Below are 110610 nucleotides of genomic sequence, written 5' to 3'. Positions count from 1 at the left end.
ATCCGAACCAATTCACTATGCGTTTCGATCGATCGAAGATTAAAGTACAAGATAGTATGGAAGGCATAGGCAATAGTTTCAATTTTGAATGGACATAAGAAACTAGCAAAAATCGTTCACAAACGCAGCCGTATGTTCAATTGTTTGGAGTTGTTCTACCGCAATAAGAAGTTTTTGCGCTGTTTTGTATTCGTAGATACATCACAATAAAATAAAGAGAAATCTGCAGTCAAAACAGTGTTTCTCGAGATGAATCTGCACGAGGTGAGTTTGTCAACAAAGAAAATTCACTATGACTTTACAGGAAGGTAAAACCATCAAATAGAGAATATGACTTTCATAAAAACGAACGTAAGACAGTTTCTATGAAAAAATTCCAGTTTAGGCTACAAAATTACTGGCACATACATCCTATTACCATGTAGCACCAAGTGACCATTTCCCAAATCTGAATTATGAATAAATATCATTTTGTCAACTTTGACAATTCAAATTATTTGGAAGGGATAAAAGAATTGGAGAAATGTTTAACAAAATGTATAAAAACATTTAGGAGACTAGGTTGAAAAATGAAATAGTTTATCCAAAAAAATGTAATAACTTATATGGTTGCCGGTGATGCATTTTTTCTGAAAATTTCTGAGTGTTTTCAAAATATATCGCTATAGTGACCTGAAATTTGCGGTTAGATTAGAAGTATTGAGTATTAAAAAACAAGATTACTCAATGATAGATAGATCTTTTTAAATAGACAGTTTAATACCATTTTCTGCTTGGTTTTTGGGAACATCAATAAACTAAAAAATATTTTTATAATCTGTTTGAAAGCAACATTAATTTCTTACAGTATTGTAGAATTGAAAATTTAGTACAATGACCAAAACTTCCAATAAAACAGACTGGCATAAAATTGTTTCAACTTTAAGCAGATTGTTAGAAACATCATGAATTCAATAGAAAAATTTTCTTACATTTGTAATTTAGTTGAAAACATTCAACAATTTTTTAATCAGTTGGGAAATTCATGAAGTTCAGATTAGAATTACTTTGAATAATAGTGAATTATATAAAATTTGATGTCATTAAAGAACTTTTGTGTTACTTTATAGTCACACTATATATGAGTTTATGCCAATAATAAAATAAGGATTCCTAATTTATTGCTAATGTAAAAAACATTGTTATATAATTTTTTTTATATAGTTTATTAATGTTGTTTTAAGTACTTCGTGTTAAAAATAATGTGAATGATATTTATTAATTAAAATATGATTAATTTTAAACTAGAATTATTTCATTCCCATCCTTTGGAATTAAATACAGTGCTCTGCAATTCAGCTAAACTGTCTTAGCCCTATGAAGGACAATTCATTTTTGAAGATTGAAGAGAACACACAATGAATTCAGATTCTATACTGCAAAATTTTAATGGTTATAATCAAAGAACATGGTTCCAGTAGGATGAGCAACTTCACACGCGTCTAATAGATCTTTGCCAAGGCAAATTGAGCCCAGGAGAGGTGACATAAGTTGGCCTCCACGCAATCTCGATTTAATACCACTAAACACTTTTTACTTTGAGGTTATGTTCGAACCTAAAGTGACTTCCCAGCCTTCCCGGATAATACCTGCAGAACCGCTAGATTAAATGAATGCCGTGAGGGCAACGGTTTATATTTGGGTGATGTTATTTTTAAGAATCAAATTCCCTAGTAATGAATTTTAATATGTAACAAAGATTTTTTCTATTAACTAGATAACTCTTTTTGAAATTGTCTTTTTAAATGTGAACTTTTTTGAGAGACTTTCTTCTAAAGAATATAAATTTCAAAAGTTTTTTGTCCCCTGTGAAACTGCAATTTTGAAGATCAGTATTATTGGTACTTCATTGTCAATATTATGTACCAAAATTAAATTCAAGACCCATACATTAAACTATTTGGCTAATGGTTACACGTCTAATATTCCAACACTAGATCTTGGACTCACCTCTTGTAGTTTGAACACAATTAGAATTCTCTGGTTTGTGTCAATTAGTATTTGAGAATGTAACGCCCCAATTTTATGGAATATAAGAAAAAACAAAGTTTAATAGGACATATTTTATTTCTATTGCACACATAAAGAAAAAAACAGCAAAATTAAGCCTATAAATGATATTACTTTCAATTTATGTTCACTAAAAATTTGTAAATTACTCTTACTCCTAATTTAGAGTAGTAAATCTTAAATTTAAAACATAATATATGCTAGGACACTATGCTTTTCTTCAAATAAAAAAAAATACAATTGTATAAAACTGATAAGAGTTCTAATCAGAAGTGACATTATGACGGTCTTTTCTAAACATCAGTGACACGCTGTAAGCATGTAATCCAAATCCTAATCCTAATGCAAAGAATACTGTGGGTGTGAATATTCTGTCATCACCACGGTTACCGGGAGTGTGCTAAAACAAACATTGTACATGAGATATTGGAAATAACAATAAAAAGTTCAGCTCAAACATCCACACACTTCACATCATTTTTAAGACAATAATAAATTTCCTTTTTAAAATGATCTGTTTTATTTTAAATTGAGCTGATATTATCTGTTATCGCTTTGATGTGGTGGGTCAAATTAAATGACAAACTGAGACATTCATTCAGCTCTTTGTATTCTAACCAAAAATGCACTTGTGACATAAAAATATTTTAACCACAATGTTAATCACTAGGCATTAATCAAAAATAGTATATTATACACGAGTGAAGTTTATTATGAATAGTGAATATTAACTCATTATATGTGAGTAGAATATTTTATCCACGACTACTAAATATCTTTGTTAAGTTTCCATTTCATACAGTATTGAACTAAATTGTAAATATTTAGTAGTGTTTTACGTGATAAAATTATAAAATAATTATTTATGTAACATTAGCCTAGAATGTGATTATTGTCGTATAAGCCACAGGCTCATTGTTCCTATGTATTGGTAGTGTTTAACTTGTTTCAGAGTTTTTGTATCGATTCTTATATTTATCTTGGTTTCTTCTTCCCCAATCACCATTGGTTTTATCTTGTTCGTGTTTATTTTCTTACCCATGTCTATTACTGCTTTGTTCCACACCTCAATATTTTCCTGTAACTCTTTTTAGTTCTTTGCTATTATCATGGCATCTACAAATGCTCCTTCGCTGATGTCAATTCTTTGTAGTTGTGGATGCACCACACATATTTTTTCAATCAACTTGGTGCATATCTGTATGATCTCGTCCATTAATATGATGAATAATAATGGACTTAAGCTTCTCCCTTGTCTTAATCATATATTTGTAGTGAAACAAAGTTGATTTCACTAAAAGACTCCTCGTCATTCCAATCAAAGTTTGGAAGTATTTATACCTTACAGTATTGAGAAAATCCAAACAATTCAGAAACAAAACATTACCAAACAATTTTAGTCCCAATGCCAAGGTTATTCTATGTTTATAGACAAAATAAATTGTCAGTATATTACTACAAAATCGTTATCACTTGGACTTCCTCTTCATTCACATGATATACTCATGACCCCTTCAATAAATATAAACTTACACCCATGTGTCTTAAGGGTCAATAAAATTAGAGCAATAAACGATAAGAATAATGTAAACTTGTCTTTTCACCAGATATATCAATAAGCAGAAAGTATATGCATAAATGATATTTTCTACAAGTCATTTAATTTATTTGTTTGTCATTGTTTATACAATTTGATTTAATATATTATTTTTGTAAATAGTAGCTATCACTATTAATTTATTTAATAATGCTGCGTAATAAGTACAATTAACTAATGAGAATAAGTTTATTTTATTATCAAACATATTGAATTTGAAATTTTGATAATTATAAATATAATAAAAAAAAGCTCTGCATGTACACTTGAAAAGAATTAATAATTAAAAAATTACCTTTGTCAATAATCTAAATAAGTTTATTTGACTGTGGAATATTCTTGTTGGTAAATTCAACATACTTGTTTTGAAAATACTTTCAAAATGTTGTTTTTAGTATCACGCACTCCTGTACCTAAAATTAAATATGTTTTTAATTACTTTACAATAACCAAGTTTATAAAAACTAAAATACCTTTTCAAAATGACTTCTCCCCTCTATACATTTAGTAATCTTTCCTAAACATTTTTAGTCTTCGTTATAAAATAATTTGGAAAATGTATCAACAAAAGTAGCCAGAAGCGTTCAATACTCTTGAAAATGATGGAAGGATAACAAGCAAAATATGAGGAGTTAGAATAAGAAGAAAAGTGTCGCGAGAAAAACCAGGATGAATAAAATCTGCCAAGAACAAAAAAGAAATTAGATAAATCACAAAATTAGAAAATTTGTAAATTTCATAATATTTCCCAAACATTTCTAGTGCTCCTTATAAAATAATGGAAAATGTATAAACAGAAGTAGACAGAAGCACTCCTTACTCTTAAAACTGATGGAGAAAGGTTAAAAATCAAAAAATGAAAAGCCGCAATATGAAAAAAATCAGAGAAAAACTAAGATTAAGAAAATCAACAAACAGCAAAGAAGAAATTAAATAAATGACATAAGGAGAGAATTCTAGAGGAAATAACTTAGTGTCTGTAGATAATTACCACCGTCATTATCTATCAAATCCAAATAAATATATAAAAGTATATAAAAATTTTCTGTCATTTCTATTTATTTCTGTTATATCTTCGAGTAAGCAAAACTGTTTTTTGAAATTGTTGCAGTGAATGAGTAACAAATAAAAAAAATTTAAACCTCGAAATTCCAAAAGCACCTGATTAAATAATGCGTGTCCTTCTATTTTCATACCATTTTTTTATTATTTAAATTTCAAGAGTAACCTATTTTCTTTCTATCTAGAGATACTTCAAGTTATTCATTAGGGATAAATTAGATAAAATTTATTATTCAATGCAATAAACTGCATGGTGCATGGATCTATTTTTTCTATTACATAAAATTGACTAAATATAACTACTACCTACAAGTTCAAGATTGTTTCCGCATAACCTTAAAACAGTTACTGAATTGAATTTAATACATTAATCTCAAATATTACCAATACAATCTCTATTGCACAAATTATAAAATTGAGTAATGATAAATACATAAAATTTACGACTAACCCGTGATTATGCCCTTCCTCTTCAGTTCACAACTTAAAAGTGAAAGAATTCATTGATAGTTGTTTGCAGTATTGCCATTACTGAAAATATTTAATCTCAATATTTGACACATGACAGAATCGATTAATTTTTATCACATCTAAATTTGAATGCTGCATAAACTATTCATATGAGTAAACTTTGTTTTAAGAAGATAAATACGTTAAACAAGAATCGTCTAAAACAATATCAAATATATTTATAGAAAATATGTATAACAACTAATGGTACGCATCGATGACAGTAATCGATACAAATGAAAAAATTGTTCAAAATTTAAGCCTTTTTGTTTAGATTCAACAATTTAGTTAACTAGAAGTTTGTGCTGTATGTTTTAAGCGATACCTCGTTCTTTTTTCGTTTATTTAAATAGTTTGATCAGAGGACCAATGTGAATTATAACGTGGGGTAATTTTATTAAAGAAATTTACCTAATATAGAAATAAGGACTTTTTTGCAGTAAATAACATCTACAGCCCTGTATCTCAAAAAATTGTTCCAATAATTACAAGAGATACTACAATCTCGTTTTCTGTTAATTAGTCTCGAGAAATCGGCAAAACACCGAAAACGCTCTTACGTCTGGCAACGCTGTCGAAAAAGATTGAAACAAAGCATGTTTGTGCTTCAGTAAGTTGTGTCGAGTATATAATATTAGGTTGTGTCTGTGTCTTGATAGATAAAGAACTATTGCTACGAACAAGTTCGCAAAATGTTTCCTTAAACCGACCCTCTCTAGCTACTACGGAATTTTAAAAATTCGGCGAATTTCACATTTTTTATAAATGGCGGAACTTGTTTGATGGATATTTGTATCTAATTTTTTCAATAGCAGACGGTTTATTTACAGTATTTCTTATAAATAATCTCTAGAAAAGTATACTTATTTTTTTTGTAGAATTTTATTTAGTTATATAAGTGATTTGTGTAAATGCAGTTAGTTTTAAATAAATAGTCGTAGTGAACAGAAACAATTAGCAGAGTAGTCAAAGAGTTTAAATAAATTACTTAAGTGATGGTGACAAATGAATTATTATAAGATTAGTGTAGTTATACTCGTAGTATGTAAAAAATTGAGAACGTAAGAGACTGTGTTTATTAATTTCCTCCACGAACAGAAAGAGTGTAAATGAATAAGAAAAACATTACAGTATAAATACATGCTGATAAAAGTGACAGTTAAGTTATAGAGAATAGACAAATTAGATTCCTTTTGCTGAATTTCCTGATGAAATGGTGAAGAAATATGATTTATACCAATATTTACATTGGTACCATTTCGAGAGACACAGAAGGGCTCTTACTCATCCTGGAATTTGAAGCACGTCCTAGAGTCCCGCATTTATAATTATTGATCTGGAAATTCGATTTCTTCTTATAAAAGTTGGCATTTACAGTTTTTCTAACCATAAAATGTTCTAATAATTTCTTTTTCATTCTTTGTTTACTAATATTTCACCATAAATTTCTCAGACAAAAAGAATCATTTTTTTAATTATTTTACTATCAGTTCTTCTTTAGGCCCAATGTTACAAGTGGAGTTGGAACCTCAAACGTGGGATTAAACTACAGATACCTTTTTTACATTTTATACTGACAAACTTCGGTTTAAACGTCACCGGCGCTCTGGGGGTACTTTGAACTTCAGTTGTTAACTTGATGAACTTAGCAAGGATATTGATAAGAATTTATGAAAATATTGTTTTTTACTATTTCTCGAAAAGTATGCGAAACTTCTAATTAATCTGACATTTAGAAATACTCAAAATCCAGTTCAGAGATTCTGTGGCATGCTAACTATTCTGAAATGATAATTTCCTATTAGGCAATATTGCAATTCACCTAACCAGACAGAGATACAACCTTTTTCATTGGGAACCAATAGGATCTGTTAATCATATAGTTAAGTGTTCATTATTTTCCCTTCCATTAACGTATCGTCTTGAATTACCTAATTTTTGTCTTATATTAATGCGACTGTGAAGCATCATAGGTAGTCGGATTATTGAAACCAAGTTTAATTGATTATTTTCTTTCATAATAAATAGTAGTTTTACTACAAAGAATATGGTCAACCATCATTCGTTATCCTGAAGATAAGATAACTTGATGAACCTAGCAAGGATATTGATTCGAATTTATGAAATTATTGTACTTTTACCAATTCTGGGAAAGAATTCAAAATTTCATTTCTGCAATAAAGAATAAAACTACTATTATTTAATGATCATATTTTATTACATTAATACTAATAATCATTAAATCTGGAATTTTTATAAAATCATTATATAACATTTATTATAACACAAATGTAAAATTTAGTATTAAAAGAAAGAAGTTTCATTTATAATTTAACGTAGATTTATTTATATTTCAATGTAACACTGGTGTAGAGGATTCTACTCAACAAATAACACAAATATAATCCGGAACTTTAGACATTGTACAATATATCCAATATTGCCAGTCTGTTAACATAGTATTTATAAATCCGAAGTATTTTCCAGCATTTCCATTAAAAAAGTATCGATAGATACTTCTCCAATTAGCCTAAAAAACAAAACAAATTAATACTACATCCGGATCTAAGATTTAGGGGGGGAATAGGGTTAGGATAGTGTTTTATAATTTTTTTGTTATAAAAAATTGATAAAATGTATTGAAACTATGAAAATATTTAATATCAATATTTAATTATATACTATAATTTTTTTGAAGAATCTCTTTGAAAAATACCGAATATATAGTCTAAGAACAAAGGGTTTTAACCTGATACTAAAACCAACAGAAATGATTTTTGGTGTACGAGCAGTTTTTGAACGCTACTTACAAAAGATTACAAAATTTCAATACAATATGTATGAATAAATTTGTGGAACGTGAAAATTTGCAAAATAAGGTCTGTACATATTTTTTCGAAAAATGCTTTCTTTATGATATAATAAGTTATAATTGATCTACTCGTCAACAACTCGGAATACTATAAAACTTGCCTTGATGCTCGACTAAAATCTCTATTTATTACCCCTTATTTTTTTTATATTGTTTGTTTTTGTTATGTAATTTTATGAATTTTTCACTAGATTATTTCGAGAAGGGGGTTTGTTCCAAGATTCAGTAGGTTAAAATTCAACAAAGAAACTATCCTTCAGAATTGATTTTAATATTTATAAAATAGGCTTGTTATGAAAAAAAATTCCAAAATGAAAATTTCTATCCCGCGAAAAAAAAACGAGCACAAGGATTTGAAGCTGCGAAAGATCGCTCAACACTTTTACTGGGTGGTAACGCAAACTGAGGTTTCAGATTAAAACCACCACTAGCTCATCGTTCCAATACCCCAAGAGCGATTAAAGGCATATCGGATTCAACTTGTAATTTGGGAATCTAATAAAAAATTATTGATAACCATTAAAATTTCCCAGGATTGGTACACTGAAAATTTATGCCCGTCTGTTATTAAAAAACTTGAACAAAGGGCACTACAATTAATTGATAACGCTACAAGCAACCAACAAATTTATCAGACTTAACAACATGCATTCCAGTGGAAGTGGTTTTCTGCCTTAATTCAACCAGTGGACCAAGGCATTATATCCTTTTTTGGAATTAGATAACTGAAAGATCTTTGAAAGGAGTATGGAAGAACATTTGGCCAGATTTAAGTAAGAGCAAGAGTTTGAACAAAAGCAAAAAGAACTTTGGAAGGCGTTTGTCAAAAAGAGTTTGACCACACTGAAATTATGGACAAATTTGTTGAAAATGATCAAAATTTTGACAGAAGTTCAAAAGCAAAACGCAACCTACATATATTAGATGCCTTCTTGAAAAAATTGGAAACACAAAATAGACTGAATGGATGATTTAGAATTTTTATATTGAATTAATTTTTATTAAAAAAAAAGTTTCGGAATTTTCATTTCAAATTTTACAATTTATGAATTGAAGAACTATGTAACCCTATTACCCCTTGAGTTTAGAATTACCTGAAGAAGAATAAATGTTCCAAACATTTAAGTCCTATCGATCTCAGTGCTGGTAAACGAAGTAATAGTTTTGCAAACCTTCCAGGTTCGTTTGGATGTGTGGTACGAGTATATTCCTCCAGTACACCATAAATTTTCTCTCTTAATATTTCTACTTCTTGTACTGATTTCAAACCACGTACGTCTTAAAAAGAAATGACCAAATCATCAAGATTTTTATAAATAATTACAAAAAAACAGTGCAAAAAAATAAGAATAATAACGTACCAGGATTGTAAAGTATTATGGCTCTAAGACATCCCAATTCTGTTTTGTCCATTTTCATTTCTTTCATTTTATTTACAAGTTCTGATAATACCCTATCGTAGATATTACCAACCCCTACGGAATGAGCAGTTGTCCTACAGAAATAAAATTGAGGTTACGTTAATAAAAATTAATTCATGATGTGATCAACTCAAAAATTAATTTACTGTCCCCATTAACAATTAAGGGGCAACACAGCTGTGAAAATTTCAAAAAATCAATATGTTTTTTATGCTAAAATTGTAGGGAATTATGCTGAAAACTTTCTCTGAGTTATGAGCATCAGAACATCCCTTAGCAACTATTTCTACAAGGTACACACGGACAGAATACATATTCTATGGTATGGAAACTTTTGAATATTTTTCTAAAATTATTTTATTTCTTGCCATTTAAGGCATCAATTGTTGAAATGCTTGGAAGGATTTCGCCAATGCTAAATGTCCCATTCCTCCACTTTAGTTGACGTAAGCTATCTTCTGCCTTTAACTTCCTAGTTTCATTACCACTTGATAAATACAAGAACCTATTGATGAAGCATTGAAGGGTTCCATCAATTCAGCATTTGTTCATTTCAAGATGGACTCAGAAAGTAGTACGAGCAATTTGAAAGCCTCCAAAAAAATCTAATCGTCAAATCCTCACATACACTTAGCAATTTCCTTAACGTCCAACAAAATATTTTCAAAATGAGATTTCGTATCTGATCTGCTCGTCTCTAAATTAATGATTGAATCTCTTACTACTTGTGCAGCTTTGCCAGTTCAATTGGAATTTTTGGAACCAACACTCACATTTACACTGTCTGACGCACGTTACCTTCAGTCTCTGAAGACGATAACTTGGTTATCGAAACACTCACAAGTACACTGTCTGTCGCGCGTCTCTGAAGACGATAATTTGGTTATAGAAACGCGCGTCAGACAGTGTCACACAAAGCCCTTGATAGAATTGCTGCTTTTTATCCTTCCAGTCACTTACTTCATCCAAGGTTTCTTCAATTGAAGATAAGGTTGAAACGACTTGTAAAGCTACATCACGTCTCTCAACTCATCACTTCACCGTTTGAGTTTTCCTTCAATATGAGCTCGTTTAAAAAAAGAAAAGAATGTATTGTCACGGTCGTGTATTGTAGCTGCTTTAGAAGATGGCCGTGTTCAGCGCGAAACGGCGAGAAACGTTGGTGTAAGGCTCTAGAGTAAGGCATCCAGCGGTACTAAGAGAATTGTTTGCTTAAGCGAGGACTTAATTCGGGACGAGGCAGGACTACAGCTAGAGATGACCGTTTCTAGTGCTTTGAGAAACTGAACGGTCACGGCAGTTTCTCTTCGAAAGTGAGTGGAAATTAGAAGGCGACTTCATGCTGCTGGATCATCTTCTCGAAATAGAGCTACTGGAACGCTGTTTTCCCGAAATGCCAGGTTGAATTTTGCACGAGAATACCTTTCTTGGATAATAGGAGATTGAGATCGCGTATTGTTTTCCGATGAATCTCGATTCTGTCTTACGGACTCAGTGTAAGAGTGTGGCGACGACAAAACGAGAGACATACTTAAGCTTGTATTGACCAGCAATTTCCATTTGTTGTGGGATCAATTATGGTATGGGGACGTATATTTTTTAAAACCATTCCTAGTTTTTCTTTGATACGACTCAACCTTTATGCATGTTAATGCACGGCCCCTCACTGCTCGGATAGAATAGAATCACGCAGGTTCAAATCACGCAATTTATTTGGCCCGCTCGCAGTCCAGACTTCATTTTTTTTTTCAATGATGGCTATTTCAATAGATTGGCAAATACTCGAATTAAATTTATGGTTGTAACGAGATATCATTGATGTATTTTGGATTTCTTTCACAGCAACCATGTTGTCTGATACCATAACCGAGCATCCATCGGTTCCAATTTCTACACATCTTTCCAAAGGAAGCTGTAGCTCGCCTAAAACAATTTGGTCTAGGGATTTACCAGTCAACTCGTTTTCAAGGGTTCTCACTGTCTAGTCTAACCTTTTTTAGTTCCAAATCACATCTTTATCATCATCACTCTCAATCACTATTCAACTAATCAAATCGAAATTGCCAATTGCCAATAGATGTCTCATTTTCATTATCGGTATATGCTTACTTATTAACTATAAGTCCTGTAGCTAAAACGATCCCTTCTTGAGCTTGTATAGATCTGTGGGAAAACGCGGCTATCAAAAGTTCATTCCATCCCGCTCGTAACAACAGCACTTGATCTGAAACTGGAAGTAAGGTAAAGTGTGGTATAAGTTTGGCCCATTCGACTAGTTGCAATAGTTGCTTATTTGTAGCTTGACAGATATTCGTATTCTGAAAAAAAAATACCAACTGTTAATAGAAATTTTGGGATTTTCGTAAAAACAATAATTACATCAAGTGAACCGGCCGGATCGTTAGCCTCAACTCTTCTTTCTGCTTCTAGGAGCCTTTCTATAGGCATCTCTGTTTGAATATTTGAAGTGGATTCTACTTCCGATGTATCTCTATCTTTTGTTCTTTGTCTTTCTTCCTGCACAGCCTCTCTCTTCATGCCCATTGCAAGACATTTTTGATATCGACAATACTGACACCTAGAATTAGATACCAACAGCCAAATTTTAAATTAAAAACTAATAAATCAAAGGAATAGGTATACCATCACTCAATGAGTCATGTGACTAACCCACAGATGGAGCTACCATTGTCAAATCTATGAAGTACCAACTATGTGTTACTGGTTTGGTGAGTTTAATCGTGGTGATGATTCAGAGCAGTATATGGCCATGTTTACACGTAATAAATCAGATTTTTTGCGTCGATATGTGACAAAGGATGAAACATGGATCAGTCTCTTCAAAACGATCATCTGCGGCCGATGTTCTACGTCCAAAAACACAACAGTCACCTAGGAAGGTTATGGCTTCAGTAATTTGGGATGCACACGGAATATTATTTATCGACTAACTTCACAATGGAGAGCAATCAATAGCGAATACTACATAGAGTTGTTGGATTATTTGAATGCAAAAATCAAGTAAAAACGGCCTTAATAATATGTCGAAGAGAAAACCACTGTTTGACCAAGACAATGCACCGATTCACAAGTCGATGGCAACGATGGTTCAATTGAACGAATTCCATTTCGAATTCCTCATCCACCGTATAGTTCAGATCCGTCCCCCGGTGTCTACTGGTTATGCGCTGATCTCAAAAAAATGCTTCTCGGTAAGAAATTCACCTCTAATGAAGAAGCAATTGTTGAAATTGAAGCCTATTTTGAGGCAAAAGATAAATCCTTCTACAAGAACGGCTTCGAGAGGTTAAATAAGCGTTGGAATGATTGTATTGGAGATTACAGATGAATAAAATCGATTTTTGGCAAAAAATGTGTTTTTCTTAGTTAGTCACACGACTTATTGAGTGGTGTGTTAAGATTTATAGAGTAGACATAGTGATCTTCTGATTTAGCTCTCTTTTGGAATCACCTTTTGAAATTATCATACGTGTAAGTAATACTGCGGAGCTATTAGATAATTAGTACTAAGTAAACTGATATAATTCGAAATTTTCAAGATTTTTTTTTCTTTCGATATGCATTTGTTTATTTAAAAGTGCAACTGGTCTTATACTAGAAATTGCCAAAGTCAGATATCACCGAGTACCATTGTGAACACACTGTTTAGACTACCACTATACCAAAACTGACAATTACATTGCCTGACGCGCGTTTCGATAACTAAGTTATCGTCTTCGGAGATTGAAGGTAAACAGTAAATAAACTAGTGTAATTGTGTGAGTGTAGTGGTAGTGTAAACAGTGTGTTCAGTATGAATATTAACAGCCAAAACTTTGAAAATTTCAAGAACTAAGAAGAGCAGGAGCTCTTCCACTCATATAAAAGCTTATGCGGTCTCCGAACGATACACCGGCGTACAATCAAAAATTTAATACACTTTTCAACAGAATTGGAAGCTAATGAAAAAAAAAATGGATAGTAACTGTAACACTTACCTGTTTCTTTGTCTTTTATCGATTATACAATTTTTTTCTTCCCTACAGGCATACGATAAATCCTTCCTCACAGTTCTTTTGAAAAATCCTTTACATCCTTCGCAACTGAAATATAAATATTGCAAAAAAATACTGAGCAATCTAACAAATTGTCAAAATCAGCTGATATCCACTTAAAAGTAACCGCTATGGGGTGAACAAATGCTTTTGCCGGTTTTGTGTGGTTCGGGAACTTATATGTTCGATTTTAGACCTAATTATTCACACTTTTATTGCAAACTCGCTTTTTAAAGAATTGCTACTTACAAACGGCGAAACTTCCTCCCTAAAACGTATATGCGGTAAATATAATCTGAAACGCAAGTATATTGGAAACTTGTGGAAAATGAGCAGGAATCTGACTGAAGCGCCTCCACCTAAAGCTTTCCCTAACAAAGATCTAAAAAGATTTTATGAAACAAAAAAAACAACATGGGTACATGCAGGTAATTCAATTGTTTATACACGGTTGCCGGTTTGTCGTAGATCAGCTGACTTTTTAGATTGCTCAGAGATTATTCTTCTTTTCCCTGTAACTTGGCCTTGATTATGCAGGTATCGAGGATGCTGTTCTGAAGAGCCCTCGAGAATATTGTAACCCGATGATTCATGGAATTGCAGAATGAGGATATTATAACATTTCAAAACTGTCATGACAAAGCTTGAAGTACAAATTAAAGTGGTTGAAAATGTAGATAACATAAGGAGGTTATGAGAGAGGATAAGTATTGTTGGTACACCTGCCATTAAAAGTGACTGTGATTATTTGAATATTGAAATGTATTTTAAAGTCCAATGTCATTCAAATTCGCTTATTTTATTATCAAAATAGAGCAAAAATGTATGATATTTGTATTAAAAGTGTAAACTTCTTTCTTGGATGGCCAGAATAAATTCAAAAGTTCAAAAATTCAAAGACCAAAGTCTCGATCGGTGTTACCAACATAACCTCTCAAGATTCCCTTTCTAGAGCGCGGAATTCGAATTAAAATATAAAAATGCTTAAAAGTGATGTTTTATTTTGTGAGTAAACAAGTTTATGAAAAGAATATAACAATATTTTGATTATAATATAGTCGAATTTGGAATGACATTAAACTTAAAACTGAATTTTAAGATTCAAATAATAAAAAAAACGCGTTATAAATTATTTTTAACACGCTTCGACGTAAACAATCACTTTTAACACTGTTGACTGTTATTTAAAGTGGCACTTTCATGGCAGTTGTACAAAAAAAATATAGGAATGGAAGGTGGAGAAATTAAATAAAGATTAATTCAAAGAAATACCGACAGAAACTGGAGAATCAAAGAAAAAGGGCAAGGAGCAAAAAGAGAGAATAAAAAAATCACACGAAAACAAAAAATTTATAAACGGTGATAATGACGATGAACTATATACGAAGCACGTCTTCAAGAAATAAGATGGGGTTAAAATGGAAAGATAGACAAGGGAGAATACGTTGTAATAAGATATTTCAAGAACGCTACCAAAATATACGATTAATTACATAGGTAAAGGAAAAATTACAGGGATGGAGGAATAACCTAACTAAGTGAAGAGCCCATCTTGTTACAATACGTTGGTATGAATAGTGTTTTATAAAAATATAAAATTTAAAAATTTATTACGAAATTTATTCCGGTATACGTTCTTAATGTTTTACATCGCAAGTTTTTTATCTAGAAAACTAATCCAACATTCAAGACCCCAAGGTCCTATATTTTTAGCTATTTTTTATAGTACGTTAGCAATTCACTAGATTAAACATTGTGTGTGAATTTTTCAAGGCGATGTACTTATTGATTTTTCGAAATTTTTCGTTTATGACCAGATCATTAACAGTCTCTAGGCTATGCATTTTTCTAATAATTGTTGTTTAACGATAATAGATTATTGGAAATGAAAATTGCCAAAATGGAAAGTTTATTGACATAAAGAAAGAATAAAACATTGAATGAAAGTTATCTCACGTAAAAATCAAGGTCAAATTCCACAAATAATAATTTGGTCAATATAATAAACATATTGTTCCGGACGAAGTCTTATTTGGTGAGCGCCGTTTTTTGGCTTTACCGCTTCAATCGACTGAAATCGGCTCCCTTTCAAAGTAGATTTCATCTTCGGAAACAAAAAAGTCGCACGGTGCCAAATCTGGTGAATACAGCGGGTGTACGAGCACTGGAGTGCGTTTACTGGCCAAATACTGCTTAACAGATAGCGCGTTATGAGCAGGTAGATTGTCCTGGTGCAAAATCTGGTCATTTTTTACGAACTCGTTCTCGCAGTGTTGCCAAAACTGACAAATAGTAAGTCTGGTTGACAGTCTGACCCTCTGGAACCCTCGGCCCTCACTAATGCGCTTACACCACTCAAAAACACGCGCACGACATAGAGAATTGTCCCTATAGGCCTCTCGCTACAATTTATAGAACTCAGTCGGAGTTTTTTTCAATTTAAGGAGAAATTTAAGATTGATACGTTGCTCCTGTTTTACGTCATACGTGGTTTTTGTTTAAAACCGCTACTGCACAAATACTATAATACCGTATCCATCTAGGGCGCCCTAGAGGCGCGCAGTCTCGTTATTTAATAATCAGACCTCGTATATAGAAATCGAGCAAACCGTTTCCGTGGAAATCCAATGAAATCAATTAATTCGAAGTAACCTGATTGAAGACATCCAATCAGTAAAACAAACATACTGAAAACAGATCCCATGGCCTCTATAGGCTCTAAAACAATTAAGGAATAAAATACGAGATATGGCTTTCAAATAACGTGACTGAATGTGTAAATACGACAAACCCCAGCCACTAACAGTTGTTACCGTGAAACAATCTGATACGAAAGCAGTACCGCTCGCTAATGTAAACAAATCAGTATAGCGGATCCTCATTCGCATTTTAGTTCTTTTATTCTTAAATGTGACAGTTTATCAACGATTTCACGGAAAAATCAAAATGCAATTTATTGAAAGAAGTGTATAAGTGTAATGTTTATTGCACGTTCAAGATGATTATTATCCGGGTCGCCCTTCCATGTCAAAACTCAACCTAAATTTATGTCAATTGATAAAGAATCCGTATGATAAATTTAACAGGCAAAAAGTGCGTGTAAAAATGTTTGTACTGATACTTTGAATGCTACTGAAATGACCCAAATTGACCTCAAAGGATAATAACAATAACTGATAATACGTTAATCATTTCACCAAAAGCCAAAAAAAGCTCAAATTAGTCAAGTTTCCCAATCATAGGATTCTTGTCGAATCCTATGATTTTGAAACTCTACCTAAACAATGCGAAATGAATTGACGCTGAAGAAGAAGTTTCCAGCCAAGTTCAACATCCCAGCGTTAAACCATTCACCTTATTTGGCAGATCTTGCGTTTCCTAACTATTTTCTAAGGTAAATTTCGCATTTAAAACATATTTAGGGCTAAAGCTATGGAAGATAAAATGGTTAGCGTCTAGAATGAGCTAAAAGAAGAAAACTTCTAGCACTGTATTTCACATATAGGATGAGCCCTAAATTTCGTCAACTTTTAACTGGTCAAAGTAGGAACCGCATGAGGGAATCGAGGCTGGGGCTGAATATATATATATATATATATATATATATATATATATATATATATATATATATATATATATATATATATTAATCGGGTTAAAACGTTCTTCGCCGTCTTCCGATTCCCAGTTTCCATTTTTCTCGATCTTCCCAAAGATCTTTTTCCAATCCTCTCTCTCGAATATCCTTCTCGATACCTTCTCTCCAACTTAATCTTGGTCTTCCTCTCTTTCTTCTTCCTTGTGGTGCCCAATTTAAAATTTGTTTGGGTATGCGGTCTTCAGGCATTCTTTGGACATGTCCGTACCATCTTAACTGATTCACCCTAATGTCTTCCGTAATCGTGTGTTGCATCTTCATGATCTCCCTGATTCTGTCGTTTATTATTTTTACCAGTCTTGATATTCCTGCCGCGCGTCTCCAATAATCCATTTCTGTAGCTTCAAGCATTTTGACTGTTTTTTCTTTTAGAGGCCAGACTTCGCTACTATATGTTGTTATACTTTTTATTATGCTATTGTATATTCGATGTTTGTTTTCCTTGGATATTTGTTTGTCCCACAATACACTATTTAGTTGTCTTATTGCTTGTCTTCCTTGGTTATTTCTTTGTGCTATTGCTTCATCTAATCTTCCATCATTAGTGATGACCATGCCTAGGTATTTGTATTCTGTACAATGACTTATTTTTTGTTGTGTTTCTTCAAGTATTAAATTTTGTTGTTCTCCTCCAATACACATATATTCCGTTTTACTAACGGTTGGGGCTGAATTTGAAGCTATTATTTTTCGAATTTAAACAAGCATATGATTCAATATTAAGAAAACACCTGTACCAAGCTCTAGCAAAACTTGGAATATCTAAGAAATTAATACGGAAACCTATTAAGGCCCAAAGATATTTCCAGAGTAGCGAAGATAAGAATTTACCGGACAGTTATACAACCTACGGTGTTATATGCTAGTGAATCCTGGGTCATAAATAAGAAAGAGGAAAAAATACTAAAGGCATGGGCGATAGGAGTGTTAAGAAAAATTTTTGGAGGAACAAAAAGAATAAATGCGTTGGTTAGGGCATATAGCCAGAATGGAAGAAAACAGGTGTGTAAAAAGAGCCTTAACAAGTGGAGGAGATGCAAAAAGAAGGAGAAGGCGAACTGGCGCAATACAACCATGAAAATAAGAGTTGGAGAAAAGCAGTAACTATAGAGACTTCAAGCCATGGGCGTATAAGGCCTACCGTACTATTTTATATATACATTACTTCGAGGAAAACCAACACACATTCGGTGTAAAAACATTTAATAAAAAAAATGATTCTTACGTCATTACTCCATGGGTATTTCGATCTTATTACTAATTACACAATATCAATCAGTGGCCGAGTGTAAATTTAATCAAATCATTGTTGAAAACTTCGAAGGAGCCGATACAACTATTGATAAAAAACAAAAAGAACGGCCATGGAGAAGCGAAAAAATACGGTAATGAAACAGAAACGTGTTCAGATGCTCTGGTTATACTCCGAACTCCGTACTTTCGGATATTGAAGTTGAACTTGAAACTACAGCCCTTTAAGACACAGAGGTGATATTCCCTGGCCTCCCTACAGCCCAGATTCATCTCCAGCTGATATATTATTATGAGGATTTCTTAGAAATGAATTAACCAATAACAAGACTTGATTTGAAGCAGAACATTCGTTAGTCAAGAGTTTTAGAAAATATTAGAGCCATTATTTTAAACAAATAATTTTCTATTAAATGTTTTTTATTTAAAATTAATATTTGGGTGTTTACAAACTTACAAAAAACAAAAAGAAAGGGATGACCGAGGACGAGTTGGACAGAAGAAATTAAATTCGTAGCTGAAAATCCAGGATTAAGATGGCGGAAAATGAAAGACAAAGGATAGGAAAGAATGGAAACTGCTGTGGAAAAGGGGCCAAAGTAGTTACTCAACTTCAGTATGCCTTAAAGCCGAAAGAAATGTTTCAGGATTAAGTAAGTAGTAATTTCAGAAGTGCAAACATTTATGGCTTGGTGGGTGAGGGAACAAAAATATAATTTATAAAAATAAAACAAAGTCTTATTTTTAACCGCCCACACCCCGTGGTAGTACAAATTTTTAATTTATTTAAAACACCAAATATATCCAAAGTTCTAACTACTTATAGACTTAATCCGTTCCTGTTCGTGCATAATTATAATAGATATGCTTCGTGTTCAAGATCTACTTTTTCCATCACACGATATTATATATATATATATATATATAAGTCTTTTTTGTACACGATTCCACAGGGAGATATATCAGTGTTTGAAATCTCATGACATTTAGTCAGTTGCAATGTTCGCATCGAGTATCGTACATTTTATTATTATTTCAAGGTCGGTACGACTAATCGTGATGTAATACGCGAATGCGAGGCCACGGTCACGGTATTAGAATTATTTTTTTCACTGTCACAAAATGAATTATTTCGTTTGACATTGTTACAAATCGGTAGCTATTTATACCAATTTTAATTATAAAGACAATTAATAAATATAATATAAAGATGTAGTGCCGAAACCCACTGGCAACACGCCACGCCACTCCACGCCTCGTGTCGAATATGTTTTTCCATTTAATTCAATTGTTTGCGCGCACACTCAACCCACCACACTCCACCCGCCGCCATCTCACGTGGGACGGTTAAAAAATTTTCAAACAACTGAATTATATGGAAAAAAATGGTGTGGCGTACCTTCTTGCTGGTGGATTTAGGCCTTTAATATTCGGAATATAGCCTATTGTATTCTATTGGTAGGTATATTCACTTGCAACAAAACAATCCGAATGAACCAAACGCGCCGCGCGCGCTCTATCAAATTCGTCTGGTCAGTACGTTGCGCCGAACACAGCAAAACATTTTCGGAGGTTTGTCGGTAAACGGGACTTGCTAAAAGAAAATTTATTCGTTCGCTGATGTTCAGTTTTGAACGTTAGTTGCTTTTGTGGTGTTTTAACTGTACGTAGCTATGGAGTAGAGCAGGGAAAAGTGTTTAAATAGTTAATTGATGAGTTTGGAGAGGTCGCGTTGTCGTGGTGGAAAATGATTCGTTTTTTGCGATTGTTTCAAACACATCTGGCAAACATAAGCTGGTGTAATATTCAAAATTGACCGTTCTACGTTGCTCTAATGGAACGGTGGCGTAATTTCCATTGTTTCGTGCACAAACAACTTTCGTTCATATGCACAGATCCTTTGCATTGATCGATAGGAGCTTTTTTTGAGCGATTGTCAAATTATGAGAACAAATCTTTTTGGCAACGCAATTTTGAATGTATACGAGTGGAACTAATGCCCAAGTACTGCCTCAATCTCACGGTATGTCACGTGACGATCTTGCAATATTAGTTTACGCACATCATCGATGTTTTCTGGCACAACAGCCGATTTTGGACGACCTTCACGTAATTCAACCCGTAGCGAAGTGCGACCGCGTCTGAATTTGTAAAATCAGTGAAACACGGTTGCTGGAGGTGGTGTTTCATCACCAAAAGTCGAATCAGCTTGATCAGCACACTCCTGTTGGTTTAATCCATGTCGAAAAATAGAAAATCGAAAAGGTTCGCGGTTTAATTCCATTTTTTGACCAAAATGAATGTTTCAAGTATCAGATTTGACATATTCACATCTATTCTATTCATATTTATTTGAAAAAATATGATTGTAACCTCAAACTTTTACCTCGTTAAACTTTTTTAGTAAATTTATGTACTGAAATGGAAGCGAAACTTGAATTTTTTAAAGCTTCTAATTACCTGTACACTCCGTAATGTTTCCCACTAGCTCTATCTCCACATATTGAACACAAGTGTTTAGAACCGCTTAAGGGATGGTTGGGAGGATATGGCGAGTTAGCTTTCTGTGATCCTGCGGGACTCAGTAAATTACCATGGCCAAGGTTGAAAGATCCCGGACTGTTTGGTCCTTGAGGGCTAAATTGGTTTAACGTAGATGCGTCTGGTTTGATTTCTAGCGGAGATTGCGGTCCTAAAGTACCCATAGAAAGATTCGGGTCGATGCTAAGTGCTGTAAATAAATATTAAGTTAAAAAAATCATCGGGACTTGATGCAAAAAATTCGGGAGTGAGTAGATGACGTGAAAATAATGCTGTGACATAAAAAAATTTTTCATACGAGTTATAGGCCTTTAAAACTTATATTTAAGCATATCTTCTGACTTTACATTAGAACATTATCAATTTTTAATGGATGATTACGTATTACCATGTATGTGAGGACAACTTGGACAATATAAAGATTTTTTAACAAAAAGGTACCTTTTTGTTAAACTCGATAAAATTCATGGTTTAAGAGATTTGTAGATTTCTAGTACATCCCAAGGAAACCGTTCGCCATAAAGAGACATTCTGAAGAAAATTATCATAAATTGTAATTATTCAATGAAAATACTTATAGGAAGTACTAAAACACAATCAATTTCTAAATGAACTGTATACTATCGAATATCGTGTTAATATCATGAGGAAAAATCGAAATGTAGAATAATTGAGTTGGTTAACCTACAACTTATCAAATAAAAACAAAAAAAGATCCTGCTGTATAGAGTCTGAATGGAATGGTGTCGTATCTAAAGTATCTAAGTCGATTATAATTTTATCTGTACCAGCGTGGCTCCTTAACCATCTCGCCCGGACTGTCTCTTTTGTACTATTAGTTTCTTTATTTCGAGTAAGACGTCTTTGTTTCTGTTTCGTGTAGCAGTTGGCTACTAGCTAAAACAATCTGTTGCCCTTTCGATTTCTTCTGGTTTTTTAAGCATTATCTCCAAATCTACTTCTTCATTAATTTCGTTGTGACATGCATCTCAATCTGTTTAAGAGTCGTGTTGCTATAATAGGTGAGTGGTGAGAATTTAAGAGTCATAACTGGGCAGGATATCCGTGTAATGTTTCTCTAATTGATGTTTAAGAACCGCATACAATAATTCTTTATACTGATTCAAAAGGCGGAAAAATTTCTTTCGTAATACCACAACCTTTCAAAATGCCATCAAGTCATGGTCATAAAAAAGTGATAAAACGAAAAGGAATCAGGAGCATGGAATATAACCCCAGGCCTGATGCAATCCATAAGATTTTTTTCCTATTCCAGCAAGTATTCCCAAAAGGCCATTTCATTTCAATTATTCATTCATTACTGGTATGCTTACTAGACACTATTTAGTGAACTACCATTTGAAGAACATCGAAAAAACTCCTGACAGCACCTCGTTTGTGAGTGCGAGGGAATCCGTGAATAAAAACTACGGGTACTTACATTCAAGGTTTTAAAGAGGTTAAACCCAATAGCCCTCAGACGGGAGCAGGCTTCACAAAGACGTTGCTACTTGACTAGCGAACGGTCCCGGGTACACAATAGATTAATAGATCAAAGTGTTAGTTAGCTAGATTCACAACCTTACGCCCTAACTCATCTAATGTATAACTTAATTATTTTGAGTGTACTTTTTGACATGTATTACAAAGTCTAGAGAAACGATGCTTTGTATTGAAGCATTTTTTATTGTAATGTTACGAATTCATCCACAACATGGACCGTGAAGCCGGCCCTGCTTGATTATTTCAAAATAAAATCTGGTGGACGCGCCGGGTGCGGATTTCGTGGGAGTGAGACGGAAACCGTTTGATATGTTTTACTACATGTTTTTATCACAGCGCCCGATTTTTTATATTGTTTGGACCAATTTCTACGAAAGCCTTTTCAATTATGTGTTTACTTTCTAGAATTATTCGAGAAATTCCTTTCGGATATAAATATGTGCTTGTTTAGCAGCGAAAAGTCAGTTTATAATTCAAAGTCTTAAGGAAATAGTAAAAATTAACCGTTGATTTAAATAAATTATAAAAGTTGTGATATGTTAATTAACATAATGTTTAGTGCAAGTGTGTAAATAAATTAAGTAAGGTACAACAGCATTAGATATAGTTCAAATAAATAAGTATCGAAGCCATTATGTTCATTTTTATTTATACGGCTATAATTTTATTTGAAACCTTTTGAAATAGGACAACAGTTAGTGCTAAAATATGCTAAAAGTATTTGTCTTATTTTGTAGATGTACATAATAATTCATCTTTACTATCTGAATTTATCTGTTTGACGGCCAAAAATTACTAAAACTTAACCAAAATACGGTCCTGTTCAGTCATATTATATTTTGAAGTCGACTAATTGTTTCATTTTATGTATGGGCGGACTTCACCTACAATAAACACCACTGCAAATATATATGGAACACGTAGGAGATTCCAAATAACTTAATATGATCGGTGTTGCAGTAAACCGATTGTTTTCCTGACCTTCAAGCGACTTTGTGCAATCTTTGATATTTTTTTAAGGCGGGCGCGTGTTGTTTTGCACTGAATTTCACAACAGGCCAATCAATTCTATTTAAGGTTCGCTCTTTACAAAATTCGTAAACAATTAAGGTATTTTTTCATTATCTACTTCCCTTTTATGTTTTATTGTTTACCAAAACTGATTTTTGTGGGATATATATCTTGTCGAAATTTATTATAATGACGTTTATCGCGTATTTGCATCTCTTCACAAATAAGTCAAGGCCGACAACATTATCTTCTGTCTGTGTTCTTAATCTAAAGTTCACTTTGTCGTCTTCCAACAAAAAGGCCATAAACAAATATTTACAACAATTAAAATCATGATTGCTAATATACAGTGGTTCTTATTAAATTATGACGCCCACAAACAATTTTAAATAAAAGTTTTAGTTTTTTGTCTGTTACGACTAAAGACGTGATGATATAGGAATGCAAAAGTCTACCCAATTTCCGTATGAAAAAATATAATGATTTATAATACGAGGGTTGTCTGCAAACTTTCCGATTTCAACCTGAAATTATTCGCCATGTATCAAGTTGAGAAATATGGCACTTTGTACGGAGACTTTGCACCATCATTCACGACCGCAAAATTTTAGGCAGCTGAATTTAAACGTGGACTGCCGACGACACAGCCAGGAACGGCGAAAAGCAACGATTTCATCGAAAAAATTCACCAAATAGTACTGGAAGATTTAGATAAGTCTACGGCTATGTTCAAGTCGGTTCAAACCATGGAAGATGATGTACTGTTTGTTTATTGTCTCGAGGTATTTAAGGAAAAGGTAGAGGAAAACATTTTTTATGTTTGAGGTTTTACAAATTAGCCCGTCAACAGACCAAATTAAACGTGGTCAATACATTACTGTTGGAAAGTCGAACGCCGCGTTTGGAACGCTAGCATGACCATCTAAATAAGAAACTTTGGTTAGCGTATTTGTCACGGTGTTCTAAAAACGCTCATAAAAGCGTTTTCAAAATCAGTCGCCGTCGTTGGTCGTAAGCATGGGCACCTATATAACAATAAATTCAATAAATCACTGAGACCTGGTCACAGCGTTCGTGAAGCCGCGACCAGGACTCAAGCATGGCCGTACACTTGTTCACCTTGCACCAAAATCGCATTCGGAACATTTCTCAAACTTTATTGACTCAGATTTTTTGAGTCCATTCATAACTGTATCTACCACCACTTTCCTGAAACGAAAAAACAGTGAAGGTAGTGGATTACGAAGGGCAATCTGCTCCGAAAAAGGCAAAGACGATTTCATCCGTCGGAAAAGTACGAGGCATATTTTTTAAGTAAGTACCGTTTTACGATTCCGCCGCCGCAAACTCAAGGTCGGCGTTCCGCACATGCGCGCTGGTTACCTACATCTCTTGTCTACGCACTGACGCCATTACAGTCTGATTCTTCATTATTTACGTTGTTTACTGAGTGTTTAAGATGCCTCCGACAATCGTGAGTCCCGCCAATTGTGAGGTACGGGCTGTTATACGATTTCTTAGTGCTAAAGGCGTAAAACCGATCGATATTCATCGTGAGATCTGTGAAGTTAACGAACAAAACATTATGAGTGATGGAACGGTAAGGAAATGGGTGAGAGCATTTAAAGATGGCCGCACAAATGTGCATGATGAAGAAAGGAGTGGGCGTCCTTCGGTCGTTAATGAAGATTTGGTGCAGAAAGTGGACGAAAAGGTGAGAGAAAACAGACGCTTTACAATTTCATGATTGTGCGACTACTTTCCTCAATATTCTCGTAGTGTTTTGTATCGCATTGTGACCGAGAACTTGAAATTGTGTTCACGTTGGGTTCCAAAAATGATTTGCACAAAACCCAACGTTTAGGCAGTGCATTGACTTTCCTTGAGCGGTACCACAATGAAGGTGAAGATTTTTTAGACTAAATTGTTACTGGTGACGAAACATGGGTGGCCAACGTCACACCAGAATCGAAACAACAATCCATGGAATGGCGACATTCGTCATGACCCAAAAAAGTGAAGTTTAAGCAAACAATTTCTGCTCGGCTCGGAAAATCATGTGCACAGTTTTTTGGGACAGAAAATGAGTATCGCTAGTGGAGTTTCGCCCTCGTAATGTGACAATCAATGCAGCGTCTTATTGTGACACATTGAACAATCTGCGTAGTGCAATCCAGAACAAAAGACGTGGCAAGTTGAGTAAGGGTATCGTTTTGTTGCATGTGGCTAATCGGACCAAAGATCTCATCAAATCTTTTCAAGGGGAAACTCTAGATCATCCTTCCTACAGCCCTGATCTGGTGCCCAGCGACTACCATTTGTTCCTGCACTTCAAGAAACACCTGGGCGGTCAGGTAGTTAACAAGTCAGGCGGCAGAATTTTATGAGGAGGGTATTTAAAAACTGATGACACGTTATGACAAGTGCCTCAATATTCACGGAAATTATGTAGAAAAGTAGATTAAGGTACAGGCTTTCATGTAAAAATAAAATTATTGCGATATCTTTGCACTTCTTTTTTTAATTCCAAAACGGTACTTACTTAAAAAATATGTTTCGTATTAGCGACCATTTTTTGAGATAGTCATGGGATATGTTCATCGACTATGTTTATTATATTTGAAAAGGTAAAAGGGTATTACGCATTATTGCTTGAGAAGAGAAATTGCGACCGCATTCGACGGCAAAGTGTTTTGCCATCAGGACAACGCGCCTTCTCACACTTCAATAATCGCTATATCAAAAATTAAGGAATTGCATTTCGAATTAGTTGACCACCCATCGTATTAACCAGATCTGTCCCCCAGCGATTTTTCCTGTTTATTTTGTGTATTTTCAAGACGAAGACGACACCTAGTATTTGGAAGGACTTAAAAAGTTAGATGGAGAATAGAATTTCTTTGTCAGGTCGGAAGTTTTTCAGACAACCCTCGTAGATTGTAGTAAATATCACATTTAATATATACAGGGTGATTCATTGAGAATTTCCAATCTCTGAACTGTAGATTCTAGACCTCAATATATGATGATTCTGCTCAACATTCGTTATGCAAATATTGCTAGTTTCCGAGATACCTACGGGGTGGGTGTTCAAAGTTTAAATTTAAAAATTTGATTTTCGCAATAATTTTTTATGTTTTCACAATTTCTCTTTCAAAATTGGCAATTTTACGTTTTTTGGCATCAGGAATCATAATTTGTTATTGTTACATATTTAAGGAATAACAGGAATAAGGAATAATAAAATTTTATGAAAAAATTAAAATTTGTTGTACTTTTTAGAAGCAAATAACCGATTGAGTTACACGATTCAAAGAAGAGTAACTTTTTTTTGTAGAATTTAACGCTTTTTAATATTTTTTTATTATTTTAGTTGTAAGTTTAGCCCAAAAAAAGTTTACTTTGATTTAATTAACACAAACAAGTGTAACTAGCGCCCTCTCTATTAACAATGTTAAATTAGAGCCAATTTTCAAAGAGAAATTGTGAAAACATAAAAAATTATTGCGAAAATCAAAATTTAAATTTAAATTTTGAACACCCCCTAACTCGGAAACTAGCAACATTTGCATAACGAATGTTGAGCAGAATCATAATATTTTGAGGTCTAGAATCTACAGTTCAGAGATTGGACATTATTAATGAATCACCCTGTATATAAATTAACTTTTATCTGATGCCAATTTGACATCTCTTAAGGTATTTATTAGTTTTTTAACAAACATAACAAATTAATCAGAAAATAAATTGAAGGGCATTAGAAATTTTAGCACACAAACGCAGATCTTTCAAGGTAAACAACATAATAAGTTTGTAATGTCTATTAGTTGTTTTTTTCAAATTACTTTTCGTCAGTTCCGCACTCAAAATATTCGCTATAGTTTTAACCTTGGATATAATAAAATATAAATTACATGGTGAACAATAAAAAAAACATCGTTAACAATGTGATTATCCATGAACGTCCACGATTTTTTATTAACACTAGTTTACACGGCTTTTATCCCCCACCTGAAAGTTATGTTACATATATGTTCTTCTTGGATTCTCTTTTCCATCATCCTCATTTCTTTAGGTAAGTTTAGGTAAGGTTCCAGCCTTTGTCCAATGTTTCGCCAACGTCGGAACGCCAAAACATTAGACGCATCGTGTAGTATTGGCTTAAGAGAAAAAGAAACAAATATCAAATGATTCACTGTTCTCCTTGGTTCACGGCGGAACAGTTTAGGACTAAGGAAATCTAAATAGTATAGCCAATCGAGTTCAAAGGTTTTAGCCCAACGTTCAGCAAGCTCGTCGAAAAAATGGCGCACTCCATTTTCAAGAACTCCTTTGGATTCAAATTGTTCCCACGCAAAAATTTCGCCGTGGATCTGAATAAATAGTTATCTAACGATGATGTGAAAGATAAAAGTTTCAATTTCTGCAAGTGGAGTGCGCACTTGCAGAAAGTTTTCAACTACTATCTATACCAGGGCTTCTTAAATTTTTTATATAGCGATCCCCTTCAAGCTTAGGAAATTTTAAACGACCCCCTCCTCCATAGTTATAATAAAACTACAATAGTATTTTGTATGATTTTTATTTGTATTTATATTTGTACGTAGTGTGTATACTAATTTTAAAATTTTATTTATAATGATTGAAAAGTATCAGATCTTTTTTCAGTAGTCCCCACAATTTAAGAAGCCCTGATTCTATACCATTGCCAACCTTTCTTTTCTTCATATATAGTGCTAGTGTCAATGTCAAAATTCGAACACCACTAAATTATAAATAAAAATTCCAGGTCCAAGTCAAAGTATCGAATTGTACAAGTATACTCAAAAAATATGAAATACTAAATGTTTGTATAAAAAATTCACATGTTCCAATAATATTGACACGATAAATACGTAGCTTCAGGTTTAAAATTTACTAACCTAAAGATACATGCGAATTCCCAAAACCAGCTAGAGTTCTGCTCCAATGTTCTGCTTGGCCCTGTATAATAGCAGCTACTGACATCATGGGTTTTTCCTTTTTGATCATGATTTATTTTACACTTTTCACAATATTTAACACAATGCACCTAATTGTTCACAGATAAAATTTTTGGTGTTCAGCAACTTTTCGTACACTGTAAAATTTTTTTGTAAAGTTACCATTGTTTTGAGAAACATAAAATTACTAATCAGTGTGTGTGAATTTAAATTTGAGTGATTTTCTTAGACAATTGAGAAAATTTACTAAGACTTGGTGTAATTTTACGATTTTTCAATATATTTGGAAAGTAATTAAACTAAAACTGCTAATTATTTTTCAATAACAATGTTTGAGTATTATACAAAATTTCTAGATGTTGATTTACTATGTTTCATTGTAGAATTACAAAAAAAATGTGATGGAAACATGTGAGAGATTTTATGTAAAAATAAAACCTGGAATAAATCACAACTATATCATAATAGCTTGTCAGAAACAGATACTTTATAGTGAATAAAAAAAATATATTTTGTTTTTCAAACTGAGCTCAAATTAATTGAGTGATAAAGTTGCAACACTGCATAATGAATTCACTGGGTATACTTATGATGAATCTTTGATTGAAATGACAAAATTATACGGTGTGTCCCACAACGAGTTGTGTATATGCCAAAATACTTATAGTAAAATAATGAAAATTTCTACACTTGGGTTTTCGGATACAATTATTTTTACTAAAATATTTTCAAAGATGGCCGACTTCCGGTTCTACACTTTTGAAATCTACGTAAAATTTTAGTAAACTTTTTTCGAAAAATGCATATTTTTTGAGTTAATTTTTTTGTAAAAAATTTGATCGTTGCAGACGCTTATAAATTATGTTTTACGAGGATACCATTGAAGATATGAAGATTTCAAAAATGTATTAATATACAGGGTGTTCCAATTAAAAATAACAAAGTTACAGTTACGGTTCTACCGGATGTCGACCATATTTTAAAATAATTTAGTTAAGAAGATCGGGTAATTATACAATTTCGCGGTCACCTGGTTTTTTGGCTCTAGAAAATCGAAAAATGGATGGATTTTAAATGATCTTGGTCTCAAAATGTTCCATTTTACGGCGGATTTATAAAAAAAAGTACGAAAATTAAAAAAAATAAATAATAAATACAGTTTCATGACTTTAAATGCAAAAAAAAGACTTTCTACATACAATAATCCTTCGTAACTGTTTCTGACGTCGTGGAATCAAGTTCGTATATTTTTTTTCGCAATTTACATAAAAAAATGAATATTTTGAAAAAAAAATTTCAAAAAAGTTAATTTTTTTGAATAATTGTGAGTTGTGGAATTTTGTTAATAATAAATTGAAATATATTGACAATCAGTTGCAACAATTGTGAATTGAATACATTTGAAGCACTTACAATATTCAGTGATACAAAACAACCTAACCTAACCTAACCAAAATTATAAAATTTATCTATTTTTCGATTTTTAATGGTGCAAAAACTATTAACATTGAAGAATATAGTACGAAACTATTCACGAAAATTGATTGTTTTTCATCGATTACATTTTAAGCTATAAAAACTGAAAAAATCATTCTTTTTGGATTTTTTTTTAATTATTTATTAATTTATGTAGAATACAAAAAAAAATATAAGAACTTTATCTGATAATGAGATAATTTTTTGTAAAGGATTATTTTGCAAAACCGTTTTTTTTTACGATTTAAAACAGTAAAACTATGAGAAATTTTCATTCCAGCTATTTCTACTAATTTTTTTTTATAAATCAGCCGTAAAATGGAACATTTTGAGACCAAGATCATTAAAATCCATCCATTTTTCGATTTTCTAGAGCCAAAAAACTAGGTGACCGTGAAAGTGTATAATTACCGAAGATCGTATCCGAAAACCCAAACGTAAAAATTTTCATGATTTTACTATAGTATTTTGCCATATACAGATAGTTTTAACTCGTTGTGAGACACCCTGTATAGTAAAATTGCTAATCAAATTTTCTAGTGCCGCTTAGTAAATTTTAGAAAATGTTTAGTAATTTTTTCAACCTGAATTGAATTATTTTGTTTAGTAAATTTACTAAATTGTCGTGCGTTAAAACTACCTAAAATTTTTAACAGTGTACTATTTGTTACTATATACATTATTATTGTATCTTTATTTATTTAAAGTCAAGGAATAATGCATGTTAGTTTCAGAGACGATTACCTTCCAACTGAAAGACTAAATGAGCTGCCTCTCCCAGTTATTGTCCAAAATATTCTTTGTACAATCATTGAAGGTTTGGAAGAGTGGATGGGTCTAAGATGGACGAATAGAATCTTCACAAGCTATCGATAATAATATACCAAGATATACAAAGATAGAGTATAACTGAAAATTAATACTTATGCGACCATGTAATATTGGAGAAGACCAAAAAAGACTTTAGCTGAATAGTGGCAACTTTGAACAGCGTGCTACCTAAAAATTTCTGGAAATTAAACTATCCAACAATGGATCGTTGGATGAAGCAACCAACCATGGGATAAAAGCATTGTTAATATTGCTTAACAGTGCTTAACATAAATAAAGTGAATAGACAAAGTTCTATGAGAACATTGTGAAGAATTTCATAATTGAGAAAATGTTGGAGACTATGGAAATAATCGTAATCCGGAAAAATCAGATAATAGTGGAAGATATCAATTGGTCTGATGTGGGGAGAGATTGGCGCCTATGAGACTACTCTATAAGCAAGTCACCGAATGGAAAACTGAAGAAGAAACCGGGAAGACCTGGGAAAAGCTCATAAGCGAAAATCGACAGAAATTGTAAGTGTCAACTGAATTGATAGAGAGAACTGAAGAGCGGGAGATGTAGAGTTGTAAAATAAAATAGTCAACACTCACAATATTTTTGACAAACACGAGAAAAAATTGGTAAAATACGCGGACCTTTGCAATCGAGATTAAGCAAACGCAACGAACAACGAAAATGTGAAAATAGTCGCAGTTGTTATGTCAGCAACCGGCGTCGTGTCTAAGACCCTCGATCGCCAAACTGGTATTACCAAAAAACACCTTCGCGGACATCCAGAAAGATATTGGATTTTGCCACATTTAATGATGTGAACTGAGCCTAATCCTTTTGATACTTTGTATCCGGGATAGATGATTCCGGCTCTATGCCACGTCTGTTTTTGTGAACCCTTCGGATTCCTAAAATGGATAGCATTACCCCGAAAATAGGGTGGAAGAGTCTTAATTGACCTTGTCAATCTTCACACTCGAAAAGTGAATTATTCTACAAGAGATCAGAAACCAAATCGAATTATATCAACGGCGGATAAGGATTACTTCTGAACCTCGCCTCGCCAAACCTATTACAAGCGGAACCATCTTTCCAGAGATAGAAGGCTTATTAACACAAAAAACTACAAATTGAATGTGATTAAGAATCCGAACACTCAATTCGATAAATGCAGAAAGTGTCAACAAACATCAGAAACCATTGAACACATGCTTGTAGTGCGTTAATTAAAACTGACCGGTATAACCAAGTGTGTAACAGCATTTCGCGCCAACATGTGGAACATAATCTGGTAGGTTGTGGATCTTAGTATACAAAAAAAAGCTGTGATATTTATTTAAAAAACTATAGCAAAAATATCCGACTGTCTACCAGATAACTGTCAATCCAAATGTAGCAGTATTCGATTTCGACATAATCCCTACTTAGAAAATGATCTAATAAGTCGATTCAAAATTTGACAGGTGCGGATTGGCCTCGAAAATTTGATAGTTCGTCATAAAAAAAATATTAGCAGAGCGAATAAATTGTGCATTACATAAATTACCAAGTGGTAAACTTGTTGTTCGGGAAAAATGACCTTGACAAATCAGCAGGTAGTTCTAAATTTGAACGACGTCGATTTTTAATGACCGTAAGCAGATTGTAATGAATTAGAAAAATATATGTACTGAATGAAAAAAAAATAATGCCAAAGTAACTATTATCTCTATACATTTGTATTACACTGTATTTAAACAACCTAAAAGCAATCCTACAGTAATAATTTATGTAAAATTATTGTAAATAATATGCTAATCTATTTTGTCTGAAATAAATTTTGTAAAGCTTCACACCAAACAAATACTAACGTTAACAAAAATGATGAAATTATTATTGCATTTTTTCCACGACTTATTTATCGCTAAAATTATAACTTCTTTAGAAAAAAACTCTAAAAACTGAGTAATAGTATATAAATATTTGGTATAAACAGACTGCCGCGCCGTCAAAACAATTGCGCCAACATTTGATAATATTTCTTTTATCAATATCCGCTGCAGCACAACACAAATCTACTCCACTGCGTATAAATTAGAAAAATCGAATGTTTTTACCCCGAGACATTTTTATCTATTTATCTTGATCGCCCTTCACAAAATTATTGTTAACATAAAAACTGCGCTGTTTCACTTCGTAAGTCGCGGAACGTCTGATTTTTATTTCGAATGTTAACATCCCAGTCGACGCGGTAGAAAACGAGACGGCGCGGTTCATTCCGATTCACCTGCTACAAGGCTAGGAAGTATATCCAGAGATGTACTCACTTAGCAAATTATTTTTTCTCCAAAATATCTAATACACAAAACTAAATTATAGGATTAATTATTCAATTAAAGAGGTGAAAATAAATGACTATTTGCTAACGGAAAACTTATTATTCTTTAGAGCAAATAGTATTATCTCTTTTTCTATATACAAGCTCAACTCATTGATGCAGTTTTTTCTGTTTGGTGTCTTTTTTTATTACATGCAATCGGTTTCAAGGTCAAATTATCGAAATGATGAATCTTGCACGTCGTTAGATATTTCTCAAAGCTTCTTTTATTACACGTGTTTGTCAGCAACCGAAACTTCTTTTATGTGAGGTTTCAACTTTCCAAAGTTAAAAATATGTGAACCAACCAGAATGATAAATTTACTACAAACGATTATGGAGTATAGAGAGCAGCGACGGATTAAGATGTACTATGGCTTGAGACTAAAATCGAACCGGGGCGCACTTAAAGAAATCAAAACTTTGTTACGGATCCAATATTGCTTTTAGAATAAATCATCAAATACGACGACGTCGGTGGAGAGAAAAAGTATCCAGTTGTATACAATGAATGGCAGTTCAAAAACCTTTCATAATGACGCTGGTGTAGACAAACGGTATGGTATGAATAGCAATTGTACATGAAATGATATATGTAGAGTAAAAAAATTCAATACCACAGTTCTTTATTGGAAACTTCAACAACTTTCGTTGTACAAAAGTGTGTAAAGTTTTCCAAGACACTTATATAACATTACGCGTCATTACTTGTCTATCAAAAACCGAACCTTCTTTTGTATGGTTCCTAACCTTACAAATTTAAAAGGTAACTAGATTTTTCCCCAGAAATTCAACTTACATACAATAAAAATTGCACCAAACGGATAAAGATACAAATTGGAGATCTTGAATTAATCAATCAGCTGGCATGTTTTTGTTCAAAATAGATTGTGTCTTGTTTTGCATTGCGCGATATCTCGCCCTTTTTAACGATCTTTATTATTTCTCTGAATATTACCATTCATAGAGTTAATATTAAAGATATAGAAAGAGAGGAATGGCGACTTGTTCAAGTGGACCCGAACTGCTGATAGAGAATGAGAGAACATCAGCATACCACTCTCTATCCCTCTCTACTTTATTCTGATTTGATCGCCATAACGTCAAAGAAGAAAAGTAGAAAGAGAGAGAATGGAAATCGATGCTCTCTCTCTCTCTCTTCCGATAGTATCATTCCACTTACAATACGCTCTCTCTATATTTAATTTTATTATTATTAACACTATGTTGCCGGTATCTTTTGCACAATTTTTTGAGGTTAGTTTGATAAACAGTATAGTATATAGCTTTATTAAATATCATTTTGGAATATCGTTTTAAATTAAATAATGAAGCAAAAGTGAAAACAAGGAAATGTTATCACATAAAGAGGTACAGATATTAAGCTATGGTGATAACAGTGTTTGGAATTAGAGATTCATGTGGTAATTTAATGTATAAAACACAAGAGCTCTTTATTTCCAAAGTTTGTCAATTAAAGCAGCTTGGTGAATTGATAGTAATTCAAAAAATGTATTGTTTTATGGGCACTGATTCGAAGACTAAACTTCAGCTGTTTCAGATTCATCTCAGTGGATATAGTTAATAACAGAATAAGAGTAAATTGGAAATTGTGATTTTGGATATATAGTTAAAAATTATATCTATCATTCAGTTTAATATTTTTAAAAATGTCATTTAAAAACATACATATATATATAGTTTCTAGTTACGCTTATTTATCTATATTTACGTTTACTTGCTGCATATTTGTTTAATAGAAATACCTGTCCTATATTTTTGGAGTAGAGAATTTCATATCAATTATGAATTACAAATAATTGCTAATAAGAATTAGGAATACCTAATTACCTTGATTTACAAGAAACGCGGTCACTGAACCAATTAACTCGACCCTGACTTTAGCTATTGTTAATTTGACATAAAATTTCGGAATCAACAAAAACTTACCCCTATCATTCGAATCCATTTTTACGTAGAGTGTCCATCAACTACCTAAGCTTGAAACTATGGGTTTGATTCAAGTTTTTCACTTACTAATACTGTAGTACACTTTTCACACTAAGAAACATGGCCGTATATTAAACACAATTTGTACTAGTTTCGAAATCTTGATACTTTATCGAAGCATCATATTATCTGGTCACAAATGTTAAAATTAATCGTTTAATAGTTCTTGTTTACTTCAATTATCAAAAACAATTTAAAAACAAATTTATTAACTTTATTCTATTTGCCCATTCCTTCCTAATCTATTATCACTGCCACTGCAGTCTAAATCATCGATCTTACAAGGTTATAGGTGAATAGACCAAAGTTAAAAACGTCAGTTGTCAATTCCCTTATTTTTAATTTTGAGTAAAGTCTAATAAACTATTATGAAATTATTATTTTTTAGTTATTTGTCTTTTAAATCAATCATTGATATCATCTAAGGCTAATAGAAATATTGAGAGTGATGATTGATATAATAACATGTCTAGTTTTTTTATAATTTTTTTAACAAAATCTAACAAAAAATGACCCCGATGGAATAGCAAGACCAAAGTTACCCACTATACTACATTTACCGCTTTTTATACTATATTCCGATAACTAAGGATCGTAAGTAATTTTACTTTGAATGTTGTTTGAATGTTCTATATTAAGTTTTTATTTGCACTATAACTGATGTGTAAGAAAACTTATGCAGTAGCGCTCAATTTAATTCTATAAAATGTGTGTTATATACGATAAAATACAATGGGTTCAATTGTTTTTTGTACCAGTTAAGATAAAATAAAAACAACAAAACCATAGAATTAATTCATAGTTCTATGATATCTGTCAGTAGCGATATTATTGAACTTTTGATACATTTCCTTCAGTAACCACGTGTGTTTATTTGATTATGAGGTTATCTTTGTAAACTTGTTAAAAGCATAGTTATATAAAGTGAGATTGAGAGTGAGTATTGGATTTTGAGCTCAAATGGCTACATCCTTGGCAGATCAACTTCAACGTTTGAAAGTCCCAGAGACATCGGTATTAATAAGAGATAATAAACGACCATCTCTACTTTTTAACCCGAAAGAAGCTGCTACTCTTTCCAAGGAGACAGTATATCAAATTGGCTTAGAAGGATTGGAGGAATTGATCCAAAAGAATGAAGTATTCTCACAGTTCAAACATACCTTATTCCATGAAACGTCTAAGAGTTTTGAAAGATCAGTACAAACTGCTGAAATTAATGAAAAGCTGAATAAATCTTTGAGACGGATGCTTTTATCGATGTCTCCGTATTTTCTGTTTAACTGCTCTCATAAAGTATTAGAATGGTTAATATGTAGATTTTCTATACATGAATATCTTAGAGATGATTTACTCATGTCATGTTTACCATATCATGAATCAACTATGTTTGTTAGAGTCTTACAATTGCTCAAATTTAAAGACAAAAATGACAGTTTTTATTTTCTTAAAAGTTTCCAAAAATCAGGAACTCATTTACCAAAACAATCTCTTCTGAATCATGCTGCTTCAGATATCGGATTTTTAAAGTATGTGACTTTGTACCTAAAAGATTTGCTTAAGGTTCATAGCAAACATGAATTACTATCTGTAGCAATAAATTTTTATTGCACAGTATTTACTGGAACTTTAGAATATTTAGATAATATAGGTGAAGATATTTTGTGTCAAATGCTTCCATTAATAATAAAAGGTTTGAATTCCACAACTGCAGATTTCTATGCAGCGAGTTTAGTTGTAACAGTCAGACTAGTAACTAAAACCACTTTATCAGATCATCTTATAGACAAACTCGTTGAAAAAATATCAGAATTTTCAGTTTCCAATTTAAAAAAAGAAGCATCTTTAGTTCTGATAATTATTTATCAATCGCAGGAACATTATAAACATATACCATCAACTGCTGTTAACAATATTTTAAATATTCAGGAACTACCAAAAATATTGAATAATTTACAATCTAATGGCAATTCTATTTATCCTTTTTTGAAGAGACTTATCAGTTGTTTCACTCATGAAGGTGTTAATAATGATGAAAAATTATCTAGAGATGTTATGAAAGCTTGCTTAGATCTTATAAAGGTGAAGAATACATTTGTTTTTACAATTTTAAGGTATGTATTCAATTATTCTATATTTATATATTCATGCTTTTCAAAAATACTTAATAATCATTAAATACCATAAATAAGTTGACAAAATAGAATGAATAACTAATTGATTTGGTTGCTCCAGCTTTTCCCAAGTGCAAGATCTAGGTAACAGAGGATAGTGATACAAGCCTGATGGTATATTGTGTTGCTAATTTGTTGCTTTCCCCAGTGGTTTATTTGCAGTAATAAGTTACAGTAGCCAACTATAATATCTGGGTTTTATCTGTAGGGATAGGTTTCTGCTTTTTTTGACAAAACTTGAAGCAACACAATATGCTGCTTAGTTCGTCTCAATGCTCGTCTCTATACTGAGATATCACAGTTCGATACTGTAACTTCACAGTACAAGTAGTCAAGAGGGTGGGTTTTATTGTATTATTCTTGAAGGAGATTTTTGACAAAAAAATGTGTTTTTCTTAGCGTATCACATGACTTATTCAGTGATGTGTTACTGTACTATAAATCTAGACTTTATTTTTTGGGAAATGTTCTTTTGGCACAAGATGTTTATCCTCTGATAGTGCACAGACTTTTAGGTTACTTCAACTGATAATGTATTAAATTGGATTGGATGTCTTTTAACTCTTTTATAACACTAACTGCATTTTTACAAAAAACTATTTTTTCCGACTTTAAATAACAATTTTTATTACTGCTGTAACAAAAAACCCTGATATTACCATGAGATTATTTATTATTTAATTTTCCAGGTGTATTTTAGATGCTGTGAATACAAAATTGCAAATTTCTCCAGAAGCTCAAAATTGGTTAACAGAAATAATTCATTCGATAGAACAACAATATCCTACTCCATTCGATAAAGCAGTTCACAAAATTTTATCCACATCTTCAGATAAAAGATCGGTAAAAAGAAGAAAGTGTCTATCAAAAATTATTAAAAATTCTGTAATATATCGAGGCAAATTTGAACTTTTCGAAAAATTGTATCATCCAAACCCTGCTATAAGGGGTGAAGCAATAAAATTATTATGCAATAATTTTGACGACCTGAAAGATACTGACAGACAATTAGTAAATAAATCATTGGTAGATAAACTAAATGATAATGATGTTATGGTGGTAAAAAACACCTTGGAAATTTTGAAAAAATGTGATGCTGTTGATAAATGCGGTATAAAAAGTGCACTAATAAACTTAGCCAATAAATATCAAAAAGATAAATCCGGATGGGGACTTATTTCGGATAATGTAGTGAATTTATTAACATCTCTTTATGAACCAAATGATTGGGAAGTTTTTATATCTTTATTTTCGTTTTTATTACCTCAAACATCTAAAAATATGTCAAGAGCAAAGAAAATATTGGAGACTCCCTTTATAGTTAAGAATAACTTATTTAAATCAGATTTACAAAAATTAAAAAATGCCGAAGAAGAAGAAAGTTTTATTACATTGTTGCTTAACACTTTATCTAAGAATAATGATGTTGAAATTGTCAAATCTCTAATAGATGTCGTAAAGAAAAATGAAACAGTAAATTATTCATTTCATAAATATATTTTAATCCTATTATTGAGTACAATTTTACCACAAGATTCCAATTTAGAAATTGCCGGTCAAGTTTTAAATATTTTCTCCACACTGTATTATTCTTCGAGTAAAAAATTTGAAAAAAAGGCATCTGTTATTGGATATATACAGAAAGCAATTGCAGGGAAGTTTCCTGTGCAAGGATTTTTACAATGTCTTGAAAAATTTATATATAAAATTAAAAAACCAGACATCGATTTGAAGCAGAGAGATTTTTCAATAAACAATCATGAAAATGATTATTATATTAACATCACATGCTTGTTATTGGATAAAGAAGAATATCTTAAGAAATTTTTGAAAGCAAATTTTCAAAATTTCAACGAAGAAATGGAATTTTTCCTTAACGTTTCTGTAAGTGGCAATAGTCATTTATATACCAATTTCAAATCAAAAATTCTGAAATATATTGAAAGTATATTAAAACAAAATTTAGAAACTGAAGATACCATCACTATAAACAATTATTTAATAGTTTTATTATTAGCTTTGATGGCAGATTCAGAGGAGAATCTTCGTAAAACAGTCATACACATTCTCACTATGTTAACTACGATGTCTACCCAAAAGGAAAACCGATACAATCCATTAATCAACAGTTTAATCAAACACAAAGAGGAAATCATAATTGATAATCAACAGATACCATCAATAATTTTTAATACTTTAGATCCTTCAAACACGAAAGGTAAAAGAAATTCGAAGGATTTGAATTTTATTAGAAACGATTTATTTAGTTTATCCTGTCGTAATGATACTCCAGCTTATTTAAAGGCTACAATCTTATGGGCATTTTCATTGATAGATACATTTGAGTCTCTAGAAGAAACAACCGATATGGCTCTTAACATATTAAAAAATAATTCAATTGAATTAACGTCTTTCAATGCGAAAATAATCAAATTGGTGGTTTCAAAAATAAATTCTCAAGTTATCGGTCGATTGAATATGGATTCTAAAACTTGGAGACTACTGGAAACTTTTATCAACAGCGATAAAACAATTATTAAAGATAGTGAAGACACATTATCTCTTTCCTCGCTTACATTAAACCAATTGAATAGTGATACATTTTCTTCTCTCGAAGATGAAGTTGTTGTTAAATCAATTCTAAAGATAATAATAGAACTATCACTCACCACGCAGGATTCAGAAGTAGTTTTCATTATTAGTAGAATTTTCAAGCATATAGATCTAAACGCTGAATGGATTAAAGAGCATTTAGTCAGCATGAGGGATGTACAGTCGTCAAAGATTGACGAAAATAAAAAGAAAAGAAGAATTGGTATTGTACCCACAGTTGATATTTTGGATACTTTTGAATGGAAAAAAGGTAATTTTAGTAATTAGTTGTAATGGTTAACTAGAAATTTTTGAAACCGTTGGTGTAATTAGTTGCTTTACAATTGCACAATTTGCGCACAAGGGTACGCTATGCTTAGGCTGGACATACGTTCCGTTATTTTAGGCTTTTGGGATTGTCCCCTCGGTTTACGAAAAGTCCCGTTTATTTGCCAGTAATACGATAATTTGATTTATTTAAGTTTTATAAAAACTGTTACTGATGAATAACATTTCTTGTCTAAAGATACTTGTCCAGACCCTCATTAGGTACAAGATTCAATTTTCAGAATCAGTGAATCATTAAAAAGTATAGATAAACAACAATATTACACAAAAAAATTAATTCCTTGGTACAAAAATTCGGGAGCATTGTAATGAAGAAAGACAAATTGATTACTTGGATGAAACATGGTTTTATAGCGACAGAACTGTTCGTAAAGCCTGTACAAATGATAGTTTCAAATGTAAGATATTGAAAGGACCTTCTTCGATTCTTGGTACCAGTACTACATGCAAACAGCGTAATTGTCTTAGATAAAGCCTCGTTCATCATTCAAGACAAATTCCTCCAAAGAAGACAAACACATAGGAGGTTCTACTTGAATGAGATTCATATACAAAGAAGCAGAAGTGTTTAAAGTTCAATCGGATTATTATGGTCCAACTAAAAAAACAGACAAGAACTAATAACCGTTGAGAAACTGATAATAAAAAAATGTTCAACCATTAGCATCGAAAATGTCATAAATCACGTAATTGAAAACAAATATCTGCAATATGTACCAGTTTTAGATAAACTTGTAATTGATTTAAACGACTGTGTTTCTGAGGTATGAGGATGAATGTGATTCTAGTGATCTACAATAATTGTATTGTAGAATTTGTATTATAAATAAACAGCACAGGGGAAATACTTTTGAAGTCACAATTTCAGAATTTTCCTGAAAATAGTCCCAGCTATGAAGTTTAAAACTTATTCCTCAGTATAATTTTCCTGTATTAATGCTTCTAAATGTTCTTGATTTTAAGTCTCTTCTCTTTTAAAATTAGTTTTTTTAATAATTTTTGAAGGATTGATAAAAAATTGTTTCTACTTTCGACTATCAAAATATTTTAATAAAGACTAAATTATAAAAAAAACTAATTTTAAAATAGAAGAGACCTAAAATCAAGAACATTTAGAAGTATTAATATATGAAAAAGTCTAAGATATTGAAAAAATTCTCCTGTATTACAATTATATTATGGCAACAAAAACCAAAAATGGTTTCATCAACTTTTTCCACCAAAGTTTGTTTAGTTCATCAGAAACTTTCATGAAAAAGTGCTATGTAACTTTCACTCTAGTTTTCAAGCTACAAATAAAACTTCAAAGCAAGAAATTCATCTTTGTATTTAATTTTACTGAAATTATCTTCGCTTGTTATATTAAGTACAACTCTGTACAATTCTTACGTTTGTAAGCCGATTATGGTTTTACAAAGTGAGAACATTTTCGCTTTTTTATGACCGACATTATAACGAACATACTTGGTATCTGAAGATGATATTAAATTATTGAAACTTGCTGTGTTTAATATGAAAGTAATTGTAATAAATAAATTTGTCCCACTATTTCTAAAGTCAATATAAAAAATTTGAATTTTCAGGAGTGGCTGTATTGGAATTCATTCAAGATAAGAAGAAAATAAGAAATATAGAATGTGTACTTCCAATATTTTTCGATTTGCTTAAACGCTGTTTAGATTTCGATGAACAATCGGCTGTAGAATACCCCAAACAGCTTCTTCTGGCTATAATCCATCAAAGTTGTATGAAACTAGATGGTGTATTACCTGAAAATCTCTTCAACGTAGAACTGATCGTTCAGTGTATTAGGGCTTCACAAAATCCCCAAACTCATCATCAGGCATTATTGGTTTTAGCTTATACAGCTAATCTACTACCCACTCAAGTGTTACATCATATGATGGCAATTTTTACTTTCATGGGATCTTCGGTGTTACGACATGAGGATGCATATAGTTTTCAACTTATTTCAAAAATTATAGATACAGTTATTCCTATTATTACCAAAGGTGATGGAGAAGGTAAGATATATCTGAAAATAAAATATTTTTTACGCTATTCGAATACTAAATAATCATTATTTATTGATTTTAATTTGATTAAACCCGGGCCCCAGGTCCAAGAGGGCCCCATCATTTGGAAATCACTCTGTATTTTTTGATGTGTTGATACCACAAATCTAACGTATTGATATTATTTTGTGAATTTTTTTCGGGTTTTCAAATTCCTTAAGGGGGCTCCGTCATTATTTTAGCCCCGGGCCTTATAAATCTTAATCCGGCACTGATTAGAGCTGTTTTAGATCTAAATGTTTGTACAAGGTAATGAAACATTGTTTTCATTAACATAAAGTGGTAAAGAGCTCACCCAAAAAGGTTCATTAATTAAAGTCAAACATTGAGGTTAATATTTTCTTCAATTGTCAAGTTGAATAACTCTCTAAGGAGAGACTGAAACGTTTCCGAATAGATATGAAAATAACGAGAAAAAGGCAAACAGCTTTCTTCTTCTTCATGAAAATGCACTGTGTCTCTTTTGATTAGCCAATTTTTGGTTATTTTCAATTTTCCTATCTCGCCACATGTATCTTAATAACTAGATTTAATTCCGTGCAACTATTGGTATTATTTTGACTCCTGATATTGAGAAGGCAACAACATAGTAGATGAAAGCCATAGGTGTTTGTAAATAATTTGCTAGATAAGAACAGTACTGTGAAGAAGATTAATTCCAATTTTGTTATTTTTTTACTCTGTTTTCAATAAAATAATGAATCAAATTTTTTTATCACACCTCGTATATAATGTAGTGAAAGATTCTCATATTTCATGTTCGAATAGATGAATGAATTATAATTATTTTAAATTTTTATTATTAAAAAAATATTAGGGTATTGTTTTTGTATAGATGGGAAAACCAAATGACAATGACTATGTAACTGGAACAATTTCCATTGAATTTTATTTAAAAGTGTCCAAAAAACAAAAAATTATTTTAATTGCTTGTTACAAAAGATTATTGATATGTGAGAATATTTTTAAATGAAAACATTCATATCAAAACAATTTTTTTAGTTTCTGAATATAGTTGTACAGAATATAATTTTTTTTGGGAAAGGGTAACTGGTTAATTTTTAAATATAATATATTTTTGCATTAAGTACATAGATTTTAAAATGAAATTTCCACTTTTTTACATCTCTTATTTTTTTTAGATATTCAAGTACATAATGTAACAAAAATTTTAAGAATATTCGTAGATGTGATACTAGATGTACCAGAACATAGAAGAATTCCTCTGTACAAACAACTATTAGAAACGATTAATGTCAAAGAACACCTCTATATATTTCTACTTCTACTTTTTGAAAGTCAAATTAAAAGTGGTACAATCCAGAAGAAAGAAAAAGATGCCGTTCAAAGGAAGCTCGATATAGGAGCTGATATATGCAAAGAATTTTCTCCTTCCATTGTTATTTATAATTGTATCCGTTTACTACAACATTTAAGCAATTTGCCAGATGAAAAACAAGACAATATAGAAGTAGATGGTAGGTCATATAATGCAGACTATTCCTACGATTTTTCACATAGCGGCCTTTCTTACATGTTCTTCCTTCAGCTCATTGATGTCTATCGTTGGTTAGTCGGGATCAATTCAAGTCTATTGTGTCCCCTTTTCTTGTTGTGATACTGGGGATCCTCAGTGTTTACAGCTGATATATTAATCCCACTCCTTTTAACTATTTCAGAAAGTGCGACGACTGTAGCTACCAGAGATCTTCGTCTTCTGAATCATACGCTCCCAAGATATAGTGCTCTGGAATTCTGTATGTCTCACGCTTCTAGAAAATATGGATAGGAATTTCATCCTCTGCGGAATAGAATTTGCACCTTCCATTCCCTGCTAAGTATTCAGATGTCTATTGAAGTGACAGTGTCCCAATAGAACTCCTATTAATATTCGTAGGTTAATCTTACCTCACCTCACCAATTGGCACTACAACGCGGTGTAAGCTTTGGCCTATTCGATAATTAACCTTCACCATCTTTCCAAATCTTCTCTTGTATAGGTTGACACATTCAGCAGATCTTCTCTAGTTATAGCTTCCCAGGGGTGTCTTTGCTTGTCTCAATTACTGTAGAATGTCCTAATAACTGATTCTACCCTCTTCTTCAGTGGTTTGTTTATTGTTTTGTAACTAATACCACAGAAGCTTTCAGATTCTATAAAGTTTTTGCTGCCCCTACTTTAGCTGTCAGCTATTTTGTTCCCCTACGCTCCAGTGTTTCCTGGAATCCATTGCAGGGTAACTTGTATTTTTCATTCTTAGCTTGTCTATGCGTTCTCAAACAAATTATGCTCTAAATTTCCAATAAATCTAAACATTTCTGTAATTAACTTTGATTTTATGGAACCATTGGCCATGATGCTACTATTACAACGTTTCTATAACCAAATGATAGTCTTCAGAGTCTATCTTCGCTCTCTGAAGACAATAACTTGATTATAGGAGCGCGTGTCAGAAATTGTAATTGTGTTGGTATAGTGGTAGTAGAAACTATATTCAGCAAGGTATTCCTATAGTTTACTAAGTATGTATATCCATTAAAGGCACTATTATTGTCAACATACTGTAATGTTTTTCTTATTTATTTAAACTGTTTTAATAGTGAGGTTAATTTATACACACGGTGCTTCTTACTTACCTAATTTATCTATACATTTATACTAAACACTAAACTACTCGTTAAGATTTAACTATTCACTAAACTATGCACAAACTTACAACTAAACACATAATTTATTTGATTCACTGTTTGGATTACTTGTTAAGGTTCTAGAAAGTAACCAAACAAAAAGGCCTTCCTAGAAATAGTTTCTATAAAAACCGTCGTATACGAAAAATGGGGGCTGCAAGCTTCATCCGTCAAACTCAAGATTCTATTAGCATAATAGAACAGGGTCGGTTTCACAATCTACGTCAATAGACGAGTTCATAACAATAGTTAACAAAAGATAACGTTTTTTCTGTAAATTTAGTTCATGAAGTAATGAATTTGTAACTTAGAGCTGCATTTATATATGATGAAATATACAAAATTACTCCAAAGAAACATATGATATCGGACCTTATTTTACTCTATGATTAATATATGGATACATTATGTTTGTTAACAATACCGTTATATAGTAATTAAATGAGGATTTTGTGTATTTTTTAGACGAAACAACCCCCAACTTATCTTCTTTCTCTCCCAAAGATTTTCGTCACTACAAATACCTAATCGTCAAGTTTACAGCCAATCTTCTAGGATCTCACAGTTTCGTGAAACAAGTGGCTGATTTAAACGAAGAAGAAGAACTCAATCTGGAGCCGTTATTTAAAGAGATTATTATCAGCGTTCTTCAATATATACAAAGAGTTTCAAAAATAGTTGAGAAATTTTCCAATACACCGCAAGTGCAATATTGGAAAGTACTATTGCATTTGAATTACGATATTTTAGATAGCGTTAATGCACTTGTAACACCACAAATGTTTCTGTTAATTACTAAAGGGTTATTAGTCCATAAATTACCGACAGTGAAGAAGAGAATATTAGAATTGCTGATTAATAAATTGCAATATAATAAGGAATTTTTCTACCATGAAGAAAAAACGGATTTGTATTCATTAATTCATCCTATTACATCTATTATAGAAGGTAAGCTTTATACATAACGGTAGTGTAAGCAGCAAATGTTATTATAAGTTTTTGAGTTAATAATGTAGCAAGTAAATATTCTCTAAATCTTCTTTCCCCTATAACTTGTCCTTCGTCTAAATGATTATCCAGAATATTCTGGTATTCTAGAATTGTTTTAACTGACATAGTAGTTTTTGTCTATATCATTCATCAGTTATCAAATATTCTACCCTTGTTGATTTTATTAAATTACATGGCAATATAATCAGTAAATGTTGTCATAAGTCAAGTTCTAGACTATTTAATTATTCTGTTATCAAACATATTAAAAGTGTTTGAATACTGCATCCGAAGAGCATATGAGCATGAGAATATTTGCAAAAACCAGATTAAATGTAAAAGATGAGATAAAAATACAAAGTTGAAATTTTAGAAAAATTTCATAGTGATGATTCAATCAATGAGTTTATATGGAAATAAGTGTTTGATCTCAATTTTTTTTAATAGTGTAAGATACACTTAAATGCATCTTTATCTTATATTACCTATATTTAAGTCATTTCAGTTTTTAATCCTCATATTCAAAATTATCTTTCTCCTAGTCATTTGATTATTTCCACTGCATCTGTTGTTCTTATTATATCTTTTACATAAAATTTATTTTCATTATATGAAAGTTTTGATAATTTAAGAATAACATTTATTATTAACATTTAGGTGGTAAGGAAGAAGAGGGCGATACAGAACAAGAAACTGTTATTCAAACAAGTTTGTTGTGCCTCAAGTTGTTGGTAAAAACTCTAGCACCGGAAGAACCAGAAAAATTCGTACCAATTCTAGATTTCGTAACAGGATTATTGATGTCTAAGAAAACCCAAAGTAATATCCAAGCATCGGTAGTACTTTGTTTGGCCGAATTATGTGTCACTTTAAAAGGTTTTGCTATTGGCAGCTTACCGGATTTTATGCCCGCTCTCATTAAGATTTTAAAAAGACAAAAACACTGCGAAACCCACAATATGTTGATAAGAAGTTTAATTACTACTATCGAAAAGATTTTGGATAGTATGCCGTTGTTTCTAAGTCCCTATTTAGAGAAATTGTTAACAGAAATAACTCAATTGATATCCACCTGCACTAATAATGAAGAACACAAGGTAAGCATATAATTAAAATCCTAAAAACCTAATTAAATGATTGAATATCTGTTATCGTCTCAAATTATCCCACCTCATTAATCATCTGAGAAAAAGGATAGGACAGAGAGACTTTGAAGGATATGAATTTAGTTTTTGTTACCTTTTCCTCATCAAGAACAAATATTAGAAATTGATTTGGAGAATGTCATTGTCCTTCCTAGTATGTCATTTCGAATGATGTTACGGTGTTCGTCTTCCTCCATGCCCAAACGGCACTTCTGGTCGTTCGTGATGCCCATTATGTAGAGATGGTAGTGTCTGGTTAGAAGTCCGAGCACAGATTTCGCGCCTGTTTAATTGGAGCAGTTGTTTGGTGTGAGACGCACTATATTGACCTTCGCTTGTCTCATGCAATGGTGTCTCTATCCATCACTGCCAAGCCCGCCTTGCGAGTAGAACGTTCAGAGACGCGATACCACACCAAGTATGGGCTCTGGACCCATCGGTGTATTCGCCGATCCCAGTCTGGCGAGTGAGTCCGCTTCGTCGTTGCCTTTGTTTCCCGAGTGACAGGGCACACAAACGGGCTAGAATCTGCAGCCATCACTCACCAAATTCTGTGGGACTCTCCAGCACTAGCCTAGAGCACACATTTTCAGCTGTTATAGCTTGTATGGCAGCTCTATTGTCAAAGCAGATTGAGATTAATGTGTTCTCGCGGCGTCTATTGAGTATCGCGTGTTCGCTTATTTTGGGGTGTCTTCCGCAGAAGCCTGCTGCGGCCAAGCCATTTCTCCTGGAGCCATCTGTGTACCAGGCGGCTCCATTATTCAAAATAGCGGGCATGGAGTCACCATTCCACTGCTTCCGCTCAGTGGTGTATGCCTTCAAGCCCTTATTATCCACAGTCGTAGGCGTCATTTGGTCGCTGTCGATTGGGTATTCACCTGTGGCCTGCGTCCAGATTCTTGCATGGTCAGTTGATCCGCCTGCAGTTCTTTGAGGATGTTCAGCCTGTAGGCTGTCCACATGGCTTCGAATTGTATCGCTAGATCCAAGGGTGGACGTCCAGTAGGTCTTCAAAAGCTCTAGTTGGGACCGTACGCAGTCGCACTTTTGTTTTGGCTTTCTTTGTACAGGGCCACCACATGATGGCCCCATAAATCGTAATTCAATAATAAAGTCAGATATCATTTCATTCATGCCTTCCAAATAGTCCTTCTTATTCATGAATTTGGAGAATATTTTGTGAATCAGGAATATCATTGCAATCTTAACCAACTTATAATTAATTCACTAGATTCCCACTTCACAAAAACTTTTTATCGGTAGTGTAAATAATATATATAAAAAAAGGAATTTATCAATAACCTGAACATTATTCATCAATGTTGATTACATTTTCAATGTTATATGTCAAAAAATATATATCCAACACCTTGTAACATGTAAGTGGATCCATTTTTCAATAAAATTTTGTTTTATTTTAGACACAAGCATTCTCCACAAAATTGAGCAGCGTAAAACAAAAAATAGGACATTCAATACCACTTAGGATGCTGCTACCTACCGTACAATCATCTTACGACGTTTTGTTGGAGAACAAATGTTTTAAGGCCATTACTGTTCTCTTAGATATACTAGCGGAAACTATTTCCAATACTACCACATCTGATCTAAATAGTAACTTGAATCAACTAACAAACCTCTTTTTCTCGATCCTTAAATTTCGTACTGAAAATCTGTGTTCTGCCGAAGATATCGAAGATGTGGAAACTCACATTATAAATGCCTTCACAGTACTTATATTGAAATTGTCGGAAAATACTTTCCGGCCCTTATACTACAAACTATATGATTGGGCTGTAAGATCCGAAATTAAAGATGAGAGATTAATAACGTTCTACAGTCTTTCTAGCAGAATCGCGGAATCTCTTAAAAGTTTATTTGTTTTATTTGCAAGTCATTTTATCAATAATTCTGCACAAATATTAGACGGTTGTAATTTGAGTAAAACTGAAGATCTTTACTTTACTGATGAAGAAAAAAACGTCATTTTAATAGAGAACATATTAAAAACTCTAAACTCTGTATTTTTGTACGACAATCAGAAGTTTATAAATAGAGATAGATTCAATATCCTGATGCAACCATTGGTAGATCAACTGGAGAATACATTGGGAGGTTTAGATGTGCTTACCAAACGAAATACTGAATTAGTAACGCCTTGTTTGGTACATTTCTCGGTAGCCGTTGCCGACGATGCGTTATGGAAGCAAATCAATTATCAAATTTTATTAAAAATGAGAAATAATACAGCTAAAATTAGATTAATAGCGTTGCATTGCCTTACGGAAATTGTAAAGAAGCTCGGTGAAGATTTCCTTCCGTTGTTACCGGAAACTATTCCTTTCTTAGCGGAATTACTCGAAGATGAAGAAGAAGATATCGAGAAAAACTGCCAGAAAGCAGTACGGGAAATGGAAGCTGTTTTAGGGGAATCGTTACAAAAATATTTTTAGTTTAGTTACTTTAAATAAATGTACATATATTTTTTATTATTTGTCTTGAGTATACACATGTAAGCAAAGAATTTTCAGAAATGTAAAAGAAAATTGCCATCTTGGAATAATCTAGCGCATCAAATGAGCGGTTCAGTATGATGTCCCAACTACAGTGACCAATTATCTAACAATTTATCGATGGCTAATGTTAATCTTACGTTTTAAATTTTAACTGAAATTGATAGGGACAAAAAGACTTTGAATGGGTCTGGCATTTCAAAAAAAAGAACAAAATCAATCAGTTTATATGAACGAAATTCAGTTTCTTAATCGTATATATATTTTATTTACAATGAATACAAGGTAAAGATATTCGCACCAAAAAAAAAATAAAATATATCTATATATACAGTATTAAAATAAGTTTAAAATCACAGCTAATTACTAAAATCCTCTTTTATTGCGGCATCTTTGAATTTTTTAATAAGAGCTTCCCTCGGCGTGACCTCTTTTATTTTGGTAGGATAAGATGTCGAATTTCTACAAGGCGTGTCTCCTGCATGTGTGGCTTTTATATTTTTTTCTAATACTTGTTGATTAAGAATCTAAAAATGTTTATTCAACATAAATACTTTAAAGCTAATGTTTTGATTACTATAAAACAAATGAAGAAATCAAAATGTAAAAAATCATATTTTAATAAGAACATCGAAAGAAAAAAGATAATTATATTAAAATACATTCCAAAAAGTAATTTAATATTTGTTTTTAATTACCTCCTTAACTTTACTGATAAAATTTCTGAACGAATCTAATGTTTCTGATTTTCCCATCATGATCTCAATGTTTTCTAATAATACATTAACTTTTTCATCCAACGTTTTATCCACATCCTCGCAGGTGTTCAAAATACATTTCTTATAATTTTCTAAAGTGTGTACTGTTATCTGAAAAAAAGTTTCAGTTTTGTAATTATTCTATTAATCCATTTGACACCATGCCTGTTTTACAATTGGTTTTGAATAATATTAATGTACATATTTGAATGTTTAATTCGGTTTCTGCATACAACTATAATCGATCTATAGTGATAATTGTTACCACTGTTTCTTTCCTTGTGTTAATAAAATGTATTTGACCATAAACATTTATCATTATTATATCAAATACAGGAAATAAAAAAAGAACATAAAAGAGTTTGAAACAAAATCTAAGTAACTTCCAACCTCATTTTCGTCAAGAACAATCCATATTTTAAATGGGTTTCAAAGAGACAACTCATGAAAACCATGAAGGTGATATAATAAAGCTTGTAAGCAACTATCAATTACATTCCAAAGAGGCTCTATTAGATTAAAGTCAAGGCTGTTAATTAACCATACCATTGGTTGAATTATGATATCTTAACATAATTTATAGTAAATATTAGGTGCATAAATAGGTTTTAAAAAATTTAAAAAAAAAGATCAGATCAAAAATTCATTGAATTACTTTTTTTCATAATTAGACATGGAAGATCTTGAGGAAAATGTACCACCGTAAAATTGGCTGGCTCAAGTGAAAAAAATAGACTAAAAATCATTAATATAAATAAGAGGCATTTTAGGTGCACAAATTATATATTCAGTGCATTTATAGATTTTTGAATAATTCAAAAATAAAACAGGTCTGCCAGGTTTTTCGAACTTAGTGATACCTATTTAAATAAACATAATTTTGTACCATTTGTTTGTGAATTGAGTGCAACAGATTCTTCACAAAAAGTATTCCATATTCAACATTTAAATATCAAAAATTCTTTGAATGACTTTTGTTTTAATGACCTCACCAGAAACGGTGGATCTTGATGAGACGGGTGCTTGATCCAATATCAAATTGTATTTTAAAATCGATTCCATTTTTATTTTATTCTTCAACTAATAACTTGTTTAGGTTAGGTTAGATCTAAGCAAGCAGCAATCGATTTCTGTCAAGAACAATTTTACCTTTAGAAATTCCTTGAATGACTTTTGTTTCCATGAGTTTCCTAAATTGGTGAATCTTCATGAGACGGATGCTTGTTCCAAAATCAAATCGATTTTAAATAAGATTTGACCTTGAAACATGCACCAGTCTCATCAAGATCCATAACTTCTAGTGAGGTTATCAAAAAAAAAATCATTCAAAAAATTGATGATGGTTAGAAGTTGAATTTAACATTCTTGACAGGAATCTCTTGCACTGTTTGAATATATTATTACTGAGACCATTAGATGAGAGTACGCTCGAAGAAATATCAAAATCTGGCAGACCAACCTAAATACGATCATTGATATTAGTACAAGCTCCTGTCTCATCATGATACTTCACTTCTAGTGAGGTAATCGAAAAAAAAGTCAATCAAGGAATTTTTGTTGGTTAAATGTTGTTAAAAGTTGAATGAAAAATTTTTGACATTAATTTCTTGCACTTAATTCTTGTGTGAAAAAAAGGCACAAAATTATTTTCATTTAAATAGAGATCACCAAGTTTTAAAAACCTGGCCGACTTGTTTTTTTTTTGAATTATTCAAAAACTATAAATGCACCTAATATTTGATTTGTGCACCTAAAAAGCCCCTTATTTACGATAATTTTTTTTACTTGGGCCAGCCAATTTTATAGGGGTACATTTTCCTCAAGATATGCCATCTCTAATTATTAATAATTAATATGGATTAGTTATTAGTAAAATATTTTCAAGAAAAAATAATTTTTGTTTGAACCATATTCAACATCAATAAACAATATCAAAAATTGAGATTTATATGATAATTTTTTTTGTAATGGATGCTAGATATAAATTATATTCATGCGTACATCTAAATTGTGTGATAGAACTAACCTCATCATATTTGTTTTCCAAATCCGAAGTAACATCTTTCAACTTTTTATCAAAATCTTTCAAATAAGTTAACAATTCTTGCACTTGGTTTCCTTGTTGTTTACATAAAATGGGAAGTTGCATAGAATGTTGCATCTAGAATGTAAAAAGGCTTTTTAAGACAATATAGTACAAAACTTTTTAAAATAATATCATTAGGATATACTCTAGCTTCATCAAATAATAACTTCTAATATTTACATATGCATACAGTTTAATAAAAACTCACAGATTTGTAAGATTCATCAACAATTTGTTCTAGAGTATTTAATCTTTCTTTTATGCTTTCTTCTATAGCTTTTTCTCTTTTTTCCATATCCTCTCTGTGCTTTTTCAAACTTTCGCTATATTCCTCACTCTTTTTTTTCAAACTGATTTTCTTTTTTTCCAAAATTATTTTCTTTTCTTGCAATTTCACCATTTTAGCATCAGTTTTTTCGATTTCTGTTTGGTTTTCTCTGATTTCCTTTTGGGTGCCTTCTATTTTTTCTATTAACATCTGTTCTAAACTAGAATTTACCTTATGTTGTTCTTTTACTATACTGTTACTAAACTCTTCCAATTCTCTCATTTGGTTTGCTCTGTTGTAAACCTGAAAGAATTATTAGAAACTGTAGAAAATACAAAAAGAAACATTGAAACACAGGAACCAAATATAAAAAAATGGCCCCATGATAAACTAAAAACATCTACAGTAACTGAACATGAATTGATGAAGTGACATTTATATTGAAAATATATAACTGCCAAACCATTACTTTAGAAAGTATTTGGAGAAATATGTAAGTAAACATTTTAGTTAATATTAATATTACTTTATCAACTTAATTTACTGATCTACTAGGGAATGTTTTATTACAAAACAACATCTTGTTAACACTTTAGATAATGAAACATTCTCATAACAATGAACTTACCCTTTCTGAATTTTTTTTATAAAATTCAACAGTTTTGGGTACCTCTAAATTCAGTACATCAATTAGTTTTTCATGTTGATTAAAGATGTCTTCGATAATTTTTGTTTTTTCATTAATTTTATTAATGTAATATTTTGATTTAGATAAAATATTGTTTTTTATGCATAATGCATTTTTTGAATCTTTAACTGTTGATTCAAATTCAATTGAAATATTTTTGAAAGTATTTGAAGACTTCTGCAAATTCTCCTTAAATTCAAATATCCTTTCACTAATCTTGTTTTTGATTTTGTTTTCACTGCACATAAATTTTTCAGTTTCTTCGTTTCCAAATTGATCCAACATTTTTAAAACGTTTCCTACCGCCTTCTGTGTTATTTGTTCATTCGAAACGTTTATTGTGAACTGATGTTCCAATTTGGCTAATAGGATTTCTTTTTCACTGTGTAAATTTTTTGTAGCTGCCAATAATTTTTTTGCTTCTTCAAGTTTTTCACTGGTTTGATTTTCGTACCATTTTGAAAGAAACTTCTCTTGTTCTAAGTACTCATCCTGTTCCTTTATGGTGGCTTTTGCAGCTTCTAATTCCTCTCGTTGTTTCATACATTGCACAACAGTCTCTTCAAATTCTCTGACTTTGCAATACATTCGATCCTCTGAAATATAAAGATTTGTTGACAATTATGAAAATGAAAGATCGAGAAATTAGTGTTTGCAACAAAACAACCCAGGAGTTAAAGTAATAAAATTTGAATCAAAGTGATTAAAACCAAACTCAGCAGCTTCACTTGCTTTAAATCTGTTTACAAAAGACAAACACTTAGTCCTTATTCATTCTAATAAAACATCTTCTGAAAAACTCAAATTTAATAAAAAATACATACCTAACTGTTTAATTCTCTCTGCTTTCTTTTCAGTTAATTCTTCTGCTGTAATATTTTCTCCAGTTACAGCTATAATTGCATCCAACATCTTTTGATAGTTATCCTTATCAACGTAAAATCCTGTACCTGATCTAGCTGCATCCAAATCTTTTTGTAACCTAATAAGATATTTTGAATGTTCAATATATTAAGTAAAAAGTGAGAAATACTTTACCTGTCAATTTCTTCAACTAAACTATTAATGATTTCATGTTTTGTCATTTTTTCATTAACTGTTGGGGTATTCTTTATATCTCTAGCTCTACTAGCGTATTCTAAAGTACTAGCGGTCACTTCATATGAATTACTGGCAGGTGAAATGGTTGCAATAATTACTGTCTTTGTATGTCCTCCTAAAGAATCTTGGAGGATTCTTGTAAGTTTCGAATCTCTGTATGGTACATGTTTTTGTGATTTGTCAACTAAAGCTTGAATAACTCTACCAAGTGTCAAAAGAGATCTAAAACAATTTACAATGTAAAATAATATTCAGAGTAATTTGAAAAAGTAGAACTAAAAAAATCACAAAAAACATATTTTATTAGTTGTTATGAAGGTTGAAGTAGAAGGATTTATAATCAATATCTCTCACATTTTAGTACTGAATAATTTTTAAATAAAATGAATCTAACTTAAATCCACTCATACTTGACCTCGGTTAACCAATATGCCAAAAAATATTTGCTAGTTACTAAGTTAATATACAATTAATACAATAATATACAATTTTCCTGAATACAACAAACCTTTTGGAAAATACGCTCCTTTTCAGCAAAGACCTGAATGGCTTGTCACAACTAAAAAGTTGAAGGTCAATGACTTAGTTTTAGAAGTTGTTAGGAGAGGAGGAGCTTGAGACATATTAGCACTTAAAAACAACAAGTGCAGCAAAAAAAATAATAAATTTACAAATAAACAACCAGAGTAAGTTTGAGGTCTACATCTAATGTTAATTCAACAAATTGCAATAATTTGGCATTTTGATGACACTATATTGAAAACATTGTACTCAGGTTAAGTATGCCAATTCAACATTAAAAACACAATCCACTGAATGATGCAAAAACTCCTATAATGTAATAATCTTTTTAAATTTTATTATAAACTTCCCATTTTCAAAGCTGAGCTCCCACAAATGTAAATAATTAGTGGGGTAACTACTAAATGCAATTATGCCATGTTGTATACAAGTTTCGGCTACACTCTAACAAAGAGTTTGGTACACAAGATTTAAATCTCACTGGCATGACTTGTCCATAGGGAAACCCATGAGTGAGGGCCCACTTTGCAAACCTTTAGCTACTCCAGTTGGATTGCAATTTGAATATAATAAATATAAGATATGTTGGACTAATAACTTACTTGTTAATATTTGCCAGCTCCATTGCCCTCATGTCCTTACAGCCAGATCTAGCAATATTTTCATTACCGGCCAAGTCCACCAAATTTATTTTACCAGTTTTAAGGATATCATCACCTGATATTGTAGTTTCCCTGGTATTGACAACAATAGAAAAAACTGTGTGTGACCGGGAACTTTGATGATTCATTAGTGTAGGAGCTATCTGTCTTTTCATAATTCCTCTTTGTAATAACTTACAAATACCTTCACCACTATGTACTGAAATTTCTGTCAATCCTTGGATGGAAACTGAGCCTTTGGGAGCACTATACATCCTTAAAAATAGAATAAATATGAAAAATAAACACATATATAAATGAATAAATATATATAATGCATCTAAATGTTCTTGATTTTAGGTTTCTTCTGTTTCAAACTTAGTTTTTTTTTGATAGATAGTTTGATAGTTAAAAGAAAGATAAATTTTGTCGTTTTGACTTTTCTTTAAGTCTTTATCTATCTATCTATCTATATATATATATATATATATATAGCGAGTTACAATAGTTGCAAAAAACAGGACAAAATACTTTTAAATTATATATTTTTAAATAAAGAACATACTTACTGTAATGTATTTTCATCGTCACTTAACAAATCTCTAATTTCCTCATTATATAATTCAATGAATGACACCTTAACATTTATATCTATATTTGATAATTTACTAAGTTCATCAAAAATGTGAAATGCTGCTCTTGGTATCAACCCAGCATCGGGATCCTAAATAAATTTAAATAAAAATAATATCAATGAACAATGGGTTGATAAAATGTTAATATCAAAGAAAACGTACCTGTTTCCAGTTACCCACAAGATTACATTTCTCCCCCATCATGGTGAAGGTTTTTCCAGTTCCTGTTTGTCCATAAGCAAAAGCTGTGCAATTATATCCATCAACTACATCAAGTATCATAGGAGCTATCACATTTACATATAGTTCAATTTGGGTAGCACTAGGTTTAAAAACTCTTTCAAAGCTGTATTTCTTATCTTTTAAAATCAATTCTCTATGTGTGTGGCTGGTAACAATACTTTTAACCTTTTGTTCCTCCTCTTGTTTACTTAGAGGTCTAAAACAGTGAATATGAAATTCTGAATTGGAATAAACTAAACTAAATTATTAGGTACATGATTTAAATAAGGTTTTACCGATTTTCAATAAAAAGAAATGAAAATTCGTCGAACTACTTTGGCATGAATCTATAATTTCTAAAATTATTATTATCCAGAAATAACACTATCTAGTTTTTTTAATCAAATATTATTTCTCAATACTACCAAAATGATATTGAAAGATTTTTTTGGAGATTGTCAAAAATCGAAATAACTGGTTAAAAGCAAAATTTTTGGTTAAGCTTACCTTATGCGAACGACAACTTCCACATTTTGTGAACGTTGCTGTGATTGTTTTTTCCTATGTTGAATGAGTGATGATGACATTTTCAATAATGAATTGTTAAATAAAAAAGTAATAATTTATAACAAAGTTATATCAACTATATATGTATAATTGGAAGTTTTCAAAACTTGTAAATAACGACCATTTACGTCAAATCAGGGAGTCCAATCCAGAGTTAGTTTTACTGACAAGTGACATTCGAATGAGTCATCAAAAGAATGGCAAATGGTAAACATATACGTATATGCTAGACAACCATAAATATACATATGAATTTGTACTAATGTTATAAACTTAGGCTAATTTAATAGAATGAAACTTTCTCTAGAAGATTACCAATTATAAAGATGGGATCTCATTAGGAACCGAAAAATTAATATTTTTTAATCTGATTGAAAATGCTTTAGACCTTTATAGGTGCATTCCACTAAGTGTTCGCGGTGCCAAAAATACTCGTTTGGGCATCATAATTTACGTCACGACGACTCTTGTTATGATATGAGTCGAAGTGAGCGTCGAAAGAATTAGAGAAATTTTCAAAACTCAAACAACGCAGATTGCAACCATGAGAATATATGTCATTATTTGATACGTTATGGGATATTATAAGTACTTTTGAAGCATTCTCGTGATGAACTACCAAATATTTTCTATCGCTGCAGAAGATATTTCGATTTTACTTTAATGTAAATCAATTGAGCACTCCACTAAAAGATTCAATAACTTACAAATTATAACGTAACTTCTTAAAGCTTTCGCATTATTTGTTCTGTTTTGCCATTCGTTAATATTTATCTCTACATTTAAACTCCTCGTAAGCCATTCCAGTTGGCTTTACGCTTATAACGCTCTGGACAAAGTGGAACGGGAAAGATCGTGGTAGTGAATGTGATTGTCGTGAACGCTGAGTGGAATGCACCCAATATAGGTGATCTGTGATATGGGTTGTAGAATATTTGACTTATGTTGAAATGACATTTAGATGTCAGAAGTATGAAGTACTTCGTTGTCAGGAGTTTAATAAATCTATGGTTCGAGGTGTTTTTATGTTTTGCTTGAATGTATCTGCTAACTACTATAAAATGCTCAGTTATATACTAACTACTGAATGTGGTATATGTTATCAAAGACTATTCGTGCTTGTGAATAGTATCAAAAATCTGAGAAATTTGTGTTATCTTCAGAAAAAATACGCACGCTCAGAACAGTTACAAACTAGTTCCTGCCCTTTCTTGAACAAACCTAGTAGGTTGATAAACCGAAATAGTAGATTACAGACATCATCCTGTAAGTTTTTAATAAACACAATTTGATACTTGGACATATTTGGGTTTTTTAATTCCTTATTAATAGGATATAAATTATAAGGTACTTTCGTATTGCGTAATTAATATTGGAATAAAATAATTATATTTAGAATAACATTGAAACTATAAATTTCTGAATAGCTGTTCCAATTCGAAATGAAATTCAGTATGACGAATTTTTAATTATCTATTATGTGATTTCAATAGATCTGTAGAAGCTAAAAATAAAATGTATAACTATAACATATATAGCTACCAAAACAAATTTCAGATTATTTGTTTATTATAATTTAATCTATTATTTTTAAAAGTATGGAATTTTTAATAATTGGTTTGGATTTATTGTATCCTAACAAATTATATTTGTTGTAGTAAAAATGTCACAGGAATGTAAAATTGATAAAGAAGAAATAAGAAAAAAATTAACTCCTTTGCAATATCATGTAACTCAGGAAAAAGGAACTGAGAGACCATTTAGTGGTGAGTAGTATTATAAAATTCATGCACATCACATTTCAGTGTCTTTAGGATAATATTTCCCATGTATTGTTAATAGTTTTTTATTGGGTAAGAAATAATTATAGTGATAATTGGAACATTCTTAATTTACAAATATTGTAAACATTTGAGGTTATCCATTCAATTTCAGGATGTTACAATAAAACTTATGATGCTGGTACCTATGTATGCATTGTTTGTGAGCAGCCTTTATTTAGTTCTGATACTAAATATGATAGTGGCTGTGGATGGCCTGCTTTCAATGATGTTTTAGATCAAGGCAAAGTTAAACTTTCCCCTGATACTAGTGGAGGTATTTATAAATACTTGTACCAATTCCTTTTACATTTGTGGTTATATTATATCTATTTAGCTTGAACAAAATTAACAGTAAATTGATTTGGGCTCAATTTGAAATTAATATAATAGGAAACCACAAATGTAGAAAAATAAATTTCAGTTATCAGAATAAAACAATTTTCGAAATTTAGCCTCAACTGAATAGTAAATATGTGTGTTTATTATATAATTTTCAACCTAAAAATTTTTTAGAAATACATTTGCAACATTTTTTCTCTCGAATAGGAAATACAAGTGAGGATAGAGCATTTTCTTTTACTTTTATACTTCTTTAGCTTTTTTATCGGCTCTGTGTTCAAGAATTAAAAATATTTTTTCAATAAGTTTCCATATGCCTACACATTGTAATTAGGAATCTTCTACTAATAATTAACCATTAATTTGTAACTGACCAACATCTTGAAACCAGCAGAGATACATTTAATTCCCCCTCAAGGAGTCATTGGATCTTGACGTTCCAGCAGTGGTCCTCCTTGTGCGCGCTTACTTGGGCATGTGTAGGGCGATCAGTGCAAAAAACGATTAATTTTCATAGGCTTACTTCAATACGGAAGTAACCTGGCAAAATTCCAAGGGCAGGAACCATGACAAATCCTCGTCTTCCCCCAGAGTGATCTGAGCAAGCAGGCACCAGGGAATCTATTAGGCCCGGCCCCGGATACTAAGTTTGCTTCATCTCCAACCCTCCATCAATCAAGATCTTTCAGTACAACAGTGGTACAGGTAAAGCCTGTTAAAAGGCCAAGTACCTCTGGTTCTACGCCCATGGAGCTCCAAAAGCCGTAAAACTGCACCCGCTGTAGTGATCAGTACCAACTACATGAAAGTGGAGGAACGATCGAATTTGCAGCTGGGGTAATTCGAATGGGAATATACGATACGGACTTTACAAAAAAACTTCTGGAATTCATAAACATATATGGTCCATCGTATGGTCTCCATCCGTAGTCTTTTCCTCTTCGGCTGGTTAAGAATCATAGCCGTCAAAAGATTCAAGTCAAAGTGTCTGATTTTCAAAGGACGTATATTACTTTGTCTATGGTGGTAAAGTTATTTTAGAAATTGATTTCACGTCTAACCAAAAAGTAACAGACCAATGCGAGTAAAAAAGAAGAAGAACAAATTGGCGCCATACATATTTATGTTTTATTTTTTTGATGAAGTAGTTATAATGTGTTTATAAAGAAAAAATAATACATTTTATTAAAACATGAAACGATCTTTAACTAAAAATGCATCTAAATCGCATAGTATCATTATATCAAAAAACTTAAATGATAGGAATTCGAAATTATCAAATAACAGTGAAAAAATACATCATATAATTTCTGTGAATGGTATTGAAGACGATGATATATCTAGTACAGTTGTTAACACGAAAAGAAAAAATGTAGATGAAGGGAAGGATTATAAACGAAAAAAGATTGAAACTGCAGCTAATACACTGCTCTTTACAAAGTACTCTCCTGATGAAGAAAATTCTAAAGCTCACTCAAATATAAAATTTACTTCAGCTGCTCAAATAGATATAAGGTATAATTTTTATAGCACAAATAAAGCTAATTTTTGGGTAATGAAACTTGACTGTCTTTTTTCCACCGGCTAAGCATTCTCTTAAAAAATTGTACAGATATCTCAATTTAAATAAATTTCAGAGACGTGTTTGTTAAATAATTAAATTTCTTTTACTTATTCCTTAGACATTTTTATTACATTATGTGTTCTTGTCTATAAATCTTAGTTTCAGGGCTCTTCTGATTGAAAATTAGTTTTTTCTATCTTTTTTTTGAAAAACTAACTTTCAATCAGAAGTTGCCATATTTTTTCTGCAATTAAAGTACCTTGTTAATATAGGTAAGAAAAAAAAGTATATAGACTCTAAATAAAGTATAATTTTATAAATAAGTCATATTTTCATAATTTGTTCTTGAGAAAAAATGTCCATAATAAAAATAAGCCAAGAAAATAAGATAGACTGGTAATATTTCCAGATTTCTAGTTTTTATCCAATGATATAATTACGGTTAAGAAGTGATTCAACCAGAAAAAGTTGATTATTTTTTTCTCAAGAGCTGAATGATTTTTATTAATTATTATTAAGATTTTAGTTTGATGTTATTGATTAAGAGGAACATTAGATGATTGTATTGATTTTTAAACATTTAAAAAACTGTATTGTCTGTATTTCTTATAATTTCCAGCTCAAGTTCAAATCAATGTGATAAAGAAAACCAACCACATATTTCAAATATGGACAGCGCAAATTTAGAGTCTATATTAAATATAGATTTTGATAATTGGGAAGATGAAACAATGCATGAATCAAATTTAGACTTAACCCAGCCTCATCGATGTAAAATAATTAATATTACTCGAACTGCAACAAAAATTGAACTTACTTTAAAATCAGTGCTGTCAAACGAGAAAGTGTTTTGTATATTAGGAGGTTCTTGGGTGTATACTTGTTTGGAAATAGGAAGTGCAGTTTGTATTGTATGCAAAAACATCCAAGGTAATTGGGTCATAAACAATGAACATGGTTTATTGATTTTTGAGCCAGACTACTTACTACCTACTACTACATTAGTTAGTTCCTTGTGGTGCAAGAGAAGAAGTGCTTTAAATATACGATTTAAAAGTTCGGGTAGTTCAAATGAACATATGCTTGTTGGTAGCTTGGTTCATAGTATCTTTCAATGTGCCTTGGAAAATAATATTTTAGATACTGAAGTTATTGAAAAAATGATGGACAAATATGTGTCTAAAGATAATGTGATTAAAAGTTTATTTGAATGTAATATTTCACTTTCTTGGGTAAAGAATGAAGTTAAGAGTTATATCCCAAAAATTCAAGAATTCATAAAAAGCTATGTTAATAATTCAGGTGTAAATTCAGAACTGTTACAAAAAAAGGATAACTGGAAAGGCAGTATAGATGATATTGAAGATGTTGAAGAAAATATTTGGTGTCCAGAGTTTGGTATAAAAGGTAAAATTGACGTTACTATCAGGACTAATAAACGACTTATGCCCTTGGAAATAAAAACTGGTAAAGCATCAATATCCATAGAGCATAGAGGTCAAGTCATTTTGTACTTAATGATGATGAAAAAAATTGGTTATGATGTATCATCAGGCTTACTACTTTATCTTAAAGAGGGGGTTTTAAAAGAAATTTCCTCTTCAGAAAGAGAAGAAAGAGATTTAATCCATTTAAGAAACGAATTGGTATATTACCTTATGCAGAAACCTGATATAATCGATGAAAAAAATATTCTACTCAAATTACCTGAACCAATTAATCATACCAGTTGTAAAACATGCCCTCTCAAAACTATTTGTGTAGTTTATGCTCATTTCAATAATGAAGATATATCTTCTAATGCGGTTTTAAGACAAATTCAACAAGAAACATTGGAATATTTAAGTGAAACTCATATACATTATTTCATCAAATGGGCAACTTTGAACATAATTGAATCGATGTCTAATTCATCTACAAGAGACATGAAAGAAATATACTTAACAGCTCCAGAAGAAAGAGAGAAAAATGGCAAGTGTATAAGTAATCTCAAACTTGTTCAAACAACAAATAACTCCGATGATGCCATCACTGAACATGTATTCAAAAAAAGTAACAATGATTTACCAGTAAACTTAATCACTATTGGAATGTTTGAAGGTCAATATATAATAGTTAGCTCGAGTAAGAGACATGCCATTGCGACTGGCTTTATTAGAAATATAACTAATAATTCAGTAACAATCTCACTGGAGCGAAATATTAGTGATCGATATCAAAACGAAATCTTTTGCATAGACAATTGGACATCGGATTTAGGCCAAGGATATAATTTAAATAACTTGGCTTTATTACTAGAATCTACTCCTAAATCAGAAAATTTAAGAAAAATTATAATAGATAAAATTTCCCCTACATTTAAATCTAAGTTACCCAAAGAAATCGGCATAAAGGGCAAATACATTTTAAGGAGATTAAACCACATTCAACAAAGAGCTGTACTGAAAGCAATAGCAGCTAATGAATATTTTCTTATTAAAGGTATGCCTGGAACAGGAAAAACTACAACGATTGTCGCCTTAATCCAATTATTCTATGAATTGAAGAAAACAGTACTAATTACAAGTCACACAAACTCGGCAGTTGATAATGTGTGCTTGAAACTATTGAAATTTGGAGTTAAATTTATGAGATTAGGCTCTGATGCAAAAATTCACCAAGATTTACATGAGTATTTGGAACGTAATCTCACAAAGCATTGTACTTCACCTGAAGAATATGAGAAAGTATTTGAGAATGTTCAGATTATAGCTACGACATGTATGAGTTCTGGTCATCCAGTTTTAATGAAACGTACTTTGGACGTATGCATAGTCGACGAAAGTACACAAGTCTCACAAAGCTCTATTATAAGACCACTTTATGCTTGTAAAACTTTTATATTAATTGGTGATCCTGATCAATTACCTGCCGTCATAAGAAATCAAAAAGCTAGAAATTTAGGTATGTCCGAAAGTCTGTTCGAACGATTATATAGTGAGACTGCTAGTGCAGCTTTAAATATAAATTATAGAATGAACAGTAGGATCACTTATTTTGCGAATCGCTTAACTTACAAGGACGAGTTGAAAATAGGTAGCGAAGAAGTTGCAAGATCTACCATAAAGTTACCAAACAAAAAAAAATTACAAGATATTTATCATATTAATGGTTGGGTAATGAAATCTTTGGATGATTCTTTGGACAATGCTGTTCAATTCGTCGATATTGGCCAAGTATGGAATTTATCAAAAGACGTGGACTGGAAGGTACATAAAAAATATGGAAAGGATAATTCTTCAAATGTTAACATTCACGAGGCTGCCGTTATATATATTTTGGTTAAAGCTTTATTAGAAGGTGGTGTTAATTCTAATGATATAGGAGTAATTGCCAGTTATAGACATCAGGTAGAACAAATCGCTAGCATTATAAAAAATGTAGATATAAATACGGTTGATCAGTTTCAAGGTAAAGATAAAAGCGTCATCATTTATTCCAGCGGCGTTTCCAGAGATACATCGGTTTGTAAGACTCCCGAATCTGAAGACATTTTAGAAGATAAAAGAAGATTAAATGTAGCTATTACTAGGGCTAAACATAAACTTATTATAGTTGGTGATATGAATACTATCAAGACTTATTCTTCATTTAAAGAAATTGTTCGGTTATGTGAAAATGTCTCAATTAAAATTTATGAATATAAGAATTTTTCATGGGATAATGTATTGCAGGAAGTCCAGTTGATAGTCTAATTTTTATTGTTTTAAAATTATTATTTTGCGATTATAAATATTTTATAAAAATTAATGGTTTTATATATTATTAACCAAGTCAATATGAAAGTTGTCTACTGTAAGTGTCGAATCTGCTTACAATGATAATTTATACAATATGTGGCTATTAAATAACGAGATTGGTGATATAAAATATTTTATTTTGATATGTATATTTATTTATTATACCTTTAATATATACCCCTATTTTATTGTACGAGATAGAGCAGGAATTCTTTATTTCTGTCGTAAAATTTGCCGCAATTTGTCAATAGATACAACAATCGCACGAATACTTAGCCGAACAGAACTGACTTTTTCGATATTCTCATAAATTTTTGACTTCTAGGCCATTTTAAAATCGTTTGAACCAATCAAAAACACGTGGACGTGACAAACATTCATTGTCATACACTTGTTTCATAAATTATAAGTTTGAATTGTTGTTTTTCCAAGTTTCATTTGAAGTTCAACAATTATCCGTTACGGCAAAACCAAAAAACAACCCCTATACAAATTAAGGCAACGGCTACACTGGTTTGTCTACAGATATTGTTTTCGAAAGAGTAGGCTTCAGGAGGCCAAACAGCTGACAGTCGCTAAGGTTTGGCGCACGTGTACTTTCTCTGTAAGCTGCGCTATCGTAACTCAATAGGTTAATTTAGATCTCTTTTGATAGAAAATTAATTGTAAAAAACAGGTAAAAATTGATGTTTCGACCTATTCCAGCAAATTTTTACTTGTTTTTTGAAACTAATGTTCTATCAGAAGCATTTTGAAGCAAGTCTACTTACTGTTGTAGCGAAATGTTTTAAGAAACAAATTTATAATTAAAAATATTTATTCTGATAACTGAATGTAATGAAAAATAAATCTGTGATGATTTCACAATTGCAATTGGGTGAATTGAATTGATAAAATATTTAAATATAATTTTAGTTTTGAAACTTTTTAATTGACTGAACATTTAATCCCAGTAAAAATTTGAAATCATCAATGACCTTCGACCTTCTTCCTTAACACCTAATTTCATTAACGTGTGTGTTTTACAAGCTAAAAAACTAACCAACATCATACAGCTTATGCGCTTGAAGTTGTGAGTATATTTACACGAACAAATAAAAATTATCATACAGTGTCAAATATATGATTTTATGTTCATCTTACCTAATGTAATTTTTCAGTTATATCTCAAAAAATGGCTATTTACACTTGGTAAATTGTTTAGTAATTTGTTTTGCTATAAATCCGCACTTTTATTATCGTTAAAAGCGTTCAATATGTGAGTAATACTACAAAATTGATATTTTGCATATCTCCATCCTTGCACTTTAGATTTCTATAAATATTTCTCACCCAAAATCTTTCTGTTTATATTTTCTTGAAGATAACAGAATATATAGAAGAAATACTTTATTCGCATTACGTATATAACTTTAACAAAACCGAAGCTGACAATCCATTATTCTCGAAATAACTAAACAAAACAAAAATATCAAATATATTTTAAAAAGTTAGGTTAAAAACCGTCCGATATTGGAAAAATGGGGACAACGACCTTAGTCCAAAAAATAAATACAGTTTCCATTAATTTTCATTATAATGTATTACTTAGTAATAATAATAAGAATTTTCATAAATAGAGGGTGTGTCATGTAGATTTCTGTAATACAGACACTCGTTTATAAAATTGAAACAAACATATGTGGAATTAGCCGACCCGGCAAAGTTCGTGCCGCCTAACTCAACCTAACGATTAATATTTCACAACATCTCGTTGCATTTCGGGTTCTGTCTCAATTTGTCCGCCGCCTTTATGAGGCATGTCAAGTATAAATGAGTTAAAAGCGCACAACGCTTTTTTAACTTTGTAGAAATTTGTGGCTTTTAGATTTAGTAATATTATAGATGTACATCAAAGAGGCGTTCACATTTCTAGTGACATTTTACCACTGTTACATGTTTTATAACTTTTTAAATTATAGTCAGGACTTTTTGAATACTGTTTTATTAAAGAAACATATAACATTTACAAGATGAAAGATAAGCGCAGGAGTGCTACTGACGTTTCTCTTGACGTCCGTTCTGCTGCCACCTAGTGGTCACGTGTAGTTGATATAGAAGACCATACACTAGCCATCTAATGCTATCTTATGTAACAACCACAGACAATTCGTGTTTGACTAAAGCGGCCCCTACACAATCAATTTTATTGAGCAATATTACGAATTGTGCAATATTATTGATCGTTAAGGGTTAATATTGAAGATTGAACAAAAGTTTGAGTGAGTTTAATTTTTATTGCACCACGTTTTTCGTCGAATGTATCCAATTGTACATATTTGTGGAATAACATGAGTAAGGAATATCATGACCGTGATAAAAAAATTGATGCTGACGAAACATTCTCAAAAAATTCAATTCTTTGAGAACTAACTACTGGAAGGGGTACAAAATTTTTCAAGTCTGCTTCCTCATATATCATCAAATCTTTTAAAATATTTTCATGAGTGTATTTCCTTGTACCAATTTTTCGACGTGTTCGCAACACAACTAAAGCAGCAGGCATATGTTGTTCGGACATGTTGCTTTACGCACAGTGCACACGGGATCAAAATATTCTTCGACTAAACACGAGAATATTGCGCAGCAGTTTGTTTATTGTACAATTTAATTGATCGTTTAATTCTAAGCGCCACACAATGTTATGGTAGGATCTAGGGGCCGCGTAATACATATTATTCCTACGTTACGGTGCCGACAATATTCATTTTCTCTCTCGTTCGAGACACATTATCTATACTGCGCATGCTTAAGAATGCGCAAAGCCGAGCTGGAACCTCGGAGGATAGAGAAATCGTTGCCATTCTGTCTTCCTTAGTCGGAACAGCTTTCACTTATAGAAACTGTCCATATAGAAGTATTACATATATGGACTAATATTGCCATCGTATAAATATCGACATTGATTGATATTAACGTCACTAAATTGTTTTGCCTTCCCGGAAACTCTCCACTAACACTTGATTATATTATAGAACATAGGAAAGTTTCTTTTAAATTTTTTTAGATAATTTTTTAAATTTTTCTCTATAAGAACCATCCTCGTACTTCAAGGAATATTATACAGAACAATTAGCAAAATCGGTTCAGGTGAGCTTGAGTTTTGCGCTTAGCAGCACAATCGACGATTTATTTTTTTATTATAGATTGAAAATATTGAGTTACCCAAATAAAAAAATTCCTTACACCGCCGAAAACAGGAAAATGGTAGAAATCGCCAGAATTTGGGTATTTATAACAAAATTGAAGTTTATAGTTGCATTCAATTTAACAAATAACAGAAAAATTTCGAAAATGTAGAAACAAATACCAAAAGTCAAAGTTCAAAACACTTATTTAGTCCCGAAACTTGGTGGTTCCACAGTTTTTTTCCTTATATGTGACATGACTTGATGTACCTAATTAATTTTAAAACAATTCAGTTATCTGTGACTTGTGGTTTGGTTTCCTCAGCTATAGACCGGGTTTTACAATTGATTAATGATTAGTCAAGCATTAATCATCAATTTATCAAATAACGAGATAAATATCTGGAAAGTAGGTACCTGGTATAACATCAACCCAAATAATTGTCATAGATGAATACAATTACAAATAGATGAAATTTAAGAACAATCAACACTCGTGAGCCATAAAATCGACTCAAGTGGACGCTCGCGGTCAAAAGTGGCTTCCATTATTTTTTTCAAAGCCTAGTTTTAGCTCTAAAATGAGTTGTATATGTTGTCATTGAGTTAATTTTTTGATAACCGTCACGGAACCTGCAGTATATGGACGAACATTTTCCTGCATAACTTAGGCGTTTTCGCCGATGAAATTAGCATAGGGAACGACTCGATTCCCAAAAATTTCTTACAAATATCGGTACCCGCTCAACCACCAGTTTCAATAGAAACCAATATTTGTTTCCATTGGAATGCCCGCCCAAACCATCCAAGGACCTCCTCCAAAAGCCACATTTTCTTTTATGTAACACTGTGCGAATCTTTCTCCAGCTTCCCTATAGATTCGTCTTCTGCTATCGCTACTATGCAGGCACACATTGTTTGTCAGTTCTGTGGCAAATCGAAGGCGGGCTAAGGTTAATTTGAAGCCAGTAGCTGGCCATTTGGTCAAGGTTAGCTGCCTTAAGTCTTCAGGACGCTAAAGCAGACTGAATCATGTTCAACGCACTAGCTACTTCTCGCTGACTCTGGCCTTGTCGCAGTAGGGTGACCGCTTGAGTAGCTTTATCACTTGTATCCATTTTCATGTAAAATTCTTGTTTGTTGTTAACAGAGCTGTGAATTGGTTGACTTTACTTTCCATCGACTCTATAGTATGAATAAAAGTAAATTATTTGTTAATATTTTTTAATTTTAAAGTAACAAAAACAATAAAATTATCCAAAAGCCCGTGCCACCATTTTTATCATGTATTTACATAAGGAGTAATATTTTATTGTGTCAGTTGTTGTCCGTGTAAATATATTCTTAGTGTTTGTTTGCAGTTTGCGAAACATTGGGAAAATCTAATTGTAAATTTTTTCTTCCTATCCCTTGCCTGAACCCTCATCATCGCTTCTCTCTTTTGAATGGTCCTCTACACCATTTTTTTTATTTTTTGTTTTGCATTGTATCATTGTACATTATTTTGGTTTTGGTTTCTCATTTTCAATACCCTTCATATCCACTCCCCGCTCTTTATTACCCTAAAATATAGTTGGTTCAAACCTTTTACTCCTCATATCCCAACCAGGGCGAATTCGTACTGAAGTAACGTGCGCCAAGTGTGGATCTCATTTAGGACATGTTTTTGGAGATGGCCCACCACCGACTAAGAAGAGATTCTGTATCAACTCGGCATCTTTAAATTTCATACCACGTGAAAAGGACACCAGTAGCTGAGACTTTTCATGTGGTTTTATTATATAATTTATGCAGTGGCTTTTTTAATTTAATGAAGCAATATATATTAAAACAAATTAATAGTTGTGTATTTTGAAGATAACAAATGATTGAATTAATAAAAATGTGTGTTTATTTTCCCATTTCCCATAAAAAGCAGCTTTTATATTACGCCAGTTTGTAAATTAGATCATTTGAAATAAGTCTCCCACAATCTGTTCAGTTTTATAAATTTTCGGTAAAATCCGAAGGTTTAGTTTCAAAATTTTATAACAATGTAACGTCGTTTATATTGTTTCTTGTAATTACTGAAAACAGTGAATTTCATAACAGATATGACTAAATATCAGATGACAAGCCACAGAACATACTTTTGGGTCAAGGACTACAGAAAATAGGTCGGTCTATTATCAAATCTGTCATCTGACGTCCCAAATTACACTTCACTTTATAGTAAAATGTAAACAAATAACTAATAATAAATAATGTGGTTTCTTTCACCTAAATGTGAGAAAATTTGAAAAAAATTATAAGCACAGCGTGAGAAACTAAACTTTACTGTATTCCAGAAACATAACTGAAAGCTCTTGCGCACAATGTTGTCAAGGGAACAGAAAGCAGACAAGCAACTTAGATAAGGGAATATTTATTTATAAAGTTGTTAGCATATACGATAGAACTGTATATAAGATGTGGAAAAAACTATAAAATATTGGGAGAAAAACATTATACACCCGATACGACATGAAACATTGAACCAATAAATAATCCAATAACAGAAAAAAAACACTTAGCATTAAAATGCTATCCTCATTACTCTAGTGACAAATACGTTATCATTATTGTCAATGTCAAGCTTTGTGTTTAAAGGACAGTTATACCAACTTAACATAATTTTTTTGCATAATCAATACCTGGTACTAAGTAGTTGTTTTACGATAAATGGAATTCAAATGAAGTCTTGTTAGTAATATGAAACGATTCTATTTTATGTATTGGATAAATCGCATGTTAATAAAAAAACTATTGAATTTATTGCATATCTTTAATAACTATAAATAATAATTTGCACATTCACTTTATAAAAAATATTTGATTTTGGGGGTCATGTAATAATTTCGTTATCCATGCACAAATTGGAACTTATTCTAAAATTAATGTGATTTATCAAAGCATTTTGTTGAATCCTCTAGTGAAAAGGTCATGTGAAAATTTGTATGTTAAATCAACATTCGCATTTGACAGTCGACATCTGCGCAGTCAATAAAAGGAGAATAAAATAGAAAGTGGTTTGTGATGTAGACAAATGTCGATAATCGGTCAGCCATATTGTCGATTTCGTATAAATAAGATATAAACGCTTTGCACGTAGTTATATAAACAAGTATCCACATTTTGTGTGGCGATTAGCTACTAAAAATCGGAGAAAATATATATTTTTCAGAATAATGGCAGAAGATCTAGACGTTGAAGCTATGCTTGAGGCTCCCTACAGGAAAGATGTAAGTTCGCTTTTTTTGTCTTGAGTAATAAAAAAGGATAATTATTTGTAAGAGTTTTCGAACGAAAAATTGGTCATTTGTAAGGATTGATTCGTGTTACAGTATGGTCTAGTTCATGTAACGCTAATTTAGGAGAATTACAATTTCACTTGGGATTATTATAAATGATTCTACTTCCTTTGCTTGTAACCATGCATTAGTGAAAATGTAATAGTATATTATTATTCCGCAACAGTTAGATGAACTAAGCCTAATGCTTTTCTAGTTAAATCCAACTCTACATCACAACCTAATTTTATATTTTAGACTTGAGGTTTTTTCGGGCTATCGGCTCCTTCAAAATACAGGTACAGAAACATCTTAGTAATAAATATTATTACTTTTAATTACAAATATCCATAATTTCTTATCATATTTACTTGAAGTAATATTAAACAATTTGGCAATACACAATTTTCAATTTATTTTGAGCTCATAGTTACTTTCTCATGTAGGGTTGCTGTAATGGACTTCAGATAATCAAGGTCACTGCCCCAGACCAATAATCCAATTGGTCTCTACATGATAAACATGAGGTGGAGTTATAAGATGTAAATAAGTGAAAAGTACTTATACAATAGACGATATTAAGTCCTATACTTCTTACCAAATATTTATGGCAGTTAAGTAATGTGCAATGTAAAATACTAATATACTGTATTTCAAGGTTTTTCAATATATATAAACAAACAAACATATTTAGATAACTCAATTAGGGCAATTAACAATATTGCATTAGGGAAGATTTTTTTCAAGTATCACAAAAAATTAAAACATTAAAAACATATCCATTTCAGCCTGCCATCGAGGTAGGAAATTGAATATTATAGTGGATAAACATAATATTCTTGATTAAGTGGTTGCTTATTCCTTCACAATTCTCTTTAATTTTTTTGTAAAATCTCCAGAATCTTCGGTAATTTTATTGTTTATTTACAAATTTACTGCTTAACCCTATCACTATGCATAGGTCGATAGCTGTGACTTTTGTATTGTGAGTTTTTTCTAGCATATGCAAGTATACTCGTTTGGAATGGTATAGTGCAATTGCATTGTGTTTTGCAATAAAAAAACCTTTAAGTGATTATTCTGTTCAGGCTAATGAAATCAAAAATAAAAGATAGCACTGCTATATCCAAAAAATAAAATGTAAGTTTATTGTACCATTTTTTGCTTCTTTTTTGATTGGTAAACAGCTCACATTACAGGTTTTGAAATCTGCAATGCATGTTAGATTGAAATTTTTGACTATTAGTTTCTCAATTTTTGCCAACAAACTTCACATCTGATATGGCTAGATGATAACATATTCTCTTCACCTTGTCTTTGTGGGAAAGGGGGAAAGAAGTTTTTTCGCACGAACGGAGGATATACTCATATGCAATTTGGTAGTCATTTTTGAATTTTTTTACAGTTCCACAGTCATTGCCTTTCATCACTTTCAAAATATTTATTACCTGTTTTAGTTTATACTTACTACTACTCCAATTTAATTTTGGAAGGCTAGTTATCTCTTCTCGACCTTTATACCCATGATTGAGAATATTAGTATTGAGCAGTGAAAGGGTTAAATAAAAGTCAGTAATTTAAAATAAACAAATTCCAAGTTAGTTGAAACATTAGGAATAAAATATTGATAGTATTCTAAATTGGGAAACGAATTTTGAAAATAACTAAATTATATGTTTGGTAAAAAGTATTAGGTTTCAAATAAAAAAAATTTAAAGAGTTTTGGTTTAATTTCATGAAATTATTCAAGTAAATTGTGTATTTTTAGTAATTTAAAACCATAGGTCCACATTATTTTTAAAATATTCTTGAATTGTTAACTCGGAGAAAAATTCTCCAATAATTAACTTATAGATTGTTATACTAATTCATTTAAAAAACCATACATTCCTTTAGTTTACTTAATAAAATCAGTATTTAACAATAAATAGGTGTTTTATTCACATTTATTTGCAAAACGATTGCTTACAATTTAGTAACAAAAATATTTTAAAATAGATAATTTTCCTTGAAAATATGATAACACATCACTCAATAAGTCGTTTGACTAACTAAGAAAAACACATTTTTGTGATTTATTCATCTGTAATTTCCAATACAATCATTCCAACGCTTCTCTAACTTCTCGATGCCATGCTTGTATAATTATTTATCTTTTGCTTCAAAATAGGTTTCAGCAATTGCTTCATTTGAGTTGAATTTCTTACCAACGAGCATTTTTTGAGACCAGCGAATAGTCAGTAGACACTGGAGGCCAGATCTGGACTATATGGTGGATGAGGAAACAATTCGAAGTATAATTTGTTCAATTTAACCATCGACTTGTGAATTGGTGCATTGTCTTGGTGATACAGTGGTTTTTTCTCCAACATATGAGGCCGTTTTTCATTGATTTTTGCATTCAAACGATCCAACAACTCTATGTAGTATTAATTATTGATTGTATCTCCTTTTCGAAGATAGTTGATATTCCATGAGCATTCCAAAATACTGAAGCCATAACCTTCCCAGCTGACACTTGTGCCTTTGGACGTTTCGGAAGTGGTTCACTGGTCCACTCAGATGATGATCGTTTTGATTCCAGAGTGAAGTGATTGTCACATATTGACACAAAAAATTTGATTTATTACGTGTAAACATGGCCAAACACTGTTTTGAATCATCAATGTGTTGTTGTTTTTGATCGACTGTGAGTAAATGCGTCACCCACTTTGAAAAAAAAATTCTCTCATAGTCAAATGTTCCTAAAATATAAAATATCATACTAAACCAAAAGAAAAACATGTTGATTTGTGAAAAAAACATAACTCAAAATGAACAAAAAAATCAACACTTAATGACTTCAACACTAATCATAAACAAATTAACTTAGAAAGCATTAAAAATTGTATTAGAAATGACTTGCCTCAATTCACACTACACAAAAACTAGGCCAAAGGTATTAACTTACCTCTTTTGGCACAAAAATAACTTTTTATGCAACAAATTGTTTGCTGTGTTAACTCAAATGGTAGTTTTTCGGACTTGTCTCCCTTTGCACGCACTGCCTTCTGATATCTTTACGTCCTCAGTCTCACTAAATTTCAATTTAAGATTAAATATAACCAATTTGTGGACATTTTCGATGTTTTCTGGAGTAACCACCCCATCTGAAAGACCAGAACTTCACCATCATCGGTGTCTTTAAATTTAGCAAATAAATAAATGGTTTTTTTTTCATCAAAAAGAATAAATTAACACACGAAATTGTTTTCAAAATAACAAAAATAGCTCCACTTAAATAGCTGTCATTTTTTTCTGACTATCGAAATGAAATTTTACACATAGTCTTTTGAAAGTTAGTACTTCATAAACGTCATATAGATTTGACAATGGCATCGCCATCTGTGTGTCAGTCACACTACTTATTGTGTGATGTAATATTTATACTCTTTGCTCCTTCATTTAGTTTCTATAGATGTTAATTTTGGTATGCAATGTTCGTTTTTACCAGGTTGAGCCCAGATGCGGTCCATAGGCCCGCAACTGAATTTTCTTCCACAGCCCAAAGCGGTCCTATGGACGACGTATTTTATTTAAAACTTGTCCTCGCTTCAACAGATTCCGATTAGGACTAAACGTCCTGGTCTCAGGACAGGAAATCATAGTTCTTGGTATTAAATTAATTGATTATCCATTTCTAAGTTTCATTCTAACAATTCCATATTTTTCCATATCAAATCAAAATTCTCTATAGTACTTTTTGTTTGTTAATGACAATGGTAAATTTTTTAATAATAGTCCCCATATGAAAAAAAATCCATTTCTTTAAATGGGTGATAAAATTTTCAAGATTAAAATTAAACCAAAGCTCTTCACGGATGAGAGATATAGAAAGTGGACATCTAAAAAGCTTGTATCGAGAAATTTGGTCTCACTAGGTGTATTTTTTCAGATCAAGTTTATCCACTTCGTTCCTTTAAGTCGCCCAGACGGTAAGTCTAGTTCCGGCTAGACAGCATTTTTACAACCAATCTACATCTAAAACGCAGCAAAGGATGAATATTCTTCATTTATTCAATTCAACATTGTAAATCTACAATCATGTAAATATGATCATCATTATCTGCGGGAACATTCAAATTCCACTGAAATAAGAAACAGAAGCAGTGGAAGAATACTTCAATTTGACAAATTTTCCTGCAAAACAATCCAAAAATCAACTTTAGTGGACAGAGTTTGCATAATATTTGGTAGCAATCTGACTACACATTATACTACAAAATGGGGTTCACTAGATGAAGAAAAATACTTCTTTCCTTCACAATTTTTAAATATTAACCGTTTATCTGGACATATTGATTACCACCTACTAATTGGAATAATTGTTTTTATAAATTTGTTTTTCTAAAAAAATTCTATTTGATTATATTTGTATACTAAACATGATTGTAGATATTACACCCACAAATTGTGGATTAACTGTAAAATAGACATATTTAATGAAATGTACTTAATGCCAATGTTATTAATATTGTTTGTTTTTCTCCACCTTGGGCCCTCTTCACTTTCTGCTCACAGGATGAAATCAGTACAAAATCGAAAGAAAATGGTGATGTCAAGTCGAACCGCTCAACAGAGTAAGTAGGATTTTACTTTTACTAGTTTTGTCTATATTGGATAGAAAAAACAAATTAATATTTTGATATTTTTTTTTTTATTTTTGTGAAATAACTAAGAAGTATTAAATATTTGAAATCTACTTTTCTGCTTAATATAAGATAAAGAGAAATTTTATTATCTCAGTAATACAAGATAATTAATTCTTGATAAATATATAAAAACCACATACATATATAATTTTATTTTGATTGAATGCTTTTGTGATTGCAGAAAACGACACAGGAGTATAAGTAGGAGCCGAAGAAGTACCAGTAGAAGTCGTAGAAGTAACAGCAAAAGCAGAAGGAGTTCAAGTAGAAGCAGGAGAAGCAGATCTAAAGACAGGCGTCGTGGTAGTAGAGAACGAAAGAAGAGTAGATCTTCCGAACGAAGACGACGTTCCAGAGACAGGACACATCGATCAAAAGATAGGAGGAGTAGATCGAGAGATAGGCGAAGTAAGTCAAAAGATAAACGAAGTAGATCAAGAGATAGACGCAGTAGATCTCGAGATAGGAAGAGACGTGAACATAAAGGAAGGCGCAGTCGTAGTAGAGAAAGAAAACTGACTCCTAAAAAAAGAACACCGTCTCCACCTAGTATGTATTTTTGAGTGCTGTTTGTTTCTATCATTCACGTTTTTATTCTATTGTTTTTAGTTAAACCATTCCTTAAAAGGGCACGTTCTCCTCTGGGACTTAGAGGAACATCACCTTTAGAAGAATTGAGTGCTGAAGAACGAGATGCTAGAACAGTATTTGTAATGCAATTATCACAGAGGATACGTGCTAGAGATTTGGAAGATTTCTTTAGCTCAGTGGGAAAAGTTCGTGATGTCAGAATGATAGTTTGCAATAAAACTAGAAGGTTCAAAGGCATAGCTTATATAGAATTTAAGGATCCAGAAAGTGTAGCATTGGTATGTATACAAAATATTTATAATAATCATGAAGTTTCATAAATGCTTTTTCTTTTTAGGCATTAGGTCTTTCTGGTCAAAAACTTTTGGGAGTTCCGATTATAGTGCAACATACTCAAGCAGAGAAAAATAGAATGGGTAATTCAATGCCAAATATGTTACCTAAAGGTATGGTCGGACCGATGCGACTTTACGTTGGTTCATTACATTTTAATATAACCGAGGAAATGTTGAGAGGAATATTTGAACCTTTTGGTAAAATAGACAGTATACAACTTATACAAGATCCTGAAACTGGAAGGTCTAAAGGATATGGATTTATCACGGTAAATATCATTAGTGCATTTGAATATTATAAATTACCATAAATGTAAGTTGATTAATATTATTCAAAATGTACATTTTTCGCTTCTAGATGGCGATACATACATAATTTAATCCTTTACTGCAAATCATTCAAATGGATCTTAATCCCCTTTAAAACCCATATTAAAATGTCGCTATTAGTTCAGATGAATTATCCATAAAAATATTCTTTCAAATGGAATTTTATTTATATGTGCAATTTGGTTCAGACCGGACTTCATGTTTTTTATTAATTTTCTTTGTAACTCATATCTACTTTTATTGTAAAGGGTTTAGGCTTTTGAAACTGTAGTTTAAAGTAAAGTTCAAGTTTTAATGTTGGTGCTGAGTAACCTTCATTTGTATAAAATTGTGTCCTTCAATGACAAGCGCTTTGATTACTGTTGAAAGATTAATTGATTAGTGTTACTTTTATATAATTTCACTTTAGGACATTGTTTATGTCTGATCATTATTGTATTAAAATTTGCCTACATACATTTTATGTTTTAGTACCATAACTGTGATGATGCCAAAAAAGCACTGGAACAACTGAACGGATTTGAATTAGCTGGTAGACCAATGAAAGTTGGTAACGTTACAGAACGTTTAGATTTGCAACAACAAGGTCCCTCTATTCTTGATTCGGATGAATTAGACAGATCTGGTATAGATTTAGGAGCAACTGGTCGATTACAGTTGATGTTTAAGTTAGCTGAGGGTGCGGGCATGCAAGTGCCACAGGCGGCGGCTAATGCTCTAAGCATTGCTACAGGTCAACCAGTAGTGCCGCAAGTTCAGACTCACACCACACCTCCGATTGCTACACAATGTTTCATGTTGAGCAATATGTTCGATCCAGCAACGTAAGTTTCTTTTTCTATTACAGATACTATTGTAATTGATGCCACAGGAAATGTGTGCTATTAAAATAGGTCTTTTCGTTATTTTTGTAAAATTTATATTAAACTGCTTTTTGTACATTAATTTGTTATGTTAAGTTAAATAGAAATTGCTTCCTGTAAGATAATTTGAAACTCTGATGAGTAATAAATATTGAACTCTTTCATTATAATTGCCGCGGTTATCTTAAATGATAAAATTGTTTGGTAAAATTAGAAACAATTAGTTTCCTATTTCTGCTACATATTGAAAATAAAAAATTAATTTGGTCTATTTTTGTAGAGAATCGAATGCCTCGTGGGATGTTGAAGTTAGAGATGATGTAATAGAAGAATGCAATAAACACGGTGGCGTCCTACATGTTTATGTAGATAAAGGTTCACCACAAGGCAATGTTTACGTCAAATGTCCATCTATAGCGACTGCTGTAGCCTCAGTTAATACCTTACATGGTAGATGGTTCGCAGGGCGTGTAATTACAGCAGCATACGTACCTCTACTAAATTATCATTCACTATTTCCAGATGCTATGACAGTGACGCAGTTATTATTACCATCTAGTAGAAAATAGTTTCTGCAAATTGTACTATTAAATATTATTTTCTATGTTTTTATGTAATTGAATAATAAATAGTTAGTATTTGTTAAATATGTATACAATGGTTTCTATGAAAGATCGAAGTAATAAACATTTTGAAATTAAAACGCTTTTTTATCACCCTAATTGATTCAAAGTTATTGTTGTGGAAATACCCTTCTAAAATAGAATAATTTTTATCTGCATAACTCCTCCTACCGAACCTTCAAGCTTGAAATTATTCCTCTATATTTAACAAGAACTCTATCAATAAAAAACAAATGTTTTTAAAATTTTTAGATTTTATGTCAGCACTTTGTGTAAATCTGAGAAAGAGATTTGAGGAAATTTTAATTTCAATATGCATCTCTTTTCTACTCGCTCGAATGTTATGACAAAATTTGCTTAGAAATTCTTAGGACAAGAAGAAAGCAATGAGCCATTGAAAAGTTTCAAAAAAAGGTGAAGTTATAGATATAGAAATACGATAATGGATAAGCCGCCCTAGAAAGTACCGATTGGCAGGAGCCGTAACCATCTGGCTCTTGTATAATAAATTTATTTTGAAAAATTGTAAAAAAATACACCTCGAGGGCCGAATCTGCTATTTTTTCCAGTTAATCGCTACCAGCCATTATTCATATCCAAATTGTCAACCACCACGATTCGAGGCTCATCCATTGTACTTTAATCCATGTAGTTGTTTCAAATTGCCTATTTGACATCTATGGTACTAACTACTAACGTTAAACCTGTTTGTTTAGGCTTGCTTGTCTCATTATTCTCTATGAAACTAAATCAACTATATATTCATTCATTATTATGATGTAGTTTTCATGTGCCTTCACTGTATCTTTTTTTAAAATTCATTTTATAAAACTTTTTGAAGATGTTTTTCTTTATTTTCGTTATCACTATAAGAAATCTCTTCTACTATAATGTTCTATGGATAAGATATAAACTATGGATTAGACTCTAGTTTAAAAAAAAGTTCCTCTACTTTGCAAGTCACAATTAAACCCACATTTTTTTATCAGATCTTCGAGGAAATATAACTCAACTTTACGAGAGGAAAATGCACCTATATTGGTTTAAGAAATATGTATAAACAAAAAAGATAGTACAACTTCTCTGACGATGAAGTAGAGCTTTTGATCAACATATTATTTCCCTTCATAAAATTTGTAATTGCCATAATAACGTTAAAAAACAAATATTTTGTTTTAATAAAAATTATTGGTAGTAGATATTCTAAATATATTTAGATGAGAATATATACGATTACGAATCCGAAAATATCTTTTGGATAATGCAGTAGGATTTTATTCATTTATTGAATTTATTATTGAAAATATATACTTTCTTATTGCAACACAAATGTTCTAAAATTCGTACATTTGGTTTTGGGTTAGTTATCTCTTCTCCCGATAACATTTAAACCGAAGTTTCTCAGTAAATGCCATATATAAAACTTAAAAAAGTCGATAAGTAGTTCAAACTTCACTTATAAAGTGTGGTTTTTTAACCTTAAATGTTTTTAGTTCATTAAAATGATGTTGCTATTATTTATTGAAAGATCTATATTGAATGAATTTCGTGCTTAATGGTTTAAGTTCCAATTATTTAGACAGAAAAAGAAGAGAGAGCCGAATACTTGGCAAGTAAGAGCCACCAGAAAAAAAGAAGAAGTTAAAATAAGAGGATGTTTATATTTCTAGTATTACTCAAAAGTTTTTATAAAGGGTTAAATCAATTTTTAAAATAAATATATACAATGAAGAAAAAGGTAAACAAAATGTTATATTCTTCAATTGCAATAAATAATCAATGATTATTTTCAGGTGTTATTAATGGGTAAAAGTGGTTCTGGTAAAACCAGTATGAGATCCATAATTTTTGCAAATTACATTGCTAGAGATACGAGGCGTTTAGGAGCTACCAGTACGTAAATTTTCATGAAATTTTGGTTATTATTTTAGCATTTAATTTTTCTACAATCAATTTATTTTCATTAAACATCATACACATTTTGTAAGATTAATTTTATTAAATACAGTATTCACATTACAAAACCACTAATCAGCTATGAAAATGTCTTTATTATTTAATATTGAGATCCTTTCTTGATGTTCTGGATACCTAAGTGTTAATGAATTAGTTGTCTATTCACCCCAATTCCCCAGCATATCTTTCCCCCTGAACACATGAAGCTTCTGAAATATTAATCTAATAGATTCTATTTCTGTACCATAAAGTAACAATTTACAATTGAGAGTAACTCATTGCAAATAAGTTGTTACTAGCTGCACAATAAACTTGCAATTTATTAATTGTAGGTGTGAAAGTAATGTGCAGACTTTTTCATGTTATAGGGTCTGGGCCAACTTTCATTACAAATTGTTGGTGTGTTAATAGATACAAAAAGCATACTCAAATTTAAATATACTAGATCAACAATATCTTCTTGTATTTGCATCTAACATTAGCATTTCCCTACTTCATATAAGCAGATGAAATCTTTACAAAAAGGTTTTAAAGCATTTCTATCTTCTAACATCATTTACCTCCAATTGTGTCTCAGATTTTATGCAATAAATACATGATTAAATTGGATATTCAGTTGATATAAGGGAACAGAAACATTAGAACGTGTTTTTGTTCAAAATTAGCAGACAAAATGAAAACTGTAAACTGGACTTTGACCTGTGTTTCATATTATTGTGAATATTAGAAAATCATGCTGTTGCTGTTTTTCTAACTATATCGCACAAAAAAAAACAATTTTTGAAGGTTTAAAACCTAAATTGATTCTTTTTGTTATTGTAGTTGACGTGGAACATTCACATGTCCGTTTCCTAGGAAATTTGGTATTGAACCTTTGGGATTGTGGTGGTCAAGAAGCATTCATGGAAAATTATTTTGCTTCGCAAAGAGATAATATATTTAAAAATGTGGAAGTTTTAATTTATGTATTTGATGTAGAAAGTAGGGAACTAGAAAGAGATATGCATTATTATCAATCTTGTTTAGAAGCAATTTTACAAAATTCTCCTGAAGCCAAAGTATTCTGTCTTATACACAAAATGGATTTGGTAGCAGAAGATCAACGAGATATTATTTTTTTAGAAAGGGAATCAGATTTAAAGAGACTATCATTACCTTTAGATTGCACATGCTTCAGAACATCTATTTGGGACGAAACTTTATACAGAGCTTGGTCTAATATAGTTTATATGTTAATACCAAATGTCAAAGAACTAGAAAACAGCTTACATCTTTTTGCTAATATTGTTGATGCCGATGAAGTATTACTATTTGAAAAAGCTACATTTTTAGTAATATCACATTGCCAAAGGAAACAGCATAGAGATATACACAGGTTCGAAAAAGTATCAAATATTATAAAACAGTTTAAACTTTCTTGTTCCAAATTAGCTGCACAATTTCAAAGCATGGAGGTAAGGAATACCGCATTTGCGGCTTATATTGATATGTTTACAAGTAATACTTACGTTATGGTATGTATGTCTGATCCACAAATCCCTTCAGAAGTTACCTTGATTAATATAAGGAACGCAAGAAAACATTTTGAGAAGTTGGAAAAAGTGTCTAGTACTCCTCCTGGTATAAAGTTAGGTATCTAATTTGTTTAAATATTTTTATACACACAGGATGTCCAGAAACTACATATAATAAATGTAGTTTATGTTAATGTAATCTAATATACACCAAAAAATAAGGACTTGTTTGAATTTACGTACTTTTTTCAAAACATATCAATCACTGTAGGCGAATCCAATGAAAAAGTTGGAGAATAGAACTGACTTAATAATGTCATCATCAAATTGGTCTAGCTCTCTTGAGAGTAACTTTTGATTGAAGGTAAATTAGGAAACATTTAGTATCTGTAGTTTGCGTTTCGAAGGAGATTATTTGGACAACCTGTATAAAATTTATTGTTGGTATACGTGAGTCTGGTCAATTTATTATAATCAAGCTATATTATGACAAAGATTGATGCAGTTATTTCAACATATATGCTTAAAAAAATAATGCAGTTTTAATGTTAATTTTGTTATTATTTGTGTATAAAAATTTAATTGAAATAATATAGTTTTATTTTACTCCTAAAGCTTATCATGCCCATTATACCTTCTAAAAAAATGATCACATACAATAAGTTAGTTCCCTTGAGCATTACATGCCCATATGATTGAAATAAATACTCTGATCAACAACAGGACTGGTTGGGAAAATTTTAAACAATATTGTAGGGCCTTCGATATCCTAAAATCTCAACATCTATTAGGGTTAACGTGAATCAGTGGTGATTTTAGATTCGCTTTCTTAAAACCCCCTTCAATTTTTCAATACATATCTACCTGTCTGACGGAACCAACTTAAATATAATGATGAACATCTAGACGAAGAAGCTGAGAAACTAATGATAAACGTACCATGGAACAATACTGAACATATTACAAGAAAACGAAAGATCCAAAAAATGAATCAAAACTAAATCACTTAATCATTTTCTAAGTGAACCAACTTCTGACTATTCACTGTGAAAAGGTGCAAAAAGAAAAAACTGACTCAAGTAACAGTTCCTGCCAATTCGAATGAAGATGGATCTTGGACACCAAATGGCAAATGTATTTAAGTCAAACTTAAAGAACATTTCCTACATACCTGATATAGAAATTAATAATGAAACCGATAATTATGATGATAGGGGGGATATTAATGAATTGAAATAATTATCTGGTATATCGAAGTTTTTTTACATTTCTATTAGAAAAAATGGTTAATTACTATTTGCTTCAACAAAATACAATACAATCGAGACCACGATGATTCTGAATATTACTTTTTATTTCCTAGTTATATTGAATTCCATTTTTAGCTCTTTTAGAGTAGCATCTGTTATAGACAATAAATAGATTATTAACATATTTCATTTTCAACACTCATTGCCTGGTGACCCCTTATAAGTACAGCCCCAAAGACAATTAGAATAGATATAAATAGCTAAGTTAAGACAATTGTTTCTCAACTCTCGTCCCTGTCTATAGGGCCCAATAAGTTAAATAAAACAAACTAAAAGACTTTATGACAAAGTAATAATTCCAGAGTGTAGAAATATACCGTCGGTAGAAACTTCAAATGAAAGAGCTAGAAACTTGTATAGATTATACCATCGATGAAGAATGGACTATTGATTTGTAACATTTTTTTTTATTACAAAATATTTGTTGAACATTTCTCTCTTTTAATAAAAGAAAAATAATCTATTTCACTGTTACTAACTAACATACTTGAAATATTGTTGTAAGGTAAAACTTATAAGTGCAAAAATTAAATTTTCGTCCACTATGAGCTTACAGTTAATTACTAAAAAGGTAAGATAATTTAAAATTAGTTTAAAAGAAAGAATTGAGTGCAAAATTTTAATGATTAACCGTTTTCCTACTTTTTTATGAAATTTAATAAACTCTGATTTTGTTACTTTATACTTAACCTTAACCTACAAACAGACAATGTAAATAAAACGTATTCAACATATCACTGTACTAATTTAATGTGAATATTAAATCTCTGTGTAGAAGTTCGATTTTTATAAAAACAATTCAAACCATTGAAAAATATTTTGCATACAACATTTGTTTAAAAAACACAACAAGAAATTTTATAAGTTGTATAAATTACTACGAATATACAGATAAAACAATGTGGAACAATTTTAACCAAGAACTAAATATTCCTAGTGAGAAAATTTTGTCATCAATCAATCAACAGCTTTTAATTGACAAAACGATGAATATTTGCAATAAATATACTAAAGTAGCATTTAATTATAATTTTTTTATGTTTGAAATCTTATATCGTATCAAATAAAAAAACCCTGTACCTACTTGCCATTATATCTACCCCACTCTTCTAATACTGTGTACGCGGTCAAGGATAATCCAATGATTTTTAGTGAACTTTACACAGAATAACAAAATTCTTTTTCTTCAAATTAGACCACAAATATTAGATAAAGTTCTGATAACTTACATATTGTTATCAATGAAAATTAAATGTAAACATGGACAAGCTATTAAAAGGAATCATGAAATATAGATGTACCGTGAAGGAACAAATGGTTAAACAATTTTTAGATGTTAGGGATAATCCAACTGTAAGTATCTTCACTAAGTCTAATATAAATAGATGTAATGAATAATATAATCGATAATTTTTAATATGGCATAATCGATGCCATGACCTAGATTCGGTTAGTAACTGTTTATATTTTTACTGACAAGTCACACTAGCGGGTGAATCTAGAACCGATTCCGAATCAGTTTGTAACCACTTTAGGATAATAACATTACTGTATTACATATATACAGTAATTTAGATACATGCTTGATTAGGAAATAATTCAGGATGTTGATTTAAGGCCAATTTGATCAATATTAAAGAAATCGATGTGACCCGCGCACATGGAACTATTACTAAGAATCCGAACCTTAAAACATAGACTAAGATCCGAACTAAACGACCCGCAAAACCAGCATTTTGGAAGTACGTATTCGATTGGTCCCTAAACTGATTCGGAAACAGACTCGCGAACAACTCTAAAGGTGCAATTTAATGTTTACGCTGACTTAGAGCGTCAAATGAGATCACGTACTATCATTTCGACTGGAACGCCATCTTAAATGAATGCAGCGTCAAAACTAAACATTGTTTAAGTTTCTGAAACGGGTATTCAACTCAAGAATGTAACACGTCCAACATTTTTTGTATTTTAACTAATCTGACATCTTTTAACGCGGAAATTACCTACCTACAATAATTTATTTTTATAACAAGGAAGTTTGACGATGAATTAATGATTCATCTACAATTATAATTATCCATATTGCTTAAAAAATATTCGGGATTCTATAAACTGATATAACTAGTTGATGAATGTTTCCATATAATAAAATAATCATCAGAAATTGAAGAAAGATAATCTGTTGTTGTTTATCTTTGTGATTTATTTCTTGTTTTTACGTTCTAGCCAAAAGCTGTATTTTTTACATGTATAGATAGTAGAATGATACCAACGAGATTCACACAAACAAATGTAGGCGATATGTTCATTGGTAAGTCTTAGTACTAATTTGGTAAAACTAGTACTGTTCGAGAAATGGGAAATCTTCTGGTCTGCTTTTCCTAATGATTAAAATTGTATAATAAAAAACATTCGTTACTCAGCGTCGTTCTAATAAAATTAGAATGTTATCATACCTTTTTCATTGTAAGTTTAGTTTTAATTTTGATACTGTTATTGAAATAAATATATAAGGATAATAATTGAAGTTATAGTCTATTTTTATGCATGACAGAGTAATAAAACGTACTTACTAATCCTAACCTAACCTAACCAAAACTATAATACATGTACCTGAGCTAATACAAGTTTTAGGACTTCTATAACCTTAAGCTATACAGAACAATAGAAAAAGGTTTTGACCTGATGAAATTGCGAATGCTTCATCATTTTATTACTCTCTTATACATAAAAATTGACTATAGTGTGAATAACTGAATGTAATTAGTGGTAAATATACATAAAGTGAACCAGGACTCGTTTTAAAATGAAATCGTTACAATACAGTTGATTGGAATAGCGACTACTTCGAAAAAAATCATGCTTAGTATTGATGTCATCAAGTGTTGTTTGGTTGGACGAAAGTGAAGGGTGATGAAACTCTTTTTCTTTGATTGTTCAAAAAATGATAAAGAAAAAAAGGTACAAGCCATGAAAATAAATTACTGGGAACTACAAAAATGATTAGCGTAAAAATAGTTTTGCCTGAAGATTGAGCATCAGTCAGATCTAGAGATGGCGGAAGTTGCTTGAAAAAAAACCACTGCATTAGAAAGTACACAGTCTATACAGCATATGTTTTAAGTTTAAAGACGCCACGTTATTTAGTATTTGTTTGACATCCATCAATAGTGAACGTTTTCAATGAATTTGGAAACATTGAAAAAATGGTCGTCATTATGTGATACAATGCTTTTATTTGAAAGCCATTAGCCCAACCAGTATAAAAGCTCTGAGTGAAACTGCTTCTTCGTTATCAAGATGTTTCCATCGAGTTTTTGGCAATGTTTCACAGAAACAAAGCCGAATTTTCGGACCGTTTCTTAACCATGGATAAAATCCAAAATCAATGAAAACAACGGTCTTAAAAGGGAGAACCGGCTTCAAAGAAGGTAGAAACCGTTCCATATGCAGGCAAGGTCATGGTGTCAGTTTTTTGGGATGCGCGTGGGATAATCTTCATTGACAATCGTGATAAAGGAAAAACTATCAACGGTGAGTATTATGCGAACTTATTTGAGCTAAAAAATTAAGCAAAAACGGCCGCTGTTTCATCAAGACAATGCACCAGCTCACATCCGTTATTGCAATGGCCAAAATTAATGGATTAAAGTTTGAATTGCTACCTCATGCACCCTATTCGCCAGATTTAGCCCCCTCGGATTATTTTCAGTTCCCAGACTTGAAAAAATGACTCGGTGGTCAAAAATTTTCCAACAATTAAAGAATGATTCTAATTATAAAAAGGGTATCGAACTTATTGAGCATCGCTGGAAAAAGTCTATTTGATGCAAATTCGGATATTCTGACCAATAAATGTACAGCAGTGACCCTGGAAAGTAAATACAGCGTTTCCTATGGAAAACTAATGACAATTTTCACGATTTAAAACGATACTTAATAAATTGTGATTAATATTTTAGATTTAAGGAAATAAGGTAACTATTATACCTGCGAATAAATACCAGCGTAGATAACTGAGAGTTCCTTATTGACTAAATTGGCCCTTTATTAAAAAGAACGAATTAGAAAGGATAAGGCCCTAAAATGGAAAATTTATCGAAGGATATTTATTTAAATTTAACTCCAACTCTAGAAGTGTACTTTTTTTAAATGAAAACTTAGTATTTGTATGAAATTTTAGTAAGGAATGCTGGAAACGTGATACCCCATTCTCAGCACTTTATGGATGAATTAACAACTAATGAACCAGCTGCATTGGAATTGGGTTGCGTGGTAAATGACATACGACATATAATTGTTTGCGGGCATAGCGATTGTAAAGCTATTAACTTATTATATCAATTACAAGATCAGGAATTCTCATCACAGGTAATCATTTGAATGAAAATAATTTTTAAACGTCGATACTCGCAGTAGATATCAAGTACGACCTCTGCATTCACTTTCAGTGCACGTTTCTCTTTATGGATCTATCATCAGGGCCGGATTAAGATTTATAAGGCCCGGGGCTAAAATAATGACGGGGCCCCCTTAAGGAATTCGAAAACCCGGAAAAATTCACAAAATAATATCAATACGTTAGATTTGTGGTATCAACACATCAAAAAATACAGAGTGATTTCCAAATGATGGGGCCCTTTTGGACCTGGGGCTATAGCCCCCCCCAAGCCACTAGCTTAATCCGGCCCTGTCTATCATAGAAAAATTTATCACAGTTATTAAAAACTAAGAGCTCTCTGTCGACGATACTTTTTTCTGTAGGGTTGTAATTTTATCATTCCAAATGAATATATTAGGGAAGACGTATGTTAACTTAGCGGACCAATCTTTTCAAAAATGACTTTTGATTAGCTTAATAATTACCGTTTTTTGTCGTGAAATTCCAAGAAGTTGCCGTAAAATAAAACCTATGGTCCGCTATCTTAATACATAAGTTAGCGAGCCACCCCCTGACAAACCGCTTTCCTACGTACGGCAATTATTTTTTTCTACGACCGCGCGTTTTAACCCACTTTCCCGCACGCATTTTAGTTTTGAAAGTGCGGGAAAGTAAAATTATGCAAATTTTGACCTTATTAGATAGTTTTTTACTTCTGAGATTATAACTATTGTTACTACAGGTACATGAATATTTACAAAATAGTCCATCAAATAAAATTTAAACCTTTTTGTGGCATTCTTAATTTTTTGAATAATACAGATATTTTTTATATAACCATGTAATTGTTACTAAAACGTCAAAGTTGTTCAAAACGTCTTGGAAGTGACCGAATAAGTGCAATCTTCTTCTAAATTAAACCACATTAAACCGAATCCGATACAATAATATTAATAGATTCATCCGACGAAGAACTTCCCGAAGCCATTTTTAAGGCTGCAAATGAAACTAATTCCGAGCTGTTACCTGCCAAATGACTTAAAACCGTTGCCGTCATCTTCATCTTTATGCGATTTGCAACCGATGCCATCCTCATCGACGTCATCTACCTTCCAGTTGAAACCAAATAACTCCACTGGACCGGCAATTCTTACTAGTCTACAGAATACAACAAATTGTGTAGTTTTTAGTTAAAGTTTTGTATATTATTATGTTTGTTGGAATAAAATAATTTTAGAAAAATGGGTTGGTATACTTTTTTGTATATACGGTCGTAGAAAAAATAATGTTCCTAACTCATGCGTAAAGTGTTTTTCCCTCACTTGACCGCTTGCCCGAACTCCGCTCTGCGTCGTTCGGGACAATTGCAGTCGCGTGTGGGAAGGTATCACTTTCCGCACTTGTTAGCAAAATAACTATTTAACATATCAATAATTGCCGCTCAATTTGACGTTCAAGACATCATCGTTGATTTATCCGGATTACATCGGGATCGAGCAAAGTCGGAAATTAGCAATTTTCCATATAAACTTAGCTCTAGATGAATATGAAAAATCGATATTTTTTGAACGATAAAACATTCAAGATAATCCAGTCAAAAATAAGTCATAACTTAGCCAAAACTCGCATAGAGCTGAAAATTGACAGAGACGTTAAATACATCATTATAAATGAAATGTCAAAAGTCTCCTTCGATCCTACTTCTGCAAAAAATTTTATTCAAGGTCAAAAATACAAAATTAAGGTTTTTTTTTTCATCTTTCTCGAAAGCAGTAGGTATTATCGTGAAAGTAGGTTTAACAAAAGTTGTAGATCATACAATTCTCTACAAAAATGGTTCGTTCACTTTTTCTCTTACGACTCACCATTCGTGAGATATCGCGGTTTTAATCATTAGAAAATTCATATTTTACATAATATGCACTAAAATGCACCGTCACCGGACGTATACAATTTACAGCTGCTGGATTTCAATAAAACAAGCTGATAATGTTGCTGCTGTCCTTATAATTGAAATAGCAATAAATAATGGAAAAGTTTAAATATAACTGTCGTTATTGGCGAAGATGTTGATTTGTTAATATTACTGACTACACGGACTCCAAATGATAAAATTATTTACTTTTTAAAACCTGGGAAAGCTCAAGTACAGGGTGCGGCAGCATAACTTCCTTTTTTAAAAAGTTCGCCATTTAGTCGGTAGATGTCGTAACGGAGTGCTAGTGGTCTCGTTCGAGAGGGGGGACTATAAAGTTTTGTCCCGGCACAGTTCAGTCGCCATCATGCGTTGGAACAGTGAGGAGCGTGCGTTTTCCGTTGAGGTTTACTTTTCGAGCGGATGTTCTGTGATCGCAACCCAGCGCGCCTTTCGGAATCGCTTTAATTTAGCCCCCTTGGCCCCTGTCCCGGACCGGAAATCAATTGTTACGTGGGTCACTACGTTCAGACAAACTGCAAGTGTGACAAGACGAAGAACTGGAGTCCCTCGGCCCATTAGATCACCGGAGAACATTGAGTTAGTTAGAACTTCAGTGTTGCGATCACCACGGCGTTCTGCGCGCAAACATGCGTCTGTCCTTGGACTTTCCGATCGTTCTGTGAGGAGAATACTTCATGATGATCTTCATTTTCATCCATACAAGATGGCAATTGTGCAGGAACTTTCTGAACGTGACTTCAATTCTCGGAGGAACGCGTGTGAGGTTTTTCTGGAAGTCGTTCCTGAGGACGCTATTGTTTTTTTTTAGTGATGAAGCCCATTTTCATTTGTGTGGATCCGTAAACAAACAAAACATGCGCTACTGGGCTGATACCAATCCTCGACAATTGCATCAACGGCCTTTGCATTCACCTAAAGTCACAGTGTGGTGTGCAATTTACTCACGTGGAATTATTGGTCCCTGGTTCTTTGAGGAAAATGAAGTCACAGTGACAGTGAATTCGCACCGGTATGTAAACATGTTACAGGAATTTTTTTTCCCACGGCTAGATGAGTTGGACTTAGGGGACACTTGGTTCCAACAAGACGGAGCAACGGCACACACTTCAAGAACATCGATGGCTGTTTTGAGGGAACACTTCCCAGAGCGCCTTATCTCAATTAGGGGCGATTTGGAGTGGCCAGCCCGCTCTCCCGATTTGACCCCTTGTGATTATTTCCTATGGGGTTTTTTGAAATCCCGTGTGTATGTGAACCGTCCAAGGACCCTACAAGATTTGAAGACGAACATCCAGGAAGAAATTGCCAACATAACGCCTGCTATGCTGGCAAGAGTCATGACAAACGCCAGAAATCGGTTTACTCAGTATATGGAGAATGGGGGACGTCACCTAACTGATTTGATCTTCAAAACTCAGTAAAACAAAACTTTATGTATGTGCCTGTATTATAAAAAACGAATAAAAATTTTCTGATTCATACAATAAGTTTTATTAACTTTTGAAAAAAGGAAGTTATGCTGCCGCACCCTGTACAATCAACAATATATTTATCACAAAGTCTGACTGTAAATCCGAAATGTCAAGCTCATATTTTATTTTTACATGCAATAACTAGTTGCGATACGAAATCGGCAATTTTTAAACATCAGTATTCAAATTGTTTGAGAATCTTAATGATTTAATTGATTGCGCAGATATATTTACAAAGATTGACTCTTCTCCACACGACATCGTTACAAATGGAATTCGTTTTCTTCTTGCAATATATGGTGCTCCAAAAAAATTGATTCCATAGACAAATATGGATATTTGAAGTTTGTACAATCTGTATGGAACAATAAAACAGTGCAGTTGTCTTGTCTGCCTCCAACATCTGCTTCTGCCTTTCACACTTGTATCGTGTGTATTATCAAGTTCAAGTGTGGCTAGTCAATGAGCTGGACCCAGAAGAATGGGGCTGGAAATTAACAGATAATTATTTGGAGCTTGCTCCAGAAAAACTACTCAATACTATTTTTTGTAAACGCAAAACGGATTGTAGTAAAAATTGTGGCTGTCAAAAAGTGGGATGGACACTTGCTCCATTATTGAAACAAATACAACAGATGAAAATATTTGTGATATTAATGAAGAGACTATTGATGCATCCCTTTTCTCAGAACAGCGAACAGAAATTCTGCAAGAAGAAGAGAATGAAGACGAAGAAATAATTGTCGAAGTAGAATTATATACAATCATCTTATATAATGACATGTAGAAAAAAAACAACCTATTCCACTTTAATCATTAGCAATATTACTATTCTTTCAATCAATAGGATACGATATTATCAAACTTTTTTTTTACAATATATCGTGGAGTATACCTTCTGGGGAAACCAAGTTAAAAAAAAATGCGCCAAGTACATTACCTCATAGGTAGTGCGGAAATTATGTAAAATATGAATTTTCTAATGATTAAAACCGCGATATCTCACGAATGGTGAGTCGTAAGAGAAAAAGTGACTGAACCAATTTTGTAGAGAATTGTATGATCTACAACTTTTGTCTGACCTACTTTCACGATAATACTCACTGTTTTCGAGAAAAATGGAAAAAACTTTGTACTTTTGACCTTGAATAAAATTTTTTGCAGAAGTAGGATCGAAGGGGACTTTTGACATTTCATTTATAATGATGTATTTAACGTCTCTATAAATTTTCAGCTCTCTTCGAATTTTGGCTAAGTCAAATGTCTATTTTGACTGGACTAAGACAAAAGTTTTTCTAACCAAATTAAGCGATAAATTAAACTTTGTGACTGACCTTTCTATTCTTTTACAATAAGACGAATATCATAGAGGTAGAAGACAGTACGACCAGATTATTATATCGTGAAATTTTTTTAAAAAACCAAAAAAGGTATTCTTTATATTTTACCATAATAATTTGTTTAATAACGTTTATAAAAGTAAACTTAATTGTTTTTAGACATCATACGAGGAGCTCAGGGTAAGAACCTTTGTGTGTTTTTGTGATGTTTGTTTTTAGACTTTTTATGCTTTGAAATATTAATTTTTATGGTGCAACCCGAAAAATATCTGGTCATTCTGATCAGGTCGATTTTCATAAATTTTGAAAGCAATTGCTAATTAAACAGAAATTTTTTCCTTCTTAGACCGTTCTATATGATTTTAATGTTGATTTATCTAAATTATAGGTCACTTTTGATAGACAATCAGTTCAAAATAACATTTGACATTTCAACCTATTTCGGTCTCAAAATTTAGTTACTTTTCGTTTTATAACCAACCAAATATCAGTAAAGAGGAATTTGAGAAGGTACTAAATTTTATTTCTATAGACTTCTGTCTATAGAGTTACTACTCAGCTGACCCATATTTTTATATAAATCACACAAAACGAATAAGAAATATGAAAAATTATTTTTTAAAATGTATTTTCTTAAGGCTGTTTGCCATGGAATAAGACGCAATAATCTTTATCTCGTTTTGGTGTCAGTTTTATCGCAAGTAAACTGTAATTCTAGTGAGAAATCTAGTTACTTTTAGTTTCACAACAAATTAAATATCACTAAAATCAACTGATGGATTGTCATTGTCATTGTACTCTATGTCAAACCGCCTTTAGAGTTAAACTTGCTTTCAAAATGCGAAAAATCAGTTGAAGTACCCTGCAGGGAGGGAAAGAATTATAGATTTGGTAGGTAGTTTCTTAAAAACGCTTCGACCTAACTTCGCTACAGGGCTTTCAATTCGAATAATTAGATTACCCCATCCGTTTTAAAATTTATTTAATGTTAACACCACAGATATAATAAAACAAGAGACAAAATTTTATACATTTCTAGAGTGAGACATTATTGATTCTTCCACTTTCTATGCTAAAGCAACTGTACCTACAGTGTAGCCAAATTTACGAACAGTATAATTTTTTAGGGAAAAAATAAAATAAAATAGGAGCAATTTAGTATCATTCGCAATCAACTAATATAAAATTGTGTTTTAATTTATTTTTATACCAAATTGGTTAATATTAAAATTAAACTATTCATTATAAAATAATAATTTCATTTTATGAATGATACGTATGATATTTCTATGCTAAGATGAAAAGAGACAAGGCAACATCGTTTACAATTTTACGCTAGGTGGCGGCTGGATACGCGATAATGAATGAATTTATTTCTTGCGCCGTTGCCTTCCACAAACTGTGCACCTATAATTATTTTTTTCTTTATTTGGCTATTTTAGTATATATGTGATTTTTCTCTCTCTTATCAAACAATTATGATTTGTGTTTGTGGAATTTATTTCCAGATTCAACTTTTTACATGTATGTGTGGTTATGTTAGGAAAACAAAAGTGTTTATTGCCAGTGGCAAGCCATTTTCTTTTTACTATTATTGAAATTGAAATGAAAGGACCTAGATAATAAAAAAAAAAAACAGTCTATTCATCATAAAAATGAATGATTATTAATATTTTTAGAAAATAAATGGGATCAAAATAGATATTAAATCACGTGACTGCAAACACCAATCAGAAAGTGTCACGTCACGTCTCGCAAAACGTTGTTGTTGACGTTTTCAAACAACAGAGTAGGTTACTCTATAATTGCTTTACGTTTTTAGCATGTTCATATTTTTGGACAAAGCACATTACTTTAATAAATGTTAACCACTTTTCCGGTTTGGGTAAACATATATAAATAATTTGTATGGCGTTTTAATGGTTGTGTTTTTACACTGAGGAACTGTACAATACTTGTGAAACGAAGGATTCATTTTTAGAAAACAGTTAACATTTGACACGGATATAAACAGTTTTTTTGCACGCCCTGACGTCATTCAAGACGCTATTTAACCATTAAGCGTTTTCGAGGGAAATCTAAAATATTTCTAAATACAAAATACGTAATATAAATGTTGGTTTTTCTTTAAAATATAGTTTTTTTGGGATAAAATAGATATTAAAGAATATAATTAAACAAGTTTTCAAATTTAGTTAACCAGCCTATTCTCGACATAAAATTATTCTTAGCTCTATCGAAATATTAAAAAAAAAGAATATTTTATAAAATGTTTTATTTATGGTAAAATTAGTCTGTAATCAATACACCACTGGCGGCATAAGAAGGTACGCATTTTGCAGCGTTGCCTGAAACTCTAAGCTGACAAGGATAGCTCTCTCATTTTTGCACTCGTTATTTGTACACAAACAATTTTGGAAACATTTTATCAATGAAGTATTTGATCTTTTGTCTTATTAAGTCTGTGGTTAACACAAATATTGTTTTGGATTAGATAAATAGAAGTAGAAGTAGCTGTAATTACACTAACAAAAATTTGATCTTCCAACTAATGTTTGAGTTTATTATTTATCAACTAATTTTAAAAATATTATACGTTGTGTGGTCCATGAGTTCTTAGCCCAACATAGAAGGGGCATAAATAAAAAATTGATAATTTCAAAATATTCTCCCTTTATTTCTACATATTTTTCAGAACGTTTAACCAAAGCTCCTATGCCACTATAAAAATATGATGCATTCTTTTACCCCTTAACTCGGCCCTCAGCTTTTCTAACAAAAAATAGTCGGACAGGGGCTATATAGTGGGTGTTCCACTAGGAAACCACATTCGTGTTCAGTAGCCTTGGAAAGCAAGCAATGTGAACCGGAGCATTGTCATGAAGCAAGCGCACACTTCGGCTGATTTGCAGCGCCTTTTTTGATAATTTATGACGCAACTTCGTCAGTTCAACCAAAAGGATACCATCGCAACCCCAAAATATTGTAACCGTCCTTTTTTCCGATGCTACTCATTTTGAATTTCGGATCATAAAAAGACCATAGTTTACACTTGTTGTGGAAATTCTGATCTACGCTGCAATATTTTCCGGAGTATTCACCGTCATAGAACCTCCCGCAAATGGGTAATTTAATGATTCTCGTACCCAGCGAATCCACTTAAACTTATTTTTAACTGTTGAAAACAACTTCACTGAGTGGTCCTTTGAATTCTATTGTAATGAAATTTATCAAAGCAACAAGTTGAAACATCGTGTAAAGACTTGTCACTGACGGGTGATTGACAAATACGTAAAGAATGATTATGAAATATTTTTTGAAAATTTTTACTTACCTGTTAGTAAAATAAAGACAGTCATGAAGAATGTTTTCCTTCACTATTGAGAATAAACTTTAATTCAACTACTTTATACATTACCCAGTAATAATAATAACTTAATTTTAACGTTTAAATTATCTTGCAGGCACTAGTATGTACATATTTGAACACAAATCACAACAAACTTTTAATTTTTATTGTAAACACTAATATAACTTCAAAAAATCATATTGTCTACTTCTTCAGTCTTCTTAAATTTGGCCTTTTGCCTTTCGGCACCCAGCCCATTCATATTCGAGTATTCTCTCTATCGTTCGAGACATATAACATAAGAAAAAGAAGCATTTCAATACATGTATTGTTATTTTTTAGTACATGTGTGAAATAAGCTACTTTCCTAGGTAAAAATAGTGTGATATTTATGCGAACGCAAAATCTTGTTTAAACAGCTTGACTTTTGTTTTCAATATGTCTATTTATTATAATCATTACCTGATCTACCTTGAATCAAAATTGATAGTAAAATATGCAATAAACACTATCAGGAAAGGGTGAAATATTAATAATTCTTCAAATTGGAGGCAAAAACATATTTGAATTCCAACTAAAATAATTTTATAGTTAGGAAATAAATAACATAGAAAATCTGGATATTGCAAGCTATTTTGTATGAAACTTTGAATACTTTATTTAAATTCAATAATTTACAAAAAATATATATTTATTTATCCATATAATAACTACTATAATATGATTCTGCGATTTAGAATAAATTCAGTTTTTTTTCGAAAGCTTTCGATTAGTATTTTATATACAATAATAATGTATACAGGATGTTAGTTAATGAGATAAGACGCCAACGTTAAATGGCAACTCTTTCATTTTGATGGCTACTACTGCTCAAAAATCGCAATTGGAAATACTAATCCGATATAATTGTGAAATTTATTCCAAATTACAGACCCTCCGAGTATATTTCATCCCTGTATAACAGCTATATTCTATTTTTAATACAAATCACTTGTTTATTTTCAATCTAAATTCAATCAATAGGTATAACAACCCCATCATGGTATAAGGCTATATAGCCTGTCTTTATCTACAGTAAATTAGTTGATAACAGCCGGGTAATCTCAGCGCCCAGTAAAATCTGGTGTGAAAAACCCCAGCGTTTGAAGAATGCAGAAAAAATATTCAAATTGACCGCCAAACGACGCTAGCGCCTCAGTACTTTCAAACTAAGTATTCCTCTACACGTGGTTGTTGAAAGCATAGCTCCAGCATAGACACAGTACGAATAGGACCGTTTCAAAGTTGCTTGGGGTTTCTCACACTCCATTTGTCTAAGAAGAGCAGAGACGTCTCCAAAGACAGTGGCAAGATGAAGAAAATGACGAAAACTTTATTGATGAGGATGATTCCGATGAAGTCGACGAAACCCTGACTTAGAACAGGATGCCAAAGAAGAAAACCCAGAAATGCTGGAAGTCGACGGCCAACAAAATCTCGCAGACCCGGTTGAAATCCATCAATTTTATGGAAATAATGGAATGACATGATGTAAGGAATATAACGCAAGAAACAGGTCCGAAAATATTATTACCCACCTGCCTGCTGTAATAATAATAAAAAATTAGGTATGGAATTAATCAAAGACCACCAGACTCAAAGGCTGTCTAACCCCAAGCTTGCCCTCAATTTACGTGGCAATATCAGAAAAATTTTGGGTGAACAAAGATTTCAATATTACCTACTAAGTAAGCCCAGAAAAGCACTAAACTTTTTCCAAAATTGATATCAGAAAGGCATCGCTGACCGAAACAATTTGGGGTTTGCTACACACCCCACGTGTCACAACTCGTAACTATTTTTGACCTGTATAATGCCGGGTTTAAAAAGTAACTTGTTTTCGGACGTAATTGGTCTTACATTAGCAGGAGTTAAAACTTTTCTTAGGAAATTTCCTCCGCTTTTCGAACAGTTTTTGAGATATACGCGAAACTTTTGTAATTTTTGTGAGCGCGTTCTCAATTTTTTCAAAAACTTTCTACATGTGATTACGAATCGAATGTGACTTCAACCATATTTTTGAGAGCCGGCGAATAATTTTTGATCTAAAAAGCACTTGTTGACTAGACTACTAGCTTGGTTGAGAAAACGCCTCTCAAGCAGTGTAATGTTTGTGTAGTAAATATGGATATCACAAACGGTTCCATAAATAATTCTATTTACGTTTTTATTAGGTTTGAGTTTGAAAAAATAATCGAGCGCTATTATAACCGTAATATAAAAGTTTAAATTCCCGTTCGTGTGCATTCAGTTTTTTTTCGGTCAACAGTAACGTCTGCCTCAATTTATTATCAGAATTATTCGCATCGGAAATTTGTTCTTTTATTTTAATTTTATCGTTGTTAATTTTCTTTTGAACGGATTGAAACCAATGTAAACCATTAACTTGCTCTTCTTGATTCAATATTTCTATAATGTAAGCCAGTCCCAAAGCGAAACCGTCATCGGTGAAAGCGTATTCAGTTTTGTTGCGTTTGTTCAATCTATCCTTGCAGTTCAAAGAATACTCTATATAATTGATCGTTAAAGGAGGTACGATAATGAAAAAATATTTCAAATGCAAATTACTTTTGTTTCTTAGTACCGGTACAAAAACTTTCACCAATAACTGAAAGTATTCAGTGATATCTTCTATATTATCCAAATATGTATTTAGAATTTCGATTACTTTCCCCGCAGCTTTTCTCGTTAAATCCGGTAATTCTGCATTTTCGATAACTTCAGCTAGATTTTTCTTTTTTAAATCCGGTATGAAACATGTACCGTCCGCGAGACATCTTCTACATCCCGATCTCATTAATCGAACGTATCCCATTGCGTTACCAATTTGAGTGATGACTTTTCGAAATAAATCCAAATAACTTTCGCCTTGTTGATTTAACCCCAATTTTCGAATACCCACGTTGAATTTTTCTGCTCTTTCGTACGGGTACATTTGATCTAGTTCTATTCTATATTCGGAAAAAAATCTCGAATCTTTTATCAATCTGGATTTGATGAGTTCGTCGTATATAAATTGCGAGAATATATAAAATTTATTTCTCAAAAATTGGTAAGTGAAATTTACGGTTGTGTTCATTATACCAATACCGTGTGTTCTTATGGAGTTAGCTACTTGGGATATATTTATGGAATTTAAATGTTTATTTTCGCTGTTTCTTTCTATGAAAACTTGAGAGTTTAGGTTGTAGAGATATTTGCTGGCAAATATATTGATATTCCTCATTATTTCTAATACATCTAGTCCTTGTTCTAAAGTTTGTATAGGAAGGTTATCGTCTATAGTTTCTAAACCATATTGTAGATAAGCTAATCGTCTCATTTCCCCATAAGTTTTCCAATTATGTAACACAACCGAAGTTAAATTATAAAACATCGTACTCAAATGATGCTCGGCATCAATTTTTATATTTTTATATACATTATGTACAGGTATCGGTAGGTATTTGTTGAAATTTATTGAAAAATAATTTTCAAACGGTTCTATTGGCGGTAACTGTAAATGTAGATGGGTCTGCAGTCTGATTTGTCTCTCTATTATTTGTTCTATAGGTTCGTAAAACTTATCTTCAACAATTTTATCGGTTAATTCGTTTGAAAAATCATTTAAAGCATAAAGTATTAAAGAATGTCGCGATAAATCGAGTTTGGATTGTACAATTTTCGTAAAATAAATGGGAAGCATATAACTGCTATGCCATCTTATGAAAGAACAACAACTCAATTCCCTTAGTGTTTTAGAAAAGTTTATTATCATCTCTAGTTGCTGTAGCAGTTGTTTGAGTTTCGAGAAATCATTGCTGTACAAACCGCTAGCGGAAAGAGCTAAATTAGCTATTAATAGCCTTCGGGAAGTTGGAGGTGCTTTCAAAACTTGTTCGCAAAGGTTTAAAGATGACAAAACATCCAATTGCCATTCGTTGTATGATTTTTCTTGGGTGAACCCTTTTCTGATTGCCGTTACCAAAGCTAAAGTTTTATATGATAAATGTTGGGTGGTTAACAAGATTATGTGTGTTAATGTAATTGTATATTTTTTACAGATCAATGGGATGCATTTTAATAATTCAATTAGCTTACAAACTGATAGTAAAACGGATTTTTGTAATGGTAAATTTTTATCGGCATGTAAATTTAATATCCACTGTACAGAAAAATTTATTTTCTTCAACAATTTAATCCCGTTATTTAAACTATTTACTATGCTATTAAAATCCCCAGATTTGATGTTATTTGTATCAAGTTTTGATATTTTTTCAAGTTCCATTAAAAAATAACAAACGTTTAAACAAATTATACTAGATTCTTTCGGAAAATTGGAAGTTTTAACACTGATTAGATTTAATCGATTATTTTCAATAGCCCTTTCATCAATATACTTTTGTAAAATACTGAAATGTTTAAGTAAAAATTTTTCGGGATACCAAATAATATTACCGATTAAAGTACATGCAGAATGTTTCTTGTTTATATCTAAAACTCGTTTCAATATTTTCCTGTCATTATTTTCAAAGATACTGAAGTAAAAAATAACAAACACATTCATCTTTAACCAAATATTTGGTTCAACATCTTCATTTTTTTCCAAATCTGTCAACAGGTATGTAATAAACAGATGCACTTCCTGATTTAGTGTACAGTTTTTCATTTGATAATAAAAATTTTTATCTTCAAAACATTTTTCTATAACAATTTTTAAAATGTGACCCGTTAACAGATTATTTTCTAATATTTGCAACATTTTATCCAAATATCTCATTTTATTCTTATCAACATTCAACTTATTGGAATGTGAGATGTTTCTTATCGATTTTTTATACCAAAACCAATGATCCCTTAATATTTGATTATCTAAAATATGATCAAATTTCAATAGACATATCAATAAATCACCAAGCTTGTGTAACACTTCAGGAAAAGCTGGAAAATGACTTGAAGAGAAAGTATGTTTAACCAACAAACAACTTATTTGTCTTAAACAAAGGATAAATATTGTTTGCACCCTTTTAACAAAAAGATTGATTTTATGTAATGGTTCCAAAATCTTACTTATTGAAGCTTGTCTTGACACTTTATCGAATGTATCTTCATACAATACGAAAGGGGCATACAGTTCATCAACTTCTGATATAAGTGTACTCATCTCATCACACAAGCCTCCTAAAGTAGCTAGAATTCTACTCAATATTTTATTATCCGAATAAATTAGGTGAGCCACTGTTTCTCTAGTGGGCGAAGCATCTTCAATGGTAATTACTTGCATAGCTATGCTATATTTGTTACAAAATTCATCTTTTTGTTTTGAAATTCTTTCAGTATACGTTTCCAAAAATGATCCGTACTCATGCAATTGTGCTTCGCCTATTAACCTACTTGTTTCAGCATTGAACTGCCTTTCCACTAAATTTGAAGGTTCCCACATTTTTCATCAAAATCTACAATAAGACATTTTATTGAAACAAACGTGAATATGTTGATCAAGAATGTAAGACAAAATTTAATCTTATAATGTTTAACATAAATAAAATTACATTTTTATGACACAAGTTGAAAATACTTTGGACCTAAGTAATACATACAACAGGTGCTTAACCTACGAGACGACTGAAAGACAGGCGACAAGAAAAATTACCGCAGTGGTCGCTCAAGGAAAAATACTGAAACAGGATCTATACTATAGTCTATATCACGGCGAGACACAGACGCTACTATTGATGTCTCACTTGATTTTCCTGTATGGAGCGGAGATCCGGTCAAAGGCACAGGAGATAAAGAAATATTGGAAAACGTTGATCATGATTTAGAGACAAGGTGCGCTAAAGCTCCTAGCGGACTGACTTGATAATTTCTTAATAGCTACCACTAGTTTAAACAATTAATACTCATATAATCAAGAGATGACATATTTTCTTGAAATACTAAATTATGGCAACCTAAAGTGTCATTTGAAGATAAGTGGTTGGTAGTAATCATGAATTCATATTACTGACAATCAAATCGAGTTTTAAAGTAATTGGTTAGCTATTACATTAAAAACTTACAATTGTACTCTTAAATTGCCTTTTTCAAGATAAATATAACAATCTGTAGATTTGGTTTGCATTCATTTGGAAAAAGTATAAGCAACTATCATTTATATATGAATTTGTTAATCAATAGTGTTATATCTACTTTGTTTTAGGATAATAGAAGAATATCTCCCCTTAGAGCATGGTTATCAACTCATGCACTTTCAAGTTTAGAAAAATTTCAACAACTCGAAATAACTGATTATAGTAAACCATTAATATTCCAAGCGGAAACACCTTTGAGAAAATTTGTTGCTTATATAGACCCTGAAAACAAATTTACTAACGAAGATAAGCTCTCTCAGATAAATACTTTACAACAATTACAGAATATTGCAAGTTACGGTTTTTTGAAGAAACGTTTAGAAAAACATGAATTGCATATTCATGCTTTGTGGTTTGATATATATACAGGAGATATTTATTTATTTAGTAGAGGTGCCAAAAAATTTGTTTTGATAGATGAAGATAATGTGATGAAATTATTGCAGGAAATAGAAAAATATTATTCTTAAATGTCAATAAATCAAAATACAGTATAAAAACAAAGTTTTATCTTTATTTCTAACTATTACAATACCAAATATGAAAACATCAAAAATATGAGTGATTAATTCAGTTGAATAATGCACTACTTACTACTGTTTTATTAGTTTCATTTCAAATATACCAACTATTCACAATTTGATATTAATCTTTTTTGAGTATCATTTACCTAATCTATCTGTTTTTGTGAATATGGCAACGTTTTATAAAATAAGTAAATTTATCATAAAAACTGACACTCCCGAAAACTTTTTGTTTATAATTGTTCAATTCCACTTCTTCGTTTCATGACTTAGCCTTATTGTGATTATAGCCACAACTGTATATTATCAATTTACATTTCATACTAAATAGGGGGGATTTTATTAATTATTTTAACATTATCCAAAGAGTAGTCAACCATTCGTTAAAACAATGTTTCCATAAAACGACTAGCGAATGCTTCAAAAAATCTTAGTTCATGGAGCCAAGAAAATAAACTAGAAAGAAGAAGATTGTGGCACGGTTTATTTAATTAAAATTTATCTATGACTACAATCGAATTGAAGAATTAAGAAAAATAATGTGATATGTATGCTAATGTTTGAGTTGGATTGAATGAGTTTCAAGATAACACTTTTTCAAATCATGAAGTAACATAATATTAAAGTTATTAAAGTAGTATATAATGCCAAAAAGTCAGTTGTCTTTCAGACTTAGACAAAATGTACCCCAACAAACACGAAGGGAATCCCGAGAAAAAAATAAAAGAGTCCAAAAACATGTTAAGTAAGTTAACTTCTCTTCTAGATGTTTAACTTAATTTAAACATGTAGGTATATGTTTTCAGTAAAGTGGAAAATACTAGTGCGGGGTTAATATTCCCAGCTGGTGATACAGCTTTTAAGACCTTGCTTTCGGCACGTTTCTGTTCGGCAATATGGTCACACATATCAGACTGTGATGAAACTTATAATTATTGGGAACCTATGCATTATTTAAGTAAGAAATTTTTAAATTAATGAATATATATATATATATATATATATATATATATATATATATAAAATCTAAATGATTTGGGATATTTAATTCAGTTTTAAGTGATTGAATGCTAAAATAAATTACAAATTATGTATGAAAATAATTTTTTATCATCTTTTTAGTATTTGGAAAAGGACTACAAACTTGGGAATACAGTCCAAAGTATGGGTTACGATCTTATTTTTATTTAATGGTACATGCTGCACCTGCATGGATCTACCAAAGTTTATTGCAGCCTAATCCCGTGCTTATATTTTATTTTGTAAGATGTATTTTGGGATTGATATGTGCTACTTGTGAGGTTTATTTTTATAAGTAATTTTTTGCTATATGCAATATTATTGTTTACTAATCATTTAAATTATAGATCCGTATGCAGAGAGTTTGGCGTTCACATTGGTAGAATATGTTTAGCTTTTCAGTTATTTGCAGCTGGAATGTTTGTATCAAGTACAGCATTTCTACCTTCAAGTTTTGCTATGTACACAGTGGCTGCAGCTTGTGCATCATGGTGGCAGCAAAAATATGCTCTGGCTATATTTTTTACTGCACTTGGCTCACTTTTAGGTACAAATGAACTAAAATTATTTTAAATAAAATCAAGATATATAATTCAATGCATTATTGAAGAATATTTTTCCAATTTATACTTACACAGTTGCACAAGGAAACATTCACCACAGATTTTTGAGGCAAATTGAGGACTATTTTCTAACTTTAAAATATATGTATTAAAAATAATGATAAAAATCCCAATATCTGCAAACAAAAGCTTCAACCCCAGAGAATAAAATCACTAGAAATAATAATGATTAAAAGTATATGTGTAATAAAGCAAAATGTAATTACCTACAGAGTACTATATTAGTCTATGGTAATTGCCATTGCTGATACCATAGTGAGGTGCAATACTCTCTTTTCTTTCCTGGGAGAGGCTCCATGGAGAGAGGGGAAAACTGTAATTTAACACTCTTCCAAACCTTACATTTACAACTGGTGTGGCAATTCATATTGTGCCAAAATAGACATTCATTCCGGCTTCTCTCCCTACACACAGTATATTCTAAGTATTTTGCTAGAGACAGCACGTTTTGTTGGCCTTTTAGTTTCTGTCAGCTTCTTCCTACTTAGTATGAAAACTAATTGACTAAATTAAAATATTAAATATACACACGTTATTATATAATAAGTCTTAGTGGTCTTTCTTTTCTCATGTGTATAATCTTCAATAAAATTGTATCTGTGTTTGGGTTAGAAATAGTTTCTTTTCCTCATTTTCTTACTAATTTGTGTCATTTAACTTTGTAAACTATTTTTACAGTGTGTGCTACAAACCCTAAGAAAAATTCTGATCTTTGGTACTTTATATTAAACTAAGTTGTAATTCTAATAGAAGTACCATAAAATTTCTCATTCTTGGTATTTATAGATAATGTCACATCATTAAAATTATCTGCATATGCAGCTGTAACAAGTAATGTTATAAAATAATATATTTTCGTTTTATTGATATGAATTTTAAATATGTGCAGGTTGGCCTTTCGCAAGTCTATTGGGGGTTCCAATAGCATATGATATGTTAATACGAAGGAAATTATACGTAAACTTTTTAATTTGGTCAGGATTATGTGCTGCAATCATTTTAATCCCAATGATTATTTGTGATTCTATGCTATTTGGTAAATGGATCGTAGCTCCTTTGAACATTGTTAGATATAATGTATTTGGTGGAGCTGGGCCTAATCTATATGGAACCGAACCATTTTCATTTTATCTGTATAATGGATTTGTAAATTTCAACTTTATATGGGTAAGCCTATAAACATTTCTAAATACTTTTCCAGCTTTTGATATTAGTTTTTGATAAAACTACCTGTTAGGCACTAAGGTACTACCTTATCTATCCGTATCGTTTCGTTATGCTCTATTTACTGAATATGAAGATTGGGTTTCGTGTAAAAAAAGCTCCCTATGATATCTGTATGAATTTGAATAAAATATTTAGTACTACTTCCTTCAGCAGAGACATCTAAGGAATTATCTAAAGATGATGAATATTTTCACTCTATGTACAGAATGATCTCTATCTTTGTAACCATACGACACGGATGCTTTTCAAGCTCTAACACAATTTTAATATTTCCGACTTTATAGACATTATTTGCGAAAAAATCTTAAATATTCCTCACTCGGGTGATGCAGATCCTCGACTGATCTTGCATTAAAAATGTACTGCAAGTACTTTTTTACTTTAAATAGTTTACTTCCAGTACTTTCAAATTGTAGGTACTGAATACTTGTATTTCTAGTATTTTACACACCCAAAATGTACTGGATACTTCTACTTCTTTGAACTAAAAGTATTTGAAGTACTGTAAATAATTAATTTATTCACTCTAGGTAAATCGAACTACTGTAAAAATTTAGAATTTATCATATTTTTTGTTTGGAGTCCTAACCTAACTCTGTAGTATACCAAGTGTGCTTCCATTCATTTACTTTAAGTAATGTATGTACTGGAGGTAGTGTTAAAAGTACATGGAGGGCAATTATTTATCCTAAGTAACTAAAATACAAACAGTTACTTTGTATTGGGTACTGGAATTTTTAGTTAGAAGTAAAATTACTTGATTACTTAGTACTTTTAAAAAGTATTTGTTACTTATCATTCGAGGAAAAATCATTTATGAGGTTACTGGTTACTGGGAGTACTTTTTCTTATTACTTATAACAATTCTGAGCCTAATGTATTCATTTTAATTTTTAGATATTATCTTTACTGAGTCCATTAGCAATTATTTTACATTATTATTTTGTACCGGCAAAAAATAAGTGTACAGTATATCTTCCCTACTGGTTATCTCTGAGTCCAATGTATTTATGGTTGGCGGTATTTATGTTTCAAGATCATAAAGAAGAGAGATTCCTTTACCCGATTTATCCACTCATTTGTCTCGCCGCTGCTATTACAGTGGACATAATTCAAAAGTTATGGTTTAGGATTTTGAATTTGTTCCAGAAAATGCCTCATGGAACTCACTATTTAGATAAAACTATGTTTATTATGTTCGCCAGTATAATTTTAACATCGGTATTAGGTAAGTTCCGTTTCTTATTTATAATATTGACTTCTTAGTTTTGGGTATTTTTAGGCATGTCGAGAATATTTTCTCTTTACCGAAATTATCATGCTCCTTTGGATTCAATGATGGAATTGAATAGGTATCCGATGGAAATAAAAATATCTGAAAAAACTCAAATCAATGTTTGTTTTGGTAAAGAATGGCATAGATATCCTAGTTCATTCTTTTTGCCCAATTTAAATTGGAATATTAGGTAAATGTTTATTTGCATCAATTGATAGATATCAAATCGTCGTTGATTTTATTCACAAAAACTGTTTTTAAATTAAGAGAACTTGAAAACATATTTCAAATATACCGTTTTATATGGGTTATTCATCTGAAATGAAATATACAGGGTGCGACATCCAAAACATTTTTGAAGTGACTGTAAACAATTAGACGAAACGTAAGTGTAATTAATCTTGAGCTCTTCAACTGTACGAGGTAGTTCTTGGTACACTTTACGTTTCACTAATCCCCACAAGAATCACATGGTGTTAGATCGGGGGAACGGGGAGTCCAAGGAATCACTCTGTTTCGGGATATCACACGACTCATTAACAATACTCATGCTCATTTGTGCCTTGTGACTCCGTCTTGCTGAAATAAGGTTTGTATGTCGACGAAGCTGAGAAATGAAGAATGAATCTTCCTAAAGAAAGCTATTTTTTTGGGGGGTTTTGTATCCCACTTCCCTAGGTGTTAGTACTACTCCTTTAAGGTACTTTACCACCTTTTAGCGAAATGGGCAGGACAATAGCAGAGTAGATGCTTTGCTGTTTCCGTGGATTGCTCATCGTCTTAGATGGTATTTAAAGGGGTAGTGTCCACCAGTTTCATGTCGTTTCTGGTCATCACGAGAAGTTTTTCAGACTTTTTAGCTGATATGCTTATAAATCTTTTGGATTGACTTAAGCATGGAATGTTTCTCCAGTAAGACTCCATCTAATTCTATAGCCATTTGTTCAGTTGGTTATTGATGTGGCATCTCGTGAGGCTCTGGTCCAAGGTATAGAGTCGTTACCCCCTTTTTGGCAAGGCTGTCTGCTTCCTAATTTCCTGGTATACCCAGGTGGACTGGAAGTCACATTAGGGTCACTTTGTTTTTGATAGCTAATGCTTTAAGAGTTTGTTCTCCCACACTAGTTTGTAGGTGCACGCTCATGTCGTTTCCAGTCATCATGGGAAGTTCTTCAAAATTTTTAGCTGATATGATTTGAATATTTTGGATTGATTTAGGGCTGAATTGTTTCTCCAGTAAGCCTCAGTAGGGTTCTGGTTCAAGGTATAGAGTCGTTACTCCCTTTTTTGCAAGGATGTCGGCTTCTTCATTTCCTAGTATACCCTGGTGGTTTGGAGGTCACATTAGGGTCACTTTGTTTTTGATCGCTAGTACTTTTAGAGTTTGTTCACACTTCCACACTAGTTTGTAGGTACTCTCAATAGCTTTCAGGACCTTAAGACCGCTTGGCTAGGTGAGAGAATGTACAAGTGCTTTTTAATGAGGTTTCAATCAAAATATTCCTGAGCACATTTGTTTATTGCTACCAACTATACCTGAAAAATGTTGAGTGATGTTCCTAGAGGTATGGAGACTAAGTTGGAATTTCTGGAACCCTTGGTGACACCAATACTCACAATTACATTGTCTGACGCGCGTTTCGATAACCAAGTTATCGTGCTGGTGTAAACAGTGTGTTCAGTAAGAGTTATGGAGAGCTTGTATTTTAGTCCAGAAATGTCCAGTCCAGCTTCTTGCGCTAGCTTCGAACCGTCTATGTACTAGAAAGGTACTTTTCGAGATTGTAGACACATAATTGGTGGTGGTTCGAATAGGTTATCTTTGTCCAACATGCTATGCATTTGATCTTAAGATTTGTTTCGGCTTTCTAGCTTTTTTAGCTCTAGAATCCTATCAGCTTTCCTGGCTTTAGTTTTATTGCCTGCGTTAGTCTGTAGGCGTCGCTAAGTGCCTCTTTTTTCATTATGAGCCGAAGAGGAGACAGGTTCAGTAGCGCCTCTAAGGCTGTAGTAGAGCAGGTTAGATAGATTAGCCTTTGAAACTTGTTTCTCGACCACCAAACAAGCGCCGTATATGTCATCAGTTTGATAACTGCTTCTTATACAATTTTAGGCTTTAGTTCCCATGTCTTGCCAATAAGCTTGTGACAAGTCCATATAACCGCAGTAGCTTTTGGAATTACCTTGTCGAGGTTATTGTTTCAATTAAGTGTTGTTTTATTCAGGATCCTATTTTGGAACTGTTGATTTTAGTCTCAAATATATTTCAAAAGAAATTTTTATATATTTTGAAAACTAATTATGTATATTTAATAGGTTCATAAAATCAGAATTCCATGGAATGCTTCCAGCCCCATATTCCGAAGGTGAAAACGCTACCAGTATAATGCACGAATATTTCAACGATCAAAACAGAGAAGCACCTGAACTTTATTTTGATATAAACAAGTGTAATTTCTTATTAGATTCCGATTTCGATAGAGAAACCCTACTAGAACCAAATTATTCAAAACAAACTGATAAATGGAAAATAATTAAGAGTTACAATTTTTTAAATACGGAGAGATCACATAGACTTTTTAGATCTTTTTATGTGCCGTTTTTGACTGATAAATACGTCAAATTTGGAAATTTTAATCTTCTACAGTCGACGAGACTGAAAATAAAATAATACCATGTTGAATATATATCAATAAAAAAAATTGAAGAATAATTGTTTTTTTCCTCCCTATATATAGTCTGATATAAAAATGCATTTTCAATTCAGAATAGATACCAAACTATGGTAATAAATACCAGGAGGGATCATGAATTCGATAGATCAGGACTAATACTACTTAAAGACCCATCTTAATGCCATTTCGTCGTAAAACTTTTTTTCTATTGTGTATAAAAATAGAGTATTTTATTCATATAACTAGCGACCAGAGATATGGAGGGGACAATAAGCTTATCCAAATTCGATGGACACCGTGGAGCCTCCATTTTGACCTTCACATGAATTACAGCGTTATGGCGCAGGTGTATCAAAATAATCAGATATTCACAAAAAATGTCAAAATAAGTATTTCAACCTAAAAAGAGATTGTTGTCATAAATTATTGTTAAAATAAATAATACCAATATTAAATCTTTTTATTTTTAGGTTGGATTGGTGATTATATGTCAACTGGCAATGCTGTTGTGTTTGTTCTTACAGCTGATTCGGTACAATCGATATTGAAGATTAGTTTTGGTCACATATTACGCAGTTTGTAAGTGTCCAGTGTTGTAAGAGCCAAAGTTGGTCGCACTTCACTACACGATGAATTTCGTGAATGTGATGTGAAAAACATCGATGCTGTGTTCGTAAACTAAATTTAAAAGAACTCTATAAGATCGCGACAGGCGATGAACCGTGGATCTATGCATAAGAACCCCGATTGAAATAACAATTGACTGTATGGGTATTTCAAGACGAACTAAATCCACATAAGTCGTTCGCGAACGAAGCAAATCGTCACCTGTTTTTTCGAAATAACTGAACATGTATCCACCGTTCCATTAGAGCAACGTATAACGGTCAATTATGAATGATACACCAGCATTTGTTTACCAGAAGTAATTAGGGAAATCAATCATTATTCATCACGACAATGCGAGCTCTCACACATGAGTTCAAAAGAGAAGATTTGTGGTAGACCGAACTTAGCTAATTAAAGCGACCTTTTACCTCAGTAGATATGTGAACACTCATAAGTTGAGGATTTGGGGCACATAAAATCCTCACGCGATGCTAAAAGTATAAAAACAATCCCCAAAATCGAATGCCTTTGTAACATATTTTGAAGGAGAGTTGTTGGGTCTTTTTTGGTAAAACAACTTTAATTGTTACTTGATACTGTAACTCTAAGTTAAAAGAAGATGAAATAGAGGA

General features: G+C 31.8%; 10 protein-coding genes and 1 long non-coding RNA gene across 24 annotated transcripts; 7 read left to right on the top strand and 4 right to left on the bottom strand.

Annotated features, from left to right (window-relative positions):
• Positions 1-2087: 2087 nt before the first annotated feature.
• Positions 2088-5241, bottom strand: LOC130441510 (uncharacterized). Its single transcript, XR_008909622.1, has 3 exons — positions 5160-5241; positions 3942-4059; positions 2088-2449 (listed from the first exon to the last, which is right to left on the bottom strand). It is a non-coding gene; the product is annotated as an uncharacterized LOC130441510 (long non-coding RNA).
• A 2173-nt stretch (positions 5242-7414) lies between these two features.
• On the bottom strand, positions 7415-35922 carry LOC130441868 (retinoic acid receptor RXR). 4 transcript variants are annotated; one of them, XM_056775688.1, is made up of 9 exons: positions 32667-33055; positions 28453-28649; positions 20936-21206; positions 13510-13614; positions 11891-12089; positions 11621-11829; positions 9452-9585; positions 9185-9368; positions 7415-7748 (listed from the first exon to the last, which is right to left on the bottom strand). In XM_056775688.1, the coding sequence occupies exons 2-9, from the start codon at positions 28559-28561 to the stop codon at positions 7682-7684; spliced, it is 1278 nt and encodes a 425-aa protein (XP_056631666.1). In that variant the 5' UTR covers positions 28562-28649; positions 32667-33055; the 3' UTR covers positions 7415-7681. The 4 variants fall into 4 exon arrangements, with proteins under 4 accessions (XP_056631666.1, XP_056631667.1, XP_056631665.1 ...); XM_056775689.1 differs by having other exon boundaries at positions 28453-28601; XM_056775687.1 differs by having other exon boundaries at positions 32913-33036.
• Positions 35923-35993: 71 nt separating this feature from the next.
• On the top strand, positions 35994-50382 carry LOC130441865 (HEAT repeat-containing protein 1 homolog). Its single transcript, XM_056775682.1, has 7 exons — positions 35994-37296; positions 38046-40219; positions 41880-42320; positions 43514-43849; positions 45525-46007; positions 46707-47146; positions 48619-50382. Exons 1-7 carry the CDS (start codon positions 36143-36145, stop codon positions 49648-49650), a joined length of 6060 nt encoding a protein of 2019 aa, XP_056631660.1. The 5' UTR covers positions 35994-36142; the 3' UTR covers positions 49651-50382.
• On the bottom strand, positions 49955-67711 carry LOC130441867 (kinesin-like protein KIF11-A). Of its 3 annotated transcripts, none has more exons than XM_056775686.1 (11): positions 65847-67711; positions 56572-56848; positions 56344-56498; positions 55736-56050; positions 54549-54833; positions 54335-54492; positions 53451-54106; positions 52763-53125; positions 52495-52629; positions 50409-50579; positions 49955-50237 (listed from the first exon to the last, which is right to left on the bottom strand). In XM_056775686.1, exons 2-11 carry the CDS (start codon positions 56689-56691, stop codon positions 50070-50072), a joined length of 2526 nt encoding a protein of 841 aa, XP_056631664.1. In that variant the 5' UTR covers positions 56692-56848; positions 65847-67711; the 3' UTR covers positions 49955-50069. The 3 variants fall into 3 exon arrangements, with proteins under 3 accessions (XP_056631664.1, XP_056631662.1, XP_056631663.1); XM_056775684.1 differs by lacking the exon at positions 65847-67711 and adding an exon at positions 57139-57386; XM_056775685.1 differs by lacking the exon at positions 65847-67711 and adding an exon at positions 56928-57061.
• LOC130441870 (methionine-R-sulfoxide reductase B1) lies at positions 58157-69753 on the top strand. Of its 7 annotated transcripts, none has more exons than XR_008909647.1 (5): positions 58168-58464; positions 58857-58964; positions 59134-59295; positions 67750-67832; positions 67889-69753. XR_008909647.1 is itself a non-coding variant. In XM_056775692.1 (4 exons), the coding sequence occupies exons 1-4, from the start codon at positions 58206-58208 to the stop codon at positions 69626-69628; spliced, it is 678 nt and encodes a 225-aa protein (XP_056631670.1). In that variant the 5' UTR covers positions 58157-58205; the 3' UTR covers positions 69629-69753. The 7 variants fall into 7 exon arrangements, 5 of the variants coding, with proteins under 5 accessions (XP_056631670.1, XP_056631669.1, XP_056631671.1 ...); XR_008909648.1 differs by having other exon boundaries at positions 67750-67825; positions 67887-69436; XM_056775692.1 differs by lacking the exon at positions 67750-67832 and having other exon boundaries at positions 58157-58464; positions 69480-69753.
• On the top strand, positions 59330-64833 carry LOC130441866 (DNA replication ATP-dependent helicase/nuclease DNA2). The gene is made up of 2 exons (XM_056775683.1): positions 59330-60875; positions 61544-64833. The coding sequence occupies exons 1-2, from the start codon at positions 60553-60555 to the stop codon at positions 64656-64658; spliced, it is 3438 nt and encodes a 1145-aa protein (XP_056631661.1). The 5' UTR covers positions 59330-60552; the 3' UTR covers positions 64659-64833.
• A 1123-nt stretch (positions 69754-70876) lies between the features above and the next one.
• On the top strand, positions 70877-78695 carry LOC130441009 (RNA-binding protein 39). Its single transcript, XM_056774452.1, has 7 exons — positions 70877-71130; positions 75739-75797; positions 76051-76418; positions 76479-76738; positions 76798-77064; positions 77597-77949; positions 78269-78695. The coding sequence occupies exons 1-7, from the start codon at positions 71077-71079 to the stop codon at positions 78555-78557; spliced, it is 1650 nt and encodes a 549-aa protein (XP_056630430.1). The 5' UTR covers positions 70877-71076; the 3' UTR covers positions 78558-78695.
• Positions 78696-80154: 1459 nt separating this feature from the next.
• On the top strand, positions 80155-82672 carry LOC130441483 (ras-related GTP-binding protein A). Its single transcript, XM_056775187.1, has 3 exons — positions 80155-80349; positions 80405-80504; positions 81390-82672. Exons 1-3 carry the CDS (start codon positions 80338-80340, stop codon positions 82205-82207), a joined length of 930 nt encoding a protein of 309 aa, XP_056631165.1. The 5' UTR covers positions 80155-80337; the 3' UTR covers positions 82208-82672.
• Positions 82673-83874: 1202 nt separating this feature from the next.
• LOC130441484 (beta carbonic anhydrase 1) lies at positions 83875-102528 on the top strand. 3 transcript variants are annotated; one of them, XM_056775191.1, is made up of 5 exons: positions 83875-83962; positions 84587-84744; positions 85618-85702; positions 87575-87762; positions 102093-102528. In XM_056775191.1, exons 2-5 carry the CDS (start codon positions 84652-84654, stop codon positions 102492-102494), a joined length of 768 nt encoding a protein of 255 aa, XP_056631169.1. In that variant the 5' UTR covers positions 83875-83962; positions 84587-84651; the 3' UTR covers positions 102495-102528. The 3 variants fall into 3 exon arrangements, with proteins under 3 accessions (XP_056631169.1, XP_056631167.1, XP_056631166.1); XM_056775188.1 differs by lacking the exon at positions 83875-83962 and adding an exon at positions 92683-92703 and having other exon boundaries at positions 84544-84744; positions 102093-102519; XM_056775189.1 differs by lacking the exon at positions 83875-83962 and having other exon boundaries at positions 84492-84744.
• Positions 96506-102789, bottom strand: LOC130441482 (WASH complex subunit 4). The gene is made up of 2 exons (XM_056775186.1): positions 102619-102789; positions 96506-101346 (listed from the first exon to the last, which is right to left on the bottom strand). Exon 2 carries the CDS (start codon positions 101331-101333, stop codon positions 98082-98084), a length of 3252 nt encoding a protein of 1083 aa, XP_056631164.1. The 5' UTR covers positions 101334-101346; positions 102619-102789; the 3' UTR covers positions 96506-98081.
• Positions 102790-102905: 116 nt separating this feature from the next.
• On the top strand, positions 102906-109414 carry LOC130442198 (alpha-1,2-mannosyltransferase ALG9). Its single transcript, XM_056776321.1, has 8 exons — positions 102906-103293; positions 103355-103506; positions 103671-103863; positions 103916-104115; positions 105081-105358; positions 106316-106646; positions 106701-106884; positions 109011-109414. The coding sequence occupies exons 1-8, from the start codon at positions 103193-103195 to the stop codon at positions 109363-109365; spliced, it is 1794 nt and encodes a 597-aa protein (XP_056632299.1). The 5' UTR covers positions 102906-103192; the 3' UTR covers positions 109366-109414.
• The last annotated feature ends 1196 nt before the right edge of the window (positions 109415-110610 follow it).

Source organism: Diorhabda sublineata, chromosome 3, assembly GCF_026230105.1.
Source record: "Diorhabda sublineata isolate icDioSubl1.1 chromosome 3, icDioSubl1.1, whole genome shotgun sequence".
Lineage (NCBI taxonomy): Eukaryota > Metazoa > Arthropoda > Insecta > Coleoptera > Chrysomelidae > Diorhabda > Diorhabda sublineata.
The sequence above is the reverse complement of the archived record's forward strand: the minus strand, read 5'-3'. Positions and strand labels throughout refer to the sequence as shown.

Bases quoted from the DNA above. Each gene is read 5' to 3' on its own strand.
- LOC130441867 (XM_056775684.1), bottom strand. From the start codon at position 57,218: ATGTCATCATCACTCATTCAACATAGGAAAAAACAATCACAGCAACGT. The intron at 56,051-56,343 runs GTAAGTATGTTC...TCTATTTTTAAG, and splicing joins GACGATGAAAATACATTACA to GATGTATAGTGCTCCCAAAG. The intron at 50,238-50,408 runs GTAATTAAAAAC...AAACATTTTTAG, and splicing joins TTATCAGTAAAGTTAAGGAG to ATTCTTAATCAACAAGTATT.
- LOC130441865 (XM_056775682.1), top strand. From the start codon at position 36,143: ATGGCTACATCCTTGGCAGATCAACTTCAACGTTTGAAAGTCCCAGAG. The intron at 37,297-38,045 runs GTATGTATTCAA...TTAATTTTCCAG, and splicing joins TTTGTTTTTACAATTTTAAG to GTGTATTTTAGATGCTGTGA. The intron at 42,321-43,513 runs GTAAGATATATC...TATTTTTTTTAG, and splicing joins TACCAAAGGTGATGGAGAAG to ATATTCAAGTACATAATGTA.
- LOC130441870 (XM_056775691.1), top strand. From the start codon at position 58,206: ATGGTTCGAGGTGTTTTTATGTTTTGCTTGAATGTATCTGCTAACTAC. The intron at 58,465-58,856 runs GTAAGTTTTTAA...TATTTGTTGTAG, and splicing joins TAGATTACAGACATCATCCT to TAAAAATGTCACAGGAATGT. The intron at 58,965-59,133 runs GTGAGTAGTATT...ATTCAATTTCAG, and splicing joins AACTGAGAGACCATTTAGTG to GATGTTACAATAAAACTTAT.
- LOC130442198 (XM_056776321.1), top strand. From the start codon at position 103,193: ATGCCAAAAAGTCAGTTGTCTTTCAGACTTAGACAAAATGTACCCCAA. The intron at 103,507-103,670 runs GTAAGAAATTTT...TCATCTTTTTAG, and splicing joins GGAACCTATGCATTATTTAA to TATTTGGAAAAGGACTACAA. The intron at 106,885-109,010 runs GTAAATGTTTAT...TATATTTAATAG, and splicing joins AATTTAAATTGGAATATTAG to GTTCATAAAATCAGAATTCC.
- LOC130441482 (XM_056775186.1), bottom strand. From the start codon at position 101,333: ATGTGGGAACCTTCAAATTTAGTGGAAAGGCAGTTCAATGCTGAAACA.
- LOC130441868 (XM_056775688.1), bottom strand. From the start codon at position 28,561: ATGATCAAAAAGGAAAAACCCATGATGTCAGTAGCTGCTATTATACAG. The intron at 13,615-20,935 runs GTAATTAGAAGC...TTTATATTTCAG, and splicing joins AAACATTACGGAGTGTACAG to TTGCGAAGGATGTAAAGGAT. The intron at 9,586-11,620 runs GTAAGCATATAC...TTATTTCTGTAG, and splicing joins ACAGGACTTATAGTTAATAA to GACAACTGCTCATTCCGTAG.
- LOC130441009 (XM_056774452.1), top strand. From the start codon at position 71,077: ATGGCAGAAGATCTAGACGTTGAAGCTATGCTTGAGGCTCCCTACAGG. The intron at 71,131-75,738 runs GTAAGTTCGCTT...TTCTGCTCACAG, and splicing joins AGGCTCCCTACAGGAAAGAT to GATGAAATCAGTACAAAATC. The intron at 77,950-78,268 runs GTAAGTTTCTTT...CTATTTTTGTAG, and splicing joins AATATGTTCGATCCAGCAAC to AGAATCGAATGCCTCGTGGG.
- LOC130441483 (XM_056775187.1), top strand. The intron at 80,505-81,389 runs GTACGTAAATTT...TTGTTATTGTAG, and splicing joins GAGGCGTTTAGGAGCTACCA to TTGACGTGGAACATTCACAT.
- LOC130441484 (XM_056775188.1), top strand. From the start codon at position 84,652: ATGGACAAGCTATTAAAAGGAATCATGAAATATAGATGTACCGTGAAG. The intron at 87,763-92,682 runs GTAATCATTTGA...AATTGTTTTTAG, and splicing joins ATCAGGAATTCTCATCACAG to ACATCATACGAGGAGCTCAG. The intron at 92,704-102,092 runs GTAAGAACCTTT...ACTTTGTTTTAG, and splicing joins CATCATACGAGGAGCTCAGG to GATAATAGAAGAATATCTCC.
- LOC130441866 (XM_056775683.1), top strand. From the start codon at position 60,553: ATGAAACGATCTTTAACTAAAAATGCATCTAAATCGCATAGTATCATT. The intron at 60,876-61,543 runs GTATAATTTTTA...TATAATTTCCAG, and splicing joins GCTGCTCAAATAGATATAAG to CTCAAGTTCAAATCAATGTG.